At 37.4% G+C, this 144,179-nt stretch overlaps 1 protein-coding gene across 1 annotated transcript; it reads left to right on the top strand.

Moving 5' to 3' along the window:
- The first annotated feature begins 25,376 nt into the window (after positions 1 to 25,376).
- Positions 25,377 to 91,771, top strand: LOC131070176 (sm-like protein LSM36B). The gene is made up of 5 exons (XM_058005713.2): positions 25,377 to 25,490; positions 25,599 to 25,660; positions 61,490 to 61,631; positions 91,076 to 91,189; positions 91,345 to 91,771. The coding sequence occupies exons 3-5, from the start codon at positions 61,529 to 61,531 to the stop codon at positions 91,389 to 91,391; spliced, it is 264 nt and encodes an 87-aa protein (XP_057861696.1). The 5' UTR covers positions 25,377 to 25,490; positions 25,599 to 25,660; positions 61,490 to 61,528; the 3' UTR covers positions 91,392 to 91,771.
- Positions 91,772 to 144,179: the final 52,408 nt, after the last annotated feature.

Genomic DNA, 144,179 nt, shown 5'->3' with positions numbered 1-144,179 from the left:
GCCAACTGCCTACAGCTCACTGCTTAATTACAAAAGGGAAGTCTCACTAACTTACAAAAATGGATTATGTAAATCCAATATCATGTACTGCTTCAGTTCAGCATCTACTGTGCCAGGTTCAGTACCGGTTTAAGCTCATGCAACTTCCATAGACCTTATTCCAAAATCTGCCTTAATATTCACATATTACTTCTGCAATAATCTGACCATATCCGCATCTCCATTACTTTACAAATGATCTACAAAACCTTGTATTTATACATGAGTCCTATTACAAATTACCTTGTTGGCTTACAAAAGGATTTTACAATTAAATACAAAATGTAATAAACAAAATCTTGTCGACCAGGGTGTCGGTAATCATCTTTGTTGCTGCCGGTAAACTATCTGTCGATGCTAATGCCTAAGGATCAACAAGGTTGTTGGAGAGTTGCCGGTAAGTTGCCAGTAGGTTGCCATCAATGATAAAACCTTCATTTCTCACTAGAGTGTAGAATGCCAGCATAGAAGGATTTGATAATGGAGGATAATGACGACATGATAGAGGGATGATTAGAAGAGCATGAGAGGAGAAAAGAGTAGCATAAGAATGCCATAGAAGATGTTGATTGATTTGTGAGGAGAAGAGGCTCATATTTATAGATTGGAGGCCAATGGAGGGCCAAGATTGATTTCATTATGGAGGGTTGAGATTGATTTGAGATAGAGGCATGGATCAAGGGTGCCTTGGGAAAATAAATAGGAATATAAAATTCCTTGGGAAAAAGGGGAGAAATTTAAATTTCAAACATGAGGAATTAAAAATTCCAAAATAAGGATGCATTGAGGGATTCAAAGAAATTTGAATTTCTTTGAGAGACTCAATGTTGATGTGACGGGAGTGGGAATTAAAAAACTGAGGTATAATGATAAACATAATTATGATAAATTCTAGAAGGATTAATTAGGTTGAGTGGGATTAGAAAAAGTAATTTGTAGGAATCACATGATTGGGTTAATTAATTAAAATTAATTAACTGAGAGGGTTCAGAGAAAATAATTATTGGAGGGACTTTAGAAGAATAGAGGAATAATTAATTTATTTGATAAATTAATTACTGGACAATAGTGATAGAATTAATTAAATTAGATTTAATTAACACTGAGAAGAATAAGGATAACACAATTAAGTCAATTAATTATGTTGAAAGGCTTAAATTAATTAAATATTAATTTTAGGTGTCTACAATCATTACCAAAATCATGGCAAACAGACTCAAAAAGGTCATAGACAAAATCATCTTAGAGGAGCAAAGTGGCTTTGCCCCGGGACGATCAATTGTAGAAGGTGTTATAGTTGCTCATAAAGTGGTTCATATGGCTAGGAAGCTCAAAAAGCCCTGCATGATCATCAAGTTGGATATTCTAAAAGATTATGATATGGTGGATAGAAGTTTCCTTTTAGATGTTCTATATAGATTTGGGTTTGGTAACCCCTGGATGGATTGGGTCAGAGGATGAATTGAATCCCCAAAGTTCTCAATTCTAATCAATGGGGTAGCCAAAGGGTATTTCACTACCAGTAGAGGGCTAAGGCAAGGGGATCTTTTGTCCCCATATCTTTTCATCATCATGGTAGAGTCTCTTGGAAGGAGTATCACTCTTACAAGGCTTAGGGAGAAATGGGGTGGTATAGAGATTACACTTGGTATAGAACCTGTCACACACCAACAGTTTGCCAATGATACTATCTTATTCGAGGAAGCTGGAAGGGGGGAATCCCAGAACATCAGATATTTGCTAGACAACTAAAAAGGGGCTTCGAGGCAATCCACAAACTAGCGCAATTTGGAAGTCTTCTTCCTCAATGTTCAACCAGGCCTACAACATGACATTGTCAGAATCTTGGGCCTTAAAGTTGCAAACTTTCCAAGGAAATTCTTAGGACTACCCTTGTTTGGGGGTATCACCAAGAAGTGTTATTGGGATTGATTGATTGAGTGCTACAAAATAAAAATGGAGCTTTGGAAGGGTAAGTGGCTTACCTTAGCTGGTAGACTCTCTAAAATCACAATATCCTGCTTCCCCAAAATTTTGACGAAAAGTTGGTCGGACCAGGTGTTCGAACCAAGCAGCTAGCTACCTGGTCCTGACTTTTTCTTGCCAAATTTCAGGAGCATGTTTTGGCGCTATTTTAATGTTCAAATCCAATAAATTGGTAAAAAATATTACTTCTAGGTCGGCCTATGACTCAAAACAAAGTTAGGGTTTCATATATATAACCTTTCCTTTCCTCATTTGAGGCATCTAATCCAACAATCCATCAAGAAATTTGGAAGGATCCTCTTATGAAGTGAAAGAACGAGTTATGTGGAGTCTACAATCAATAAATCAATCATTTATCAAGCCTTCATCAATCATCTTCAATATCAATTAGGAGCTTTAATGACATTGAATAATAATAGGAGATCACCGACTGTTGATTGGCATGTACCTCTCCCTTAGGGTTTAGTATGGTTTCATGTTATTTTTTATGTCTTTGTATGAGCTTCATAACATTCATTTTTGGATTTACTATTGCATTAGTGATTTGAAGAATTTGTATTTACATTTACATTCATTTAGGCTTTTCTCTCCAAAGTGTAGGGTAGAACTCTAGATTTACTTTCTCATTTATTTAGAATCTTGCATACACACAACATTTTTGCACACACATTTTCAGTACATTATTAGCTATTGTGTAGGTGGCAACCCTCAAAAAGGGGGTTTGACTAAGTCAAAACCCTATTAGCCACCTAGACACCATTTTTCAAGTTGTAGGTGTAGGTACAAGAATCTAGCAAATGCACAATTTTTGGGACTAATGGAAGACACAAGTGCAGACCCAGTCACAGAGTTAGGTCTCAGTTTTCGAAGTTCAGGGCATGGTGCCTTGGTCCAGGACTAGGGTGTGGCACCTTGGTCCCCTAAGTTTTGCATCATTTCTTGGTAGTTTAGAATTTATGGCCTTCAAATTCTCAAACCCAGGTTTTCAACTCTTTGTTATGACAGGGAACAAGGCATGGCGCCCTGGTTCTACCTAGTTTGCACCAAATTTCAGTAACAAGTGCACTTTTGAGTTCATTTTCTAGTTTTGATTTTAGTTTCTTAGTTTCAGTTTAGTTAGATTCTGCATTTTCAGTTTATGTTTGCTTCATTATTCATCTCTTAACATAGTTGGTTATTGCATCATATATTGCACATCTCCCCTTCATTAATTGCAAATTAATAGAAACCCTAAGAGATATTCCTTGACTCTCTTTTTCTCTCATAAGAAGTAGTCAAAGTGAAATATCTCACTAGGCTCTTTCGTATTCCAATGTGTGAATGAGAGTGGGATTAGGTCTTAGCTACTTTGTTCCATTTTCATACATCGCATTTTGGTGAACTCGACGTGAATCCAACCTTCTTAGATTTGCATTTTCTGATTGCATGTTTCTTTTCTATCAAAAACATAAAAAATATCAAAAATATTGTTATATGCATTGTGTTTTCATTTCTTAAATATATAGCTCATGCACTTTTATGCTTGCATTTAGTGTATCACATAATTGCTTCAAATTTTAGACATCTAGTTTATTTTCTTTTCTTGCATTATTTATTTTGTTTTATAAAAATAAAAAAATATTTCACAATAGTTTCTTAGACCTTTCTCTAACACTCCATCTCCTTATTAATGAATTTGTTAAGGATATCTTAAGGCAAGAGGATGGTTTCAATAAAAAATTCATTAATGTTCTCCCTCTTAAAGATGAAGCATTAATAAATAGTGTTATTCCCTCTCCCAAAATTGACCCTATCCACGTGGACACAATAATGCAAGAAGATTGTTGTAACAATTCTCTCAATGATCTCCCTATTTGGAATGAACCATTAGATGATGGTATTGATTATTCTCCTAATTTGTCCCTCCCCTACGAGGATACCCTAGTTCAAGAAGACATTGTTCATGTTCTTTCAAAACTCTCCCTCCCAAGGATGAAGCTTTGAAAAGTAATGCTAATCCTTCTCACAGAGAGTACCTCCCCCATGTGGATCCTTTGGTGATAGAGGATGATATGATGCCTACCTTCCCTACTAAAAATACATCTTATTTAAATGCTCTTCCTACTAGGGATGAATCATTAATGACTTATGGTAATCCCTCTCCTAAAATTGATCCTATTCATGATGACATTTTTCGTGCAAGAATATACTATCGACACTTCTTTCAATAATTTTTATCATACGAATGGTTTTGACCCTACTTCTAAAATTCACACCCCTTGTAAGGATACTTTAGAACAAGAGAATGCTAATAGGTTACAAGGGTTCACTATCATTAATAATCCCTCTATGAGGATATCCCTTTCACTCAATCTAAAGAAAATCCTACTCATGAAGAAATGTTCAAGGTTGATAATCTTCTTTGTGAGCAACTTGATGATTTCAACTTTTCTAAACCTTCTTCACATGCTTCCAAACCATCTTCGATCAATATGATACATGTGAATGGTTATGGAACACCTAACAAACCCATCTTCACAGTTCAAGGTGCTATTCCTTCCTCAAATTCTCAACCTCTTAACAAGCCTCTCTTTGTGGTTCAATGTGGTTATAGTAATGATGCCTTTTGCACTCCCAACAAGGAGATTATTACTGTGCAAGGAGGATATACCACTAAAATTCTTTATGAGTATGCTAAACGAATCACCCGAGAGAGTTATAGTTTAGTTGCCCACACATATAACATACAGAACAATAGGCAACCCAATCCTCCTATTCCCCCTTCACTTCCTACTTCTCAACCTATTCTTCCACCAGCGCCTCATATATCACAAACTCTTGTATTAGTACTAAGGAGTATGATCTTATTTAACAACTTAAAGCTATTCCTACCAAGATATCTCTTTGGGATTTGACTCAAACTTCATCCACATATCATGGAATTTTACAAGATGCTTTAAAGAACTTAGATGTCCCACCTGCAGTGACACCTAATAATATGGCTTATTTGATTGATCATATGAATGAATCTAAAGCTCAAATTGTATTTAGACAAGATGAGTTGTCATCCCATAAGATTCAACATCAATATGATCATCTTATAATCATTGTCCTTATCAATGGTAATTATATAAGAAGAACCCTTGTTGACAATGTCTTTTAGCCTTAATGTTTGTAGCATTAATTTGTTGCATAAGATCAATGTGGATACATCTCTTATTTAATCAATTTCTCTTACCATATGTGGCTTTGATAATGTTGCTAGATCTTCTTTAGTTATTATAACCTTGCCTATTAAGGTGGGACTTGGTATTTTACCCACACCTATTCATGTTATGCCCGATAAACTAACCTACAATCTTCAATTAGGACGACCTTGGCTTCATTGTATGCAAGTTGTCCCTTCTACTTCGCATAGGCAACTTAAGTTCATCTATAATAATAAGATGTATGATATGTTTGCTGATACAAATTTATAAGCTCCATTGAAAACCTCATCCTCTTGTTCAACTACTTATAGCCCTTCTTCAAACACTCCTACATCTCCAAGTACTCTAGATTCTTCTTCCACTAACACTGAATCACCATCCCCTCCTAAAGATATCTTTTCTCCAGAAGGGGTACTCTTAGATGACAATTGAGGATCTCTAGACTTTAATCCTACTTGTGAGGGAAAATATAGGGTATCTTTGAAAGTGTAGTCACATAAATCTGTCCATTTTAATTAAATGAATATTTCGTATTTATTTGATTAAAAATCCACTAGCCATCAGTTAATTAAATTAATATTTAATTAATTCATCCCCAAACATTCTTCTATTAATTAAATAAATTATTCAATTTATTTTAATTAATTCATTAAAATCAAATTCCATTCAATTAATTAAATAAAATCTATTTATTTAATTAAATCCCCCTATTCCTCTTTTAAATAAATTAAATAAAACATTTATTTAAATCATTATCCCCCCCCCACTTGCATTTTCCTACAAATGCAACTTGCACACATTTATTGAAATAAATGAATTTTTATTTTAATAAAATCCTATTTTCCCTCACCCACCAAATCCACTTGCAAAATTTAATCCTCTTCTAGATTCTTCTAACCCCTTCCTAATTAGCCTAATCCATCCCCTAATTATTGTCACATTCCTAAGCAAAATGGAGTCACTTCTCAAAGTCTAAAAGTCTTTGATAACCATTAAAGGCTTTCAACCTTCAACCACTTAATTCCTCAAAGTCTTTGAAAACCATTAAAGGCTTTCAACTTTCAACCACTTAATCCCCAAAGTCTCCAATAACCATTAATGGTTAACCCAAACCCTCCTACATGGTTAAAACATTTGTTTTGACTCAACCTCTACCCAACCCAAGGGTCTCATCAAGCCTTTAATGCTTTGACCATGATTATCTCTTAATCATTTGCACAAAGGTTTATCCTTGGATTAACTCCTAATCCAGTGGGTAATCCTAATTTAGGCTTGACCCTTACCTTCTAGATAACCATGAGGTCTCCTCAGGCATTTAATGCCTCCAACCTCTTCTCTCAACCCAATCTTATGTTGACACTTGTCACCATTTCATTGGTGCAAATTGTGCACATGGATCCCCAACTTTCAAGCTTGACCCTTGATTAAACCTTTCAATCCTAGCCATCCATTGCTCCATTTTTCCTATAAATAGAGCTCATTCCTTCATAATCCAGATCCTGAAAAACTTGTAAGCATTTAGACTATAGACATTTTAGAGAGCATTTTAGCATAAGCATAACTAAAATCTTGTCTTTTTGGTAAAATCAATCATTTTAGCATTAGTATTAGCTTTTCATTTCATATTTGGAGCTATACTACAAATCTCAATCCTCCATAAGCATCCATAGTGCAAAAAGCTGCTGAGAGCTACACTATTTTGGAACTTGGAGAGGAGAGGAACAAGGGAGAAGGAGCTAATATCATGCTAAGAGATAGTTGGAGATGTCTCATTGTCTTTACTTCTTTAGTTAAATTCATTAGCATGTTTTTAGTGTCTCTCTTGGAATGCCTTCATATGTTTTAGTTTTTGATTGACTAACGCTAATACTTTGTGTGTTTTTGTGTTCTTTGATCATAGACTAAACCATTGTGCCATTTAGGAGGGCATCAGAAAGAATCTAAGATTGAGGAGGAAAAGGATAAGGATGAACCTAAAAAGCATCCCACTTTGTCTAAACAACTAAGTAACAATTTTGTGGTTGCTTCTAATTCAAATAATTATTCACAATCTTCTTCTTATTCATCTACTTGTAGCATTGAGTCCTATGAGACCTCACCTGTTATTATTTACTAAGTTGTCATTAGTTTTATGTCCAAAGTCATCCTATATACTCTAGTCGGTTAATATTACCGAAATATTCAGTCGGTAAGCACTAAAGCAGCCGATTACAGAAGAAAGGAGTCACAGAGTTAAGTATACACCGAGCTATCTACCGAGTAAAATTCTATGTCTACCAAGTAGCAAAGAAGGTATACCGAGTAGAAACGTGTTACCAGATTCAATGAACCTGGACACATGTGGAAACGTGTTACAAGAATCGAGGAACAGGGAACCGTTATCACATAAGAAATTGCACTTCAAGCTTTTGTATGATTTTGAGGAAGTTTATCCAATGAAATAATTTCTATGTTTATTCATTCAATGAATCTTGTTTGTAAGATTGAAGCATGAACAAATCACCGTCCCAGATATCTATTTATACAAAGTGACTTGAGAATCAAGGGGAGAGACATGTGTGATAGAAGAGTTAAAAGGAAAATCATAAGAGGGCACATTGAGTTGTGACTACTGCGACTGACAGAGATATTCAGAGGTCACCGAGAAAGTCTTCAGAGAACAGTTTAGGGGACAGAGTAAACAAAAGGGTTTACCGAGTTGATTTATCAATTATCGAGGTATGCTATGAGCAAGGTAATTTCATATTAAGCACATAGAATTTGCTATAACATTTTAGATGTAAAGTTGCAGATATTTGTAAAGATTTTATTGAATCATTTGAGTTGTAATAGAAACCTTTAACAGGGTAAAAGACTCTAACAAAGTCTATAAATTGTAAAGCCTTTAACCAAGTGCAACATTTTGTATAAGTGTTTTGAAATCCTTTAGCAAGGTAGATCTAAAGATCTTGATACTCCTAACAGGGTAAGCTATCAGAAATAGCTAAACATGTAGCTCTAACCGAGCAACCTTTATTATTGCAGTAGTGAAGTTGTGGGTGCCATCCCCACCACAGTTTTTCTCTCTAACAAAGAGTTTCTGTGTAACCAAAATATTTGTGTTATGGAGTGAAATGTGTATGAGTGTTATTTCTATAATTATGTGTTAGTTTTATATCAGCAATTTACAATTTATGTTTATCAGTAAGATTGTTTCTGAAGAAAAGTTTTGAAGTACTGATTCACCCCTCCCCTCTCAGTACATTAGCTTTCCTAGTTGGACCTAACAATTGGTATCAGAGCTTCAATCTTGGAAAAGGGTTTAACAACCTAAAGAGAAAGATCTTATCAATGGAAGGCTACAAACAATCTCAGAGAATTGTGAATCTTCAAGAAGAATTGGATCATGGCAACCAAGTGATTGCAGATATGCAGAGACAAATGCAAAGATCACTGAAAGTCAGAAGAAGGTTATCTGATGATTTATAGGACTCACAAGAGTTGGTGGAACAAATTGAGACATCATCTGAGAACAGTATATCAGAAGAGACTGAAGAAATGATTGGAGAACTGAAAGAAAAGAACAAAGCACTAACTGAACAGCTAAAAGCAATGAAAAGAGAACACGAACATTTCAACACACAGATGACTGAAAATCTTGATGCATTAAGAACAGCTAAGGATAACATAAGAGACATGGAAAGGGAAAAACAACAGCTAGAAGCATTGATGTCTGAAAAGAATGATGAAATCACAAGAATGACTGGAATTCAACATAATCTTTCTGATCAACTGGGTTATGCACATCATGAAGCAAATCTAAAAGAAAATGAGAATCAAGAATTGAAACTTGAATTATCAAGATTGACCAATGAACTTGAAGCAGAGAAGAAATCAAAAGAAACACTAAAGAAAAGTTATGAAGCATCAAAGATATTGGATGAACAACTAAATATAAGAAGAACCAACAAAGATGCAAGACTCGGTTACAAAAGAAAAAACTCTACCGAGAAAGGAATCAACACCACTGAGAGAGGGGAATCATCAAAGCAAGCTGGAAACAAGGAGAACATCAAAGGAAAGAAGCCTATCTACAACTATTGTGGAAAACAAGGACATACTGCCAACATGTGCCAATCAGAAAAGGTAAGCAACCGAATGTCACTAGGTCTAATGGTTATTGTTACAATTGCAATAAGTATGGTCACACATCTAAACAATGTAGGACAAAGTCTGCTAGCAATTTTCAAAAGGAAAAATTCAAGGGGTTTTGCAAAAACTGCAATAGATATGGTCACAGTACCGAGAAGTGTTGGATGAGGTCTTCACACCGAGCAAATACTAGAAGCTACCAAACTCACACAGATCTTAACCGATAGTATACTACAGTACCATGGGATTACAATACAAGAATATGATGTGAATGTTGTGGAAGATATGGACATATAAGTGCCAACTGCATGATAAGGTTTGGAATGATCAACCGAAGATCATGGAGAAATCCTGGAATGGCATGCTTTCATTGTCATAAAGTTGGACACTTGGCTAAAGATTGCAGAGATCAACCTAGAGGAGATATTGAAGAAATAAAAATCAAACTACAGAAAATCTGGAAAAAGAAGAAAATTGAGTCAGAAAATGAAGAAAGCACCTTACCTACCGAGTTAGGTGCATCTACTTTGAATTAATCAGTAAAGGTATGAAGGGACTACATTCTCTCAAGGTTAGATCTTAACAGTTCCTACTTTATCATGTAATTAATTTCAAAATCTGCATAGCTAAGATGCATTAGCAAGTTTGAAATTCTATCTAGTCTTTTGGAGAACCAGAGAAGTCGGTAAGTGCAGGAAGCCTGTCTAGTCTGTAAAAGCGTAAAAGGAAGTTAATCGGTTTAGTGGAACCGAGTGCATTTAATGTTTTCTTACCTAACTACATAAAGCCCGATAAGGTAAAATGTGTACTTAAAGTTCTTTGCGAGGTCATTTTACACTTACCAGTTATCAAAAGAGTAGAGCTAAGCGATTCAAAGGCGATCAAACATATCCTGAGTGAATTTCAAGGTATTTATACAGCAATCTCAAACACATTTTTCAAGCCAGTTAACCGATCAATATCAGTTGTGAGCATATGCATTATATTTACTAAGATGAAAGCGTTTTCTGGTTAGTTAAAACCCTAATCTCTTTCACTAGTAGAAATCCAAGTTTAAAATGGCTCCTAAGTTGCAGAAACTTGTTGTAGTTGAGAATATTGAGAAGCCCTCACTGAAGTATTCCTTACCTCCCAAAGTGGCATCTGAACTCGATGAGAAAAGTGCATTTTCTCTTATTCCGGATAGGGTTCTATTGGTTGAAGATGTCAGATTCTACACTAAGTGCCGTGTTGAAGAGTTAGGTCATACCGAGATCAAAGACATGTATGATGAGTTGTGCACCGATGGAATCCTAGATAGCAAGTATGAGCATATCAAAGTCAAGGGATTAACTGAAGCCCTAACCTATCCTCGAGTCTTCAAACCCCAATGGGTTAAATTTGTTTTGAGCAGAGTTCATGATGACTTTATGTGGTTAGAGGAGCAACCGTTCAAAATCACCAAGGAGATCATTCACATAATAACCAGATACCCTATATAAGACCATGCTCGAGCACATAAAATGATTTCATAGAAGGAATTGATAACTTTAACCAGAGTTGAGTATGGCTGCAGAGGTCTTAAATTGAATAATGTTACAAATGCAGAGCTAAAGTTTGCAATTAGAGTCATCAGTTATTGTTTCTTCCAATCGGCAAGAGAAAACAGTGTACCTTGTGCAGCTGTAGATCTGGCCTACAAGATTGTGAAAAAGGGTATGAAGATTGATCTATGTGAAGTGTTGTTGAAAAACCTATTTGAAAATCTCAACACTATAAGGAAACTGAAGAAGAATAACTTAGCAAACACACTAAAGTTTGGGTCACTCTTAGTGTGCATGTTTTTCTATTTTCAAAAATTCTTCCCATCAGCCGGTAACATAGTCTGGGAGTTACACTGACCAATCACCCATCAAATAAATGACTTTATCAATCAGTTAGGTGATAATTTCAATGAGATAATGGATAACTACTTAACAAATTTCAAGAAAAGATGCATAACAGGTACAAAATCCCACCTTAGTTAGTGGAAAAATATAAGGATGATATATGTTTTGAAGTGGACACCGACTACTGTTATGTCAATGCAGTAGATCCGAGAACTCAATCTCTACCATCCATGGGTTATGAGATGGATCTTGATATTTCTTAACAACAGATAGATGTCTTTCTGTTACTTCCAAGGTATACTACCGAGATCAGGTATGGTACCTATGAAGAAGTAAAATAGAAGGTAAAAATGAGCATAGTAGTACCGAAGGCTACAAGGAAAGCCATAAAAATGATCAAAGTGCTAGCTGAAAAATTTGGAGAAGGTTCTACCTCCACTCCTATAAAGAGTGATCAACTCACAATTGAGGAAGAATCAGAGGCTCAAGATGTTGAAATGTGGCGATTGATTAGCAAAGTATTGTACACTCAGCACATATCCTTGCCGGGGTCCAGGGTCGAGCCGGGCCCCAGGCAGGGGTTCGGGGGCAGGAGCCCCCGAGAAATTTTTTTGGGGGTATTTTTTGTTGTTGATGAAAACCGACATTGTAATAAAACCCTAAAAAGGCTGACTTTGTTTTTGCCCTAAAAATGCATGTTATAAGCGGCTGGGATGCTTAAGGCATTGTAAGGTTGATGTATTGTTGTTGCTGGATAATAAGAAAGATTAGACGACTGTGTATGGTGGACATAACCCATTCTGGGTGAACCACGTTAAATCTCTATGTTATCTGTGTCCTGTTTTATTTCTTTATCTTTTGTATTTAAAACTACATATAATTGTTAGTTCATATTTGTTTTCGATCTACTTGAAACCCTAACAATTGGTATCAGAGCGAGGTTTTCTGTAAATTGGCAGGACTCTCAGATTTGAGTGGGAGCAATGGAGGATTCCAAATTCAAGGTCGAAAAGTTTAACGACCAAAACTATCAGTTATGGAAAATGTAGATGGAGGATTACCTGTATCAAAAGGATTTGTGGCAGCCATTGGAAGGAAAGGTAAAGAAAGTGACCACAATGTCAGATGAAGAGTGAGACATTTTAGATAGAAAGGCATTGGGATCCATTCAATTGTGCCTTGCACCGTCTGTAGCATTCAATATAACAGAAGCAAAAATGACTATAGATTTGATGGCGACATTGGTAAAGTTGTATGAGAAACCCTCGGCTTCAAATAAGGTATTTCTTATGAAGCGTTTGTTTAATTTGAAAATGAGTGAGGGAGGATCTGTAGCAGAGCACTTAAATGAATTTAATACAATTACCAGTCAACTGTCTTTGATAAAAATTACCTTTGCAGAAGAGGTTAGGGCTCTCTTGATTTTATGTTCTTTGTCAGAAAGCTGGAATAGCTTGGTTATGGTTGTAAGTAACTCTGTCTCTGGTAAAAATACTTTGGTATTTGATGATATTGTTGGTGTTATCCTAAGTGAGGAAATGCGAAGGACAAGCACAGGTGAGACTCCAACATCATCAGGTAGTGTTTTGAATGTGGAGAACAGAGGAAGATCAAAGGAAAGAGGAAAAGGCCTTGGGAATGAGAATTCACGAGGGAAGTCAAAGAAAGGACGCTCTCAATCTAGAGGAAAGAAAGATTGCTAGTAATGCGAAAAGCCTGGTCATCTAAAGAAAGACTGTTGGTCTCAGAAAAACAAAGAAGGAGACAAAAATGAAAATGACAATAAGGAAGCTAATATTGCAAGTAATACTTTACAAGATGCTTTAATCTTATGTTTGGATAATGTTAATGATTCTTGGGTAATAGATTCCGTGGCTTCATTTCATGCTACACCCCATAGAAAATATTTTCTAGATTATGTTCAAGGTGATTTTGGACAGGTATATTTGGGTGATGATGAGCCCTGTCAAATTGTTGGAAAAGGAAAGATAAAGATCAAGTTGCAGAATGGAAATGACTAGTTTCTGCAGGAGGTAAGACATGTTCCTAATTTAAGAAGAAATTTAATTTCTGCAGGGCAACTAGGTAGTGAAGGTTGCATAGTTACCTTCTCAGACAGTATATGGAAGGTCACTAAAGGATCATTAGTAGTAGCTAAAGGTGCGAAGGTAGGCACATTATATCTGTGTACTGGTAACACTTACTCTACCCTAGCTGCTACAGATAAAGTTACTGCAGGGACAACAACAATAGATGTTGCAAGAATAGATTCGATAATGTGGCACCATAGGCTTGGGCACATGAGTGAGAAAGAGATGAAAATCCTTCACTCCAAAAATCTATTGCCAAGACTAAAGAAGATTGATTTAGAGTTCTGTGAAAATTGTGTTTATGGTAAACAAAAAAGAGTCAGATTTATCAAGGTTGGGAAAGAGAAGAAGAGTGAGAAGTTAGAGCTTGTGCATTCAGATGTATGGGGACCGGCTCAGGTATCATCTCTTGGTGGCTCTTGTTATTATGTTATTTTTATTGATGACTCAACTAGAAAAACATGGGTATGTTTCCTAAAACAAAAATCAAATGTTTTTGAAACTTTTAAGAAATGGAAAGCTTTGGTTGAGAATGAGACAGGAAAAAAGTTGAAGTGTCTCAGATCAGATAATGGAGGTGAGTATTTCAGCAAAGAATTTGAAGATTACTGCTCCTTAAATGAGATTTGAAAGTAGAAGACAGTTCCAGGAACTCCACAGGAAAATGGTGTGTTAGAGAGAATGAATAGGACTATCATGGAACGCGCGAGGAGCATGAGATTGCATGCTGGATTGCCCTTACATTTTTGGGCAGATGCTATACATACTGTTGTCTATTTGATAAATAGAGGACCTTCAACCCCTTTGGATGGTGGTATTCCAAAGGAGGCATGGACTGGTAAAAAGGTAAATTATTCTTTTCTGAAAACCTTTGGTTGTGAAGCTTTTGTCCATATTGATAAAGAAAACAAAACCAAGCTTGATGCTAAATCTCAGAAATGTACCTTCATTGGATATGGGATAGATGAATATGGCTATCGGTTATGGGATTTTGAAAATAAGAAAATAATTAGAAGTAGAGATGTTATATTCAATGAGAAGGTTATGTATAAAGAACAGATGCAGGAAAAGAAGAATGAATTGAACAAACAAGAATATGTGGTGTTGGATGAGATTCCTAAAAATGAAATGCCATAGGTACCTGATGCTTAGCAACAACAGATTGTCCCACAAACTTCTGCAAGTGTTAGACCTTCTACGAGGTCAAGTAGACCCCCTGAAGGATTTTCTCCTTCTTTGTATTCTATTTTATTAACTGATTCTGGGGAACCCGAAGAATATGAAGAAGCAATGCAGGTGGATGCCAAACAATAGTGGGAGCTAGGCATGAAAGAGGAGATGGAATCCTTGATGAAAAATAAGACTTGGGACTTAGTCCCTTTACCTGCAGAAAAAAGAGCTTTGCCTAACAAATGGGTTTATAGGCTGAAGGAGGAGGAAGGAGGTCAGAAAAGATATAAGGCCAGACTTGTGGTAAAAGGTTTTGCACAGAAAAAGGGTATAGATTATGATGAAATATTTTCTCCAATTGTAAAAATGACTTCAATTAGAACTGTACTTAGTCTTGTGGCTGCAGATGATTTACATCTTGAACAATTAGATGTCAAAACAACTTTTCTCCATGGAGATTTGGAGGAGGAAATTTACATGTTGCAACCACAGGGATATGAGGTCAAAGGTAAGGAGAACTTGGTGTGCAGGTTCAAGAAAAGTGTGTATGGCCTAAAGCAAGCACCCCGACAATGGTATTTAAAATTTGATAGTTTCATGGCTGAACACAGTTATCATAGATGTCATTCTGATCATTGTGTATATTTTAAGAGATTGGATAATGGCAGTTATATTATCCTGTTGCTTTATGTTGATGACATGCTTGTTGCTGGGTCTAACATGCAACATATAAATGATCTTAAACAGAAATTAGCCAGGTCATTTGCTATGAAGGATTTGGGTGCAGCTAAGCAAATTCTCGGTATGAGGATTACACGGGACAGGAAAAATAGAACCTTGAATTTGTCCCAAAGTGAGTATATAAAGAAGGTGTTGAAAAGATTTAACATGCAGGATGCAAAAGCAGTTAGTACACCTTTGGCTAGTCATTTCAAATTGACTAAGGAGATGTGCCCAAAGGCACAAGAAGAGGTTAATAAAATGTCTAACATCCCGTATTCATCAGTTGTTGGTAGTTTGATGTATGCAATGGTATGCACAAGGCCAAATATTGCACATGCAGTGGGAGTTGTGAGCAGGTTTATGAGTAATCCAGGTATGGAACATTGGAATGCTGTGAAATGGATCCTTCGGTATTTGAAAGGAACCACTACAAAAGCATTCTGTTTCAAAGGATCTAATGTTTCTTTGAGTGGATTTGTTGACTCTGATCTGGCAGGTGATATTGATTCATGGAGGAGTAGTACAGGGTATGTTTTTACTATAGGGGGAACTGCAGTCAGTTGGATAACTAGGCTGCAAAAGGTTGTTGCACTTTCAACCATTGAAGCTAAGTATGTTGTTGCTACAGAAGCCAACAAGGAGATGATTTGGTTACAATGTTTTATGGAGGAATTGGGTCAGACATAGGAGGATCGCCTATTGTATACTGATAGCCAGAGTGCCATTCATCTTGCAAAGAACTCTATTTTTCATTCAAGGACAAAGCACATTTAGCTCAAGTACCACTTCATCCGAACTGTTTTGGAGGAGGGTTAGTTATGGCTTGAGAAGATTCACACAAGTGAGAATCCTGCCGATATGTTCACGAAGGCAGTTCCACAGGAGAAGCTGATTTCTTCATCAGTTTCTGTTGGTCTTCTTGATTGATAATTGTGGAATTTGTACCAGTCGAGTCCTACTATTTTATCCAGCGGATGTTGCATAAACAATGGTGTTGTGTAGTATTAGTCTCCAAGTGGGAGATTGTTCAGTGTGGAGCCTGATCAGTCTCCAAGTGGGAGATTGTTGAAATGTGGTGACTGATCAGCAAAGTACTGTACACTCAGCACGTATCCTTACCATAGTTTGGGGTCGAGTCAGGCCCTGGGCAGGGGTTTGGGGGTGTCAACCCCTGAGAAAAGCGGCCCGCCCCCGAGAAAATTTTTTTTTGGTATTTTTTTTGTTGATGAAAACCGACATTGTAATAAAACCCTAAAAAGGCTGACTTTGTTTTTGCCCTAAAAATGCATGTTATAAGCGGCTGGGATGCTTAAGGCATTGTAAGGTTGATGTACTGTTGTTGCTGGATAATAAGAAAGATTGGACAGCTGTGTATGGTGGACATAACCCATTATGGGTGAACCACGCTAAATCTCTGTGTTATCTGTGTCCTGTTTTATTTCTTTATCTTTTGTATTTAAATCTACATATAATTATTAGTTCATATTTGCTTCGGATCTGCTTGAAACCCTAACACAAGAAGCAACAATTACTCTGAGCACCAAGTTACCAAAGGGAAAAATATTGAAAAGGAAGAAACAGGATACACCAAAGGTATCACCAACTCCACCAGTGAAGCGCCCCAACACTAGATCATCTGCAGTGTCACCTGGAAAGAAATAGAAAAAGGTTGAATTGCCTAAAGTGACAAAGACTTATAGAAAGTTGACTAGGAGACTCATTTTGAGTAAGGAGTCAAGTGACATGGAATCTGAAGACAAAAATAAATTTCAGATTGTTAAAAGCACAAAGGAAGATGTACACAGTGTTGACAACTTTTGTACCAAATTGAAACAATATGGTGGATTTGGGTCATTCAGGTATGTAAAATATGACTCCCAGACAGAAGAAGAAAAGAGACAAATAGAAGAGTCAGTTGTATGTACACTTCTTAAATTTCGAGTAGTTCCATTGGAAGTAAGTAATTTTCTTCCAAATGCATTATATTCTCACATTGACAACATATGGAAATATGCTATGGACTTGAAGAAACAAATAAGAGAAAGAGTTTTAGTACATCTCTTTCCAGACATGTCGGTAGATGATATTAGAAATCATTTGAAAAACTACCAGACAAACTTTCAAGTGAAGCATAAAGCCTTGAAAATGATGAATGGACTTTATCTTGAAGTCGAAAAGGAAACAAAAGAAAAATGGCAAGAAATCTTCAGAATTCAGGCTGAAGAAACTCAAGGTGAAGTTGAAATAGTTGAAATTACCGAGCAAGATCTTGCTTCAACTATTCAACAAGATGAGGATGTCATGGACACTGAGGCACCAGAACAAGAGATGATAGAAGGAAATGCCTATGCCAAACTGGTATCTAGTGAATCAGTTTTGGAACAAGTCAAGTCCTATCCTCCGGTAACTCTACAAGTTTCAACCGAGAAACCTTAGGACACTGATCAAGGCAAAGAGGGTCAACAGTCTACAAAAGGAGAATTTACTTCTCAGGCCACCGGGGAACAAACTTCTCAAGCACCTGCATGCACTGAAACTATTGCCACTAAGACCCCAAGCAAGGAATCACCGAAGGACACATCAGAGGCTAAGGGAACCAACAAAAGTGTTGCCTCTAACGAGCAACCTACTGAGGATGAACAAGCCTCCAAAGCCATTGTACTCGTTCAACCGGTGAAAGCCTCATCATCAAAAGAAAAGAAGGTAAAGAAGCATAGTTTCAAGGTAGATCTATCAAAACCTATTGTGTTGCCAAATGTTGACATTTCAAAATTGAAAGGGCAAGCACTTATTGAATTCAGAGAACTATGTAAAGCCAAAGCAGAACAAGAAAGACAAATGGCTATTCAGAAGAAGAGTCGAGTACTTCAGAAGGTTAAAGCATTATTGACAGACATGCTACCTGAAGCTACCGTGAATAAAGATGCTGCCATCCATATGCAACTGGATGAGCTACTCACTAAATTAGAAGCATTAGGAGTAGACGCATCAGAATACCTAAGCAAGTTGAAGGACAAAGAGCTAACTGCCAAAATGATTGAAGAAGTGCAGAAAGCAATTGCCATAGGTAAAGTCAAGCTCGTTAGACTCATTGCTGAGTTGTCCCCTCAACTCAAACATATTCTTTATTTATTTCAGAAGCTCTATACATTTTCATTATTTATTAAGGATATCAGGCATAAGACCGAAGTTATTGAACAAGAGATTATCAATCTCTCCAATACATTGACCATCGAGCCAAATTCTATTCAGAATTTCTATACCAAGCTGCAAACTCTTATGGCTCAACAGTTAGAACTTCGAAATGAAGAGCACAAAATAAGGATGGATATCATGACTCTTCAGACCTTATTTATTCCCCACTTATCATCAGTCCAAGAGTAGATCAACCGAGCTACCCACTTATCCACTCAACAAGAGTGAAGCACTTTAGATGGTTTGATTTCACTGTTAGCTGATATTACAGCTCAAACTTCCCTAATGGACAGTGTCAAAGATGCACTCTCCACTGCTCTCACCAACGCCAGTGCAAAGTATAAATCTATTTTTGACCAGTTGCCTTCACCTAATGGTAACTAGTTTTGATGTTTGTCAAAAAGGGGGAGTATACTGAGTATAAGAGTGTACAGTGTACCGAGCAGAAAAGAGTATCCAAATGTATAGCTGAATTTGATAGGGGGAGCATAGAACACAGAGTAGTGAACACCGAGCATTGGTCACAGGAGCATGCAAATTAAGATATGTACAGTATATTGATAAGGGGAGTATATATTTGAATATGTTACTATTCATTGACAATTGTATACATTGTCATCTTAGTCAAATTTTGTAAGTATATAGATTTTGAGTTATGACTTTGAAAGGAGTTTTGTCAAACATACCGAACTAATGTCAAAAGGGGAGATTGTTATTATTTACTAAGTTGTCATTAGTTTTATGTCCAAAGTCATCCTATATACTCTAGTCAGTTAATACTACCGAAATATTCAGTCGGTAAGCACTAAAGCAGTCGATTACAGAAGAAAGGAGTCACAGAGTTAAGTATACACCGAGCTGTCTACCAAGTAATGTTCTATGTCTACCGAGCAGCAAAGAAGGTATACCGAGTAATCTGAACCGAGTAGAAACGTGTTACCATATTCAATGAACCTGGACACATATGTGGAAACGTGTTACAAGAATCGAGGAACAAGGAACCGTTATCACATAGGAAATTGCACTTCAAGATTTTGTATGATTTTGAGGAAGTTTATCCAATGAAATAATTTCTATGTTTATTCATTCGATGAATCTTGTTTGTAAGATCGAAGCATGAACAGATCACCGTCCTAGAGATCTATTTATACAAAGTGACTTGAGAATCAAGGAGAGAGACATGTGTGATAGAAGAGTTAAAAGGAAAATCATAAGAGGACACATTGAGTTGTGACTTCTACGACTGATAGAGATATTCAGAGGTCACCGAGAAAGTCTTCAGAGAACAATTTAAGGGACAGAGTAAACAGAAGGGTTTACCGAGTTGATTTATCAATTATCGAGGTATGCTATGAGCAAGGTAATTTCATATTAAGCACATAGAATCTGCTATAACATTTCAAATGTAAAGTTGCAGATATTTGTAAAGATTTTATTGAATCATTTGAGTTGTAATAGAAACCTTTAATAGGGTAAAAGACTCTAACAAAGTCTATAAATTGTAAAACCTTTAACCAGGTGCAACATTTTGTATAAGTGTTGTGAAATCCTTTAGCAAGGTAGATCTAAAGATCTTGATACTCCTAACAGGGTAAGCTATCAGAAACAACTAAACATGTAGCTCTAACCGAGCAACCTTTATTATTGCAGTAGTGAAGTTGTGGGTGCCATCCCCACTGCAGTTTTTCTCTCTAACAAAGAGTTTCTGCGTAACCAAAATATTTGTGTTATGGAGTGAAATGTGTATGAATGTTATTTCTATAATTATGTGTTAGTTTTATATCAGTAGTTTACAATTTATGTTTATCAGTAAGATTGTTTCTGAAGAAAAGTTTTGAAGTATTGATTCACCCCTCCCCTCTCAGTACATTAGCTTTCCTAGTTGGACCTAACATCACCATCTCTTTCTGATATGGCATCCCTTTATGGTCCAATTTTTCATATCTTAGCTAAGATTGGATATAATGGCAGTGGTTGTGGTATAAATAAACAAGGGATTGAGGTTCCTTTAGAAAATAACATACATGAAGCCACATTTGGACTTGGATATAATCCTTCAAATCCCACTAAAGCTTCTAAAAGGCCATCTCTCAACATGAATGCTATATTTAGTAGTGACAATGACTTCACCTCAATTAGATCATCCTCTGCTTCTCTTGATACTCATCCCTCTCATAAGGAAATTATAGTGATTGACAAGTCTCTTTATGAGTCTACCCAAGAGATTTCTAATCCTACTTATGAGGCTTTATCTTCTATTCATTCTAATATCCCCTCTTCTATAAATAAGGCCCTAATGAGTTACACTTATCCCTCTACTGAGGTTTCTCATGCACAAGAGGAGCATGACTTAGTTGCCTATTCTTCTCCTAAAAACTACTTTCTTGATCAAAACTTTTAAATATTTATCATCTTATACATAGAATATTTAACATGGCATAGTCAAATTCTTCATCCAAACTATCATACATTTGAATAACATTAGTGGCTATCATGTTGCTCATCATTATGTGACATTGGTAGCTCACTTACTGGGGGCTCATTGCCATTCATGATAGTACAATTGCACGTTAAATCATACTTTGGAAGCAACATAATAGCCTATTTTTGTCCCACCCCTTGTCTCTATTTATGGGGACAAGAGTGATTTAAAACTTCTCTACTCCATAAGATTAAAAATATCCCCTTTGTGAAGTAGTGTCTTTTATGAGGATCTCTTATTTGTTGTAGAGGTGTATATTCCTATTGAGAATTCTCTCTCTCATATTAAGTATTCCTAATAAGGATCTCAAAGTGCATGTCCTTAATTAGGACTGCTTCCTTGGTGTTAGAAGTCTATAATCATTCATCAAATCCTTTTCTTCATTGCATGATATCTTTTATAATGAACCCTTTTATGTTGTGTACGTGCTTATCCTTGAAGAGGATCTCTTTCCTCTTAGAAGAGTGTTTCTTTTATAAATGATCTCTCTTTTATGTCCTTGCCTCCATGCATAGGGGGCAAGGGTGATATTTCAATCTTCTATTCTTTTATCCAGATATTCACCTTTCCTTTGTTGAGTTGCATTATTCAAATGGATTTCATCTCTCATATAGAATATGTGTTCCCTATTTAGGACTTATTCTTTGTTGAGAACGATACATCCTTCATGAACAATCTCTCCTTGGTAAAAGTGTGTAATCCTTCTTTAAGAATCCTCTTTTCCTACATATTGGAGAAGGTATGCATTCTTATTTTCATTCTCCCCTTTTTAAGATGTTATCTTTATCAAAGATCCCTCTATTTTTTGAAGGTGGATGTCTTTGAATAATGATCTCTTCCTCCTTTTCACAATTTAGAAGGTAGTTATTTTCTAAACCTTAATTATGCATTTTTTGCTTAATATTTCATCTTGTGAGCTCCAATCCTCACACTCTTGGTTGTGTTGAAATTATGATTTAGTTCTATTTTTTACCAAATGATTCTCCATCAGTTTTGATCTTGCATCAAAGCTTGTTGTGAGCATTTGTCATCAATTTTCCTTAACAATTCGCTGTGGTAAACATGATACCCTATTTCACCTCACTAAAATTAGCAAGCAAAAATAGGGGGCATATAGCTACCTGCGAATTTCATCAATTCCCTAGTAAGCATTTGGGTGATTTTATCTAACAAGTGGTTTTGTAAGATGCAGTTCCTAACATTGTACTGCAGATACCGCTGGGGGCTTCGTTCGACACCTTTTGGATATATCATTTTTCATGAATGTTTACTTTTCTATACTTTAGCTTGCATATGCACATAGGGTCATATGATCCTAAAGTGGGGGCTAAATGTAGCATCATAAATTGTACACCCTTAATTAGGTGGTACAATTACAGGCTTAGGTTAGCAATGCCTTAGTGTGTTTGCATCTTGCATTTCAATTTCCCTTTAATTATTTAATTAATTAATTAGATTAAATATAATATCTTCTTTCATCTCTACACATCATAAAATTGGGCTCTTTACTCTAAGTGTGCCCCTTTTTATTTTATTCTTCCAACCAATTATTTCATCAAAAGACCTAATTATGTCCTATTTCGACCTTGAAGGCCCAATTTCACATATCTAGATGCCTCAAATTCCCACATACTCATGGAATTAGCTCTAAAATCACAATATCTTGCTTCCTCAAAAATTTGACAAAAAGTTAGTCGGACTAGGTGTCTGGACCAGGTAGCTAGCTACAGGTCCCGACATTTTCTCCCCAAATTTTGGGAGCATGTTTTGGCATTATTTTAATGTTCAAATCCAAGAAATTGGTGAAAAATATTATTTCTAGGTCGGCCTATGACTTAAAAAAAAGTTAGGGTTTCATATATATAGCATTTCCTTTCCTCATTTGAGACATTTAATCCAACAATCCATCAAGTAATTTGGAAGAAGCCTCTTATGAAGTGAAAGCGCAAGTTATGTGGAGTCTACAATCAATAAATCAAGCATTTATAAAGCCTTCATCAATCATCTTCAATATCAATTAGGAGCTTTGAAGACATTGAAGAATAATAGATCATCAATTGTTGATTGGCTTGTACCTCTCCCTTAGGGTTTGGTATGGTTTCGTGTTATTTTCATGTCTTTGTATGAGCTTCATAACACTCATTATTAGATTTACTAATGTATTAGTGATTTGAAGCATTTGTATTTACATTTACACTCATTTAGGGTTTGCTCTCCAAAGTGTAGGGTAGAACTCTAGATTCACTTTCTCATTTATTTAGGATCTTGCATATACACAAGATTCTTGCACACACTTTTTCAATACATTATTAGCTATTTTGGAGGTGGAAACCACCAAAACAAGGGGTTTGACTAAGGAAAACCCCTATATAGCTACCTAGACACCATTTTTCAAGTTGTAGGTGCAGGTACAAGAATCTAGCGAATGCACAATTTTCAGGACTGATGAAAGATACAAGTGCAGACCCAGTCACAGAGTTAGGTCTCAGGTTTTGGAGACCAGGGCATGGCACCTTGGTCCCCTGAGTTTTGCACCATTTTTTGGCAGTTCAACATTTTTGGTCTTTAGAGTCTTAGATCCAGGTTTTCAGCTCTCTGCTTTGTCAGGGACCAAGGCGTGGCGCCTTGGTCCTGTCCAGTCTACACCAAATTTCAGTAACAGATGCACTTCTAAGTTTATTTTCTAGTTCTGATTTTAGTTTCACAGTTTCAATTCAACTAGATTTTGCATTTTCAGTTTATGTTTGCTTCATTGTTCATCTCCTAACATAGTTGGTTATTGCATCATATTTTACACATCTCCCCTTCATTAGCACCACATGAATAAAAACCCTAAGAGATATTCCTTGATTCTCTCTTTCTCTCATAAGAAGTAGTCAAAGTGAAATATCTCCTTAGGCTCTTTTGTATTCCAATGGGTGAATGAGAGTGGGATTAGGTCTTATCTACTTGGTTCCATTTTCATACATCACAACACAATCTTGTATACATTCAGTATTTTCTATCTACTAGGTTCTTATCTGCTTCCATGAATGATTTTGATATGTTTCCAATGATTTTTAGTGTTTCTATATCTCCATATTCAGTTAGAAGATTATATAGTGTGATCCGTACTAGTGCCTCATTTAAGGATTGTCTCAAGGGATAAAAATTTGACTTCCAATCCTTGATGTGGAAGCCCATCACTTCCATAACACAAGGACCATTATTCATGACTTGGGTTTTCATCTACTTATTAGGGAATCAATTAGAAAAAAGCTAATTGACAAGGTTTTCAAACTAACTTGACCCCAATAACTTTCGTGCCATTGTTCCAACTTAGGGATTGGAGTATCCCCCACCCCATTTGACAAAGAGGGCAACCTCTTTCATCTGTTGGACCGTCTGATCTAAATCCTTATTATCTAGAAAGAAAGAAATGCATCAAACTATTGCCCTAGGTAAAATAAGTCTTTTGTCACCCGGATCTCAATTACAGGCTTGTGGCCAACCACATCCATGCCCAAATGTAGATTTTCTCTCACTGTGTTGCCAATTTGGATCAAGCCTCTTTCATGCTAGGGTTTTCACAAATTATCCGTTGAACACTTGTTTGCTCGCTCTATCTTTCCAAATATGCTTCACTTTTCCTTCAAAGAAACTTTGTCGATGTTGTTCATACTGTTCTCCTAGGGGCTCCATACTAGTCAACTTAGTCATCTGTTGCGAGACACCATTATGGATTCACCTGTTCCCTCTATCCAGTATCCTAAATTTATCCTTCCACAAGCCTTCATTTCCCCATCAATTGTTTCATTGCTTCTTTGCCTCTCTCCTTTACCTCCAGATTGAAATCTCCATACACCCTTTGTCTTTTCTAATCTCACCCTTGATAGACTTGCAATTCCTTGATCGATAGATCCAAATCTGCGTGGTCTACCAATGTGTTGAATTACCTCTCCTTATGATGAAATTTGATTTATATGTTCATATCTTATTCTAATATTTTTATTCCAAATCTTATTCGCAAAATTCTTATCTGTTTTTTATTAACAACTACCTTTATTTCAATATTCATGCCGAGAGGCATCTACAATGACATACAAATATTAGTAAATAAAAAATTAGTTTTGAATAAATTTGACACATAGATGACAGGTAAATGCATGCATGTTTCAGTTTCTCTATAAGTATTATTTTATTACTTTGAATAATATAGAATCATTGCCACTTGTCTCTGAATATATGAAAATTTTTACATCTTTAATATCTCGATATTATTTTACATATATATTTTTTAGAATATAAATATACTAGTATAAAAACAGCAATGACACTTTTATAATAAAGGTGGCCTTTATTATAATCTCCATTGAAGTATATCTTTGAAATTTTATTCTCAAACCATTACTTAATAAAATAAAAAAATATGCCACAATATAAATTTGTTGGGGGCACAATCAATCACTAGAAGATAACTGTTCACGATTTTTATTATTTATTATTTATTATTTTAAGTTTTCGCTTTACGGACTTGCTTTTTGCCCACCCAAACCATATAAAGTTCTTCTGAATATAAGTATCGTCTGATATGCAAATCAGTGAAATGTCTGTTTAACGCTGGAAGAATTTCTTAAAGGTGGAGCATTCTCGCACAGCATCTATTCTTAGTTTAGGCGGGATTTTCACTTTAAAAATTCTTTGCGAAAAATTTATAGCCTCATTAGTGAATTCTGGGTGTTTGCAGGGGTTTAAAGATCTGCAGTAAGAGTTGCGAAGATATAATTCAACCCTTCTTGGCATCTACAGGTATTTTTTAAAACCCTTGTAATTTTAATTTTTATTACTATGACGCTAGTTTATCACATGTTTATTGCTTAGGGCTTCTGCATTGATATTGTGGATTAGCTCTCTCTCCCCATTTTCTTTGTTATAAGTTTTTTGGGCAAAGTTTTGGTGAGGTTGTTGGCTGCCACATATTGGCTGGAGTTATGAGCCACTTATTACAGTGGAGAGATTTTAACCTTGGTCACGCTTGTCTTTTTGTTTGTTTGTCTGTATTCTAGCAGTAAGCCTTTTGGCTACTTAAGTATATTTGCTTTGTTGGGGGAAAATTGGTTGACTATTTTCAAGGATTCTTTTGTCTACAATGAGTAGTAAAAGGCTCCTGGAAAAAAAGCAGTGACCTGTGATCAAATTTTAATTTCATGCTACATAATTCAGAAGCCTTTAACTACTATATTGTTGGGTTTGTTGCAATTCGTTATAATTATAAAAGTGAAAGGTAGCCGTTTGAGGTCATCACCAATTAGTAGCGAAAGAGAGGAAAATATTTGTATAACCTATGATCAAATCTTTAGTTGTTACAAATTTGACTATTGCATCATATGCTTGTTTGCATTTCATTGTTTTAAAAAACAATGCCATTTTGTTTAGGGCCAAGGGAGGCACCAATTTGGTGCACGAGACCTACTTTATGAAATCTTAACTTGGCATTGTTTATCATAAAACTTATATTGCTCAAAGAGATGTACAACCTACGTCTATCTGGCTTTAAGCCTGTGAACCCCTTATGGAGTACGTGTGCCTTTAATGTTATAATTTTATTCATTTGGGAAGAGAATCAGCTTTAAACAAATTTCACGGACATTGAATAAAAAAGGTTTATTAACGTAATGCATATGGGCTGATATGGCCAAAGAATGCAATTCAAGCTGTCAAGAAATATATGTTCTGTGATGTTACCTGCATTTGCTTACTGTGTTTACCAGAAAGGAATAATGGGAAAGAAATAGAACCCAATATTTAAGGTCAATTAGAAATGAAATACATGTATGAGATGATTGAGAGACCTTGGACTGTGACTTGACCATTTATCCAACCAATAACACAAAATAAACATATGGTAACACCATGCAACGAGCCCTTACCCTTAGACACCGTCTAGCAGCCAGCATTTACCTAAGCAGAATTGGTCATTCAATAAATCAAAATCTTTTTTTATCAGCAAATTGAGCATCTAGCTCGCATAATTAAAAGATAATAATAGAGTTAGCAACAAGTTGACGAAGGCAAACTGCTAGAAATAAGGCTAAAGAAATCAGTTTCTGATTGTGTCATTGCTGACAAATAATCAGCTCGGCCTCTTTCTAGTTACATGATCTGCAATATGTTGAAAGTTACAACATGACATAAATAGAACATGTATAATAGAAAGCTGAGTTTGAGTGTCTGCAATGCTCTAGAGAGTCTCCTGGGGTCATCAAAGGTCAATACAACCAAAAACAATTAAGAGGAATGTAAATAGAGTATTCTAAGATTTTATAAATAAGTGTTCACTTCTTATATCTGATAAACCTTGCCTAGGTTATACAGTAGATGCAATATGTTTCTTTTGAAGAAACTTGACTGATGAAATCAAGGATAGCCAATCTCTGTGCCACCTTTCAACCCTACCAACCTAACTCACTAGGAGTTGAATCTAGTAATCCTTAACATAATCCATACTCATAGAGCCTTTTGAGCCAATTTCATCGAGGTCCCTTTCTATAAGTTCTTAATCAGGTAGCTAATATGTGAGATAAAGCTACTACCTTAGAAGTTTGCCACTTCTTATACTAAACAAACCTTTGTCGCTGGATTTTGGCCAGCTAAGGATGCTGGGCAATAAAAACTTGCTTTGAAAAAAAGTATCATCTTTAATGTCCATAAACTTGGATATTCACATCTTCAGTAAAAGGCGTTATCCATAGTTGGTAGTTGATTTTTCCATGATTGTCTGTTCATGATTCGATACACATTCTTTAGCATATGTAGAAGTAACGTCATCTTTCATGATAAGATTTAGTGAATATTTATTTTTGAGAATTCCTTTTGACTTTAATTATTTATCTAGTTTATTTTTTGTATTGAGGTTCTATAATCCTTGATTTTTGTTAGCGACTCCTTTTGCTGACTTTCTTAGTTGCTGGTATCTGGTAAGGAGAGCCGTCTTCTATTATGTGTTTTGTCAAGGTTATACTTAGGATAGACACAATGTTACAGCCTAAGAATCTGGGAAAAATTACAAAAAATATTTGGTAGATGATTATTGTTGTAATAAATGAGGTGATATAAAAAATTATATATGATAAAAAATGGAGAATAGCCTTATATTGTAGACCCCACAATGCCATTTTGGTAGCTATATAATTTGGAAAGCTTGGACTTGACAAAAATTTAGTGAAAATTTTGGCAATAACTTGGCAAATTTTCTGAACATTAATAACACATAAATTTGTATAAATTTTCTTCAAGAACACATATATTATTGAATTTAAGGAACATATTACTTATGTCTTTATATATGATCAAAATTAGAGTTCAATACACATCGCAGACCAGGAAATGAATTCAACATTGTCTCTGCCTCTATTATTACCATGTAACTTAAGCCCACAAAAATTTGAAGGTACAAGTAAAAATGAGCATCTAAAACTCCTTAAAAAGTTAATGTAATGGATTTTAATTTTATTAAAATGTTTCTGGAAGAATAGGGCAGAGAACACATAGAAAGGAAATATTATTGTAATAAAATCTGGACCCAGTTTTTATGAACTTTATAATAAGAACTTCTTCTGGGTCCTCGATAAGTGCTACTTCTACTGTGCCATTGCTACAAGCTCCTGGACTTTATTCACAAATTACTGCTGCCTTACACTGCACGTGTTCTCATGCTGTCACATTGTTGAAAAACAATCCAAGTTTGTAAAAATTTTAGTACAAACTATCCTGTCTATTTCCAGTTTTTAGTACAAACGATCCTGTCCATCTCCAGTTTTTGGTATAAAGCTGAAGTCATCATGAACAATCTTGACGCAACTGTGAAAAATGCAGTTCATGGGCACATTCTGTTTGAGTATCAGAAAAAAACCAGTTGCGGGCACAGAAATACCCTTTGTCAGAGTCTGAACGGGCATAAAAATGATGTGGGAGAGTTTTCACATAAATCATGAGGTATTCGCAGATTTTGTGAGTTTTCTGGAAACAATCATGGGACTTTTTGTTATGATATTACTTGTATTCAATTAATTTTATGAGTTACCCATGAACCAGATTGACTTATTTGCCAATTTTTCAACTATGGGTACCTGCTTACCAACGAAATGTACATGTAACTCATGACAGTTAGCTAGCTAGTGAAAAAAACAGTCAGTGGCAAGAAAATTACAAGTCGCAGGCAAAAAAACCCAGTTGCGGGCACAGAAATACCCATTGTGGGAGTCTGAAAGGACATAAAAATGCCATGGGAGAGTTTTTCACACAAATCATGAGTTGTTCGCAGATTTTGTGAGTTTTCTGGAAACAATCATGGCGAGTTTTTGTTATTTTGGATTCAAGTAATTTTATGAGTTACCCATGAACCAGATTGACTTATTTGCCAATTTTTGCAACTATGGGTAGCTGCCTACCAACAAAAATGTACATGTAACTCATGACAGTTAGCTAGCTATTTGGAGCTTCAAAATTTTATATTATCAATGACCCACCATTAAAATAGATGCAAAACAGTGCTCCTCACCTCAGTATTGAAATTGGCAATATATGTGTAAACTAGCATATATCGTATTGATGTTCAGAGTCCAGACAAGGATGGGAAAATTTGAAGTCTCGGACCTATATGTAACTTGGTCTTAAAAGACTAGCAAATATCATAATAAAGTAAAGTCTATTCCATTCCAGGTCTGAAACTTAAGTTTTAAATGTGAGCAATCTGTTATTACATATTAGTTATACTTGTGCTGTATGTCAATTATGAAAATGACAGGTTCCATCAATGTTTGTACACTATAATTACATTTTAGTGAATCTCCTTCCATGTGCCCATAGCAAATATCATAATAAAGTAAAGTCTATTCCATTCCAGGTCTGAAACTTAAGTTTTAAATGTGAGCAATCTGTTATTACTTATTAGTTATACTTGTGCTGTATGTCAATAATGAAAATGACAGGTTCCATCAATGTTTGTACACTATACATTTGAGTGAATCTCCTTCTATGTGCCCATATATGCACAGTAAGTGTAAAGTTCAAACATATATAGTATCTTGAGGTTTGTATGGATCTGAAATTTAACTTATCTGTGAGAATTGAGAATATGACCTACATAAAACCTATCAATAGATAGGTGTATATTGACATTTATTAACTACTCCCAATTGGAATCATGTCTCACTTTTTAGGAACTCCCTTCAGCATTGTCATATCGGACCTTAATAGGTGATAAGTCAGTGGCCTTAACATTCAGATAAGGAATGAAATGCATGAGGTTTCAGAACAATTATTTTCAAAATTTCAGGGCAAGATCAGTAGGAGCATGTGTTAGCATTGACATAAGAATTAAATTCTATTCTTTTCTAGATATGAAACTTGATGTTTAGAAGTGAGAAATGTGCCTTTTATTTATGCTTATACTGTAGGTCAATTATGAGAATGATAAACAATGTAAATGTCTGTGCACTACAGTTATATTTTAACAAACTTCCTTCCATTTTCCTGCACATACACAACATGATCGAATATCTACAATATGTTAGCTTTTGAGGTTTTCATAAATATGTAGTTTGGCAGATCTGTGGGAATTAGGAGCATTACTGTCATACCCCCGCCTAATACCTCCTTAAACCATTCTTAAAAGACAGAATATACAAAGTAAAATTAAAATCTATCAAACAGAAAATTGTCTTATTTATAAGACATCTCAATTTTCCAGTCTCCAGCTGGCAGCCATTAAGAGTCTATCAACAAATATGTCATACGGGCACGTAGGATTAAGGTGTCACATAGAAAGGATGGAATCGATGCCTGATTAAGTGTGTATACAGTAATCTGTTCAGCCAAGTGTTTACTATAGCACCGACTTGTGTTATTAATCCATGAATGAGGGAGCAATCATCATTAGTCAGTAAATATCATAAGTTAAAGCAGTGGACACCACAAAGAGGGAGTAGCCATTGAATAGTCAACAATGAAAGGCATCGGGTTCCAGGAAGGGGAGCAAATCAATCAAAAGACATAACATTTCAAAGGGGTGGGTCTTAGGGGAAAGAAGGTGACTCCCCATCCCTCAAGGATATAAAATGCAGTCCATTATTGGGAAAAGAGGGGAAGGAAGATTAAAAAAACATATCCATCAATCGAACAGAAGAAGAAGAGCAATCGATCAAGAGGAAGCAAGTAGCTTCAGATTTAATAATCATAATTGGCAGATTCATATATATACAAGTATCGGGTATGATGCACAATGCATAGACCATGTTCTTACTGATTTGCTATTTTGTCTTCCATGTAGGAATGGATGTAATTAACATATTATTGTTGATATATATATTTATATATTTCTATCATTGCTATTATGATATTGGACACAATAACTTACATAGTAGATTATATATTTCTATCATTGCTATTATGATATTGGACACAATAACTTACATAGTAGATTCCTTAACACTTCATCTGATCAACCATCTCATTATGGAAATTAATACATATACGGGATGGAAGTAGCACAAGGTTCCATTCAAGTAGAGCAACCCCGGGTGGGGCCAGGAGGCCAAATGACTGGTGTCATTCCGTGCTCTTGGGCTTGATGGAAAAAGCTCGAGCCACCTTATATGATGTTCCAGTGGACTCCATAATGAGGATAGGTTTTAGAAGTGTTATTGAATCCCACGTGCACATTATGTAATGATGATCGGGTCTCTATTTATAATAATGCTAGTTATTTGTTTCTTAATCTTTCATAATGATAACTAACCAGGTTGCAGGGTCTAAATAGAGACATAAAGAGGCAAGTTGCACTTAGTATAATTCATATCCCAATTGGTGTTCTAGGGCAAAATATAGGGATATCCCAATAGGGAACATTACAATGACCAACAACAAATCTATCAATGCTCATATAAAAATTGTATGTAGTTTTTGGATTAGATTGTGTATGCAATTTTTACCATCAATGTTTCAGATAACACTCCGTGATCCATCATCAGGATGCAAATCTATTGATAGATAGGGTTATCTTGACTTATGCATTACCTGCTCTTCACTGGCTTTTGGGCTTGCTAATATGGGACTCCCAGTAGCTTTATTATATCTGAACTTAGGTATCTGAGTGGCCTTGAAGTAGCTTCACAGATACAGGAAGTAGCTTGGTGGCCGCAAAATAGTCATGTTGCTCAGTAGCCTTGAAGTGGTCTTACCAATATAACAAATAGCTTGGCATCTGTTGTGACCATTTCACACATCGCCCCATCAAAATGGGGACCCCCTCTCTTTTTTTGGTCTTGCTTTCTCTTAGCTTAGTTTTTTCTCTGCTTGCTTGTTGTTTTGAGTGAGTTGGTGGTCGCCTAGGCTGGGTAGGTTAGGGTTTTGCTCGTAGAGTTTGCCTAGGGTTCCTTTGAAAGCCAAATTTGACCTAGGCTTGGGAAAGTCATTTGTTTTATGGCTAGAGCCTTGATGTAATTTTAGAGGGATCTTGCCTTTTGAAAGAGGGAAAATGTATATATTATGCAAAGTGGTTGAAAAGTTTGAGTCAGGATGGGTCAAGGTTGTAGGTTTTTGGGTCAGAGTCTTATCTTTTGTCGAGTCAGAGTCAATTGAATGAAGCTAGTGATCAAAGTATAGGCTCGAAAGGCGAATGCTAGCATGAGCAAGCTTGGAGAGAGGTAATTATAAGGAGTTAGCTTGAAAATTTTGAAGAAAAGGTTAAGAATGTGAGCTAAAACTTGAATTTTGCTCTTGATCCTTCCAAGGGGTCCAAAGCGAATTTCCTTGGATCTTCTTTCCTGGTCCTAATTTGCATAAGAAAACTTGTCCTTATGGTGGTATGAAAAGAGCATTGATGTATGCAACAAGGAGAAGTGATGAAAAGTGAGGAATTTGGCCTGACCCTTCCAAAGGGTCCAGAGCGAAATCCTCATTATTGCTTATATTTTCATTAAGGACATCAAATAATGGACTTGAATGGCAAGGAGAGGATTCAAGAGAATAAGTCTAAAGCATGATGAGTGGAAAGGGTCAAGAAACTTGAGCTAATCATGAATTTCGCTCCTGACCCTTCCAAAGGGTCTAGAGCGAAATTTCACGAAGGACCTAAGATTTCACCTAAGTTATCGGTTGGTTGGATTGATTTGCAAGGATATGGAAGAAAATGCATCAAGGGTTGAGTCTAAGGCAAAGCCAAGACAAATTTGATGTAAATTGAGTCTAGAATAGGAATTTCGCTCCTGACCCTTCCAAAGGGTCTAGAGCGAATTCCTCTATAAGACACATTACCTTGCCCAAAACTATGAACCAATCCATGTCCCAGGTATTATTGAAGGCAATTCACTTGTTTGGATGAAGAAATGTGGGAAAGGAAGTCAGGATTTGAGCTCAAGGAGGAATTTTGCTCCTGACCCTTCCAAAAGGTCCATAGCGAAATTCTTGTAGGACCCTATTTCTCCACAAAATCTTGAAGTAAATGCCAATTTGGGGAGCAAATTGACTTGATAATGATAGGAAGAGGCCTAAGAAGTAGAAACTCTCATTGCCTCTATGTTCCTCCTTGTTATGGCCAAGTTTTTGGACTTCTAAGGCATGGTTGGAAGGACTTTGATGTGTTCTTGCCTTTGAAAGGTAGATTGAGGCGATGGAATAGTGAAAATCAACCCAAAATAGGAAAATCAAAGGGTCCAGAGCGAAATCCTCAATTTGACCCTCTATTTTGCCTAAGACGTTGAAAAGTGAGGATTTTGAGCTAAGTGGATGGCATATTCACTTGATTATGATGAAAGGAGGTTGGATAAATCAAGTTTGAAGTTAATTGAGGAGAGAAGAAGTGTGAAATCAACCCAAAGTGTGAATTTCACTCCTGATCCTTCCAAAGGGTCTAGAGCGAAATTCTTCCTAGACACTATTTTCTCTCTTGTTTTGACCAAAATCCTTATTCCTTGGGCATAGTGGGGGTAAAATGACTTACTCTCGCCATAGGAAGTGATTGAAAGCGAAGAAGATAAAGGTTTTTGTCCAAGAATAGGAATTTCGCTCCTGACCCTTCCAAAGGGTCCAGAGCGAAATTCTCGAAAGCACCTATTTTCCCCTTAGATGAGGTCAAAACCTTGGTTCTTATGACGTGGAGGGAAGTGGAGTGATGTATTCTTGCCTTTTGAGGTAGATTGGAGTTGAAGAAATGAAGAATCAAGCCTATATCATGAATTTCGCTCTTGACCCTTCCAAAGGGTCCAGAGCGAAATTCTCAAAATCTCTTTTGTCTTCCAATTTTGTGTTAAATCAAACATTGACCAAGGTGAATTGAGCTTGAAGGTACCCCTAGGCATGCCTTTGAATAACTTGTGATCACCAAAAGTGAAGATTTTGAGCTAAAATGTGAAAATCGCTCCTGACCCTTCCAAAGGATCCAGAGTGAAATCCTAAATAGGTCTTGTCCTTGGCCATGGGCTGGAGCGAATTTCTCCTTTCGGGCCTTCCTGAGAATCAAGCAAGTGTTGTCTTCATGAGAGAGGAGTCCAAAGGTGAGAATCATGGCATAGCAAGGTAAGAAGAAGGTAGAGTTCAACCTAAAGGAAGAAAATCGCTCCTGACCCTTTCAAAGGGTCCAGAGCGAATCTCTTCATAAGACACTATTCCTTGCTCCAATCTACAAGATAGTGCATTCCCAATCAATTTTGAAGCCCAAAGACTTGTTCTTAATGACTAAAGGGATGAAGAATGAAGCTAAGTGAGGGAAATCAAGCAAATCATGAATTTCGCTCCTGACCCTTCCAAAGGGTCCAGAACGAAATTCTCATAATCACCTAATTCGCTCATGATGGAGGCTAAAATATGAATTCCTAGGCCTTGGTGGAGAGAAGACTAGTATATATTGGCCTTGGGAAGCAGTTGGGAGTAAGGAAATGATGGAATTTGGACCTAATCATAAAAATCGCTCCTGACCCTTCCAAAGGGTCCAAGGCGAAATCCTTTGAAATCCCTATTTTTCACCTTTTTTGAGCTAGGTAAAAGGCAAGTTGCAAGGTCATGATGGCAAGAACATTGAGAGGTTAAAGATTAAGATGGTGAAATAATGAAAGCTGGAGTAAAATGGCAAACATCAAATCTTGAAGAAACCTCAACATCTCCTAGGGTTGCCTATGTCTCTTTAAAGGATTCGCAAGCAAGTCACATTCAAGACACATTATTTCTCTCCTAAATTGCTAATCAAACCTCATTTTTGAATAAATAATGCAAATCCGCCTTGATTAAACAATTGCCAAATTGGCTAAATTGACCTTTGAGCTTTAAAATTCAAAAAATTCATTCTTTGGCGCCCAATTATATTTTTTTTAGCTTTATTGCTAAGTCAGCCAGCTTGGAGGTGGATTTTTTTATTTTATTTATTCATTTAAGAGGTCAGCCTCTTGGGAAAAGGATGAAAGCGCCCTATAAAGGAAAGATGGATTTTGAAATCTTTAATCATTCATTCACTCATTCTTTCTAAGCAAATTTGAGGAGCAGAATTGGAGAAGCGATTTGCAGCAGGTATAGGCGAATTTCTGATTTAGGAAGGCTGGTCAAGGTCTGAGTCAGCAAGGTCAAACCTGAGGTACAGACCTGAAGCTTTTGAACTCCTTTGAACATCACTTGGAAAGAAGGCGAATCTAGCAGCAATCTCCTTTTTTTACCCATCTTTTCAGGTTGATAGTTAAAATTAAGGCTAAGGTAGCAAATGGTGGCCCCCAAGGCAAGTGGATCCACTACCTGGCAAGCTCTCATTAAAGAAGATCAAAAGAATGGCGACATGGAGGACAGGATCAAGGTCATCTTTTGTAGAGAGGAAGACATAATCACAGAAGAGCAGCGAGATCAGATGTATGCTACTATGTTCCTGATTGAGTTGGAGCATGGATGGGAGATGACTCTTCTTTTAGCCTTTGATGAGGTCCTTCACTTGGAAGAACGAATGAAGACCCTGCCTGAGATTCCCCTTGCAGAGATCGAAGGGATTACGTCCAGATTCATTGAATATGCCAGAAAAGAACATGGAAAAGAGAACAAAATTCTAGATGAGAAGTTCTTATGAAATGATGTGGCAATTCAATTTCTATTGGACGACATTTCCTCGTTATTTGTGCCAATTTCTATTGGCTATCTTATGATATTGCTTATCTGATTAGGGTTATTTTTGTGGCAAACCCTAATTAGGGTTTAGGTGTCAAAATCTTAGCCTTTAATCTTCTTCAGATCCAGGCCGTTCATTGTATTTGAGAGTGCTATATAAGCCCTCACTTAATTCATTTTAAGGGTAAAAGAGAATCTGAAAAAGAGAAGAAGAATAAGCTTATTAGCAGCAAAGATAAAAGTAGTGAAGAGAGAAAGTTGAACAATTGTTGTTATATTTTGCTATGAGATCAATGAAATATTGAAGTTATAGTGTTTTATTGCAATCTTTGTGGCTTTTTACATGGTTGTTTATCTTCTTGAATCACTCTTAGTGGAGATAGTACTTAGATTTTAGAATTAGATCGAGTGACAAATGTTGTGTTTGATCTTTTGGTAAAACTCATAGTCCAAACCACTAGCCCCTTACTGATTGTAAGCGTGCCTTGTGTGGTCAACTGGAGATATTGAAATAGTTTAAGAGTTCAATCATTATTTGGGATATTGGTATGTATCTTATTGATAGTATCTATTTCCATCAGTGATTCGAAAATCATTGAATTCCCTTAGAAGATCGCACCAATTCTAGTAGAGTTGTTGTTCTTTGGCAATACTGAGATTGGTAGAGTTTCACCGAGATCACTCTCCATTTAGTCATTCTTAGGCATAGTTTAATATAGCCCTCTCGAATCCCCTATCTTTTGCCTTTTTTGAAACATCAGTTTATATTAGGAAAATCCAGTTTCCTCATTGAAAAGTAATTGCAAGAACTAGCTTTCTTAGAAAGTACGTAAGACCCCTTGATAAAACAGCAAACACAACGACCACTGGTGCTTATCCACAAGTAGAGAACCTACATATCAGAACCTTGGAGCTGCTCCGATTGATCCTTCTGCGAAATCTTTAGCATTCGGGGAAGCTTTATTCAAGAGAGGATAAGATACCTTTAGGTATTTTATTCTGTGTTTGCATGTGCATAAAAAACACATCAACAACATCCCCAAAGTAGCCTAACTAATCTAACAATTTCCAGTGGCCCCAAGGTAGCATGGATAATGTGAGATTTAAATATGAAGCAATTCTAAAATAACAAGAGTAATAGCACTTGCTTTAATGTAGCAACCAATTTATTTAAGATGATTTTTAAACTCTTGAGAGGATTGCTGTCATATTTAATTATGAAGCAACTCTAAAATAACAAGAGTTGTAGCACTTGCTTCAATGTAACAATAAATTTATTTAAGATGTATGAATTCTTCAAGGATGAATATAGATATCGGTGATTAATAGCAGCTGCCCAATCATCTTGACATGCTCTGTTGGTCAAGATCCTCCTCTTATGCTAGAACGGATGGGCTTCTGCTCCAACTTTGGTAAATATCAGAACATTTTAATACTATCAGCTTGGACACGACAAGGTGGGAGGCATGGACTTGGCAAAAATTGACACCAATTTCACCCCAAACATTAGAAAAAACTATCTTCATAAAGATAAATTATGCATGAACTGTGTCAAATTAAGTACTAAATAGGAAAATGCATATCATGTAGTTTACTGAACCATAAAATTCCATTTTTTTAAAATTTCAAGTAATTTAAAGTTTATAATTTGTCTTTAGAGCGTTTTGGACTCCAAATTATTAATATTTTATTTTCTTGAGTTGTTAATGCTCAATAATGTAATATATTGTAATTTTAGTTTCTTATTAGAAACTCTCTATTTTGTATTTCTTTGTAATTCTTTATAAACATCTTCATGATCATTCGTAAATACAACAATCATTTTTTACCAAATTACTTTTCGTAATATGGTATCAGAGCCTTAGAAAATTCGTTTTTTCTAAAAATTTCGATTTTCAAAATTTTTTAAAGATTTTTGGAAAACATTTTTTGGGCTGTTTTTTGCAGGGTCATGAAAAACTTCGTTTTTTTATGGTAGTTCATTCTCAGCAGATCTTTTATTTTGGGCGATTTTCTCTTAACGCGCCTTCATTTCACGCGATCTTTCTTTGTTTGCACACCTGTGGGTTTTTCGTGGAGTTTTTTGGCTGCTGCGTCGTGACGGATTCGCATTGTTTTTTACCTATGGCGGCTCTGCATTTCGCGATTTTCATTTGAAATCGTGATGGCTAGGGTTTATTTGGCAACGCGAATCTGTTTTTTATTCCCATTTGCAATTTTTTCTGCCATTTTTGGACGGAAATCTACATTTTCGACTAGGGTTTTTTCCCTTCAAATCAAGTCGATTTTTTTTTCTGATTGCAAATTCTTGGTGGGTTTTTCAAGAGCTCAACTAGGTTGTTTTCAGAATTTTGTGGGTGCATCGTTTTCCGTGCCTCGAATATCAAGCCAATGGATTTCAATTCTAATTTCAGATTCTTTCTGGGTTGTCTCCAAATTTTTCTGGGTCAGCCGAAATTTTTTCTCAAAATTTGTGCCAACCGTACCTGACTTCATTTGTTTTTTGAAGTCTGTACCTATATTTGCCTTTGTTTTCTGCATTGGGATTTGTGCTTTGTATTCCGTGCTATCGCCTCTTCTCTGATTTTTGTTTTCCGTGCATTAGGAAACGTGCAAGATGTAATTTTAAACCCTAGGTATGTTAATCAGATTTATATAATTGATTATGCCCTAGGTTGTAATCAGATTTGCAGTATTTTAATAAGCCAACATAAATTAATTATGCCCTAGATTGTAATCAGATTTGCAGTATTTAATAAGCCAACATAAATCAGAAATAAAACAGTAGACAAACAAGCATACCCTGGGAAAACCTCCAAGGAGGAAAAACCCAGCATGAAAGACCCACAGGTCAGATTATATATTCTCCTCTAAATCATAAGTACAATACTTAGCTTGAATCTGATCTTCACATATCAGATCTGTCCCTTTGCATGCTTCAAAACTTGCATCAAAATCCACTATGTCCTCTTGGACAATTTCGCACCAATTTGGATAGGTTCGCACTCTTCCTTGAAGTTAAGTTCACACCCTCCTTGAAGAATTCGCACAGCAGAGCTAATTCGCATTTGTATGAGATTCGAACTTTATGATTATTGACTTGCAAATGTCTCTTATTTATACACATTGAAATCCTTGATTGCAAGTCGGCCTCCTTTGGTTTTTGGCGCTAATTTAATTAGGTGGCGTGTGTTTAGGATTGGGCTGGGCATATATTAGAGTCACGTTACCCTAGGATAGGGCCCGGACCTAAAGGGGGTTCAGATGTTGCCTTAAGGCAATCCGAACCCATACATAACCCTAGTTACAAACAACACTCCCTCTTAACTAGGGAGGAGGAGAATACATAATCTGAACCTTTAAGTTCCATCTAGCACACAAGCATAGAATTACATCTTCCACCTAGCACACAAGCATAGGATGGTTCTAGCACACAAGCATAGAAAGTGTACTATACCAGTGGGTCTTTACATTATTACAATTATCCGTCTAGCACACAAGCATAGATTGGATGTAATTCATTCTTGAACACAAGCAAGGAATGATTCAAAGTGCTACAAATAGTCACTGAGATTGAAGCTCCCTCTCAATCAGGGTTCCGTTTTCCACAATACCAAGTCTGTCTCTGAAGTATTCGAACTTCACTCTGGATAAGGGTTCGGTAAGGATATCTGCAACCTGTTCATCTGTGCTAATATACTTTAGCTGAATGGTGCCTCTTTGCTCCTCTTTGCTCCTCTTTGCACAATATCCCATAGTATCCATCTTGTAATGCCGGTGTAGGATGACTTCAAACTTTAACATGCACACTTGTAAGTCATGAATACATACATAATTTATTCATGCACATCATAGAGTCTTTCCATGTCATCGATCACGCATATCCATCATTCATTGTCTTTACCTCAGTCTTCTCTCAAAGAAGAATGTAACATCATAATCTTCCATCTTGCACACAAGCAAGAAATGGAATAGACATAATCAGAATATTGTAGTCTTCCATCTTCCACACAAGCATAGAATGGAACTACATAACATAGTCTTCCAGCTCGCACACAAGCATAGACTGGATCCACCTTACATTGCCTGCAGAGGGTGGAGAGGATCTTTTCTACCATTTTACATTGCCCGCAGAGGTTGATACAACACAATGTATCACAGAGATTGAGACTCCCTCTCAACCAAGGCGGTGTTCTCCATAGCTCCAAGTCTATCTCAAGCTTCAAGAGACTTGGTGAGGACATTTGCAACATAGGATTGTCCTGCCATAAAACACTGAATTGTCAGGCATCAATATACAACCCTGATAATAAATCAAAATAGCACAACAAGAATTTTAAGAAATCACACTGCTTCTCTTGATGCAACACTTGCAACAATGTATTTATCTACAGTAATACTTAATGCCACTGAGGACTGTCCCTGTAGGTCCAAGAGATCGCAGTGGGTGAATGCTTGAAGAGTTTTCCTTGTCTGTAACACTTCTTGACCAATTTGAACTTAAGCAGCTTCAACCCATAATCAACTGTGCCTCGCAAGTATCTTATGATGTGCTTGGCTACAACACGATAAACATGTTTGGACAAGCTCATGAGCTGACTGAGAGCATTCACTGCAAGGCATATGTTTGGTCTAGTGTTAACTAGACACATCAGTGATCCAATCGATTGCCTGTACTCTGATGAATCTACAAAATCAGAGTTAGCTGTAGAAACACTTAACTTCTTTAAGTTAGATTCCATAGGAGTAGACATGGGTTTACAATCCATCATTCTAAATCTTTTAAAAAATAACAATAGTATACTTTCCTTGACTTAGAAAAATTTCGTTAGACCTTTGCCATACTTCCAGACCTAGAAAATAATGCATTAAACCTAAGTCCTTCATTTTAAATTCTGAAGCTAGTTCTTTCTTACATCTAATGATAAGTTCATCTTTACCAGTAAGAAATGAATCATCCACATATCGAACTATAATTAGCATTTCAACATTGGATGACTTAAAGTAGATGTTAGCATCATTTTACAAAATTCTAAACTTAACAAGTATTCTTTCATACCAAGCATGAGAGTCCTGTTTGAGGCCATATAGAGCTTTCTTCAATTTGCACACCTGAATCTCATAACCCCTTAAGATATACCAAAATAGCTGGAACTCCTTCTCAGCAGCAGCTGTGTCCAATCACAGCTTCCAAGGTACTTGAACTTCCTTTGAGTGTATGCCCATCCCAATAATTTCCCTTGAAGATTTAGTATGCCCTGTTTCAGAAGCATTCCAAGCCATTGAAAGATCCAATCAATTTCCTTTACTCCGGGATAGGAAATCATACTCTATGATGAAATTGAAAAAGGAACAAAATGCTTGACTCAAGAAAAGAATTACATGCTAATACTCATAATAAAAGGTAATCAACCAACATAGGTTAGAGTATACCAACTCAGAAGGAGACGCTCCTCCTTAACTTCTGCACAATCAATCTTTTATGTTAATCTCAAGGATCCTGTCCATCTATCTCTCAATAAGGTGGACCCATAGCACAATTGTTGAGATAAGATGGGGATAAATTCTATCAAGAGATTACACAGCAAGATTGCCAATAAATGTTATCGATAGAAAAGTCCTAAGAAATCAACAATACATTCTAACTTCTACTATGTAGGAAGGAGCATTATCATAACCAATTAACTGAAAGCAATCTGTCATGCAGTTATTTTAACAGATAACTTGACACATAATAAAACTGCATTTGCCACAGCATTTAATGACATGAGCTCAAATGCAATAAGTATGTTAACTTGGGATAACATAGGCACAAACTTGCTTGCAGACCTACAAGGATAAACACCTGTCACAGGGAACCTCACAACATGATTGGCCCAACACGGGTTAAATCAAGGAGAATATCTTTTTCCTTTCACACAACCCAACAAGGGTTTTACAAAACTAAGTAAACACAAAAGCAAATGAAACCCTATGTAAACGAATTGACAAAGTTATTCAACGGGAATACTTAATCTTCGATTATCATAAAGTCTCTCATCACAATGTTAATAAAGAATAAAGGAAAATACACCTGTTCATGTTTAGATAACACTGACATTGGAACCGAAAGCTTCCCCAAAAGAAACTATCTTTGCAGTCTATCTTCAAAAGCCATAATTCACAATCTCCTCTTGATATGCCTTAGCACAGTCAGCTAGGGTTTGAAGATTGGTGGGTATACAACTGATTTTGTTAGCAATACAAAATAGCAGTTGCATGACTAGTAGCAAATAAATCTACCATACTATCTGAGGTGGAGAACCCAGTGAGGTATCCTATCACCATTTTCCCTAATCATGCCATCCTTGTCCTATGCCTCATGATTTACACATCAATTCATTATGATGAAGAGTAGGAGGGCTGTCACAGTAGGATGCCCTGGAAGTCCATCCTTCATAGGCCCAAACGTACCCCTTTGGCCTCATGGGACTCCCCGGTCTTATACCATGAGGTGGCATGCCTAGAAGGTGACCCCATCACCATTTTCCTCTAACTGTCACTTCTCTTCCTCTATCATAAAATTAATACTCAAAATACCAACAGTAATATCTCATAATTCAGATTTATTTTAGCAGGTATGAACATAATATACTGTTTAACAAGGATATCCAGAACGACAATATTCAATTAAAATATACAGAATACAATATAATGAATATGCAGAAATATACAGATACCCTTATGCAGAAATGGTCATCAATTAGATGTATGTGTACAGGAAACGATATCACTGGAGTTCAACCCAATTCTGCTGAGAGAGATGTAGAAATCTGAATCTTATTATGTCTCCTTGGGCGCTGGAATGGTGTCTTATATCCTACCTCAAATGATGAGAGGTTGTTCTTCTTCTCAAGAGTTCGTTTCATTTGTGAGAAGACACCTCTTTTTTTTTGTTTATCACTCGAATCTCCACAATGAATTAAAGAATGACTCCTTGATGAGGACCCGATGATGCCCGCTAACTTCACCCTTGTTATTATCTTAATAAAAGACGAACAGCAACTTGAAGGTAAGAGCTTACTGAAATCTGAGGGTTAGAGTAACCTTGGCTCTGATACCATGTAATTTTAAACCCTAGGTATGTTAATCAGGTTTATATAATTGATTATGCCCTAGGTTGTAATAAGATTTGCAGTATTTTAATAAGCCAACATAAATTAATTATGCCCTAGATTGTAATCAGATTTGCATTATTTAATAAGCCAACATAAATCAGAAATAAAACAGTAGACAAACAAGCATACCCTGGGAAAACCTCTAAGGAGGAAAAACCCAGCATGAAAGACCCACAGGTTAGATTATATATTCTCCTCTAAATCATAAGTACAATACTTAGCTTGAATCTGATCTTCACATATTAGATCTGTCCCTTTGCATGCTTCAAAACTTGCATCAAAATCCACTATGTCCTCTTGGACAATTTCGCACCAATCTGGATAGGTTCGCACTCTTCCTTGAAGTTAAGTTTGCACCCTTCTTGAAGAATTCACACAGCAAAGCTAATTCGCATTTGTATGAGATTCGAACTTTATGATTATTGACTTGCAAATGTCTCTTATTTATACACATTGAAATCTTTGATTGCAAGTCGGCCTCCTTTGGTTTTTGGCGCTAATTTAATTAGGTGGCGTGTGTTTAGGATTGGGCTGGGCATATATTAGAGTCACGTTACCCTAGGATAGGGCCCGGACCTAAAGGGGGTTCGGATGTTGCCTTAAGGCAATCCAAACCCATACATAACCCTAGTTACAAACAACAAGATGGCGTCATTGACCAACTTGATGTTGGAAGGCAGTCAGCGATTCAATGACAACCATTATAACACCTGGAAGCAGTGCATGCTGACAATCTTCGAATATTGCCGCCTAGATGATCTTGTCTTGGGAAAAGAATCTTGTCCTTCTGCAGCCGGAGCCAATCAAGACAAATTTGATGACCGCAATAGGGAAGCTGTCATGCTTCTTAAGTTCTCTGTCATAGATGACCAACTACCTTAGATTCCTTCTGGTCAATCAGCCTCAGAAATTTGGAAGCATCTGAAGGAGTTGCATGAGACATCCGACAAAAGCCGAGCGTTCTTTCTAAAGAACTAGTTGTTCTCCATCATGATGGATGAACGCATGTCCTTACAGGAGCATCTCACAAAGATAAAGGACATTCGAGATCAGCTTGAAGCTATTGGTTGGAAAATGGAGGAAGAGGATATGGTAGTCATAACCCTCAAAAGTCTACCAAAATCCTACGAGCACTTCATAGAGACTCAACATTACGTCTATGAATGTTGATATGAAATTTCCAGAGTTACGCACCAAACTTCTACAGCAGGATCGCTGTAAACAACAGTTTGGTAGCGGTGCCACTTCATCCTCCTTTGAGCAAGCATTTGCAGCCAAATCCTTTCACAAGGATAAAGGCAAATTTCAGTCATCTCAGTTCTCTCAGTCGAAGGGCTCTAGTCAATCACAAGAAGGCTCGAAAAAGAAGAAGGTTCAATACAATTATTGTCACAAATATGGCCATTTGATTAAGGATTGTCGCACTCGGATAGCTTCCGAACAGCGGAAGCAAGGAGGGTCTCAGCCTAAAGCCAATGTCACTGAGCACACAGAGCTGAAAGAGTCTGCCTTTTACGCCTTCATGGCTAAAAGACCTGCAGACCATGTGAAATCTTCTGCTTGGTATATTGATTCTGGTGCTTCTCGGCATTTCACTCACAGGCGTGATTGGTTTACAAAATTCACTCCCTATACCGATTCAGTTATTTTTGGAGGAGGTGAGGAGTACACCGTTGTCGGCAAGGGCAACGTTCAGATACAGTCTGGTGGGAGGAATCTCATAGTCTTCAATGTGTACTACATTCTTGGCATGGAATTGAACCTTCTCTACATGAGTTAGATTATGCGGCATTCTCCTCAGCTTGATGTCATCTTCAGTGCACAAAGTGTTCTATTGTGGATTGTGCGACATGCACTACGATTGCTGTTGGTATTGAGGATCATGGTCTTTATAGACTTGTGGATACATGTGATTCTCTTGAGCATGCCTTCGCAGCAAAATCCTCCTCTATCTCTCGTCTATGGCATCAGCGATATGGTCACCTGAATATTCATTATCTTGCTTAGCTTGTTCGGGAAGATTTAGTACATGGTTTACTTGAAATTCAAACTCAGAATCAGTGAGTTTGTGACTCTTGTCAAACTGGGAAGCAACACAGGACACCGTTCAAGGATGGTGACTCATGGTGAGCATCTAAGGTATTGCAGCTGGTCCATGCTCATGTATGTGGTCCAATGAAATACTACTTCTGTTATTGGGTGCAGGTATTTCTTACTTTTTGTTGATGATTATAGTCGTAAGATGTGGGTGTACTTTCTTAGACAGAAATCAGATGTGTTTCGTGTATTTCAGAAATTTAAGGCCTTGGTAGAAAAAGAGTCTGGTTGTTCTATTATTACTCTTAGGTTTGATAATGGGGGGGAGTTTTGTTCTACTGCTTTCTCCACTTTCTGTGATACACGTGGCATAAAATGTCAATTAACCACACCATACACCCTCAGCAGAACGACGTTATAGAACGTCGTAACCGCATCGTTATAGAAATGGCTAGGTCTATGTTGGAACACAAAAATGTTCCTAAGAAGTATCGGGTAGAGGCAATGTTTATTGCAATCTATCTCCTTAATAGGTCTCCCACTCATGCTGTTAAAGGGAAGACTCCTGAGGAAGCTTGGACTGGTCGCAAACCCAGGATCAATCATTTGAAAGTTTTTGGCTCTCTTGCATATGTTTGGATTCCAGATGCGAAGCACTCTAAGTTGGATTCCAAGAATCAGAAGCTTATGTTTACAGGATACAGTGACAACCATAAGGCCTACCGGTTGATTGATGTAGACATTGATTGTCTCATCTTTAGTCGCGATGTTGTCTTTGATGAAGATCGAGGACCATTTCAGCTTTCCTCCTTTGAGCAAAATTCTGAGGATCCGCCTTTGAAGGCTTCTGATTTAGGTGTTCGTCTTCCATTTGGTTCACCTGATGCAGATTCTGTATTTGATGATGCACTACCTGAATTTCATTCAGATGATGCTAATCTTCCACCTGTTCTAGATCCTCTTCCACCTCTAGTTCTAGTTATTCCTCCTCCATCTGATGTTGGCACATCTACTCTTCGGCCTAAGTGGTGGGCTAAGACCATCAGTGATCTTTGTCCTGATGAGCTCATTGAGGGTAGATCTTCCAGAATAAGGGCAAGCAGCCAAATACAGTTAACTTTGCTCTCATGGCCAACATTCATAGCATTAATGAGCCTCAGACTTATACCGAAGCAAAAGGGATTCCAGAGTGGGAACATGCAATGGATGCAGAATACCAAAGCCTTCTGAAGAACAACACCTGGGTTCTCTCTGATCTTCCTCCAAGGAAGAAACCCATTAGTTGCAAATGGGTCTATAAGGTGAAGTATCATGCAGATGGTACCTTAGATAAATACAAGGCCAGATTAGTTGCTTGAGGATTCACACAGTGGGAGGGCATTGATTATGAGGAGACATTTGCTCCTACTGCCAAGATGAATACCATTCGTCTTCTTCTCACTATTGCAACTCAGTTTCGATGGAAAGTCCATTAGATGGATGTTAAGAGTGCCTTCTTCAACGGTGAATTGCAGGAAGAAGTCTACATGACACAGCCTCCTGGTTTCAAGGTTGTCAGCAAAGAACATCAAGTATGTAGACTCGTTAAAGCACTCTATGACTTAAACAAGCACCTCGAGCATGGTACATTAAGATTGATCAGTACTTGGTTGCTCATAGTTTTCAGCATTGCCCTTCAGACAGTAATCTGTATATCAAACACTCTGGTGATGATATTTTCTTTCTTGTTGTCTATGTGGATGACTTAATCATTACTGGCAGTTCAGCACATTTGATTGCAGAAATCAAACAGGATCTGTGCAAGGATTTTGATATGATAGATTTGGGGCTTCTCCATTATTGTTTAGGTGTTGAGGTTTGGCAGACTGATGGTAGCATTTTTATTTCTCAGTTTAAGTATGCCAGGAAATTGCTTGACAGGTTTTGAATGCAGGATTGCAAACTTGCTTTCACACCTATGGAGATTGGCTTGAAGTTGTCAGCCAAGTCTGATTTTCCTCCTGTAGATGTGTTGACGTGTATTTTGTACACAATCAAACACAGAATAAAATACCCAAGGGTACCTTATCCTCTCTTGAATAAAGCCTCTGATTGCTGAAGATATCGCGAAAAAGAATCAATCAGGATGACTCCAAGGTTCTTGTATGTAGGGTCTCTACGTGTGGATAAGCTCTCTGTGGTATGATGTGATTTGCTGGAATCACAAGGGGACTTACATTTGATGATTGAACGTCTGATCTGCTTTGAATATTGCTGGAACACAGGATTTTCACTAGCTTAGATTTGAAAAAAGGAAAAAAGATGAGGGCGAGGAAAGAATCTAATCCTAATACTAAGAATGTAAGAGCAATGAATGATCTTTGATGAAATTCTAACTAAGTCTTGTTTTGACATCGCAGGACCATCTCCACAAGGTTAGTGCGATCTTCGAAGGAAAGCTTTATGATGTTCAAATCATCACTGCAGGCATAGACACCATCAAGCTGATGCATATCAATGAAGAAGCAACAATTGAAGGTAAGCTTAAGCTGAATGATTCCAGTTGACTACGCAAGGCAAGTCTGCAATCAACAAACTGCTAGTAGTATGGATATACGAATTTCACCATCAATCAAGCACATTTCTTCCACTCATCTAATAACATGAAATCAAATATGAGAAGTATAAAGACTATGCAAATTGTCGAATCGACCCATAAATTTCACCATTTCTTCAATGAAGTTTTACAAGTCTCTTACAACAACATCTTGGCAACAATCTTTGCCTTCTCTCTCTACTCTACTTTAATTGCTATTCTATCAACTAGCTAATCACCTTCTAACTACTTTCTATCTATCTTCTATTAACTGCTTCCAACTCCTATTCTATTCTCTCTACAAATGAAATGCCAGGGCTTATATAGTGCCCTCAATACAATTCAATGGCTAAGATCAATTCGAGATCAATGGCCAAGATTTTACAATGAAAACCCTAATTAGGGTTTGTTACAACCATTACATAACATTTAATGCTTGACCAATGAAATAATTGTATTGCTTGGACACATGTCCTCTCTGGAAAAATCGACCAATGGATAGCCGGGGTAGGTACATCGGAGTTTGTGCGACCTTCCATGAGTTAGGTACATTGAATCTGGACATGCTGAGGTGGACCACACTGACTGGAGAAGTGATGACTAGGATGCCACCTCGTCCGACACTTGTAACTTGGTAAATATTCAACTTGATGTTGTTGAGAAGCTAGCTTTAATTGATTCATCTGGAACTATCTGCTTCTTCAACGAACCCTTGCTCTGACTTCTTGTGTCCTTGATGTGCAGGATGATTGATGTACCTCGCCTTGGAATACTGGATTGGAGAAGGTCGCCCTTGTCGATGCTAGGCTGGATCGAAGAAGGTCGTCCTTGTCCTTGCTTGATCGTCCTTGATCTGGCTTGATTTTCCTTGATGAGAACCTGCCGACTTGTAGATCCTCCGGGCTTTGGAGTCGCCATCTTGATACCTACACAACATTTCAAAATTAGTTATATATCTTGAAATCTAAAAATTAAACTTTAAAAGGAAGATTCAAGCTTTTAATTAGGAAACTTCATGATAAATCTTGAGTTATCATTTCCTAATTAACCATGCAATACTTAGACTTTTCTAAAAAAATGTCTAAAAAATCAAAACTTGAACAAGGGTGTCAAGATGATTTCGCCATACCTCCTCTTGAGTTTTAATTCTAAAAAATGATGCAAAAATAGGAGAATTCGCTAGGCAAAATGTAGATCAAGACTCCCTTTAGCAAAATGCGCCCCCTTTAGTCTTCACAAGCATCAACTCCACCACCTTTAGTCTTCAACACTTGAGGAAAATTCGCTCCAAATAGGCCAGCTTTCGCACTTCTTCTTTGCCCTCCAAATCGCACTTTGAAATAATGAGTGAATGATTTGGATAATGAAAAAACACACCCCAAATATATAGAGTGCTCACCATTTCATTTCCCATAGGCCGACTTGGCAAAATAGGCCAAAAAATAAATAAATTTGCAAAAACAAGAGGCCGACCTAATAAAATGGGCAAAAATAATACCTCAAAGCGCTCCATTTTCAATTTTAATTTAATAAAAATTAATTTTAAATGCCTTTATAATTAAAAATTTCGATTTTTCTAAGGCTCAAAAATTAATTATTAAATGCTATGCGCTTTTATTAAATACCAATTTAATTTTAAAAATATTTTGGAGTTTTAGCGAAATTGGCATTTAACGCGATTTGGAGGATATTGGCACCTAGGCATGGTAAAAAATATCAATTTGTTAGTAACCTCGCTCTGGTCCCTTGGAGAGGGACAGGGGCGCTCTTTCATGTTTTAGCCTTGTATTCCTTGCTTTTACGTTCAAAACCTCATCCTTGGCGTCCAAAATGGCATTGTTATTGGGAACTTTGAGTTTAATTCATTCGTTCTTCAGGAGGAGCGTACCTTAAGACATTTTCGCCCTGGTCCCTTGGTGAGGGACAAGAGCGATCTCACCCTTTGTCCTTGGTCCTTATCTTTCAAACCGCCAATTCAAGTTTGGAGGTAAACAATGATCCCTTTCGTCCCTTCAGTGCATGTTCAACTCGTTTTCTCAAGGCAAAATAGACTCTCCAAAGATTTTCGCCCTGGTCCCTTGGTGAAGGACAGGAGCGATTTTTACATTTGAGCCTAAGATTGTCGATTCTTGGGGGCAATTCCTTGTTCATCATCTTTCGAAAGACATTTCTCACTTTGCACAACCTTGTCTTGGCGTGATTCTGGAGGGGAATTATTGGTTTTATAAGAAATCGCTCTAGTCCCTTGGTGAAGGACAGGAGCGCCTTGGCAATTATGAGCTCACTTATGTTTTGCTAATTTTCAAAATTATCTTCAATGGACCGATTATGCCTCCCTTCATTCATTTCAAACATGAAACTTGCTTTACCTTTGCCAGAAATTTGTCTTGCGAGAAAATCGCTCTAGTCCCTTGGAGAGGGACAGGAGCGCCTATTGCCATTTGGGTTGATTCTCTTTTTTGTAGCCTACTCAAGTTATATTCAACGGGCAAAACATACTTCCCTTGACCTCTTCAAATCGCGAAATCACTTAAATCTTGCAAGGATAATGCAAATTTGGAATTCAAGCTCCAGTCCTTCAGTGAGGGACAGGAGCGATTTTGCAAATCCAAGCTTATCCGTCCTTTGTTAGCCTTCCAAATTATATTCAATGGATAAATCATGTTTTCCTTGGTCTCTTCAAATCATAAAATTGTCTTGATCTTGCAAGAACAGTGCAAATTTGAAATTCAAGCTCCGGTCCTTCAGTGAGGGACAGGAGCGAATTTTGCCCTCTAGGCCAAATCTTTTCACTTTTCATCTCGAAATTCCTTTGCTAGGGGAGATTTCACCTTACTTCATGCTATGAATAAAAGTTAATGTCCAAAAAAGGTCTAAAATTGTGCATATAAAGAAAATTGCTCTGGTCCCTTGGTGAGGGACAGGAGCGCTTTTACCTTTGTAGACAAAAACTCCATCATTTCATTGTCTTTGATCAAGTCTGGACGTTCTATCATGCTCATTTCGTCCTCCACCATGCCTTTGATGTTCCAATTTGACCAAACAAGGTCAGGAATGACTCAAATAAGCCTTTTCGCCCTGGACCCTTGGTGAGGGACAGGAGCGCTTTGCCTTGGTCCCTTCGAGAGGGACAGGAGCGAAATTCGCTCTGGATCCTCAGTGAAGGACAAGAGCGTTTTTTGACTTTTTGAACTCTCTATCAGGATAATTTTTATGGAATATAACATTTAAGTATAAGTGACTTTAAGTTATATTCCATATATGCTTTCAGGATGTTTGAGAGTGGTTTCAGACCTCCAGGAGTTATATTGCAAAATCTAGTTTTTTGAGGTTTTTCAGTTTCCGGACTTAGTCAAATTTCAGGATTAGGACTTTTAGACTTAGCCAAATTTCAAGATCAGGACATCACTCAAGCCGGACTTGCTATCCTATTGATCTCCCCGACAGCACTCAAAATGCAAAGGCTAACTAACAAAACCCTAAAAGACCTAAAAAGAACAAACCCTAAAAAGCAAAAAAAACAGGGGTCCCCATTTGCAATGGGGCGATGTGTGAAAACGTCACAACAAGATGAAACTCAATTCAGGCAACTAGTGGGCAGTCTCATCTATCTTACTGCTACTAAACCCGATCTCAGTTTTGCAGTGAGCTACATTTCACGCTTCATGACAGCCCCCAAGGCTGATCATTGGGTAGCAACAAAGCATGTGCTGCGTTATGTGAAAGGCACCTCTGATTATGGACTTCTTTACACTAGGAGTCATGATCCTAGACTCAGTGGGTTCACAGATTCAAATTGGGTAGGCTTGGTTGATGACATGAAATCAACCTCTGGATATGTGTTCAGTTTGGGATCCGGTGCAGTCACTTGGACTAGTAAGAAGCAGCTGGTAGTGGCTCTCTCCTCGACAGAAGTAGAATATTGGGGAGCAGTTAAGGCAGCTTGTGAGGCAGTTTGGCTTCGTTGGATGCTTGTGGATATGCAAATATCTTAAGCAGGTCCGACTCCCTTGTTCTTTGACAATCAGGGAGTTCTCAAACTTGCCAAGAATCCAGTCTTCCATGAAAGAACCAAACCTATAGAGCTTCATTGTCATTACATTCGACAGTTGGTTGAAGATGGATCCATTCAGTTGCTGTATGTTCCTACAGCGGAGCAGCAAGCCGATATTCTCACCAAGCCCCTCAGTCCAGATTAGTTTGTAAAATTCAGGGTGTCTATTGGTGTAGTTGATAGATTGAGCATTAAGGGAGGGTATTAATATTATATTTTCTTGAGTTATTAATGCTCAATAATGTAATAAATTGTAATTTTAGTTTCTTATTAGAAACTTTCTATTTTGTATTTCTTTGTAATTCTTTATAATGATCTTCATGATCATTCATAAATACAACAATCATTTTTTACCAAATTACTTTTCGTAATACAAATTACCTAGAAGGACCTCCATTCCATGAAATAAATCACAAAACTTGTGTCTCAAAAGTGCCACTATTAGTCTCTTTGTCCTGTTGCTTTGCTCCTTTGTTATGGCCATCTAGTCTGATGATTAAATCTTGACCAATTGAGTGTTTCACATGACTTCCTTGCAATGATTTTTTTGTGTGGTGGTGAAGGTTATAATATATGAGTTACTCTCTTTTCTAGAACATGTTTTTATAGAGCAATTACGCTCACATCCATTTTTAGTGCATTTTAGGTCAAACTCTATTGGCAACATTTGTTTCATTTCCCATGCAATGAAGCATAATTGTTACTAATCTTTTTACATAAAAATATTTCAATTCAACAATGTGAAAATGATTGTAAGTAATAAGTGTAAAGCTAGGAAGATTCTTGGTAATATCTTTCTTGATGTGATGCTTTGTTATATCATAGGAGGCCTTATATTCCCTTATGTTTTTCCAGCCGAAACACAATTGTTTTGTCATTAGCTATGTCGGGGACATCTGTATTCACAAATGTTGGGTCTTCCATCGACCTTCCATTGATGCACTCTATATTGTGCACTTATTTTAGTGTCCCTGGCCCAATCATGTTTTAGGATGCACTTTCCTTGCACTCGAGTGTTAATTCCCTCACAAAGATTTGCCAAAGGGATGAGGAAAAGGAATGCAGCTGTAGATTAAGGAATAATCATTATGGCAGTGTAGGTTTGCAAAACTGCAGCAAAAGTAATGGAAAAAAAAGTAGTTGCATGCTAATATCAAAATGGTAATGGAATAAGCTACAGTTGTATGTTCACTGGAAGAGGAAATCTTGACATTTTTTTCACTTTGGAAGATAGTTTTAAAATCAGGGACACTATCGTGATCGTGTTGGAGACCAGGTTTCTACTGTGATCACTTAAGCATCCAAGTGGGCAAAAACTTTATATTAAGTAGGGAATGGATGCAATTCAAGTAGGAGGTTCAATTTGGCATATTGATGAGGGTAATGGGTCTAAGAAATATGCTAAGAAATATGCTGAATGAGTCTTAAAACATACAACAGAAGTGGATACAAAAAAGTCTGCACAGTGGAAATTGCGAAGTAAGCAATTTTTGACACTAGAACCATAACAACAAATGGATCAGTAGTGCTTGGCAATTTAGATGTCGTTTGATGTTGATGCAACTTCTCTCTTTTCATTAATATTGTGATGATGGTTCATTTCATTCCTATACCTGTAAGTTTATTCCTATTGATCATCCAAAAGGGAATAACTTATAATTTTGAGAATCTTATAACCTCTCAAAGAACCCTTCTAAGAGCTCGATCAAACAAAAATGTAACATCTATGACATTTTCCTGGAAAACATGAACTCAATTTTTTGCTAACAAGCGTTTCCTTAAAACTTATGTTTCATCTGCAAATTGCTTGTAGGGAGATGAAGTTTGTGGCAAAGCATCGGTCACATTTTTGTGTATGTAATATGTATTCATAAAGTTTATGATGCATGCACAACTCTAAATATATTTAGTGATGGACTTGTGTCACATACATATGTTTTCAATCTCTTAATTTTGAAAAATCCTACCCATTTGACCCGATAGGTCATAAAGCTGTTTGACATTTTTTTTATGTTAGATAATGTGTCAATTGTTTTGAGCAACACTGTATCCTTGGGATGATGGATGAGTGCTTGCTGAATGTGCCTGAGAGCTACATTGTTTTTCAAGTAATGTGATAATATCCTACACAACATCATCAAAACCATTTCTACTATAGCCCCAGAATTAAGGGCTTTGAAATCTGCATCCCAAACAGTTGAAGATATTCAGATTCAAAAATATTTCTTTTAGAGCTTCAGAAATGTTGTTGATGATTACTTGTTTCTAATATTTGGTCTTGAAGGTATCTTGTTATAGGTTTGGTTTTATGGCCTGACATTCAAATTATAGATCAATGTGTTATATAAAACATGGTTTGGAAACTTGCAACTTGGTATAACTAGGCAAATCCAATTTTGACTCAATTCAGTGACTCAACCAAAAACTTGGTTTACATGAGTTTATCCTACAGATTCACCATGAGTTTGGAACTTGCTGGCCAGTAAATGGGTGAATTTCTTGGCTGTGAACTTTTTTTATGTGTCCTGTGAGTTGTCTGTGAGTTTGAAAACTATGGTATAAAATTTAAATGTTACTGCCATGAAAAGTATCATAACATGATAATGGACTATTTTAATTAAACAATGTTATAGCTTCTGAGGCTTATTAGTTTCTTAGTCCAAAATATTGAGAGTGTTGAGAGTAACTGCTAATTCTCTAAATCCACAACGGTCTGCTGTGAAAGTCTTTCCAAGTCTCAGTCTCACCTGCTTGAAGAAATAGTGAATGGTGAATGTAGAAATGTTGACAAGGTATAATGTCCCCACTTTGAAATATAATTTAACAATAAATGAGAATAATAAAATAAAAATACAAAAGAATAAAAATAAAAATAAAATATAAAAGAATATAATAAAAAATTGATTAAAGTTAATGAATGGTCAAAAGGCATGAAATGATAAGTTGTGACTCGCCCAAAATATAAGGTATAAAAGGGAGGAGAGAATTCTTTGGAAGAGGGGATAATTTGGGAGTCAGAAATGCATATCTGATTGTGAAAGGTTGTGTCCCTTTCAAAGGGCAGAAATAATGAAGAGTTGCACTCTTTCAAAGTGTGCTAATGGTGAAAGGGTGTGTCCCTTTGCAAAGGACATACATGATGAAGAGGCGTAACCTCTCCCTCACATTGAGAGATATATAGGAAAGGAATCAAAAGCATCCAGGGATATCACCATGGATCAGGTCAGATCAAAACTGTTATTAAGTTACAGGCAGTAACACCCTGTTCTTGGTGGTATGCATGGGGATGTGTTTAATATGTATGCTTAATATATAAAGCCTGATAGTGTTCTTACGCAGTATTTAATAGTGCTATTAATATGGACTGCAATATGTATGACAGTCATACTTAATTTCATATATATATTCATAATACATAAGAAATTAGTATACTTATAGTGCAAATCATGTTATTACTGTCAGTATTTAAGAAGATGGTAATGAGATGTTCCAAAGAGGGGCAGTCTAAATCCAAGTAATAGGTTAAGTCCCGAGATAGGGTGGGGATCAGCGACCCATAAGCCTTGAGGGTATAAACCCAAGATAGGTAACCCATGTAGTTGGTCTCTAAGCGCACGAAATGATACCAAAGCGCTTAGAGACCAACTTGGCATAACTATGTAGTTGGTCTCTAAGCGCTTTGGTAACATACGTGAACTTTTCTGTCTTTTGTGTTTCTACTTCTATTCTCGATCATTTCCGTTATAGAAAGAGATTGTCTTGTAATTTTTTATATAAGGAGTATTCCTCTCCTTAATCAATTACAAGATCGAATTATCATTTCAGCTTTGTCCAAATTTGGAAGTAAATTGGGATTTTTGTCCAAAATGTCCATCATAAAAATTCTGAAAAATATTTTTTGACCTATCCTTTACTGTTTTACTGAGAAATAGTTAAGCTATCTTCTTAATGCACTTACAATGAAATAAACCACATATATAATAAATACAGATCGGAATGTACACTAATTTGATTTAAAATAATAAGTGTGAGAGCTGAGAATGAAAACTGGAAATGAAATGAAGCTACAAAAAAGAAAATGAGAATCCGAGTAGAAGCTTATGATATATTTCAAATTTGAGACTGAAAATGGGATTTGGAGCTTGGAAAATGGGTTCCTGTTGATTTTCAGTCAAATAAGAGCAATTTTAAAACCCAACCGTATTGCTCGACACACTGGGTGTTGCTGCCTGATAGGGGTGTCAATAGCTGAGGTTCTGGTGGCCTTTAAACTTTCAGAAATTACATGCCAAAAATCTCTGATGACTATTCCACTTGCAAAGTATGAAAAGATGCTTTGATGCAGAAATGCTAATCAACTGAAGTCAGAAAAATGAGGTTTGTGCTTGTATTAGACCGTCTCAGTCAGTATCCTATTTGACCTCTTTTAACTTTAACACAACATTGGAAAAGATTTGAGTGTGTGTACCCTAGTGATAGTGTAAATGATGGTGTATGTAGAAATGGATGCCTAAAATGCAAACCTAGGGGTTGATCTAATCTATGGTGGTGTGTGAATGTGTTGGAGGACAAGTGGGTGATGTGGATCACAGTAATAGGGAAATTGGAGAGGAATAGGAAGGCAAAAGGCTCCAAATCAGAAATAAAATAAAAGATCAATGGTTTGAAAGAGGGAAGTGGAAGGATCAAAGGAGAGAGGCATACATGGAGGAGATAGATCACAACAAAATTATGGCTTAAGTGGCTCTAGGGGCTCCCAATCTGCAATCTTCAGTGTTGCACAAAAATGGAGTTCTGTTGATCACTTGGAAGTGTATGGATGCTTGTGAGAGTGGACGTGTTTTGTAATGTTTGACCTTACAAAGTGAGGTAAAAAAATAGGGTCAAAGGCGAAACTTTGTGAGATAACTCTCAAAAGGGCAAGGGTTAAAACAGTTGCTGAGAGTCAAAATAAAAAATGTGAACACAGACACAAGTTTTGGCCAATGCTAGCAAGAAATAAGTGCTCACGCTTCTAGGGCTCATTGAGGAGGGTTTTGTAAGGCCAGAAAAGAAGTTCACGCTTCATGTTTCTGTGACTGTCATAAAGGCCATAAAACAAGTAAAGTGACGCCTAAACATGACTAGGGGCATGGACAAAAGAAAGAGTGCAGAAATCAAATGTGAATGTGTCAAAGTAGGTAATTTTTGACCTTACATTTTGCTTACACTTTAGCTGACTGATGATACTACGTGAAGAAGAACACTGAAGTGCAGTGAAGTAAAACACATTGCATAAATTATTGAAATTTTTGTAAGGATACAGTAAAAAGGATATATAAGAGTGTTTTATTCTCTGTGTTCTCTTCATCTTTCCTTCATTTCGAGGAAAACACTTGAATCATGCAAAATAGTAAACACTCAAGCAAATATAAAAGTAGGTACTGTAGGATAAGGAAAATTATGCTAAAAGAAACAGAAATGCCAATGCTGAAATGAAAAATACACACACACATCTCAGAACTAATCTATGTGTCTCTTGTAGCAGCACAAAGGAGAGGGAGGAAGAAGATCCATAAAAGATCACTTAAGTGCAAGTAGGAAGATACGAGCTGCAAAGTGGAATAGCTTCTTGGCAAAGGTCCAATCATATTGTAAAAGATAGAGATAGGTTGGTGATATTACCACTGAATAAATGGGTCAAGCCAGGCCAAAAAGATAAAAAGCAGTAAAGATGATGGCAATGTGTTTGCCATGCAAAGGAATAGGTGAGATTCAAAATATGGTAAATTGATAAAAATAATGACTATGTGGTCACCACCTGACGATATGCATTCGCGACCCAAATGTAAAGGAGGCTGGGCTAGAACAAATGGTAGCACTGGAATGATCATTGCATAAATTCCCTCCTCCTTCCCCTTTAATTAATTGACTAAAGGGGGGAAACTATTCAATTTGCAGTGCAGAGAAGATTTTTTTTGCCAAGGTGTGGTAGATTGTAGAGACTAGAGAGAGTAGGGGGATGTACATGGAGATGTGGGAGTGGAACTTGGGCTCATGATTCATAACCCATTGTTGTTGTTGTTGTTGTTTGCCTTTAACTCTATGGGACAAATATATTTATTGGCCCCAAGATCCTCAACTAGATACATAATTAAAAATTGAATATGTCTAAAATGGTTGTATTTTAAAATTAACAAAGATTGATAGCAAGGTTACATGAGTGTGCATGTGTGAGGTGTGCAAGTTATGTGTATGAGGCAACCCATGTAGACCCTAAATTTGGGCCATTAGAAAAAAGGAAAAAAAAAAAGATAGCAACAAGAAGGGAAATTTTAAACATAAGGAACCCATGAAGTAAACATTAAAACATGTTTATTGTGATTAAGAGTGTAGATATATCAACTTTAGAACTCTCAACACACATTTATTATATTTTATTTTGAAAGTTAAGATCACATGCAATCAACAACGTGACTTTGTCAAACATGCATACAATGATTGAGTGTATATTTGTAGACTTCTAAACTCTGAACATTGTATCATACATAAAAAGCTAGACTAGAAGCTACAATATGACTTTGTTAGGGTTTGAAATTTTTTCTATATACGAATTTATAACTTTTAGACCATTAGTCAAAACTATTTTTATTGTATACTGTATATACATACAGTGTGTGGTTAGTTGCTATTTAGACATGCAAAATGTGCCTCAGTTACGGGTGAATCCCATATGCATCATATATGCAATTGGGGGTGCCTTAGTAGACATTGTGTGTTGATGGTTTCGCTGTGTGACTGTAGTTTGGCTGGGTGCACACACATACCTTTGATTATTAGTGACTCATTTTTCTTTTTATGAAGAAAAATATTATATGGATTACTGCCATAAAAGTAGCAAGGGCACATGCGAGGACCCACCTTTCAAAACCTAACTATAAGGATAAAAAAGGAATATTGCCTTGGGTCCATACAAGGCACCTGGTGCAATATTAAACAACAGTTTTTAGGACCCAAGCATGGTGTCTTAAGCTACATCAAAATGTAAAATATCAGCACATAAAACAGAAATCATGATTAATTGAAGAGATCCTCCTTAATCAAATCCATGGCATTAGAAGACTCAAGCAACAGGTCTCTTTGCTAGATCCACAGGTCCCACTAAGTCACTAGATGTAATAGGCTGCCCTATATGCAGTAGTTTCCTCTGTCAAGTTCCTCTTTGGGGTATTGCTTCAAACAGTTTGCTATCTTCAATAAGATTGGTTTTTGTATGTCACAAAGTTTAGTTGAACCTGGTGAGTTGTATGTCACAAAGTTTAGTTGAACCTGGTTTTTGTATGTCACAAAGTTTAGTTGAACCTGGCATTAGAAGACTCAAGCAACAGGTCTCTTTGCTAGATCCACAGGTCCCACTAAGTCACTAGATGTAATAGGCTGCCCTATATGCAGTAGTTTCCTCTGTCAAGTTCCTCTTTGGGGTATTGCTTCAAACAGTTTGCTATCTTCAATAAGATCGGTTTTTGTATGTCACAAAGTTTAGTTGAACCTGGTTTTTGTATGTCACAAAGTAGCAAGGGCACATGCGAGGGCCCACCTTTCAAAACCTAACTATAAGGATAAAAAAGGAATATTGCAGTAGTTCCCTCTGTCAAGTTCCTCTTTGGGGTATTGCATCAAACAGTTTGCTATCTTCAATAAGACTGAAAATAAACTCAAGAATATACACAGTGCCGACCCCAAAGAACATATGTCACTTAGTTATAAATAACAGTGAGAACTTACAACCATTTTAAATATGGATTGTTCAATTAATTTTGAACCAATGTTACATTCAACTCCAAGACATTCAATTTATTTAAACTTTTTGCAGACTACACTACAATTAGCACCAGCAGCAAATACATTTGTCACAGTTCTAGTTTAGCAATTGGAACCTGGTATTTTCTTTTCTGCGACAGCTTCAGCCTGCTAACCCTGCGACTTCACTGAGGATACACCCAGCACACAACACTCCACCACTAGCAATAAGGAGGGTGCTCAGGATGCAGCTTTCACTTCCAACACATAATATTCCCAGCAGTCTTAACGTCACCCTCCAAGAACACGGCCTGCATATTAAGTATTCACTGCTGTAACCACAGTTTACCCCACGTTTTTTGCAGGTCAGCCAACTGAGACCACCAGCGATTTCTGAGAGGGAGTCTTGATGTATTTCTGAGCTATCTGGAAATGATCTTCTTCACCGCTGCAATTGGAAACCCCTTCACCGAACTAAGGGTGCTTCACTTCCATATCGGCTGATATTATTTAGCCAATCCAAATTCATTTCGAACCTCCTTTCTAAATATTAAAGTATGCAACAACACAATCTTCAGTGCTGGAAACAATAAGTACCTGTATGCTGCGACTCTCAAACTGGAATAATTCGCCTAATGTCTCACAATACCAATTTGTTTTAAAATCTTCGAGACCTGGTCTTTCACAGGCGTGGAAAATGTCACACAAGAGGGTTTACGCCCTCCTATGCCTGAGATCCATCTCCAGATTTCTCCAGAAACCCAAACTTTCAGAAAATGCAATTCCCAAATTCCTCCAGCTGCATTAAATGCTCTTATTTATAACTTCATTTGGGCACAATTACCAATGCACCGTGAATGTGGGATAAATAACTTCCTTTTAAAATATCACTTACCTCTTAAGTGAATAAAATGTACCTTTTGAAAATAAAGTGACTTTATAAATCAATGTACTTTAATTTATTAGTCACTTTATTAATTTAAACAGTAAACTCCCTTTTTTCTCTGAAAATGACCCCTTTGAATAATATAATAATATTTTGACACTTAAGGTCACTGTTTTATTTGCCCAAGATTTAAAACTTTTCGTCCCGGTTTCAATGAGCTATAACACCAAGGTTGGAATTAAATATTTTAAGTAAATTTAAGCAACCTTAGTAAAATAACTCAAAAAACTTATTAATGCACCAAATTTGCGAAACCTTGTCATAATATGTTGGAATCAAATTCTGATCACACCACAGTGATATTGATGACGAATAATAGCAAACGAGGCTGATCGGGCGACTTACTAAGAATAGACAGCTTCTCCAAGATTCTTGGAGGCCAATCCAGAGGCCAAAAATCACTTCAGAAAGTGGCGTGTAACTCCAATAAACCAACTGAGCTCATCGGAAAGATCAGATTACTCATCTAAACAAGCTAAAGTGAACCCAAAGTGTTAGCTACTAAAGCTTGCTAGAGAACCTGAAAAATTGGGGACATTACACTAGAGCTTGGGAGCATAACAGGCTTAGCCTCCATAAGGTTGTCTCTAATACTAGTCACTTCTTCAATCATTCCATTTGTTCTCCTTTCAATGAGTAACCTAACTGCCAGTGGGAAAACGCCTACATAACCTGTATTGGGAATTTGAACACTACAACTAGACTTTGATGCCTATGCTATGCTTTAATTTGAAGGAATAATAGGGACACTTGTGAATCTGTGATTTATATGTACACTAAACAATAATTATTTATTACAATTATTAACTTGAATCTAAATCATTTAATTATGTTGCCATTATATTGATTGAGATCAATGCTCTTTCTTGCTCTGAACACATGAAAAAACCTTGAAATTAATGCTCTTTTGTTTACAGAAATTGGTCTTCTTGGTTGTATTGTTCTTTTGCAGGGTTTTTAAGGATTTGTTTAGCTCGATTTTTAAGGGAAGATGAGTGGAGGTGGTGGCTCTTTAAAGACCCCTGCAGATTTCCTCAAGTCTATTCGGGGCCGACCAGTGGTTGTTAAACTCAATTCAGGTGTAGATTACAGAGGTTAGTGTATCTTCTACTTTTTGATGCTTCATACAACATTTTGGATTTTTTTTTATTCTTTGGAATCCTAGAATATTGTTTTCGGTTCTCAATATGTGCTTTGGTTGCTACAAAGTCCTTAAAGAATTCTACATTTTCAGTTATTTGAGACATATTTGTAATTGTGGTTACAATTTGAATGAATACAAATTGATCTGAGCAGTTTGAATTGAGAAATCAATGGTCATAATTTAGAAGAAAAGTTGAAATTTCACTACTCTAGTTGTCTTCAGTGGTTTTTTCAACTCAACTATCTCTTTTTGACATGCAGTCCTGCCAAGAATTGCAATTTTTACAGATTAACTCATTTTATATTGATCAACTTTTTTTATGTTGTTGGAAAAATTCACATTTATATTATCTTTTTGGACGGTAAAAACCAGTTGATGGGTTTTTTCATGAAATTTCAACCAGCTTCCTTTTTATATATGCTCCTCTTGCATGCAACTACTATAAGGCTTCTATCTTGGATGTAGGGTAACTTTTTACCAGCAGATACATCAGGGTAACTCATTATCTATTGACACATAAATTTGGACCCATGCATTGTAATATTATGGAATTTTAATGAAAAGCAAGGTGAGCAGACCTTATGTGGGTTAAAAAAGACAACCTTCTAGTTTGTCTCCAGGGTTGGGAGTTTCCTTATCAACATATGATGGTTTGAACTTGAGATTGTTTGGAGATCTATTACAACTACAAGGAAACATCTAAGCAAAAAATCGTGGATCAAATATTCAATGAGGGTTCTTTTGCTGCCTAAAATATATCTGTAATGTGTCAGTGTTTGGAGCTTTTTTACTCCTTTATTCAACATGGTTTTTGGATATGATTATTTTGTCGTGGGATTGTATTTGTGGCATATATTCTGTACTTCATGAGGCACCTCTGTCTTGTCTGTGCATGAAACATCTAGTTCCTTTTCAATGTAATTGCATGGGACATATAGTTCCTTTCCAATGTAATCACATTGTAATTTTCATAGGAAAGCTGTGTTACCTGAACTTGTTGCTGTTGGTGGGACGTAGCCCCTGCCATCTTTTTATTTCCAACTCATGTTGGCAATCGTTGTCATTGATGACCAGGGGTTGTCATTCATGCCAACCCTCAGCTTGTGTATTGTCATTGATGATATGCTCAGTGTTGTGTTGTGATTGTTAGACTATGGTAAGATTATTGTTATTGATGTAGAATGCAGATGGATGTTGGTCAAAGACGTTCTTGGTTGCGGATGTCCACCTTCTTAGTGTTTGATGTCTACACTCAGTATGCTGCATTGATACTTGTGATGTTTTAGTGATGGTGCTGATGTTCATGTTGGATGGCAAAGATTTTACCATGATGATACCTTATTTAGATGAGGATTAGAAGTATTAAGTTGAGGATTATAAGCATTGAGATAAGGATTAGAAGCATGATAATAAAGTGGATATGTTGTTAATGGTGGTGATGGTCTTGTACCTGCTACAAATTGTTGTGATGTCTTTCTTGTTGCTCCTGAGTGAGCAATTGGTGCACTCAATTGGTGCTACAAGGTGTTCTCGTCTCCAAAAGTTGATGAAGTATGTGAATGTAGGAAAGTGTTTTGAAGTCAGTTTGGCAGATTTCTCTGCATTCCTCTGCGTTTGCAAATGTGGTCTTGCGGCTTTGAATATAATGTCTATGTTTTGTGGACTGCACTCCTATCTTTTTAGGTTGCTGGTGTTGCAGAAGATATGGTTGGTTGTTACGGTATGTTGGTAGAGTTGGCTGGTGTTTTGTGACCTCACCAACACAGAATAAAGTTTCCTACTGTCACTTTATCCTCTCTTGATCAAAATCATGTGTATGCTAAGATTGCAAGAAGATCGTACAATGACTCCAAGGTTCCAACTGCATACTAGTGACTTTGTGATGTATATAGACTCGTTTGGTTGATTTTGTTTGTAATCCAAGGGGACTTATGCACACTTGAAGAAGACTTAAGCAAATTTAAAACTTCAAGGAGATTTTTTTCGGTGAATGATTTGTCTAGCCTTTTTGGAACTTTTCGATAAGATAATGCGGAAAATAAAATGGGAACGGGTTTAGAAGGTCTAATCTAAATATAAGAACTTAACAAACAACAAAGAACACTCTTTACTTCGCTACTATCATACAACTACATAAAGGAGGTGCAATCTTCAGAGGTACACCATCAACGAACACCATCAAAGAACAATGTTCGTCCTACAATCTAAGTTAAAAATGCACATATACTAGCTCAGTCCAACCTTGCACTATGGATAGAAAATATCTACCAACAAAAGGTATGAGCAAGTGATCTTACCATAAGACAATGCAATCTATTTCATTCATCTAATAAATTAAAACAAATCTAAACTAAGTGAGGAAGATGAAACCATGCAAGTTTTGAAGCAACCCAAGTGAACACCAAAAGCCAATGCTTCACTATTATTATTTCATCCCAACAATCTCATACAAATCTTCCTCCGTTACAAATGAAGGGGTGAGCCCCTTTTATAGGCCTCTAGGATGAAAATGGATGGCCTAGATTACAAACCAATTAATGGCTAAGATTGAACATGCAAAACCCTAATTAGGGTTTGACCAAGAGGTTCCCAAAGATGACGCCAAGTAGTGGGAATCAACAATAATGAGGAATCACGCCCGCTATACATTAATTACCCTTTTGCTTCTCAAAATGGCGTCCATGACGCATTAAGTGCCCATCATTTTTCAAATCTCATGCATTAAATGGGCCGCTACTTCCTTGAATATGGCAGCTGCCATGCATTGAATAAGCCATCACTTGGTGAAAATGTCCTCTAGCAATAAATGCACCATCATGTCCTCGTGCAATTAATAGATTCTTGTCCAAAATTGGACGACCATTATCCTATTCATTAATGGCGAATGAAACAAATCTAGCTATGATGGCCTCCAACTCTCCTACGGAGACACTTGGCATAGTCTCCAATTTGAATTCTAGCATTGAAGTGTCCTTGTCACTTGAAAGATTTTCCTGCCTTGGAAGAATTTTAACAATTTTTTCCATTTCTAAAGGAATCCTGTACTCTTGGAATTCTAGGAGAGAAAATCTTTCTAGAGAGATTTTTCTCCTGAAGGAGATTTTCTTGTGTTCTCATGCATAACTCGTCCCGGAGAAAGATTTTTTGTCAACATACCATTTTTTTATGTCTGAGAAATTTTGTCCTATTCGGAGTTCTAGAGAGAGAAAATCTTCATACTTACCCAATTTTCTGTGCCTTGAAATTCTTCACCTTGGTCGCATTTCTACCCTAAGGAAGGAATGTTGATTGAGGATGAATTATCCTCACGGTTTTCATGTTCTTCCTCTATCCTTGGGCGTAATTTCAGTGAAGGGAAGGAATTTTGAAACTTCGGAATTTTCCTCCTTAGCCTTGCTTTTGTGCCTAACCATCAACCTAGAGTGCATTTCATGAGGAATGAAGGAATTTCCTCAGAGGAAAATTCCTCCTTGGGGTAGTTTTGGCACTCATGCCTTGTCCAGAACGCATTTTGCAAGGGAGGAAGGAATTTGGATAAAAAGTAGAATTCCTCTTATTAGAGCGCATTTTCTAGATGGAGCAAAAATTTTGCTTGAAGGAGAAATTTCCTCCTTGTACTGACTTTGGCACTCAATCACCTAACTTCAACACAATCTCTAGTTGGAGAAGGGATTTTGGACGTGGAGAAAAATTTCTCCTTGTCCCCATTTTGGTGCTCTCTCTTGACTATGAGTGCATTTCTTGTATGGAATGTGTGGAATAGGAATTTTTCTTGAAGGAGGATTTTCTTGCTTGCATTGGTTTTGGTGTCCTATCCTGCCTTTGAGTACATTTGGAAGGGTGTGAAGGAATTTGGGCTTGAGGAAGAAAATCCTCCACATGATTTTGGCGCTCTATCCCTTCCTTGAGCGCATATTAAAGAAAGTGGAGGAATTTCCACTTGGAGGAAAATTCCTCCTCATCATGCTTTTAGCGCTCCACTCCTTGTTTGGGTGCCATTTGACCAAAGTGAAGGATTTTTTGATGAAGTTTGAAATTCCTCCTTGATGTGACTTTTTGCACCTAGCATTCCAACATGAGTGCTATTTTAGGATTAAAGAGAATTTTGAGGTGAAGGAAGAATTCTTCCATGTCTTCATTTAGATTTTCATGCCTTTGCCAATTTTGGAAGGAGTTCCAAACTTAGCCATTTTTCTGATCATCTGCCTACCTTTTCAACTTTTTGGATTTGAACTTGGATTTTTAGGAATGCCCTACCATCAGTGTCCTTCCAACTGCCTTAAGATAGACCTGCCAAAAATAAACTTACTAAAAATAGTAAGTACTTCCTGTTGTGACCTTTTTCACACATTGCCCCATTGCAAATGGGGCCCTCTCTTTTCCTGCTTTCTAGGGTTTTTGTTAGTGTCCCGTGGCCTTCCGCTTCAGTTTTGCCAAGCCTTGCTCAGTTTTGAACAGTTCAAGTCCTGGAGTTCGAAAGTTAGTTTTTGCAAACCAAGTAATACCAGAGCTCAGATATTGTTAGAGTGCCTAAAAAGGCCAAAGGACGAAGATCGCAATTGATTCAAACGAATTTGAACAACTTTCTATTTTTAGAAAGTTTGTTTTTTTGCTTTTTCCTATTTTTGAGGAAGTTTTGTTTTTGGCATTTTTAGCCCAATCCCCGGTATGGCTATTTTTAGAAAGTTATCCCTATTTTTTAGGGATGCCTGCTTTTTGCTTTTTCGGAGTGGGGACCTGGGGTTTGCATTGATACCATTGACCTGCTTCGATCGTGACCCAAAATTTCCAAGTTTTGACCTAAAAAGCTAGTTTCCTACATTTTAGGGGTCATGATGCTTCAGATGGTTTGCCTGAGTATGGATTTCAAATTTCAAGTTAATCTGGTTAAATTTGGTTAAATTGTGAAATTTTGAAATATTCCAAATTTTTTTTAAGTTTGGCTAATGGATGATGTTGAGTGTTATGGTAGGTGATGGAAACTCCGCCCAAGATGCTAGCAATGGAGAAGTCTCCAAAGTCCGCCATGTATGAGGAAGTAGTCAAAAGTCCGCTGAAATGGACACCCCCTGTTCGGCACTAAATTTATGTCCTTTTTACTTAGTGTAATTTTGTCAAACAATTGGCTTGCAAGCTGACTACTGGATTTTTTGGTTCTTGATTTGCAATAGGATAAATTGGATAAACTGATATATTATTGTAAAGCTTTCTAAGTTTATTCAATATAAAAACAACCAGACATATCAAATACCAAAAACAAGAAGATTAATGTTGATGGTATTTATTTAATTCCAACTTCAAGCATACAAATCAGATCTGAAGAACATTACAGACCATATGATAATAAACAAATTCAAACCTGAACTCCACAAGTATAGAACCTGTTGAAACACTGTTCACACACTGTAGCTGCACTATTCACGGCACTGTAGCATTTTTACTATTCACGTGGCACTGTAGCAAAACACTATTCACGCGGCACTGTAGCAAAACACTATTCACGCGGCAGTGTGGCAAAACACTATTCACGTAGTACTGTAGCAAAAACACTATTCACGCGGTACTGTAGCAAAATCACTATCTTCAAATCTGCACTTTCAAACCCCTGTAAAAACTTCATGCGAGAGCACCAGATGAAGCCCAATGTGTTTCCTGAATGAAAACACCATTAATCCTCCTGACTGTGTCTTTCAACAGCGAAGAGAATGCTAGCAAAGAGGGATTCCGTCCTCCAAACCCAATAATCAGATCTCTACGAAATCCAACAGCATAACATTAATCACATCATACCCCAAAAGAGAGCTCACAACCTCAATTTATATCTTCTTCCTAGATGCAAACACTTCATTTCTTCAATGTGGGATAATACATTTCAGAATAAAATATTATTTCCCACAATGTACACATTAAAGGGAACTTTTAATATTTTAAACATTACTTTATATTCCCAACCTTATAATATAACGATAAAGTTAAATATTTAATTTAACTTTACACTTTATCGTTAAATATTAAAATATTGTTGATAATCCCTTTAAATCATTGTCGCCTTCAAATATTTTTTACTGATAATTATGCGAACCAGGGAAACGCTAAAAATTTCAAGTCACTGCTTGGAGACTAACTTACTATAAATAGTAAGTGTCTAGAAATCCTGTCAAAGCAGCACTGATTGGCCTGAAACTGAAAACACCTAGGCCAAAACACCTCAGGATCCCACCAATGTCCTTGTTAGCCTTCGGGACCGTGTCAGAATAGGCTAACGACACCCCATATCATGTTGCGCTAAAAAGGGGACATTACATCCACCTTGAAGAGGGAGCACAAAACTTCGCCCTCCTTGATGCCTTCCAAAGTCCGCCATCCTTGGTGATAGACCAAAAGTCCGCCATGCCTTGAGAAGTGTCCAAAGTCCGCCATGTAGAGGGATTCAAAAGTCCGCTCATGATGATGTGTAAGCCTCTTAAGGCCTCTCAAAACTCCGCCCTATGTTGATGGCCAACTCTCAAAAGTCCGCCCTCAAGGTGATGCCTTCAAACTCCGCCATGTGTGGAGGTGTCATAAAACTCCGCCATGCCTTGAGAACTCCAAAGTCCGCCTTGAGGAGACCTTCCAAAACTCCGCCCAAACTTGATGGTGAAGATGGTAAGGTCATCAAAAGTCTGCCATACATGGTAAGAAGAAGGAAGTCCGCCAATGAAGAGAGCCTCCAAAAGTTCGCCATGATAGGATATAAAAAAAGGTGAAGGCAAGCAAGCATAAAGTTGGAAGTCATAAAAGTCCACCCAAGCATGAAGTTAAAAGCTTAAAACTCCGCCCTACTCTTGGAAGTCAAACAAAGTCAACAAAAAGCTAAGTGATGTCATCAAATCTTCCTAAAATTCGAACTTCTAATCAATTTAGGAAGTTGAAAAAAGAGATTTTCAAAGATTGATGAGCTGGGAAATCAAAATGGAAACTTGAAATTGAAATTAGAAAGAAGATATTATGCAGATCAAGATGATTTTCAGACTGAGTTCCAAATTAGAAACTTTTTGGAAGATGCTAATTTATAAGCCTAGTTCGAATTTATGGACTAAATACAATTTAGAAACTTGCACAAGTAGAAGATTTTCGAACTGAAAGAGATGACAACACAACTCAAAATTAGATGAGAAACTTTCCCAGATTTAAGTTGAATTTAGAAACATGAGTTGGATGGTTTTTACGTGTTTCTAATTATGAAACCAACTTCATTACAAATGCATCCTTTGTTCCTTCATTCTTACATCAAGATGTTCGAATTTCCTTAGCAAGCTAAGGAAAACATTAAGAGGTATACTTGCAGATTGAAGTTTATTTAAAATCTTGATATTGCTTGCAGTTGGGCGAGCTTCTTGTCAAAGAATTCGCAGATTTTGGGGTGGAATCAGCTGGTATAAGGCAGAGTTGTTATTTTTTTCTGAGTTTTCTGAGAAACTTCTAGCCTTATTCCAATTCATTCGAAGGTGAAGTTGTATTTACAATGCAGATTGGTTGCATTTTCTGAGTTTTCCAGAATCATTGAAAGTGATTTTAGTGGATCTATTCGAATTTTTAGTAAAGGATAATCATTTTATTGGCTAAGTAAAAGGAGAGTTTTGAAGTTATAACACTTGGTGTCGGATTGCAATCATAATTATCCTTAGGATTGAAGTGTTTGCATGTGAAAATCCATTTTTGTGGCTAAGTATGAAAGTGAAATAAAATCTCCCAACACTTAGCCATTCGCAGCTTCTATTTTCTTCAATTCGCGAACCAATTTCTAACTTAAGCTTCATTTTTACTTGCAGATTTTAGGCACGATGAAATTTGAAGTGGACAAAGATGCTCCTCCCGAGTCAAGGATGACTTCGAAACGGATAGCGACACTAACCTTGGGCACATCAATCTGAGGGAATTCAAGAAACGAATGTTTGGTTTGGACAACCTCATGCCTACCATGACAACACGAAAGATGATAAAGAGTGGCATCGTGCATGCTGCTGGTTTTCTCCCTACCATGCAATGTATCGAGTTAGTAGCTGAATGTGCTAGGCATTACAACCCTACTAGTAGGGATATTGTTGCACCAGATGGGAGAGTATTGGCAAACATCAGTGATGAGGCCATCAGGGAAGCCTTCAGAATTCCAAAGTATCATAATGTTGTGTACGTGACCAAGGATGAAGTTGATCGCATGTATCAAGACCACTTGGAGGAGTATGATGCCATTGTCAATCCTTCCTGGCTGGACAAGCCAAGGAAAGGTGCCTCCAAACCACAGAGGAAGAGCTTGGTTGGAGCATACTTCAAGGAAGATATTGGAGATATGATAGTCTTGCTAAACAGGATGATGGGGAATCCTCAAGGTGCTCCATTCGAACCCTGGATATATTATTTTATAAATGAAACAATGAACGGAGTGAAAGTGATAGACTGGGCTCGAATGATAAGTGACAACTTGGATAGCCAGCTAAAGAATCTAGAAGCAAATAGGACCTTCTTCATGAGCTCGTACCTGTTCTATTTCCTGGCTAGAACCTACAGATACAGAGGCCTCACCTGCAGAGGGGAAGTGGGAAACAAAGAAAATCAGTTTCCAGTTTATGACTGTTATCCCCAATTTCACATGGAAGAAAAATTCCATTTTAAGAGGGTGAATGACACATTTCTCATGCACATCACACGGAAGCTGCAAGGTGGACTACATCAGAGGCTCTCTCAAGAGTCTATGGACTTCATCAGTAGATTCAGATATTGGTATATCCAATACCCGAAGTTCACTTACATTAGAATTCAAGGGTTTACCGGATCTCCGTATAAGCTTCCAGCTTACCCTACCAACCGAGTTGTGCTACTCGAGGTTGTGAGGCAATTGGAGGGATATATGGCAATTCAAAGAGATAAGCAGAAGAAGGCAGGGACCTCCTCTCTCATGATTGGGAATGGACTTGAAACGTATTCGTCATCACAAGCCGCTGCCACTGCTGAGAAGGAGCTGGCTTGGTACCCCTTTTATCAATACAAGGCGAGGAAGAATTTTGATCCATTCCACAAAATAAAAAGGATCAAAGGGAAGGCATTTAACCCAACAAATTATTTAACTCGAACCCCAAGGCATTTCCTAGCAGTGACGCCAGACAAGAATGGCGATTCTTCTCTATAGAATAAAACACTTCATATTAGAATCTGCAAATTTGCACAAAGGAGCGCCCAGCCAAAACAAGAGGAAATATGCAATACCCAGAATGAATATGTTTTTATTTTGAATTATATGAGTGAAACTACAAATCTGCCCTGCTAATCGCTTCTCCCGAAAATGAAATGAGATGCAAATAACTGAACTTCCAGCACACATCAAGTTACAATGCAATCCTCACTACAAACTCTCACAACTACACTAAATCACCACTAGTTGCTATCTTTCAAGCAAGAAGCAATGTCAAGGCTAGGAGGCATTCATTCCTCGAAGCAACCCCAATACCATTCCGGCAGAGTAACACTTCAATAGACATCAGATGCCAAATGAAGGGAAGAGGCCTCCATTTATAAGCTTAACAAGGAATCTCTAGAGGCTTCTAGAAAGTGCGCCCTAATTTCACATTTGAATTTTCCTCCAAGAGATGGCGCCACTTTTAAAAGCTTTAATTAACCTTTATTTTAATTCACTTCTCTTCATAAAGTTGGCACCCCTTTTCATAAGCAAGATTTTAGACCTTAGGAAATATTAAATCCCTTCCATGATGCATCCACCCTTGAAGACCACCTTTTAAAACAACTTGAAGTGATGAAGCTAGGCCAAGGGGTCAACTTTAAAATATAACATTAAAACATAACATTATTTAAATGAAATGAACTTATCTCTCCAAAAACATCCCAAGGCCAAAAGTGACGAAGCCAACTAAACCAACTGAAGAAGAGAACCAACTGTGCCGAAATAATCAAGACCACTGCTAGAAATAGAATTTACTAAAAATAGTAAATTCCAAAAAGTGCTCGGAACGCAAAGCCGGACATGCCACTGCGAAGCCCTCTGAAAACCCAAAAAGAATCCACGATCCAAACTCTAATTCACGAGCAACACAACCTCCAAAACTGGAAACCCTAATTTCATCCATTGAGTAGCCTATGTGTCTCCGAAATAGGCCATCGGTCAACTGAAACATCACGCCTGAGAAGGGGACATTACAGTCTGCCCTCCCCAAGATTGCTTGTCCTCGAGCAATTGCAAGTTTGGATGCTGCAAAATCTCTTCATTCTCCCAAGTTGCATCCTCCAAGGGCAAATTCTTCCACCTCACCAAGTATTCCTTGATTGTTCTTCTTCTCAAAGAACGCTCTCTGGAATCAATAATCTCTTTCAGAATCAAAATCAACTGCCCTTCTTCATCCAATGGTGGTAATTGTGAAGAAACAATAACATTATGTCCAAGTGCCTTCTTGAGGCCAAACACGTGGAATACATTGTGCACTTTACTACTCGAAGGTAGCTCCAACTCATAAGCTACTGCTCCAACCTTTCTGATGACTTGGAATGGCCATAAAAACGAGGCTTGAGTTTCTCAGCTCCACTCTTCTTGAGAGTAGACTATCTGTATGGCTGTAGTCGAAGATAAACCATATCTCCAACCTCAAAAGAGCGCTCAACGCGTCGTTGATCAGCGTACATCTTCTGCTGATTCTGAGCAATCTGCAAGTTGTTCTTCAAGGATTTCAAGATGTCTTGACTTTGCTGCAACAAATCCTTGGCTTGAGGGGCTTTGCTATCACCAAACACCAAATCAGCAAAGCTAGGAGCCTCATAACCATAGAGAGCCATGAAGGGAGACATCCTTATTGACATGTGAAAGGAAGAATTGTAACAATACTCGCCTATGTGGAGCCATTTCACCCATGTTGTTTGTTGCTCCGAAACATAGTTTCTCAGATAGCCTTCCAACCATTTGTTCACTATCTTTGTTTGTCCATCGGTTTGGGGGTGATAACTAGTGCTTGGAGTAAGCACCATACCACTCATCCTGAAGACTTCTTGCCAAAAGGTGCTTAGGAACTTGCTGTCCCTATCACTCACAATGTTTTTCGGCAACCCATGCAATCTAAACACCTCATGAAAAACCAAATCTGCAACTTGAGCTGCTGAAAAAGAGCTCGTGATGGCAAAGAAGTGAGCAAACTTTGTCAATCTGTCCACTACAACATAGATACAATCTTTGCCTTGGGCCTTTGGCAACCCAGTGATGAAGTCCATTGATATGCTTTCCCATTTTTGATTGGGAATGGGAAGAGGTTGCAGCAGACCAGCAAGTAGAGTGTGCTCATTCTTGTTCATCTGACAAGTAGGACATTCCTGGATGTAGTGTTGAACTTCCCCTTTCAGCCCTTTCCAAGCAAATCTTTCCCGAATCTGCCTATATGTCTTGAAGAAACCCTGATGACCAGCAAGTGGAATGTCATGGAATGTCATCAAAATCTTTTTTCTGAGCTTAGAATCAGCCACCACAAAGATTCTACCCTTGTAGTGTATCAGCCCATCAACCACCTTGTACCTTTCGTCATGAAAAGTACCTTCAATGATGCTGATTGCCAATTGATTTTTGGCATAATCAGCGAGCAACATGTCCTTCCAATCAGCAGTGAGCTCACACAATGAACTCAGATGAGGTCTCCTAGATAGAGCATCAGCCACAATATTGTTTTTCCCTTTGACATACTCAATGTCAAAATCGTAAGCTTGAAGCTTACTCACCCACTTTTGTTGTCTCTCGTTCAAATCCTTCTGATGCATGAAGTGCTTGAGACTATTGTGATCAGTCTTGACCACAAATTTGCTCCCCACCAAATACTATCTGAACTTAGCTAATGCATGCATGATTGCAAGCATTTCCTTGTCATAGATGGAGTAGGGTCCTTTCAACACCTCTTAATTTTCTGCTCTCAAACACAATGGGATGCTTGTCATGCATCAAAACAGCCCCAACACCTTCTCCAGATGCATCACACTGTAGCTCGAAGGGCTTGGAGAAATCTGGAATTGCCAAAATCGGACAAGAGCTCATGATCTTCTTAAACTTATCAAAAGTAGTTTGAGCCTTTTCTGTCCAACAAAAAGCTCCCTTTTTCATGAGGTCGGTAAGAGGAGCAGCGTTTTGTGAATAGCCCTTCACAAATCTTCTGTAAAAACCACAAAGACCCAAGAACCCTTTCAAATGAGTCAAGTTCTCTGGGGGTGGCCAATCAACTATTGCCTTGATCTTTTCGGGATCAACCTTCACTCCATCAACATTGATTATGTGACCAAGGTAAAGTAGCTCCTTCATTCCAAATTCACATTTGGATTCTTTGGTAAACATACTTTCTGATTCAAGGATGCTAAGCACTTCCTCTAAGTGCTTGAGGTGTTCTTCCCATGTCCTGCTGTAGATCAGAATGTCATAAAAAAAGATTAACACGAAGTTCCTCAACTGCTTCTGAAAGACTGTGTTCATACAAGATTGGAAGGTAGCAGGAGCATTAGTCAACCCAAATGGCATGACTAAAAACTCGAAGTGACCATAGTGACATCTAAATGCTGTCTTCTCAAAATCAGACCCTCTCATCCAAATTTGGTAGTAGCCCGACCTCAGATCAATCTTTGAGAAGAACTTGGCTCCATGTAGCTCATCTATGAGCTCATCTATCCTTGGAATGGGGTATTGATTTTTGATGGTGTTTTGATTCAAAGCACAATAATCCACACACATGCGAATGGTACCATCCTTCTTCTTCACAAGGACAACTGCTGAAGCGAAAGGACTCTTACTTGGACGACCGAAGCCCATCTCCAAGAGTTCCTTAATGTTTTTCTCAATCTCATCCTTTTGCTTCTTAGGGTACTGATATGGAGTTGTGATAACTGGTTTAGCCCCTTCCTTGAGTTCTATGACATGCTCTGAGCCTCGTTTGGGAGGTGGCCTAGGAGTTAAATCAGCAAACACTTTACTCGTCCTAGTGAGTAAGGACTGGATATCAGGAGGGTAGTCCCTCTTTGTTTCAATCGGACTAGTTGGGAGAATCATGCATTCCGCAGCCCACTCAACTTGATCATACCAAATCAACTTTGCCATTCGCTTGAATGACACAATCCGAGGTCCACCGTTAGACATTCCTCTTAACACCACCTTCTTCCCATCGGATTGAAACTTGAGCTCCATGGTTTGCAGATTTAGGGAGATCTCTCCAAGTGAACGCAGCCATTGAATGCCTAGGACGACATCCGTATCTCCAATGCTAACTACATAGAAGTCATCCTTGACTTCGTAGTTGCCCAATTGCATAGACATATTTGGGAGCTTCTTGGTGCAAGAAATGTGAAACCCATCAGCAACCATAACCTTGAAGCCTTCAAAATCTTCTGTTTGCAGCTCTTTCTTTGCCACCACCGCTTTATCAATGAAGTTATGCGTTGCTCCAGTATCAATCAAAGCAACTATTTGCTGCCCCTTAATCATCCCTCGAACCTTGAAGGATTCATTTTTTTGAAAGCTCGAAAGTTGAGCCAAGGTACCCCCACTTCCTTTATCACCTTCACATTCTTCGGGAACTCTTTCCACTTCGCTGTCATCACAATCTGATTGCTGGTCTGAAGAATCAGAATCGCTTTCTCCAGCTGAATAGTATTCAATTTGATGAATTTTGACACCCTTTGGGCAAATATGATCTTGGGACCATTTTTCTCTACACCGGAAACATAACCCCTTTTTTCAGAGTTCGTTAAGTGTCTCTGGATCCAGCCTTGTGACATGAGTGTTATGCTGTTTGAACTCCTTATGGTGAGGTCCCTTTCCTTTATCCTTTTTGTGAAATAATGGCTTGGATTGAATTTTTGCCTTAGGAGCAACCCACTCCATATTTCTTGCTTTTTTCATTGCCTCTTGTAAGGAGGGTGGATCGAAAGCTTTAATCCAACCCTTGAGTGGTTCCATAAGCCCTTCACTGAATAGGATTACCAACCGCCTCTCGATGATTCCCGTGACCATTACTGAAAGCCTCTGAAATTCAGCTATGTAAGCATCGACTGTGCCATGTTGTCTAAGTTGTGCCAATTCTCTGAAATGCACTTCTGGATCCTTTTTCTCGAATCTCTTTGTGAGCCTATTGGTGAACTCATCATAGGTAGCGATTGACTAATGCCCCAAGGTGACTAGACCATGGTACCACCATTCGTGTGCTACCCTATCTAAATGAAGCGTAGCAAACTTGATTGCCTCATCTTCTGTCATGGGTCTAAGAGCTAGATAGTTGTTCAACTTCTGTATCCAAGCTCTAGCTGAACTACTGTCACTCCCGTCAAAATGTGGAAGCATAACCTTGTTGATTGCTTGATGCAAATCCCTCTGTACTGTTGCTTCTCTATGTTCACAATGTCTCCCATGTCCTTTATTCTTCCTTTTATGGTGTGTGGGATGCAAAATTCATCTTCTATTAACAAAGTAATCAATTAGAAACAAGGGAAATCACGAATCCTTATCCTAATCAGAATTTAACAAACAATACAATGGAATAACGCAATTAAGGAACAAGAACCATAAATCAAATCAAATCAAGAACTCCTTTATTCTGTGGCTACATAGAACTTCCATTGCTCTTCTCCTCTTCGTGGTATGATGGCTCTCAGATATTGCGCTGGTAACTTGCAAGTGACATAAAGATTCAAAGTTCGTGATTGTTGAAAATGGAGATTGGATGCTCAGTTTATAGAAAATTGGATGAGATTGATTGAAAGGTGGAACAGAATGATCAAGAAGTGTGAACTGAGGTGAACTCAAATGCAAGTTGATAGTTGAACTGCTGATTGTAGGAGTGAAACTCAATAGATTGAATAGATTAATTGAGTCAACTGATTGAGAAAAAGCTGACTGAAGGAAGAAAAAGAATGATTGGAGGAAATAAAGAGGATGACAAAGAAAGCTTAATTTAGAAAAAGCTAACTGAAAGATAGAAATAGAGATTGGAGAGATAAATGATTTAATTAATTAATTTAGCATGTGCTTGCATTTAGATTTAGATTTTTAATTTAATCTTTGCATGAGATTTTAATTCAAATATTGAATTTATTAATTCAATTTAGTATTTGAATATATTTAGAATTTGACTTTGATTGTTAATTTGGTTTTTGAAATCATGCACATGTATTTGAATTTGGAAGAAATTAGAAAAATATGAAATTGAACGAAATTAGAATTTGGGGATTTGGAAATGGAAGAATGAATTAGCTAATCAAATAATTTAAAGAAACTATTTAATAATGTAGAAATGAAATTTAATTAAATAATAAAGATTATTTAATTTAAAGGATTAAATCACTATTAATTAAATAATAAATATTTAATTAATGATTGGAAGAGGGTTGAATGATTAGATGATTAGAGATAGAAATTGAATAATTAGTAATTTATTTAAATAATAAAGATTATTTAAATTGTGGAATTAATCAGAATTAATTAAATAATAAATATTTAATTAATATTTAGAAAATGATTAAAATGATTAATTAAATGAGGAAATAGTTAGTTTATTTAAATAATAAAGATCATTTAAATTGGAGAATTAATCATAATTAATTAAATAATAAATATTTAATTAATATTTAGAAAATGATTAAATGATGACAGAATAGGAAAATAGAATAATTAATAAGATGATGAGGAAATATGAATTTAGAAGAAATAGATTAAATAGAAGAATTAGAAGAATAAGATTAATTAACTTAATTAAATAATTAAGGAATTATTTAATCAATTAGAGGAATAATTAGTACATGATCAATGAGACATTTTTAGGTGTCTACATGGTCCATGAAATCATTGTAAGACATGTCTAACTTGATTTCATCAAGAAGAGACTCATACTCAGCATGATCAAGTCTCAATTGTTCCACAAATGATGCATTCTCTCCCGGATCAGGTTGAGGGTATACTGGCACCAAGAAGGTGGGTTTAAAAGGCCTGGAAGAAATGTTTGTTCTATTTGAGGTATGCGGAGCAGCATGTTCATTATGCTGGTTGGAGCCGTTGTGTTCTCCAGTGTGCCCTTGATTGTTCTGTGAATTAGAACTCTGACCCATTTTCCCCATCATGAGAGATACCATATCCATTAATGCTTCCATCTTCCTCTTGAACCTCCTTCTCGGACTTGGTGTTCTTTCCCTTCCTTTTCCACTTTCATCCCGACTGCTTGTAAACCTCTAAGTACCACCCACTAGCCTCTCACTGTCCCCCATTTCTGTTTCCGGAGAAGACTCCCAATGAGCCCTCAAAACCTCTGATGCTGTCTGACCTTCAGGAACCTGATACCACTGAAACTGAAACTGACTTGCAGCCTTCTTATCTTTCCTTGCTAAGTATCTTCTTTCTTTGTCACTCATAGAAGGTTTGTTTCACAGGATGGCAGGATGTGAAGCTCTGATACCACTAAAATATCCCAGACCAATTTTTTCAATTTTTCAATTACAAAAGTAATGCAACACACATCCGTTACAGTTAGCACTTAAACCAAAACGATGCGGAATACAACTCTAACCAAGAATGTACACCAGGATCTCGGGTTGGGCAAGGCGTGAGCATATGGTCAGAGGGTCTTAAAGATTCTGAAAGTAACTCTAACCAAGAATGTGCCCAAAATGGATTAACATATGGTCAGAGGATCTTAGTGCATGCTGAAAGCATCTCTAACCAAGAATGTGCCCAAGATGAACTAACATATGGTCAGAGGATCTTTACAATTACAACTGTTGGAAGGAAAACTCGACACCAAGCATGTGCTTTCAAACCCAGGGTGGGAATGGAGCTACCATATGGCGGAGATGCTAAGAACTTAGAAATGGAATTAAATGTAAATAACAAGTGTGAAATGAAAATGAGAAGAAATGCTGCTAGTACTACTGTTCAGCTTACAATATGATAGTGAATGCTTGCCAAGATCATAAGATTAAGACTATACAATGCTGCAACAATATAGAAGACTCTCCCGGGCTTAACAAAAATGATAAGTCCAAGAAATTCTACTCAAGGATCAATCTTAATATTCTGATTTATGATAGACCTGCACTTGAAATGCTTAATCAGCAACACATGGAATCAGTAAAATGCTCATTACTCTCTCAATACTAGTCCGAATGACCCAAAACCAAAAGCAATGGCTTCCTATGAAGGAGGTGAACAAACCAATACTAAGAAATCAGACATTAACCCAATAGATTATTTAACACGAATCCCAAGGCACTTCCCAGCAGTGACGCCAAGCAAGAATGGCGATTCTTCTCTATAAAATAAAACACTTCATATTAAAATCTGCAAATTTGCACAAAGGAGCGCCCAACCAAAACAAGAGGAAATATGCAATACCCAGAATGAATATGTTTTTATTTTGAATTATATGAGTGAAACTACAAATCTGCCCTGCTAACCGCGACTCCCGAAAATGAAATGAGATGCAAATAACTAAAACTTCCAGCACACATCAAGCTACAATGCAATCCTCACTACAAACTCTCACAACTACACTAAATCACCACTAGTTGCTATCTTTCAAGCAAGAAGCAATGCCAAGGCTAGGAGGCATTCAATCCTCGAAGCAACCCCAATACCATTCTGACAGAGTAACACTTCAATAGACATCAGATGTCAAATGAAGGGAAGAGGCCTCCATTTATAAGCTTAACAAGGAATCTCTAGAGGCTTCTAGAAAGTGCGCCCTAATTTCACATTTGAATTTTCCTCCAAGAGATGGCGCCACTTTTAAAAGCTTTAATTAACCTTTATTTTAATTCACTTCTCTTCATAAAGTTGGCACCCCTTTTCATAAGCAAGATTTTAGACCTTAGGAAATATTAAATCCCTTCCATGATGCGTCCACCCTTGAAGACCACCTTTTAAAACAACTTGAAGTGATGAAGCTGGGCCAAGGGGTCAACTTTAAAATATAACATTAAAACATAACATTATTTAAATGAAATGAACTTATCTCTCCAAAAACATCCCAAGGCCAAAAGTGAAGAAGCCAACTGAACCAACTGAAGAAGAGAACCAACTATGCCAAAATAATCAGGACCACTACTAGAAATAGAATTTACTAAAAATAGTAAATTCCAAAAAGTGCTTGGAACACAAAGCCGGACATACCACTGCAAAGCCCTCTGAAAACCCAGAAAGAATCCGCGATCCAAACTTTAATTCGCAAGCAACAACAACCTCCAAAACTAGAAACCCTAATTTCACCCATTGAGTAGCCTACGGGTCTCCGAAATAGGCCATCGGTCAACTGAAACATCACGCCTGAGAAGGGGACATTACACTTAGCACATCTCGATGTTCAGGTTAACTATGCACTGTAATTGCAAATCATGTAACCACAAATTGTATGAACGAAGGAATTATCAACATCCACATTATTCCATCACAATCAATTAACTTCGTCTAACACGAGGATATAACAAGAAACCATGCAATATGTAGAAGAAAGACCACTATCCACCATGAATTCAATGAAAAGGATGTTTATTTACAAGCTTGGCAACAATTTCTGCCTTCTCCTACACTACTTTAGCTAAATGCTTGCTATCTAATGTCTATTAACCTTTACAAATGAGAGGGTGGAGCTTTATATGGTGCTCTCAATACAATTGAATGGCTAGGATCAAATCCACATCAATGGCCAAGAGTGAAAGATAGAAACCCTAATTAGGGTCTGTTACACCCATTACGTAGCATTTAATGCTTGACCAATGGTAAAATTACATTGAAATGGGCACATGTCCATCATTGAATTTTGACCAATGAATGACGAGGTTAGGTACATCGAACTTTGTGCCTCCACATGTGGTAGTTATCCTTCTCGTTGGATGAGTTGAGCACATTCAATCTGGACATCTTGACTTAGAATGATGTGATTGGGTTGAAGATGACTAGGTGCCTCCTCAACTTACTACTTGTAACTCGTCACAATTGTTTGTGATTTGAGCAATATCTCTTGATAACAATTCCAAGCGCTCAAGGTGTGTTGACGTGTATTTTGTACACCATCATACACAGAATAAAATACCTAAGGGCATCTTATCCTCTCTTGAATAAAGTCTCTAACTGCTGAAGATTCGCATGAAGGATCAGTTAGGATGACTTCAAGGTTCCTTTTGGTAGGGTCTCTACATGTGGATAAGCTCCAGTGGTATGATGTGATTTGCTGGAATCACAAGGGGACTTACATCTGATGTTTGAACTTCCGATCTGCTTTGCTGGAACACAGGCTCTGACTAACTTAGATTTGAAAAAAATGAAAAAAGGATAAGGGCGAAGAGAGGATCTAATCCTAATACTAAGAATGTAGGAGCAATGATTTGATTTTTGATGAAACTCCAACTAGGTCTTGTTTTGACATCAATGGAACATCTACACAAGGCTAGTGCGATCTTCTAAGGGAAGCTTTATGATGTTAAAATCATCACCACAGGCATAGACACCATCAAGTTGATGCATATCAATGAAGAAGCGACAAATTGAAATTGAGCTTAGGCTGAATGATTCCAGTTGACTACGCAAGGCAAGTCTGCAATCAACAAACTGCTAGTAGTATGGATGTACGAATTCCACCATTAATCAATCGCATTTCCTCCATTCATCTAATTATCTACCATCTAGGATTGAAGACTCAACAAGAAACCATGCAAATTGCAAGAAACAACACACTTCACCATTACTTCAATGAAAATGGAGTTTGTTTACAATCAATGGCAACAATTTCTTGCCTTGTCCTCCTATTCTATCAATTTCTAACTACTCTCTATCTACTAACTGCTTTCCACTATTTCTATACTATCTCTCTCTAATTATATTTTACAAAATGAAATGCCAGGGCATATATAGTGCCCTCAATACAATTTGATGGCTTAGATCAATTCAAGATCAATGGCCAAGATTCAACAATGAAAACCCTAATTAGGGTTTGTTACAACCATTACATAACATTTAATGCTTGACCAATGATAAAATTGTATTGCTTGGACACATGTCCTCTCTAGAAAAATCGACCAATGGATAGCCGGGGTAGGTACATCGGAGTTTGCGCCACCTTCCATGAGTTAGGTACATTGAATCTGGACATGCTGAGATGGACCTCACTGATTGGAGAAATGATGACTAGGATGCCACCTCATTTGACACTTGTAGCTTGCTAGATATTCAATTTGATGTCGTTGAGAGGCTATCTTTGATTAACTCTTGTTCTAACTCCTTTTGTCCTTGATGTGCAGGATGATGATGTACCTCGCCTTGGAATGCTGGATTGAAAGAGGTCGCCCCTGTCCTGGCTTGATCGTCCCGGCGAAGACCGTCCTTGATTTGGCTTGATTTTCCTTGATGAGATCTCCATTTGATGCCTACACAACATTTCAAAATTAGGAACATGATTTTGCAATATATAACATAGATTAGATTAATTTTTAGGAAACTTCATAATAAATCCTTGAGTTATTATTTCCTAAAAAACGATTGAGCTATTACAATTCAAAATTCAAAATTCAAAATTTAAGCTATGACGATCAACGTTCAAAATCAAAACAATAAATCCATATCGCCATACCTCTCTTGAGAGCTAACACTAGAATGCAAAATAAAGGAATTTGCCCAAGCAAAAATCAAAATTTGAAGCCTTTGACTTGATCTTGAAGGATAATGAACGTCCTCTTTATTAATTCGCCATCCTTGGAATCTTTGATGTGTTCTTCAATGTCCTTGGCAAGTTCGCCTAACTTGAAACTCGAACTCCTTTGATAATGCTTGCACCTTCCCTTTGAAATTCGCTCCTCCTCTTGAATGATAATTTCGCACTTCCTTTGTATACTTCAAATCGCATATGAAAGAGGATGCTTGAATAATGATTTAAAAATGAAATAAACACCTCCTTTTATAAACACTTTCCTCATGCATTACCTTAGGCCGACTTGGTGAAAACAAAGACAATTAAAAGCCATTTTTAATCAAAACCAAGGCCGACTTTTGTAAAATAAACCCAAGCGCTCAACTTGTTTTATAATTAATTAACTTCATGCCTTTATAATTAATTTTTTCAATTTTTAATAGGCAAAATTAATTAATAAATGTTATGCGTTATTTTTAAATGCCACTTAATTAAATTTTCAAAACCTATCAAATTTAGCATTTAAAATAAATTCAAAAAAACTTGTTTGAACGCCAAATTTTGAAGATGAAAGATACGTACCTCATCGCCCTGGTCCCTGACTGAGGGACAGGAGCGATCCATCAACTTGGTCTTGATCCTTGCATTTTTGACGTTCAAAGTTTTCATCCTTACGTTGGAATTGCCATTTTCGCTAGGATTTTCGAACTTGAGTGTCTTGCTTGTGTGAACAAATGTCTCTTAGATATGATATCGCCCTGGTCCCTTGGAGAGGGACAGGAGCGATCTTCATGCTTTCTCCTAGATCTTACATCTTCGAACTCCAATTTTCATTGTGAGGGACAAACAATGTTATTCTTTCATTCCACTTTCATTTCACTTGAATTCAACGAGGCGTTTTGATGTTTAGAAGAATATCGCCCTGGTCCCTTGGAGAGGGACAGGAGCGATCCATGTGGTCTAGCTTGAAATTCATCGTTTTTGATTTTAACTCCTCGTTCATACCTTTCAAATGGCGTTTTAGACCCTTTGCAACTTTGTTTTGACATGGTCTTCGAAGGATAACAAGCGTTTTGGCAAATATCGCCCTGGTCCCTTCCTGAGGGACAGGAGCGAACCTAGTGTCCTGGCTCAAATTTGCAAACTTTTGATCTTCGTTCTTCGTTCATTGCCTTCCAAAGGACGTCCTTGACCTTGCCTATCCTTGCCTTGTCTTGGTTTTGACGGAGCATGAGTGTTTTAATAAAAATCGCTTTGGTCCTTGTCCAAAGGACAGGAGCGATATAGGCTCCTTGGCTCAATTGATAACATTTTGGCGTCAAAAACCTTTGTATATCATCTTCAAAAGACATCTTAGACCTTGTATGACCCCGCAAAACCTTGACTTAACGTGATTTTTGAGAGATTTGGCCAATATAATCAATATCGCTCTGGTCCCTTCCTGAGGGACAGGAGCGAACCTCAACATTTTGAGCTTGTCCTTGTTTCGGCCAACTTGCAATTACTTTCATCGTGCAAAATAAAGTCCCTTGATCCTTCTTAGTCGCTTGATGCGTGATAAACTTTCAAAATTTAGAGCTTCATGAGGATTTCGCTCTGGTCCCTTGGAGAGGGACAGGAGCGAACCTAGGTTTTTAAGTGCAAATCCTTCATTTTGGCGATCCTTGTAACTTTGTGCTTGATTGAGATGCTTCGAAATGTCCTTGCCAGCTCTCTCCTTGACTTGGAGTGGTTTGAATTTGAGGAAAAGGCAACATAACTAAGATATCGCCCTGGTCCCTTGGAGAGGGACAGGAGTGAATTTGTACTTGTAGTCTCCATCACACTTCGCCAGCTTCCAAATTTATCTTCAACGGTCTCGTAATGTCCCCTTTCATTCATCCATGCCTTGGAATTCATTGTAACTTGGCAAGAAATTTGTCTAAGACAAAAATCGCTCTGGTCCCTTGGAGAGGGACAGGAGCGAACTTGGGCATTTGGGTCCCTTGTTGACGTTTGATAATCTTCAATTTGTCTTCAATGGGTTCAATTCATCTCCTTTCTTGCCTTCAAACATAAAACTTGCTTGATCTTTGCCCAGATCGTACCTTATGAAGAATTTCGCTCTGGTCCTTCAGTGAGGGACAGGAGCGAATTTGACCCTCTAGGCAAAAACTTCATCATTTCATTGTTTTTGATCAAGTCTGGATGCTCTATCATGCTCATTTCGTCCTTCACCATGCCTTTGATGTCTCAATTCGTCCAAACAAGGTCAGGAATGACTCCACTAAGCTTTTTCGCTCTGGACCCTTGGTGAGGGACACGAGCGATTCGCCTTGGATCCTCAGTGAAGGACATGAGCGAAATTTGACTTTTCGCACTCTCTATCAGGATAATTTTTATAATTTTTATGGAATATAACATTTAAGTATAAGGTTCTTATACTTTAAGTTATATTCCATATATAGTTTCAGGATGTTTGAGAGTGGTTTCAGACCTCCAGGAGTTATATTGCAAAATCTAGTTTTTGGAGGTTTTTTTTTTAGTTTCCAGACTTAGTCAAATTTCAGGATCAAGACATTCCAGACTTAGCCAAATTTCAGGATCAGGACTTCACTCAAGCCGGACTTGCTACCCTATTGATCACCCCGACAACACTCAAAATGCAAAGGCTAACTAACAAAACCCTAAAAAACCTAAAGAACAAACCCTAAAAAGCAAAAAACATGGGTCCCCATTTGCAATGGGGCGATGTGTGAAAACGTCACAACAAGGTGATAATCATATTACTCAAGCCGACCTTCTAACCTTGTTTGATTCTTTTAACTTGTCATGATCACTTTCACTTATCTTTCTTTATGCTTAGGAATTCACCTTAATGTTTTTCACCTTGAATCTTGCATTAGACCTGAATTCCTTCACTTGAAGCCTTCATCTTGATTACTCTCTTCTTGTACCGGCAATAATTTTTGGATTTCTAGAGGAAATTTAAGATAGTTGTAAAATTCCTTCTTTATGTTGATCCTCACACTTGCTAGGTTGAGATGTTCCTTCCTCGATTCATCATGTTGAAGTATGAATCTAGATATTGTAAGTGTTGCTCTCTTCATGTGGTGGAAAAGTTCTTCATTCCATACTCCATGTTCTCTATCCCTCGTATCAAACCTGGAAAAAAACAAGAAAAGAACCCTGAATTATGATGGTGAACAAAACCGAAAAGTAAAGATGCAAAATACTCACAAAACTCACTTCATGAAGTCCATCAAAATCTGGAAATGACATTTTTCACTTAAAAAACCAAAGTTTCAGGTCTGGAAATGGTGATGTTTCTGGTCTGATTTTCATCCTTTATAGATCTGATTTCTCAGTTTTGCAAGTTTGATTTCACCTTGATCTGCTCTTGGTCGTAGATCTTTGCAAGTGAAGGATAAGTGTGTCATGATTGCCATGGATTTGAGCCAGTGAAGGAAGAGTGCTTATGACTGCTGTGGATTTGAGGTGGTGAAGGAAGTACTTGAGGAAGGTTGGGGATTTGGTCATGTATAGGATAAAATCCACCGTGGCTGTGGATTTGAGGGTGTCAAGGAAAGATTTGATGACTACTCAATTTTGCGAATTTCAATATCATCCACTTTCAATATCATGTTGATCTTCATTCATCAAACAAGGATCGAGTTAGTTCACCATTTCTTCTTTTCTTCATCAGTCAACCTTGCCATCCTCATGTTTGTGGTTTGGATTCTAGCAAGTGAGGGAAAGATTCTAAGGATGGTCGTGGATTTTAGGAGGTGGAGGAAATTTGCTAAGGATGGCCATGGATTTTTTGGGGGAAAGGAAGATTGCTAAGGATGGTCGTGGATTTTCTTGGGTGAGGGAAGAATGCTAGGATGGCCGTGGATTTTGGGGGGTGAGGGAGGTTCAGGAGGATGGCCATGGATTTCAGCATGTAAAGGAAAGATCACATCATGGCCGGGGATTTGAGGAAGTGAAGGGAATATCACTTACTTCCACCTTGAGTTGATGACTTCATTGTTTTGACCAAGTGTAGAATGACTTGGTCATAAGGTTGACTTAGTGTTTTATTTGTCTTTCATCATCACTTAGACCTTGGTTGATCCTCATCAAGCATTTGATCTCAGTTGATCGATCATCTTTCTTTGATCGTTCCTCGCCTCTATGCTCTATCCTAAGGAAGTCCACTCACTTGCTTGACTGTTCATCACCCTTAAGGCTCATTCTAACCTAACCTAGAGGTTGCATTGTGAAGCATCACCCAAAGACTATCTTGACTCTCACCTATCACTTGAGCACCTAGAGTTGAGAAGACTCCACACTAGTCTAGAGGGGAACTTGATTGCTGCTAAACTGCCTAACTTGATCACCTCTTGATGACAAGGCATTGCATCCCCTCACAAGCAAGGGGTTAAAGATCAAAGAAAATACTGCCAAGCTAGACGATTAAGGTAAAACTACGCTACCAAGCAAAAAGTGGGGGGTCCGCATTTGCAATGGCGTGATATGTGAAAACGACACAACACCACACTCCTTAAATATGAGATAGATCATCAAAAACCTAATTGAGGGTCGGCCACAATCGGAATAAACATTATTGCACAAAATAAGCCACCTAGACCAAAAATACTCAAAGGTGGTCCACTCCAAGAGAAAGAGGGGACCCAAATACATCATGACACATCCTTCCAAGATGAATCCAACGATTTACACACTAACACATCTTCCAAAGTTGCCACCAAAAATAACATGTAGATAGGCAATAAGGCTTGTCAATCAATCGGCCAAAAGACATCTTCCAATGCAAATTATACCATGCGGATCTCCACGCACCATGTTGAGACCCATAATACCATTCTAACTCATTCTCCATTGCATATCCGGACCAAAAAGCATGATCTAAACAAGATAATCCAACTGGACACACTGAATCAAAACACAATTGAATATGCCAAACACAAATCAACATAACTAACTTGCAGAACATAAACGTCACTAGAGAAACATATTGAAAATATTGCATGAACCACATAATCATGTCCACAAATCCACAACATAGGATTCAACATATCTAGAGCCCACTGAAGACTTTTCAGACCAATTTGACAGACACCCTTACTGTCAGTAACAACCAACTTCTGCAATTCATGAACCAGAAAACTAGTCGATGCAACATAATCTTTACCCTCCAAAGGAATCCAAATCATTTTGCCAACGAGACATTAAATATTGTTTCCTGCATACATTAAAAACTCTTTCCTACATATTGCCAGAACCAACACCAAAACATCAAACTCAACTACAACACCAAACACAAGACAAAACAAGAACATATCCGGACTAGAATCCATCTGGACAACCAAGTTTGACATCAATGACAACCATACGAACTCATATTTCCAACAAATTTAGCTTGGTTTAAGCATGCAAACACTCTTGGAAAAGCCATTCATACATTTTTCCCTCATGGTATATTATTGGAGTATAGAGCTAGTTTCAGGTTATGATATATGCATGATTAATGTTCTTCATGTTGAGTGGCATTTACTTGAAGTGGATAAGTTTCAGCTGAGCTTTGATACATGGCATGATGACTTGCACATGAAGAAAAACATTTCAACCTTAATTCTTTGGGTTATTGGCCACACATTGGTGGTAAGCAGCTGTTCTACACTGCTGACTACAGAGATTTCAGTTTGTCTTTTGGGGACAGCAGCTGATGGGAGGCGTTGGAGAGGTTTGTAGTATCCTTTTCTTATTGAAGGTTGGCTTATTGGTGAGTTCCCGTCACCCTTTGTCATTGGAGGTAATTATTGCTTCATTTGGAGTGAGATTCTTAGTTGGATAGATACTGTTCCGATTCATATCAGCAGCATATGGTGTAATGTCATGACTGATTATGCACTTAGGATGATCATTTTCATGTCCATGGGAATTCATTCGGTTTTAGATGGACATTTGGCATTGGTAGCATGGAGAATGGAGTTGCAGGTTTCAGCATTGCTAGTTGCATTAGAGTGGAGCAGAGAAGTGATATAATGTTTTCATATGGCTAGTTTGAGACCTTGGGGGTGCAGCAGAGAACTGCTTGAGGACAAACAATGTTTGGGCTGGGAGGACTGTAGTGTCCCCAATTTTTAAGGAGAATTAATTGAACTGATTTTTATTAAGTTGTTAAAAAAAATAAAAATAAAACGATGACTTAATATTAATTTATTATTTAAATAATAAAATATTAATTGTAAGGTCAGTTTATTAAATAAAGTATCCAGTCGGCCTAATCTTCTAGATGTTTTCTAAAGGTCTTTATAATGAGGTTCCTGGGATTGTAGGAGGCATGCTTTGGTTTGTTAAACGATTTATGATTTCTGGAGTCGGAAACCTTCAGGAGTTTGACAGAAGTGCTGGACGAAAACCTGGTACTTCCAAAGGGGTGGATTGGCGACAAAGTCTACATTTGAGCAAATTTGTAAAGTCTTCCTTGGAGACAAATTTGTAAGGCTTAGGGTGTTTCTAAAATAAAGATATCTGCAACTATTTTTAAATTCAATATACTTTGAAAATTGTATGGTGTATCATAGTTATATCGTAAAGGTGTAAATGATTATTATATTCAATAAGCAATAGCAGTGTTAATTTGCATCCTCATATTTGCGCTTCCAATATTGATGATAAATATTAACAGACCATGGCTCAGTATGTTGCAAATATTATTGAATAGAGCCGAATCAATGAAAGATTCCTAATTCCGAGTATTATATTGTATTGATATAATTTGTGGGTCTCAAATTATATTGAGCCTCCATAGTCGGCAAGAATATGTTCTACACCTGGCGATTATTGTAGATGCGGCTTAGCTCACTTGACTAAATTGTCTTTTTGCACGATTGGAGTTGAAATGACCACCTCATATTCTAGGCAAGAGATTTTGTAAGGGATTCGAAGCAAATGAGAATAATGGAGGAACTCGAAGCACATATTGAAGGAGTCATTTGTTGCGATATGACAGCACTTCCAAGCGCCACTATCGGTGCGAGGCAAAAGGATAATCTACCACTCAATACCCAACAACGACATACTCTTCAAGGTTTAGTGTTGAATACGCCTCTTGGAAATGAATCGGGAGTTTAGGTGCGGGGTCAAGAAAGTCCTTGCTTGGCAATGTGTCTACAACACCTGCAAGCAAGAAGAAATCGATAATTTTTAAGCTCATCTCCTCTAGTTTGGTTTGTTATATCACACACATCAAGTCTATTCGGAAGCTAAAGAAGACTAGTACACTGTATAAGTTAATCATTTCCAGTCGCTCTGAACATTTGTCGAACATAAACGTAGTGATGCTTATGTGTGTCCGAGTTTTTCATTGTAATTTGGTATGTGGATTTGTTTGAGTCTATCTGTATGTTAATTTCATGAACACTGAAAGGCATCTAATATTTTCATATATCTAGAAGTCACTTCCTTTACAAATTATTCTTTTTGATTCAGGTGCTGTTGTTTACTGCTATATCTAATAAATAAATACAGGAAGTAACAATACAGATGATAATATACTTTGATACAGGAGTAAAATATATCTTTATTTGCACATGAAATTATTTCAAAAAAGAAAACCAGAGATGATCGGCCAAGGATTACAATTGATCCGACTCTATCCTACTACCTTCCTTGATGTACACAATATATTTGAAGGACCCAATGGCTGCCAAAAGAACACAACTGTCAACCAAGAGAGTGACAACCTACTTAATACAATCATTTAATATATTGGCAGATGGCCAATATTATCGAACATAACAATAGGCATTGTACATTGACTACATCACCCCTCCCCCCCCAAAAAAAGAAAAAGTCGTCTTCCAGGCAACAAGTAAATGTCAAGTAATATTTGTAAAGACTGACGACAAGAATGCAGACAATGACTTGTACTAGGCAACCCCAAGCTAACTTGTCTGCTGCTCTGATGATCTGTTCTTAATACAAGTAATGTTTGCCCTCTCGGGTGAATAACTTAAAGTACACAGATAAAGCACGTAATGCAGAATGATAATGCCATAGATATCAGGTCAAATATACAAGATGTTATTCCATTCATAAGTGTCCGTCACAAGTTACATTCGGAAGTATATAAAGATATTGAGGGGGTGCGAGCACCAACCGTCGCACCGCAACTGCCACCCCTCGGTTGCCAACTAACCAACACAATTACAACTTAATTAACTAGTTTTATTTCCGTGTACAATATTGCCGCCAACAAGTAAAACCTAGGTTTCTTACACTATTGTCCTCACTAGGCTTTGAATTTAAAATTGTCAACAATGACATTATCACAGCTAATGCTACACAATGCCCAGCAGGAAGGTAAACTAGAGCACAGTGATAGTAAGACTAAGGACTACACACCTAGAGGTTATATACTGAGAACAAAATTAAAACCAATAGGACCTGCAACAAAAAGATTAGAAAAAGAAAACAAAAATGGATTGAATGATGTTTTTGTGTATGCAGGATTGCCCGAGTCCTGGATGCTCCTGCATCACTTTTGCAAGCATCCAACTATGAAATATTTAGCCATTGGTTCCCTAAAAACATCAAAGAAGAATCATAGTTACTTTGATAATGTATAATATGATTTAAAGAATTTTGAGCGTTGTAGGCTTTAATAGTAAATGGATAAACTGGATTGCTGAGGCAATATGTTTTTATTGTGTAATTAGATGTCTTTTTATGTGTGCAGGCATATTAGCTTGTTTGGATGGCTATATGAATATAGCAATGGAACAGACAGAGGAATATGTTAATGGTCAGCTAAAGAATAAATATGGGGATGCCTTTATAAGAGGAAATAATGGTAAAATGGTCATCTGTTAGAATTTCTTTCTGGGTTCATATTTTATTATTTTGTAATTATATTTGTGGTCTCACATCTATTTCCAGAATTTTTTAATGTTTTTTGTTTTCTTCTGATTTTTGGGCCTCTTTAATTTGTCTCTGTTTTGGGGACAGTTTTATACATCAGTACTTCAAAGCGGACACTTGCTGAGGGAGCATGAGGGCACTGATATATCAGATGTTTGAAACTTAAAGCTGAAAATTTTATGGACATATTGCTTTTGTATATGAATGAATAGCTCCAGAAATTTGAAAATATTCTTTGGACAAACAAGAGCAGGGCTATCGAAAAAGATTTTGGAGTGATGACTTTTGCTTATTTTCCAATTTTAACTATGTTACAAGAAATCTTATTAGTGAGCGGATTCTTGTGATTAATAATAGTTGTAAAGTAATTGCGAGCATTTTACTTGCCCATGTTTTCCCATTGCTGATTGATTGATCGGTTAACTCTTTTGGATTGCTTTTTTGGTTGGCTTCAATGTAATTGTCTAGAAACATTGTTCGCTGAAATTAAATGCAGTTTCATTCTATTCTGTCATTTATCATGTTAGTTTTTTGAAGAAAATCAATGAAGTTCAAATACTGACTAGTTATTATTAACTTTTTGGTTCCCTTCATGTCTTCTTGGTTTCGTGTACATATTTAGCAACAGACATATAGTTATTTCTCTTATATATGTATCTTCTAATGTTTTCTACGTTTACAGTATTGTTTACGTTGTCACTATAATTCCAAGAGCTAGAGGGAACACCATAATTCTAAAAGAATATTGTGAAACTTCTGTACGTAATTTGGAATAATTTGGTTTGAACCTTCAAATATGATGACATGCTTACAGTGAAAGGGTAGAAGTATTTAATCGGTATTCACTGTTAATGTTTTTGGCTCGTTTAGATGCATGGCCTCTGCCTCTGCAGTTTTCCTTTGAGTTCATTAATTGTTTTTATAGGCTGGTGTATATTATATCATATGGATGCACTATACATTAGTTGACAGTTTGGTATGGGATAGTGTTGTGACCATTTCACACATCGCCCCATTTGAAATGGGGACCCCCTCTTTTCGCTCGTTTTTGCTCGCCTTTCGCTTTGCTTTTTAGGGTTTTGGTAGTTTGTCAGTTGTTTGGATTTAGGGTCAAGCCTTAGGGTTTCCATTACTGTCTTTTCAGGCCTGAGTCCAGTCAGTTTTGAGAGCTTTTTGAGCTTCCTCTCGTAGGATGCAATTTTGAATAAAATGAATTCGCCAGAATGGTCTATTTTCAATTGGAATTTTTAATGCAGTCTTAATTTGCTTAAGTGTTGATGATGAAAATATGAATTTTATCCAATTGAGTAATTTTGACCAAATTTTGAGTTTTTTGATTTTTGATCCTGGGCATGGGGAATGATTTGTTTTTGCCTTGTGAAGTGATTAAACTTGTAAAATCTTGATATTTTGGCCTGTAGGAGCAAAATCGCTCCTGTCCCTCAGTGAAGGACCAGAGCTTGTTTTCAAAAATCTTACTATCTCTGCAGGATCAAGATGATTTTTCGAATGGAAGTAGTAAAGGAAGGCGTGATCTTTCCGTTGAATATAAATTGAAGAATTTCACGAACACAGAAATGCCTTAGGAGCAAAATCGCTTCTGTCCCTCAGTGAAGGAACGGAGCTCAAAATCAAATATTGCTTTGTCCTTGCAGGATTTTAACAACTTGACGATTTGGACAGGTCCAAGGAGATGCATTTTACCAGTTGAATATAAGTTGAAGGCACAAACATGAAGAAAAATGGACCTAATTGCAAAGTCGCTCCTGTCCCTCAGTTAGGGACCAGGGCGAAATCCATTGTAGCTCCCGTCCCTCTCCCAGGGACCAGAGCGAAATTCTTCATGATGCATGTTTTGGGCAAAGATCAAGCAAGTCTTAGGTTTGAAGGCAAGAAAGGAAGTGAATTGAACCCGTTGAAGACAAATTGAAGATTACAAAACATCAACAAGGGATCCAAATGCCCAAGTTTGCTCCTGTCCCTCTCCAAGGGACCAGAGCGATTTTTGCCTTAGATGAATTTCTTGCCAAGTTACAATGAATTCCAAGGCGTGAATGAGTGAAACAAAGTATAACAAGACCATTGAAGATAAATTTTGAAGTTCGCAAAGTGAGATGAAGCCTACAAGAGCAAAATCGCTCCTGTCCCTCAGTCAGGGACCAGGGCGGTATGGTGATTATGTTGCCTTTTCGCTAAGTTTAAACCTCTCCCAGACGAAGTACAAGGGTGGTGAGGACGTTTTAAGGCATCTCAATGAAGAACAAAGCATCAAAGGTCGCCAACATTTAAAGATTTGCACCAAATACCCTAGTTCGCTCGTCCCTCAGGCAGGGACCAGAGCGAAATTCCTATAAAGGCCTAGATTTTGAAAGTTTACCAAGTATTAAGCGGCCAAGAAGGATCAAGGGACTACGTTTTACCCAATGAAGGTAATGGCAAGTTGAAGAAGGCAAGGACGAGCTCAAAACCTTGAAATTCGCTCCTGTCCCTCTCCAAGGGACCAGAGCGATATTTACTATATTTGCCAATTCATGCAAAATTCATGCCAAGTCAAGGTTTTGCGAGGTCGCACAAGGTCTAAGGCGTCTTAACAAGATGATATACAAGGGTTTTAAATGTCAAATGAATACCAATTTGTACAAAGAAGCTATATCGCTCCTGTCCTTTGGACAAGGACCAAAGCGATTTTTATTAAAACCTTCATTTTCCTTCAAATGCATGTCAAGGCAGGGTCGCACAAGGTCAAGGACGCCATTTGGAAGACTATGAACAAGAGGCAAAGATCAAAAGTTTGCAAATTTGAGCCAGGACACAAAGATCGCTCCTGTCCCTCACGAAGGGACCAGGGCGATAATCCTCCAAACATCAAATACGCCTTGTAGAAGTCAAGTGAGACAAGCATGGAATGAAGAAATAACATTATTGTTCGCCTTATTATGGAGATTTGAGATTTAAAAAGCAAGATCAAGGAGAAACTATGAAGTTCGCCCCTGTCCCTCTCCAAGGGACCAGGGCGATAATGGTCATAAGAGGCATTCGTTCACACAAGCAAGTCAATCAACCTCGAATGACCCAACGAAAATGGCAATTTCAACGTAGGAATGAAGATTTTGAACGTCAAAAGTACAAGGATCGAGACTAAAATGGTAGATCGCTCCTGTCCCTCAGTCAGGGACCAGGGCGATGAGGTTTGAATCTTCCCACTTTCCCAATTTTGGCGCTAAACAAACATTTTGAATTTATTTAAATGCTAGAAAATTCGATAATTTGAAAATTTAATTAAAAATGGCATTTAAAATTTGCGCTTGATCATTAATTAATTATTATTTTGCCTTGTCAAAAAATCGAATTTATTAATTTATAAACGAAGGCATTTAATAATTAATTATTAATTAATTTAAAAATTAAATGGAGCGCTTGGTATTAATTGGTTTATGGAAGTCGGCCTTGTTATTTATTTAAAAAATCATTTTTAATTGCCTAATTTTACCAAGGTCGGCCTAGTGGTAATTGAGGTGTGAGCGCTTATAAAGGTTGGTGAAGATTTTCATTTTCACATTATCATTTTATCATCCACATTCAAGTGCGATTTGAGGAAGACAAAGGAGATATGCGAGTTGTGTTTTAAGGTGCGAATTTCATCAAAGGAAGGCGTAGGCATCAATCTAAGGGGTGCGAATCTAAAGTTTCATATTGTGCGAACTTGCCAAGGATATTGGAAGATCACGTCAAAGACTTGAAAGGTGGCGAAGTTGCTAATTTGAAGAGGAGATCACGTTGAAGCCATCTAATATCAATTTTGCCTAGGCGAACTCCTCTATTTTGCATTTTAGAGTTAGCTCTCTACTGAGGTATGGCGATATGGTTTTATTGTTTTAATTTTAATTTTGGATCGTCATAGCTTAAATTTTGAATTTTGAAATTTTGAATTCCAGCTAGCTCGATCGTTTTTTAGGAAATGATAACTCTAAGACTTATCATGATGTTTCCTAAAATCTATTCTCTAATCTATGTTATTCATTGCAATATCCAGTTACTTATTGTGAAATGTTGTGTAGGTATGGCGACCCCTAAGGCGGGAGCATCCACCAGTCGTCCAGCTCTCATGAAAGAAGATCAGAAGACCGAAGAAGTGGAGACCAAGATCGTGTCGAAGTGGAGCAATATTGGAGATACTAACTTGGGCAACTTCAGCACGAAGAAGTTTCGAGATGTCCCTTACATTGGTAAGCCATCACCTGTCGCCTGGAGGATAATTGAAAGTGGCATCATTAAGGCGGTCGGCTTCCCTCCAGCAGTACAGTGTCATGAGTTGATGATCGAGTGTGCTCGTCATTATGATCCTCAATCCAGAACGATCGTGTCCAATGAAGGAAACACTTTGGCGTACCTTTCAAAGGAAGCTATAAGTGAAGCTTTCCATATTCCAGAACACAGAGACATGATATACAAGAGCATAGAAGGAGCCAGGTCAATGTACGAAGATGATCCAGATGCTTGCCTAAGCATCATTAACAAGAACTGGTTACTCAAGAGTCATCCTCGCCTGAGTAAGATCCCGAACACACCACACAGGATTGATTTCCAGGAGGAGTACAGAGATTTGATTACAATGCTCAACCGAGTCACAGGTGCACCTCAAGCTTTTTACTTTGAAAAGTGGATATTCTACTTCATTCAGGTGATAGTTCAGGGTAAAGGAACAATTCATTGGGCTAGAATAATTAGCCATTGCTTGGATGTACAGTTGAGGAGACTCAAGGCTACCAAGTCCTTCCACATGAGTTCATACATCATCTATGCTTTGATCAGGAGCTTCGAGTACGCAGGGCTACCTCACAGAGGAGTGATTGGAAGAGGACCCGACGAGGTCAGAGTTTGTGATTCTTATGCCCACTTGCATCATCCGCCAGGAAGCAACTACAAGTTAGTTAATGATACCTTCACTATGAACATCACAAGGACGTTGCAAGGTGGGATTCACAACAGATTATCTCAGGATGCACAGAAATTAATAAAGAGGTATGGTGCTTGGTTTATTCAATTTCCGAAGTTTACTTATATCAGAGTGCATGGATGTCCTTTACCTCCATACATGTTGCCGAGATATCCGACAGACAGAATTGTGTTACTTGAAGTAACAAGACAATTGGCAGCTTATGCGAAGGCATTCAGACACAGACATGGGAATGGAGTTCCGGTACCTATTATATTGGGCAATTCAGTTGAGGTATGTCCTAATGCTTTAGCCATGGATGACGCAGAGAAGGAGTTAGCCTTGTATTCTTTTTCATCCTTTGCTTTGAGAGAAAGCTTTGATCGACATGGACATTTAGAGGAGACAGTCGGTAGGAAGTTTAAGCATGAGTACCAAATTGAAGATTTTATGATGAATCTCTTAGATGATCTTGAAGTGAAACGAAAAATGCATTCTAGATTGCCTTTGGATTTCATCAAGAAATGCAAGATTTACAGAGTGGCCGACCAAGCTCAGGACAGTGGCAGACATATCCAGTCATCCTATGATCGAGAGAGTAAGTCAGTAAGGTTAGATTGGAATGAGCCCGAGGTTGTGGATTTGGATGCTTTGATGGCTCCAGTCTTGTCCTGTACTCGCAGATGGGTTGACGTACAGCATCAGAAGTTGAGAGAGCAAGGCATAACTATGACTTTCACTTTGGAAGAGAAACCAGCCGAAGGTGGAGCTAGTGTAAGCGAAGGCAATCCTAATCCTAGAAATTCAGGTGAAGGTAACCTTCGAAGTGCAAGTGAAGGCGATCTCCATCCAAGAGGTTCGAAGAGGAAAGAGAGACCTTGAAAGAGGGAATCTTCCAAGAAGAAGCAAGAGGCCAACCGAGATCGTTCATCCGGTACTCCTTCTAGACCAGAGAAGAGAACATTTCAGGTGGAAGAATCCATGGAGTCGATGGTATAGAACGATAGGCAGGAAGAAGGACAGGCACCGCAAAGGTCACCAGGTGGATCCCTCCAGGATTATGAGCTAGATGAAGATATAGAAGATAACGAAGTAGCATCTCCTCCCAGAGAAGAAGAAGTAGTGCATAAGGAAATTCAGGTTCAAGAGACAAGATCGGCCATCCCAGATTGGTTGAAGGAAAGATTAACAAAGGTGATCGTGATAGAGGACGAGGACAATGTGATTGATTTAGAGAGCTTTGTTGGACATTCCCAGGAAGTGACAGAGAAGAGAAAGGCTACCAAGATGTCCAAGATGATTAGAGATGAGACTGGATCCAGAAAATTACAGATAGCTACACCGGCAGTAGACAAGTATGAAGGTGAGATCTTAGCAGAGGAATATGATGTAGAGACATTTGAGCTAGGTCCATCCACAACTGAGCAGACACTAGATGATGCCACTGATTCCTTTGAGGTATTGAAGGACAAGCTTAGAGAAGAAATGGAGAAGAGTAGAAAGCTTGAGAGAGAGGTCGGTGCATGGAGGACATATTTCAGTCATCTCAATGAACCTTTGGGACGTCAGGATCCAGCTAGATCACCAGTGCAGGCACTTCCCCTTCAATCAATTAATGAGGCAGAAAGATTCAGGAATATGGTCCAGCGTACGAGTACTTGGATGGATAAATCTCATACAGTTGCCGTAGAATTTGTAACAAGGATGATGAAGACTATTCATCAAGCTATCCAAGTTCTTGAGATAATCCACAATTTGATGATAACAGTAGCCGCATTTGCTCATACCAAAGATGTTATCATTCCTGTCTTGAAAGTAATTAGACACACATCAAGGAAGGTCTTAGCGCAAAAAAAGATCATGGATGGAGGATCTCACAGTTTGCTCCAGTGGTCCACCTTACTCCAGATGAAGGAAGTTCTCTTCGAGGACATCAGTACTAGATGCTGTCATGTTGAGGAGGTGATCAACCCGATCCAAGACAGAGTATTTGAGGTACTACGTACCATTCTTGGCAGGAGGATCGAAGTTGAGACAGATGTGGATATGCAGGAATTGGAGGATAGAATCAAGGTCATCTTTTGCAAGGACACTAATATCACAGACGAGCAATATGATCAGATGTTTGCCACCATGCTCCTGATTGAAAGAACAAAAGAACTTGAATCTTCATGGGACGTAGCTCTTCTAGATGCATTCGATCAGGTCATCCACTTGGAAGAAAGTATGAAGAATCTTCCCGAGATTCCAATTGCAGAGATCGAAGGAATCGTATCAAGATTCATTGCATATGCTAAAAAAGAGAATTGGAAAGGGAATAAGATTCTAGATGATAGGTTGTTATAGATGACATGGCATCTTAATTGTCATTGGTTTATGTCTCCTAGGTTTTTGTGCCAAATTTAATATTTGGCTATGCATTTAATATTGTTCAGTAAAAAGGAGGCCATTTGTAACAAACCCTAATTAGGGTTTAAGTGTCATAATCTTGACCGTTGATCTACTTTCAATCTGGACCATACAATGTAATTGAGGATGCTATTTATACCCTCATTTTTCATTTTCATGAATAATAGTAACGTAATAGAGAATAGAGATAGTCAAGAGATTAGAGAGATTAGAGTTTAGAAGCAATTTGTTTTTGTAGCAAGATTGAGTTTGAGGAAAGGAATTCAAACAATTGTTGTATATGATGACTTTGAAATCAATGAAATATTGAAGTTATGGTGTTTTGTTGCAATTTTCTTGGTTATCTTCATGGTTGTTCAATTTACTTGAATCATGCCCAATCAAAGTAGTGTGTTAATTTGAAGGGCAAAGTGTGAGACTTGATCTTTGGTAGGATTCGTAATCCAAACCACTAGCTTCTTGCTGATTGCAGGAACGCCTTGTGTGGTCGACTGGAGAATACCTGAATCATTTAAACTTCAATCATTATTGTATCTTGGATATGTACCTTCGTGGTAGTGTCTTTGATCTTTGATGCGTTGAAAATCATTTGTTACCTTAGAAGATCGCATCAATTTCAATTGAGTTGTTATTTTATGGCGAAATTGAAGTTGGTAGAATCTTGCCAAGTCTCGTCCACATGAAGTCATTCTTAGGGTTAGATTAGATTAGACTTCTTGCAAAACCCTATCCTTTTGTTATTTTTTGAAAAGCTTCTTAGTTTAGTAAAATTTCAGGCTTTCGGAGCGTAAGACCCCTTGAGGATACAACAAATCACATCATACCACTGGTGCTTGTCCACACGTAGAGACCCTATTAACCAGAACATTGGAGTCATCCTAATTGATCCTTCATGCGAATCTTCAGCAGTTAGAGACTTTATTCAAGAGAGGATAAGATGCCTTTAGGTATTTTATTCTGTGTATGATGGTGTACAAAATACACGTCAACAGATAGTTATATGGAGCATTTAACAGGTTTTAAATTGTTGAAAAACCATTTGAATGTTGTCAACCTCTAAAATTGTGATTTTGTTTTACTTCTCATTTAGTCAATTTTGTTATATACTACTTTTGGTTCACTTATTCAAGGGAGGCCGAAATATCACGAAAACCTATGTTAAGGTTCAATTTTTCCATCAAAAAGAATAATACAAGGAAAAATACACTATGAACAGAGACTGAAATTTAATAATACACGTTAATTATTATTTATACAGGATATCTAAGATGATTTTTTTTCGTAGAAGTCTTGTGTGACTAAATATTTTTTTCTTAATATAGATTAGGAAAAATCCAGAAAAATTAGTTCCTATCTCACCATGGTTTATATGGAAACTTTAGAACCCACAGTATGTTTGCATATTAAATGGGCGCCGTTCCCATTAAATTTAATGTAGTCTTACTTGCTAACCAACCATTCTACAAGCTACCTTAAAGTACTTTTAAAGCTATTGACTTGGAGCATTCCCAAAATTGAATCGACAGCCTGTCCATTTTGGAAGTCCTACGCCTGAGTCTAGACCTCATATGTCTTCCACCTCTACAGATAATTTTTTGTTCAAACTACTTTAGATTTCAGCTGCTAAATATTTACTCTACAGGGTTTTGGTCGCATCCCTTAAACCACCTCTCCAACAAAAGGAGAATTAAAATTTTGGTCTATAACATTGTCATCGTATAATTGAAATAGTATAAAATATCATTTTCATATAGTGTGGTACTCATTTTTTCTCTGAAGTTTAGAGACTGGTGGAGACTATCGCAACACAATAATTGTACATGTCAATAATCTTGATAATTTCAATACGGTGCATTCAAATTTACAAGTTTGAGCTTTGTATTTTGCTTCGTTATGGCTTTGCACTGTTATACAACTATATTCCTAGTGAATTATAAGTTAGCAACATAAGCATACAAATTAGAAAGTGTATTAAGTGTCATTTATGGAACCAAATGAGTATGTTTTATGTTCCAAATTAGAATAGTAAACCATATGATAGTTACTTTAAAACACCTTTAAAAAGAATACACATTTTTTAATAAAGTCCACAATTTCTTTGTGCATCTTATTGTCTTGCAATTATCCCGTTTTGTCAAAATTCAACTCCAACTTATACAAAAATAAAATAAAACCGGGTGTACAAATTATAAATTTCATCACCTTGTTTATCTTCTATCACTTGTAAAGTTTCTTATAAACCTATTATAATAAATTACAAAATTCTAAATAAAACCAATTTAGAAAACAAAAAATTTGATGGCAATGAGAATGAGCACATTACTTATCATTATTTAAATTTTAAGTTTCATTAAATTTATAATAATTTATATGTTCACTTTATAACTTGGTGGCTAAAATACCATCTTAAAATTGTTATTTTTGTTTAATTAGGTAGCTAGTCTACAAGTGACATTGTTTGATGAATGAAGATCAATGTCCCAAGTTTTATTTTGGGATGTAATTTTGATAGGGAAGCTTATGGCGATATGCTTTGAAATAAACAATTATTTTTTAGATTTGTTTTGATCAATAGTTGAGATGGTTCGATCTCTTTCACATGTGACATTGTTTGATGAATGAAGATCAATGTCCCAAGTTTTATTTTGGGATGTAATTTTGATAGGGAAGCTTATGGCAATACCCTTTGAAATAAACAATTATTTTTTAGATTTATTTTGATCAATAATTGAGATGGTTTTATCTCTTTCACATGAACATCATTCACTTTCACATTTTTCTATAAACATTTAATAATGCGCAAACTTGATTTTTAAGGTAATTTTTAATCATGATAATGCTTTCTTTCATGAATGGGGATAAGCCCATAAAATAAACAATGCTTTCACATGTCTTTCCATTTGTCACAACTCAATGAATGCAGATTATTGATTGAAGTTCAATTTTGATAGGTAAATCTACGAGGCAAATTTTGGTAACACAAATTTGGTAAAACAACTTTCAAAATAAACTTTCAATCGTTAGATTTATTTAGATCAATAGTTGAGGTTTATTGACGTTGGCTTTGGATATCTTTCTCCTCATTTTATGTACATAATTTCATTTCTCATTGATAATGAATGTTGAATTTTGATATTTTTCCTTCCAAAGTTTGTATTTAAAACTTTATGTTAAAAGCAACAAATTAAATGAATATAATCATTATTTTAACATTTTATAATTTTAAGTATTAAAGAACACAATATTAGACCTTAGATTTTTCTACATTAACAATTTTTTTTAAAAAAATTACATCACTCACAAAAGAAAGATTATGGCCATTATCAAGTTCTAATGTAATCAAAATTTAACTGCTGCAAGCTACAACATCTATTTGAAGAAATACACACATCTCTTATGGGTCCAAGCTGTGAATTTCAAATTTTCAATTGCAAAGTTGAATTTTATTGGATAGAAGTACATCTAAGGTTGTGTCGAGTAATTTGATAAGAGGGCTAGAGAAATAAAAGCACAAGGTAAAAGGAATTCACACTAAATGTAATTTCTCATTTGCAAAACTCTATGAAACTCTAGACATTGAAAATTCGTTACCACTTGGGATTACACTTTTTATTAACATGTCTTCGTGTTGGTCATTTGATCTTTATCATTTGTCGACATGGTGTCTTTCTCTCATTAATTAAATAATATCGATTATTTAATTTAATGATTATGTTTTCCAATTTGATTGTTTATTGTCAACTTGTCCTCAATCGCTCTTTTCGTTTGTTTGATTAAATAATTATGTCAATTATTTAATCATTTTGTCCTCTTTGCATTAATTGTCCCAGGGCAAATAATTATTTAATATGTTGCCCCCTATCCTAATGTTCCTCATTTGATAAATAAATATTTTTATTTATTTATTTCCTTTTTATCTTTCTCACTATTAAATAAATTTATTTTATTTGATTGCCTAATTAACTAACATGTATTTACTCCACTTATTTACTTTTCATGCTAATTTGTCTCCACTTCTAATTCTTCCACCTTCCCCTTTCCTCTCCACTTCCCACTCCCACTTGCCAAGTTATCTCCCCACTTAACTCTTCTCTCTCTCCATTTAAACTCCTCTCTTTCTCCACTCAACTTATTCATCACTACTCTTTTCCTCCACTTTCAAATGGCATATTTTGTTGAAAATAAATATTTCCATTATTTATTTGCACTTAACTCTATCTCATCTCTATTTCTTCCTTCACTTGGAAATGCAATTTCCTATTTATCCTCACTTAACAAGTTCTCTCATTTAATCTTGTTTGTTGATCACTTTTAGTCCCAAATCGATCTTAGCCATTCAATCAAATCCCAATTTATTTATAAATTTAACTCTCATTTTTCATTCTTGCAACCACGATCTTTTGAATATCCTCACGATCATGCTGTCGAATACCTTTGCCTTATCACATTTGTGCACTTGTCTACTTGAGAGCAACATAATATTAGAGGAGAAAGAAGAAATAATGAAGCACCATCAAAGGAGTGCTATGAAATTGGTTTCATTTATCTCATTATGCACTTCGTTTTGATAGCTTTATTGGTTTGACTATGTTAATTTTGCATTATATTAGCTTTTGTGGCTCGCTTTATGATATCATGTGTGTTCTAACCCATTTTCCTAGTCAACAGAAACCAAAAGATTTATTGACACGTACTATGATATCCATGATCCCTAACTCATTCAGAAGACCACTATAGAACTTAGTTACTCTTCTTATTTTAAGTAACAAAATCATTTTCTTCGTTCTAGTGCCCATGCATGATGCAATCAAATATGAGAGCCTAGAGAAAATGATTGTTTAACTATGCAACTTAGAGTTGCAACAACAAAACTAACACAAGTATCAAAACAACTTCTCATTAATTCAAGACTAGAGAACAATTACAATGGTTCACTAGCTTACCACATGTAGATTACAGATTGGCTCACAAGCTACAATAAATTTATTAAAAGCTTCTATGCAAAGATAATAAGAACTACTATCACTCTATCACCCTACTATTAGCACTAATTGACTTGCTAACTATTGTCCTAAAATCAATTATTGATTACCTATATTCTCCTTTAGCTATCCTCCAAACAAATCCCAAATCCAAAGTTGATTATATATTAATTCAAAGATTTAGGAATGATTTGCATCAGTTGTAAGGCATTATAATCTCAATGTCCAATGAAACAAATAGGTTGGCCAAAATTTGGTGATGGAGCATTAGGTGTTGAAGAGTATCAATGTGGTTCTTATTGAAGGTCTCTTTGGCTTCATACTACCTTGTGCCTTGTGATATTCTTATTTGAATGTCGCAAGTGACAAAATGTTGTCATAAATTTTGCATGATGAGTTGAGTGTTGATTGTGAATTTGAAAATGCTTCTTTTAATGTCAACTTTTTGTAGGCTAATTCAAAGTTGTTGAAAATTGGATATAGTTTGTGTGAGTTCTTATTGAGCTCTAATTCCCTACCACAAGCTAAAATTAGATTATGCAGTGAAATGTAGTAAATCATATTGAGATACTCATGCATCAAATGCTTAGGGTTTGAAAAGTGAGCCTCACAGTTTGTTGGTTTTAGAGGAAATCCAAGGTGCTCTACCTTGGTACGTGAGATCCATGATGCTTATTCTACTTTTCTTGTAATGCCTCTCATGTTTGCATTTTGACATGTATATTTTGAGAAATGATTTGTATAGCTATACCTTTATGATTGATTTAGGATTCTTCCTATCACCATTCTTTTTGTATTGACATTAGTATTGGATGTGCTTTACAAGACTAATAATATTAATATAGTATAGTTATGATGATGTGTTATAAAAGTTAATCATGCACATGTATGATTATTTAACTATTTTATTGATTATGATGTTGCACCATGTTTAGGGAGATTATATGTGCTTGAGCTATTATATATATGTACAAGTACACTTGACGTGTGTTGAGTGGTTACAAAACTAGGAATATTTCCACCGAGCTTCACATGTTTTAGTTATTCTCCAACAATGGTTAAGAGGAGAAATCACCTTGGCCATACCCATTCTTACCCTACCCATTATACTTGATATGAGTATCATTTTTTATTATTATACCATGCATTATACATGGGTATCATGTCTAGTAATACATCAGAAACCCTAATCCCCATGTGCAAGACTAGTAACAAGTGTTTAAATGTTGCGTTAACATGCATTTGTTGTAAAATTTAAATATGAAATGAGTTTTGATACTTTATGGTGTAATTGCATGATTTTAATTAAATTAGATTTATGAGTATTGCCAATAATGAGTTTTGGGAATTAAGGGTGGAATATATGAATTTAGGAATTAAATGAATTAATTTAATTATCTTATTTTCAAAAAATGAAAATTGGGTTGGGTAAATAGAGAAAAATTGGCTCATTTTTGCATTATGGCCTTATTGGGAAAAAAAATGGTGAGAGGAGAAACACCTACAACTAAAAATAAAATAAAATAAAAATTGTTTCAGTGATTGTGGGAGCTAGTGTGGATAAATTGGAGTGAGATTGTTGCATTAGGGTAGGAATTTGAAGGGGTTCATATTGCTGCAAGGAATTGTGCATTCATTGTGTGTGGAATTAACTTGCAACTTGAAATTTCAACAAAAACTTGAGGTAAAATCTTCATTTCTCTCTCTATTCATCTCATTCTTATTTTTGCATGTGTGAAGAATTTTATATGGGTTGGGAAAAACATCTCCATCATTTTAAATCTTGCTTTGGGTAGTTTATTAAATTATTTGAATAATTATGGATCTCTTCCGAAATTGCCCTCATGTTGCCCAATCTTTCGTAGGATAAGTGAAATGCATGTTTTATGTTCTTGATTAAAAAGCAACGTTAACTAGGGCGTTGACCCTTAACATAGCCAAAGACTATCAACATTAGAAAACAACAAACAAGGGCGTAGATCCTTAAAAACACAGCCTAAAGGTAGTAAAAGAAACAAAAACAAGGGTACGAACCCAGTGAAACCAATGTCACCCAAGGAACCAAGGTCAAACCAACAACATCCCAAAACCCAACTCAAAGATGGGGAAAATCATCTGAGCCAAGGCAAATTTGGGGGAGGGGGGAAGATTCTTCCTTCCACCTGCAACGAACCATAGTCCAGGAAATTCTTTCATTAAGATCATCAAAAGAAGGATTAGGTGGGGAAGGCCCTGCAAAGTTACAACCAGCATTGGTAGCAGGCTGCTGCAACAGAATGACAACAGGCTGTTGCAGTAGAACAATGACAAGTTATTTCGCAGAACATCAATAGGAGTTGATTCGGCAGGAGTGGATCCATGATGTAGAATAGGAGCAGCAGTCAAAGGGCCAGAGGAGGCCAAGTCAGTAGCACTGAGGGGTTAACCAAGAGCTTTAACAACAGGAAGAGGCACAACCTCATCCCGGGAGGAGTCATCATCCACCTGAGAGGAGTCATGTTAAAAGAGGGGTGTTGGGTGCATTTAAACCAAAAGGGTATTCTTCGAATTTTGATTTCATGATTTTCAAATTTTAATGAATTTCAAACTACTTCCATGGAGTTGTTGAAAATTATTGGTTTTTACTAAAATTGTGAAAAAATGAAGACATGTGATAATGTGATAAATTAGGGTAGAATGTAATGCAGGGGCATTGATATGATTTGTCAAAAGTGAATTTGGATATGTTTGGATTGTGTTACATGAAGTTTTCAAGAAAAGAGAAAACACATAGTTATGTGAAAAGTTGTGAAGAAAAAAAAACTGCTTATTTTTTCTATTCCATGTTCATTGGTGAATGTAATGAGATTAGGAATTAAATACTAGAGAGGGTTAAGGGAGTGACTTCTAACGTGAACCCAACCCAAAGTGGTTGTGCAAGGTAATCACATGCAAGAGTTGATTAATCAAGTGAATAATAATGAAAACATGGGTAAATAATTAACCAACATAATGGTTGCCCCTCTTGAGTGCTCATAAAGGCTAAGGATGTCTTGGGAAGATAAGACCACTCTAGGAATGTGGTACTTGTACGATCGAACATCCTCCCATGTATGAGAGAATATTCAACTTTACATTGTAGCTATTCGCGTGCTTCGCGATGACACTCCCTAATGGACTCTCTAACATCTAGTCCTATTGTAGCATGAGTAGTACCTAAAATATGTATCATACCTTTCTATGTTGATGTTACATTATCTCATTGGATGTCATCACTAGTACATTTGGAGCGGTTTTCTGACGAGCTATGAGATTTATTTTATTTTGTTGAATTAATTTTTTTTTTTTTCAAAAATTACCCCGTGTTCGTCAGAATTTAGATGTGTTAAAATTTTACGTCGGAATTCGGACGAAAAACTGACGAACATTTCCAACTGTCTATGGGATTTCTTTTGCTTTGTCGGATTAATTTTGCTTTTTTTAAAAGTATACCTTGTGTTCGTCGAAATTTGGATGTGTTGAAATTTCACGTCAACATCCCGACGAACACGGATTTTACCTGTTGATTGACATATGTTGGTCCGATGATTTTCACAACCTCTTGATTTCTTCTTACTCATCGGGATAACATAAGCCAATGACCTTTCTTCCTGTTGATCGATGCGAGTTATCCCGCTAGTCTCATCAAGCATCAGGATAGCTTAAAATGTGTTCAGGCGATGGGCATAATTTCCTTGATGTCTTTTCCCTCGGCATAGCTCCTTCCGATATGTTATGTCTCCTTGGCATAATCTTTGACCCTTTATCGCCGCAACCTTTGTCGATGTGTTTTACTTTTGCCAGTGTCTAGCGAGATAAGTCTTACCAATACCATCATCGACTATCGACAATACAAGATTTCTCCATTGCCACTAGTGTGCATTTTTCCGATGGACTTCATCGATGTATTCTACCCTGATCACATGCTTCTACTTGTGTGTTACCATTGGGTTGAATTTTGCTGATAGTGCAGATTTCATATTTCACGTTAGAATTCCGATGAACACGTGGTATTTTAAAAAATAATAATAATTACGCACCATCATTATACGCGGGCTCAAGGTGTGAAAATTGGGAGGAAGCGGGCACAATTGTTGCAGATAGATGCTTGACAACAACTGTACAAGAGGTTGGTCCTTTCGTTCTTGTCATCAAGATTTATTTGCAAGTTCTTTTGTTTTCCTTGCATTCTCTTGTTCACTTTGTTTAATGGTATCAACTTTGGCAAAATATGGATCCTCAACCTCCTTAACCTCTCCATTCTGTGGCTGCCAATTATAAAGACAAGTCGTTGGACATTCCAATCTCCCCAGTTATGATTCACTATCTTTTTATCATCAAAATCTTTAGGTCTTAAAACCTTTAATATCATCTGAGATTGATCCATCACAAGGAAATCCATACATCCGATAATTTGGCTTTACTATCCATTCCTCAAATTTGATATAATTTGATCTTGTGTAACGAGAATCCCAAATAAAATTCCATAATTGAATAGGTTGCTCCTCCCCTTGGTTGTTTCTGACGTTAAGCCTCAATTCCTCAAGCCACATACCCCTAAAACGTCCATAGAATAAGTGGTGCAGGGGCACCTCATCAACAAGAAAATCATGGATCTAAGGATGAAGACTAGGATCATAGTGGTTGTCTTAGTCTCTTGTGTTTATGCAAACTTCATGTATTCAATAAAGACCCCACCATGTAAACCCATGTCACTAATTAGGCAATTTGATAAGCCAATTGGGACAATGTGGTCAAAAGGGGTAGTAGAATGTTTGGTTTTGTGTTTGATAGGTTTTTAGGATTTTTTAGGGGTATTTGGTTGATCCAAGTTGTGTGGATCCCAAACTTATAGTGTTGACAACTTTTTGTGCAAGAATGCAACTTTTGAGTGCAAAAGTGCAACTTTTCAAAATTCGGTTGATTTAGGCCTCTCAACGGATCCAACCGCTTCCAAATTCGGTTGGTAACTGTTGAACAGGGCTATAAACCTTGTAGATATGATTACCAAAGGGAGAGCTAATGTGGTTTTGAAGTTTGGATGAAATAAACACCGAATAAACTGAGTTTTCCCAGAAATTCTGAGTTCGTAGAGATTGTACGTCCTTGCACATATTGGCAGACAAAATAATTCATGGAGTATTTGGAGGGATGAATCACCTATGTTTTGGCGGTGGTCTAAGGTCTCGAGTGTTTGTGAGTAGTGAGAAAACCTTGTTATACTGACTATAACCCGGAAAACCAGGGTTTGGCTAGGGTTTCGCCAAATAATGGCCATATCTTGCATCTCCTTCCTCTAGAAGTTCTTTCCTTTGGTGGAATGCAAGATTGGCCAGTGTAAATTAAGGTTTCCATGGGTTGTTGTAGGGAAGGCTTGGTTGTGGAGAGTATGATGCAAAACTAGTTAGGCATCTCTATGTGACTACCTTAGACAAAATTAGGATAGTCATCCTAAAATCTAATAGCGGTGGATTCCATGTGTGCAACCCTAGAATTAGAGCTTATTCACCATCCCCCACATGCTCATAAAGTTTATTCTTTAGTTGGGAAACCGGTAAAGGGAGTTGCTTTGTAAATTAGGCCTAATCGCCCTAATTAGGTCTCTAAGCTTCTAAGGGGTTCAAACCTTTAGGTTGCAGATCTTGCCAATCCCTTTTGGGGATGAGTGTAACTCCATAAAGGGTATCTGGAATGGGAAATATTTTTCCAGGTTGTGCTCAGTATTTTGGAGTCAAAGGCAAAATATCGGTCTTGGAGGGCTACTAGCCTAAGGGGTAAGTTTCCAAAGGAGGTATAGAGCATTGATGACTAGGTCCAAAATCAATGTTTGGAATAGTCCTTAGTAGTCATGAATGGACCCATTCTAAATCCCCAAAGAGTAGGAATCACCGGTGAGGCATGTTTGAGAAGTTGAAGCCATTTACTCATCTTGAGTAGGTGTTAGGCTTGAGAAGTGGAGAGCAATTCAAAACCTTAAGGTGTCGAGTCCTTCCTTGTAGGGTCATTTTTTTGCCATTTGAAGGGTCAGACCCTAACCTTTTGGACTTGTCCTTAGGTGTGTGAGAAGGCCTATGCATCAATAAGATTAAATGGATCAATAATGAGTAAAACTTAAAACTAGGGCAATTATTAGGGCATAATTGTTGCAGATAGATGCTCGGCAACAACTGTACAAGAGGTTGGTCCTTTCATTCTTGTCATCAAGATTTTTTTGCAATTTCCTTTGCTTTCCTTGCATTCTCTTGTTCACTTTGTTTAATGGTATCTGTAGACACCTAAAATTGTCCAGTCTAATTAAATAAATATTTTATTTATTTAATTACTTTAGCCTAATTCTTCTATTAATTAAATAAATCATTATTTATTTAATTCATTCATTTATCCTCTTCTAGCCTTATTTCTCATTTAAATAAATACATTTATTTATTTAAATTGTCCTTTTCCTAAATTAAATAAATATCTTATTTATTTAATTGATCCCACTTCTTCTATTAATTAAATAAATCTTTATTTATTTAATTAATTCATTAGCCTTTTCTACCTATGACACATGTCATTCATCTCTTAATTCATACACTACCTACCCTTTTCATTATTTTATTATTTTCTTTAACTACCCTCTAATCCTAGCCGACCATTTATCTTTTACACCTCTCAATCTTATCCCTCCATTTCATATAGTGTCTTCTATATAAGGAGATGCTTCCTTCATTATCAAACTCTAACTAACTCACTATGCATTCAGCCCCGACTACGCTTTCGAACTTGCATATGCGATCCTACTTACAACCACATTTCCATTCTTTGTTGAGCTCTTGTGCACACATAAAATCTGAGAGCGAATATATCAAGCAAGATCAATAGAGATAGGAAGAATGAAGATCCAAACCCTATTAGACATGTGATGGTATAATATTTGTGATTTCATTTGATTTGCATTGTCTTAGGTAATCTTCATATGTTATGGTGGACCTTTGTTGTTGTTAGGCTAGGGTTTTGTGGTTGAATTCATTTGGTCTTTCATCATTGTTGTTTCCATTTTCACCATATACATTTTGGCACGCTCCATGGGACATGGATTTTTGTTAGATCTATATTTTTTGCAGATTTTTCTAACCCTATATTGTTGTTTTGTAAAACAATTTGGAGAATAACCTTGTGCAGCTAGGGTTTTGGACACAAAATCAAGATCTTGGAGAGATTTGATCATATCTCACAAACGGCTTGGAAATTTTGCACCCAATTTTTTTTGCAGGCTGAAGAAAGTATCAAGAGCTCTCAATCAAAAATTTAGAATTTTTGGAGCACATTTTCATTTTCTATGAATTTTTTATTATTTTTCATAAAAAATTAATTTTGAGAGCAAATGAGAGAATTTTTTGGATTTTCTTACATTTTTGGAAATCTCTCATAGTTATACACATGATCTATTCTTTGTGATTTTAATTTTGATGCAAAATATTTCCCTAAAAATTGGATCTTTAAAAATTAGGGTTTTTCCTTATTTTTATCAGATTTCACAAACGACTTTGAATTTTGACATCAAATTTTTTTTTCAAGTCAAAAAAATTATCAGGAATGTTCAGTAAAAATTTCAGATTTTTTGGGTCATATTTTCCTTTTATATGAATTTTTTATGATTTTTCATAAAAAACTAATTTTGAGAGCAAATTAGCCAATTTTTTGGATTTTCTTACATTTTTGGAAATCTTTCAGAATTATACATAGGATTTTTTTTTTGTAATTTTAAATTTGATGCAAAATCATTCCTCAAAAATTGGATCTTTGAAAATTAGGGTTTTGCATTATTTTACTCATATCTCACAAACTTCTTGGATTTGTTGTGGAAATTTTTTTAGGCAAGTTTGGAAGACCATCAGGACTCTCCACCAAAAATTTCAGATTTTTTGGATCCATTTTTCATTTTATATGAATTTTTTATGATTTTTCATAAAAAATTAATTTTTGGAGCAAATTAGCAAAGTTTTTGGATTTTCTTACATTTCTGGAAATCTCTTGAAATTTTTACAGGTGTTCTTTTATTATGATGAATCAAATCTTTGAATTGTTAAACAAAATGCATTGTTGAAAGCCCCTATTTCACAAAGTCTTTTGGATCTAAACTTTACCTAACTTGTGTGCTTGCAGGAAGGGGTGATCATTTGAAACAATCCAAACTACTAAAAAATCTTTATTGTAGGACCTTGGCAAGGGTTTTTGATCTTTATTGTGTGTCTTGTTCTCATAGACTAGCAAACACTTCAATTGGTGCACTAAAATTGAACCATTGTCTTTTGTGTCTTGAGCAATAGGCTCTTTTTGTTTCATCTTTAGAGGGCTTGTCTCCCCATGTGGTCATTAGGACTGCTAGTGAGGAGAGAATGACCCAAGTGGTAGTGAGAGAAACCCACCTCTTCCGAACCACTATAAACAACTGTATTCATGGTGAAAACTATGGATAACGTGTGCTGATTAGTTCATACCGACACTATGTCTCCCCATAAACCGGTTTGATCAAATTTATTTGATCAGTTGTAGGGCGTAACCCCTATCAACTGGGAGCCTTCTATATTTATAGAGCTGAAAGTGCCACATGTATGGCCACACGAGCGGATGCCCTTACTAGCATCTTTTTGTTTTAGAAGTCAAAATCCTTCTAGTTGTTGGGGCAGGAGGTCGGACCTCTGGTAGCGGCCCACACACATGGTTCTTAGTAGAGATACGAAGTTCGCCACGAGGAGTTTTCGTGGGGACTGATGCTTGGCTGCCCCGAGAAGTGCGTGTCAAGGGTGGAGCCAGTGGGGTCAAGCATCTAAGTATCCGCTATGAATAGCGTAGCCTCGGGGGAAACTCCATGTGGGATCAACAACTATTGTCCTGGCCAACCATAAGAATTGTGCTTGTCTTATTTTGAAAAATCAAACATTCAAGATCAAACATCAAAACATTGTGTCTTTTGTGTCTTCAAGTGTATGCAAAACATTCTTACATCAAAGAACACACTTTTCTTGGAGTCATTTTTGAGTCTAAACACTTGCAAACATTGAGTCTTCATCAACATTGTGTCCTCTTGTCACAAAAAACAGTCAAAACATTCAGATTTTGTCACAACAAAACAACTTCACAAATTAGAAAAATTTACAGTCCAACAAACAAGAGCAATCAGTTTCAGAATTCTTGAGCTTCCTAAGCTATCTCTTCGGGTTTTCATCTAGCATTCAACATATCTTTGGGTCTCACAAAGTCCATCATTGCTTTACACCTTACATTACATTCACATTTGTCTAAACTTGAGTCAAAAGGTCACTTGCTTGTCTTCATCATACTTTGTCAACACACTACATACAACAACATTTTGCTAAGTGGTCCCTCATCAAGGTCTATCACCTTTGGGTCTCATTTGGTCTTACTTAGAGTCAAGGTCAACTTACGTCATCAAGAGAAACTATCATCTCTTTGGAAGTCACGCCTACTCTACTACATACATACTTGGCCTTACACTTTGGACATTGCAAATACACCTCAGATTCATTTACATTCCATCCAACTCTTGGTCTTCCATACTCTTTCCATTTTCATCTAGTCTCACACATCTTGGTCAATACGTAGTTCATGGTTGAAACCTGTTCCCAAAAATCTAGGAGAGAAGCTAAAGAGGCTCAAGAGTCCGCAAAGATGAGTTCTTATGAGTATGACAATAATGTCTTTTTCAATTCTGATCATACTACATTACCTAACATGGCTGCCTATAGAAACATTCCAAATGTTGAGCACATGGACACTATAAACAACAATGATACACACAATGACAATATGGACAACATTTCAATACATTTAGCAGAAGTGGAAGACTCCATTATGGATCCCCGTTTCAATCGATTGGTTGAGGAAATAATGAGGAGGGATAGACAATATTTCTTACAAGTGATGGCACAAACTAGAGCCAAGATCCCTCATGATTTTGACATGTCTCAAATAATGGAAAATCGACCTTTGCAACAACCTCACTCCAACATGGATCAAAGGAGGTCTAATGGTGGAGGCAATAGAGGACCACATCTTGTGTCTGAATCACTATCATCTTTGTTTCAAAAACCGGAGGTCCCACATACACATGGTCAAGCATATGATACTCACCTTCGCAGACCATTATGGAAGTCTTATGCAGAAAAACATACTCAATCACATGCCAATGCTAAGGACCAACCACCAAAGCAATTGGATATTCAAAGGCATGCTCAAAATTTGGACACAAGGAAACCCCGCGTCAAATTTGGGGGCAACACATTAGAACAAACTCATGACATGCCTGTAGAGTATGGTATACATGGACAAAGTAGATATTCCATTCCTCATCATGACTCTATACCAAGTGGTCCATATACGCAACATCACTATAGACCTCCTCCATATGAACATGCGTATGATCAATATCATCCATATATGCAACATGCTCCTCCACTCGATGCTTTAGGCATGGGGTTTGGTCCAAGAAGTCGGTCTCCACCTAAGAACAATTTGGAACAGCAAATCAAGGATTTACAAAAGAAAATGGAGGACATAAATACACCGAAGCCAACTTACACAATGAGAAACATATGTCCCTATCCATTTGACCAAAGCATTCCAATGCCTCCATTTCCTACACATTTCATGACACCTAAGTTTGATAAGTATAGAGGAAAAGGGGATCCTAAGGCACATATAAGACAGTTTTTCATAGCTTGCATTGGGGTAGCAGCAGAAGAGACATATTTGATGAGATTATTCCCACAGAGCTTAGGTGATCAAGCTCTGGAATGGTTCTCCCAACTCCCACCTGGAATTAAGTCATGGGGTGACTTAGCAGAGGCATTTATACAACATTTCTCATACAACATAGAGACGGACATATCAGTCACTACTTTGTGCAACACCAAACAAAAGGATGGAGAATCTTTTTCATCATTTTTACAAAGATGGAGGAATCTAGTCAACATATGCTCTTGTGAAATTCCACAAAAACAAATGGTAGAGATGTTCACCCAGAATGTCAACAAAGATATTGGTTATGACCTAAGAAAAGCTTGTTTGTCCACCTTCAAGGACGTCATTGAAAAAGGCTTAGCAATAGAGAAAGTCCTAATTGAACAAGGAGTCATTAATATATTCAAGGAAAACAAAGATGACTTTAAAGGAAAAGACAAGCCAAGATTTTGGAACAAAGACAAGAACACAGTCAATGATGGTGTTGTTGATGCCAATACAGTGCGACCCAAAATCATTTTTTCGGGATCAAGCTCTACAAACAATCAAGTGAATACTCAAACAACTTCAAAGTCACGAAGGAAGTACACTCCATTGGGAGAACCACTTGAGTCAGTTTTCAAGAAGCTAGTGGCAAATAAGGTAATCACAATTGCAGATTTTCCTCCATATGAACCAAAGGTCAAACCAAATTGGTGGAATGATGATGGGTATTGTGAATTTCATAAAAGCAAAGGACATAAAACAGGAAATTGTCACCGATTGAAGAACATCATACAAGATCTCATTGATAGAGGTGACATTGAGATTGAAGGACACTCATCCAATCAAGAACATGAGATGTTTAAGGAACCATTCCCAAAACATGACAAAGGAAAAGCTAAAGCCACAGATGACCAAACCAACTATACAAGAGCATCCTATAACTATGATTCAACTATCAATCACATTTCAATGGATGATTATGTCTGTACTATTATCATCAAGGACAAAACCCCTAAGAATTCTACCCAGAGACCCAAGATCATTCTGAAAGGAATTGGATCTTCTTCGAAACCTACCTCTGAATGTCATGTTACAACTTGTCGAGGTAAATTCACTTTGCAAGGTGCTCCAGCCAAAAACACTACTTCCTCATCAACCAAGCCTGAGTATGACCTTGTAGAGCAATTAGGGAAGACACCCATACTTATCTCAATCCTTGAGCTCTTATGCATATCCCCCGCACATAAAGCCATTCTTGACAAAATCTTAAGAGACACCTATGTCCCTACTGATCTGAACATGGACCAGTTTCAATCCATGGTGGGATACCTTTCCATTCCACACTCCCTTATATTCACAGAAGCTGACGACGCCTCTTTGAGCCAACCACATAACGCACCTTTGCACATTGAAGCCTTCATACACAAACATCGAATAAAATGAGTCCTGATAGATGGAGGAGCAGGTCTGAACATTTGTACATTGAGCACTATTAAATAATTGGGATATTCTGATAAAGCTATGAATTCCACAAACAAAATTACTATCAAGGCATATGATGATGAAGAGTGTTCATCCAAAGGCACAGTCACCTTACCTCTCAGAGTTGGGCCAGTTACAAAAGATGTGGTTTGTCAAGTCCTAGACCTGGATCTCACATACAACATATTGCTAGGATGCCCATGGATTCATGAAATGAGCGCAGTCCCATCTACATATCATCAATGTATCAAGTTTCCACACAATGGAGTTGAAGTGACCATCAAAGCGGATCCAAATCCATTCATATATTGCAACAATCTATGAGCTAGATCAGAAATAACAATACCAGTCAATCGAGAGGCTATTCCATCCTCAGCATATGTGGATCCAGAATCCTTGAAAGCTTCTACATCAAAACAAGCAAAGCTCAAAGAAAAGTTCAAGTTTAAAGACTTGGGATGTGGTGAGTATATATTTCATGTTGACCAACTCCCATTATCTCCTAATGTATTCAATCAACATGAACAATCTATAAAGAATTTGCAAGGAATTGGGTGTGAACCACCTAGTGTTGTTGCTACTAAGTCTGAATGCAAATCTCCTCTAGTGGTGCAAGCAACTCTTGATATCAATAATCCTAAGAGCGGTTCCAACAAAGAATCTATTGAGCATATCGCCAGCCCTCTTGAGAACTCACATATCCTTACCATATCATTCACTCATTCCATTTCCAGACCTCTCCCAGACTTGGATCAACAAGAATTACAAAAGCCCTTATTCATTGGGGATCAAAAATCAAGCTATGAAAAGAAAAATCTAAAAGTCAAAAATAAAGAAAAGTCCTTTAGTCCAAATCAAAATCAAAAGCTATTGGACTCTGCAAAAATCAAAGTCAAGAATAAAAATCATATGAAGAAAAAAGAACAAGAGTTGATCTCCCCTAATATCAAAATAACTAGGGGCAAAAGTTCTAAAATTTCAAGTCAAAAAGCTTACTTGTTGATCCTAAGTCTCCATCATGCTATCCTACTTTCACTTCTTTTCACAATCATAAGCCTTCATCACTCATCTACTTGTTCCACACATCCATTCCCTTATGGTGATACATCATGGACCTTTAATGGAACTTCCTCGAAGGAATTTGTTATCAGGGATGCCCAAACTTCTTTAGGTGACACACATATGGGCCTATGTAGTCCACACACTAGTAATTCTATCTCAGTTCCTTCATCAAGGAAGACAGTCACTCGAGCTACACATCATTCAGTCAAGGAACAATGCAATTACAATCACAAGGTTAAGCCTCATACATTTGAGGTGGGTGACTTAGTTCTCAGAGAAAATCCTAAAAACCAGCAAGATAGAGAGAAGGGAAAGTTCAAACCAAATTGGCTTGGTCCTTACATCATCACAATAGCATATGGATCTGGTGCATATCAGCTGTCAACCACAGAGGGTGAACCTTTGGAGGATCATATCAATAGCATGCACCTTCGCAGGTTTTACACATAGCTCTTCAGAGTATCTTAATTCAAAAATACAAAAAAAAATAAAAAATCATAAAACAAAAAAAAATACAAAAATTCAAAAAAATAGCAAAAAAAAATAATCATAAACATAAAAAAATCGTTACTTGGTGAAAACTTGGCAAATAGGCGCCTTGTGACACAAAAAAATTGAAAAAAAGAAAAACATTTCGTCCAATGGTGAAAACCACTTTGGTGGCACCTAGGGCAAGTACCATGGTGAAAATAAGGTCACTGACGCCATGTGTAGAGACATTGCTCCTCCCTCCTTCAGGATTCAATCTCATCCTTTCACTTTGCACACACTCACAACTTATCCATCCATAATACACATACCCATTCCCATCATGGCTTGTCATTGATCTACCCAAGATTGGTTAGCCATTCATAATAAACCTCCCTTTTCACCCCTTTCAATCCATAATAAAACAACTCCTATATGTGGCTAAGGCAAATCCTACGTCTAGTGATGGGTGTGGAACTGAGAGCATCACACGTTTTGAGGAGTACAGTTTCTTCTACTTTTCTTCAGTCTATTCACGCACAATCCACAATAAAGCGGCATTTGCATCGCCAATCCACAATAAAATTTCGTCTTCTCCACAATAAAGTATCAGTTGCATGGATTCAGTCAGTTTCAGATGGGACACAACAACAACAATGGGCTTCAACAAATCAAATCTTTCAACAAACTCAGACAACATTATGGTTCAGTGCGATCTATCATTTTTGTGAAAGTAAACATTGTGACCACAATCAAATAAGACTTATACAAGTGACAAGAGACATTAAACTTGAGGACTACAATGAATGTTGGTGTCGAGTCTTGGTTTTCTTTTGATTTTAATTTTTTGGTGACATGTCTTTTAGCTTTTCCAAGATGTCTCTGACTAGAGATTCTATCTCTAGGATGTCTTTGACTAGAAAGGCGAGGATGGGGTATCGTCACCTATTTTCTTTGTTGTTTGTGGATTCTCTCTTAGTAATGCTATGACTTGTCCAAGGATATGAGGACACTGTGAGTCTAGTATGAACTGGGGCATTCTTTGTTTGCAACTATCTTATCTCCATGCAAACAGGTACAATGACTTTCTGGGTTGAACATATGCCTCGATTGTCATAACCTACTTGCCATAATAAAGCTCAATGATGATAACACACAAGAAGCTCTTTTCACTTTCATATCTTCTATCTTCCATTCCCCCTTTCTCGATTGACCTCCATCGTCCTTCTTGAGTCCGTGTAGCCTTCTATCACACAACTGAGTATAAAGACATTCCAAAAACATTTGCATTTCATGTAGTTTGCACCTGCATTACCACATATAAGCATTTCATACATACATATAGATATCACAATTGCACCATATCCTGCACACAACACATGTTAGCACATCTTACATTTTTATCATGTAAATAATTATTTGCATTATCATATTCATTTGCATTTCATACATTCACATTTGCATTGGCATAACATATTAAAAACATAAAAGAACAAAAATATTGCATTTCCTCATGTACATATTTGCATCCATATCATAAGCACCACATAGAAACATACATCACATAGGTACACATGCATATAGTTGCCACAAAGATGAATCATCTCATATATATATCAAAATCATAAGTGTCATGATACAATGATGTCAAAATATATATGGCTACAACCAATCCTCATGTTGCCCTATCTAGACAAAGGAACCCACTGATAACTCCTATCAACACTACTGGTAGCGCCAATTCGATGTGTCATGGTATCCCACGCCACATGTCTAGCCCTCATCTCTAATCCTGGATCCTGAAACACTCGTCTCAGAGCATCCCTATCTCCGTCTCGATCATAGGGTATCAACTCCCCATCGATCGATATCCTCATAATCCTGTACACATCTTCCAAGGTGACTATCATCTCATCCATCGGCAAATGGAACGTGCATGTCTCAGAGTGCCATCTCTCAGCAAGTGCAGTCAGCAATCCCATGTTTGCCCGAAACTCAGACACATACAAAATGAATCTCAAATCCATAACCTCAATGGTAGCTCGGTCCTCAAATATCAGCTTCGGTCGTAACCTTTGAGTCGATGGGAATCTCTCTCATGACTCCAACATAGGCAAGTACTCCTACAGTCAAGCAAATCAATCATGTCAGTCAAAGTAGCATTCACTGTTCATCACAAAATGTTGCTTATTATCCTAAGTGCTTATATTTATCATATGATACTCTATCCAAGTGACACTCAATGTTCATCACAAAGTGTTGCTTCTATTCTAGTGACACTCACTGTTCATCACAAAGTGTTGCTTCTATTCTAGTGACACTCACTGTTCATCACAAAGTGTTGCTTTTTATTCTAGTGGTACTCCCTGTTCATCACAAAGTACTACGTGTTTTTGCACTCCCTGTTCATCACAAAGTGTTGCTCATATTTGTACTCCCTGTTCATCACAAAGTGTTGTTCATATTAGTACTCCTTGTTCATCACAAAGTATTCTGTCTTGGTACTCACTGTCCATCACAAAGTGCCTCGATCTGCTACCCTAGTCTTCCCTAGAGGACTTGCTTAGTGTATCCTCTCAGCAGCTTATCCAATCGACAGTGTATATTCATCACATAACTATTGATTTGGCCTAGAAGACATAAATGCACCTTTATGACACAAACGCGCTTACATACTTCACAAACACAAACGCGCCTAGCCTACCCAGATGCGCCTGGCACCAACGCAGATGTGCCTAGCCAACCTGGACACGAATGGCACCAACGCAAACACACCTACACATTTTTGACATTTTTTGACAATACCTAAAATCACATTTATTGTACTACCTGAGATGCATTAATGACAACATTTATTGCGACAAAGTACAAGGAGGTTTTGTGGTACTTACCGGCTCTCCTTCATCTATTGGCCTCTGAAATCGACGAACGTGACCAAATCTATGCACCAATGCCATCGTTGCTGACTACTGTTGCTCTATTCTCTCTCTGCACTATGATCTCTTGAATGTGTGGATGACAATGAGGATGTATTCCCCTCCTGGTCTATCTTATAGACTACCCTAGCCCTAGCTCTAGCCCTCGTTTCCTGAGTTAGTCTTCTTTATCCCATGACTTTGTCACTCCATCCGTTCATTCCTTTCTAGCCTTTCTTTCTTATCAAGAGATTGTCTGTGATCTTTTCTGACGTTTTCATCCAATCTCTCGAGGGGGCATATCATTCCCATCTTGGGGCAACTTTGTATTAGTTTATATTATCTTCTTTGAAACAATGCGACAAGCTACATTGTCTTAAAGAGGGGCAAAATGTAGACACCTAAAATTATCCAGTCTAATTAAATAAATATCTTTATTATTTAATTATTTAAGCCTAATTCTTCTATTAATTAAATAAATCTTTATTTATTTAATTAATTCATTTATCCTCTTCTATCCTTATTTCTCATTTAAATAAATGCCTTTATTTATTTAAATTACCCTTTTTCCTAAATTAAATAAATATTTTATTTATTTAATTGATCCCACTTCTTCTATTAATTAAATAAATCTTTATTTATTTAATTAATTCATTAACCTTTTCTACCCATGACACGTGTCATTCATCTCTTAATTCATACACTACCTACCCTTTCATTAGTTTCTTATTTCTTTTACCTACCCTTTAATCATAGCCGACCATTTATCTTTTACACCTCTCAATCTTATCCCTCTATTTCTTATAGTGTCTTCTATATAAGGAGATGTTTCCTTCATTATCAACCCCCGCTTACGACTCGACTACACTACACTTTTGAACTTTCATATGCAATCACATTTTCGTTCTTTGTTGAGCTCTTGTGCACATAAAATCTGAGAGCAAATATATCAAGCAAGATCAATGGAGATCCAAACCCTATTGGACATGTGATGGTATAATCTTTGTGATTTCATTTGATTTGCATTGTCTTAGGTAATCTTCATATGTTATGGTGGATCTTTGTTGTTGTTAGGCTAGGGTTTTGTGGTTGAATTCATTTAGCCTTTCAATATTGTTGTATCCATTTTCACCATAAACAAATTGTAATAGATTTACATTCCGTATGTGCTAGCATGTTATACAATTTATTCTGTGTTAAATAGAATACTATCATGTTGTGTTTATTTAGAGTTAATTAAATCACATTAGTCATATAGTTCTTAGGCTTAATACATTCTTCTTTTACATCGTCAAAGTAGCATTTAATTAAATACTTAGTTATTTAATTAAATCACACATGTATCAATTTAATCCTGAAGCATTGAGAGATCAATTACATGGAAATTAAACTAGACATACATGTTCATCACTAAAAATGTTACTTCTAATCTAAGCAATGCATATATTGTTTAAGCATTAAAATAACATATTCATGAGTATCATAATATATACATCAATACAACAAGATCATCTCCTATCCCTAGGACTAGTAGTTGGAGGATGGTGGCTAGATGCCCCCTCCTGATCTGGTTGTGGGGGTGGCCCCATGGGGGTGTATCACGATATGGACCGCGAGTGACTCCGTGAGGAGCTCCTGCAATCCCTCTCCATCATAATCCCATGGTATTGGTTGCCTCTATCTGTGACGTTGCTAGGTCATGCTCTGTTTATTGTAATCTCTCTTGTAGGACCTCCATCTTCATCTGAATAAGGGAGAAAATGTCCTCGCATCATCTTGCACTCCTCTGGGATCTGTGCAATATTTGTGATGAACTAAGAATGTGCACAGTCCTGATGAGGTCTGTCACTGCATTTTGAATAAGAGAACGTCACTCTTGGACGGTAGCTGCAAGAAAGAGAAAAATTTTATCAGTAACATTCTACATCATCAAATCTAAACAAGTAAGATGCATAAGTTAATCAATAACAAGGCACCTTACCTGGATCTCCCTCTCGCCAGTAGGGATCGTGGAAAGACACTTCCTGAGACTAGGACCTGCTAGGCTCTCCGTGGTCGTACTGTCTCTGTACAGTGGGTATGGGCTGATGGTGACTAGGATCAGGAACCCTTATAGGGTCCTTCTCTGCCTGTAATGGGAGGCTTGATGGATCTAGGGCTATGGTATCCTCCCCAGAGTGATGAGGAACTGCATTTGACTCATCCTCCTCCTCAATCTCCTCCTCCTCTTCCTCCTCCTCATCCTAATCCTCCTCCTGCTCCTCCTATCCGTCCTCCTCATCATCTCCATCCTAATCTCCCTCTCCGGTGTTAGGATCATCTCTATCTCCGCCTGCCTCCTTCTCTCCTATGTCATCAGCCTAATCATCTAAGTCCTCCTCGGATGTATCAGATCCCTCTCCATTGCCTGTCTGTCTCCATGGTCTGGGGTTCCCTCTAGGGAAGTCTCCTGGGAAGATGGCTCCAGGGTATGTCCTCCCCCACCATGTGATGTACCACTGGTGAGCGCCCGAATCATCTCTGTACTCTGTCGCAATGTCCTGATCAAACCCATATGAATCTGTGATGTTGATCTCATCACTGATAGGCCTAGGAATGGATCTTAGCCTCAAAATCACATGTGAATGTCAAATGTACATAGGCACATCAGTAGGAATGCATTTCTCAAACCCAAACTACCACCAGAATCAGACGAAGTAGAAGGGAATGACTATGTAGCTATATTGCCCCTCTATTAGATAGTTCCTTTGCATATTGAACATCTACCTGTGTATCCCTGCCCACATGTACATCTTGAGGTAGGGTCTCCATATGACTCCGCCCGTTGTCAATATGTCTAAGCTCAAGCTCCAATGCAGGAGATCACTGAATTGCCACTCATGGGTAAGTGGATAAGCAAATACCCTAGGTTGCTCTGGGACTAAGTCTATAGGGGCTCCAACAAGCCTAGTGCAGGTAATATGCTTGAACATCCACACCTATAGTAGCGTGCATGTCATCAGGTTGCATCCCTACCCAAATACATACTCCCCAAGGTCGTGATAGAGATGTGCAATCATGCTCTGACCCTAAGAGTATACCCTCCTATGTCTCTCCATCACTCGGATACTGTAGATGATTCCTCCATGCATATGTGTGTCGCGCCCATTAGGGCACATGACTAATACAAGGGTCGCGATCATGAGTCGCCTCACTAATGGAACCTCGTCAGTAAGGTGTAGGAGCTAGTTGACCATGATACGACCCCTTGTCTCACCAAGTATCACTCTCCCCACAACATTCACCTACTCTCTCCTATAATCCTCCTCAGTATGGTCATATCGATATCTCACGGTCTCCCCCATGAGGGGAAGGTGCATAATGCAGCATACATCCTTGAGGGTGACCGTCATCTCCCCCACAGGTAACGAGAACGTCGAGGTGTCTGCATCCCACCTCTCCATCAATTCCATCAGTATCGCAGAATAGAATTTGATGGCCGACATAGTCATCCCATACCACAAGCCCACTATTTGTAGCAACTCCCTCTCCCCCGCTGTCAGCCTTGGGATTTGCTCCTAAAGGCTCTAGAAGGTGAGCCCGGTAGTATTCTCATGGATGTATGACAGTGTTTGAAAAAAGCAAAACATCCTATCATCAATAATCGATCATCATCATTATCATCTAATCAATGCAATCATTCTATATGTGCTAAAATTCAATCGCTTGATCTCGTGTCACCACTGGTCGCCCCTGTAGCGTCGTAAATTGTACACACTTGCTAGGGTGGTACAATTTCACACCTAGTTTAGCACCCGCCTTGGCGCATTTTGCATTTTGCATTGCATTTCCCCTTAGTGCTTAATTAATTAAATTAATTAGGTCTAAGGTCCTATTTCATCATCTTCCACATCATAAAGTTGGGCCCTTTCATTAAAGTGTGCCCCTTTCATCTTATTCTTCCAATACATCATTTAATCAAAAACCCTAATTAGGTCCTATTTTGAACTTGGGGGCTTGATTTCGAGGGTCAAAACATCTCGAAATCACCTGTAACTTCGGGATTCTCTCTAAAATCATCATATCCGATGGCCCTGAAAATTTGGTGAAAAGTTGTCGGGACCATGGCGCCCGGAGTGCAACATGGTCCCGGACATTTTTCTCAAAATTTTAGGAGCGCGATCCAATCATTAAATAAAGCTTAACCCCAAGAAATTGGTGGGATATTCAATCTCTAGGTCGGCCAAAAGTTGAAATTAAGACCTAGGGTTTCATATATAAGAGCTCTCTTTCTTCATTTGAGAGATCCGATTTTCGTTTTCAAGGACCTTCTATGCAGCGAAAGAGCAGATCTTTGAAGACTTCAACAACATTCAACATCCATCCATCAAGCATTCATCAATTCCATTCATTCATTTAGGGCTTTGAAGACATTGAAGAGCAATAGGGGATTACCGACTGAAGATTGGCTTGTACCCCTCCCTTGGGGTTGGGTATGATTCCATGTTGTTTTCATGTCTTTGCATAAGCCTCATTATATCATTTGTATTCATGCTTTAGATCACTTTGCATCTTGATTTGGAGCATTTACATTATCATTTACAAGCAATTAGGGTTTACTTTCTAGGTTACTCTAGTTTGCTTACTTGCATTTTAGATCTTGCACACACACAAGGTCTGCACACACATTACTTTTACAATACAAACTTGGCTATTCGTGGAGGTGGAAATCACCGAAGCGGGGGTTTGACTAAGGCAAAACCCTATATAGCCGCCCAAACACCTTTCCAGATATAAGTGCAGATTTCGGGATTCAGACGACGCCGTAAGTTGCAGATCCGAAAGAAGCAGACGGAGACCGAACAACACACCAAATTCCAGCCCAGAAAGCTAGGACAAGGGCGTGGGGCGCCCTGGTCCTGCCAGGATAGGGGCGCTGGGCGCCCTGGTCCTTCTGTCAGACAGCAAGTTTCAGCATTTTGACAGCTTTTCAGGTTGCAAAACAGCAATTTCCGGAGCAGTTTCAGGGGCAGAATCAGGACAGTGGCGCCCGCGCCCCCGTCCCGAACATTTTCAGTCAGATTTTAACTCTGGGTACGCATTTACATTCTTGTCTTGTCCTTGTGTTTACAGCTTTCCATTATTTAAGTTCAATTCTGCAAATCTTGTTATTAGTTCATACTTGCACTTTGGGGTTTGGGATTGAACTTGCATCATTTTATCTTTCAATTACAACAAAGGAATAGAAATCCTAATAGGTAGCCCGTGGCTCTCTCTTCCACAAAAAGAAGTAGCCAATTGTGTGATACCTCTAGGCTCTTTCGTATTCCACAAATGTGTGATTGAAGGTGAGATTAGGGCATGTTTGCTTAGTGTCACTTTTTCCCCCACACAGCCCCAAATAGGGTCCAGGGCACCCTAAGTGGACCAAGGTGTCCTACTAGGACCAGGATGCCCAGGTGGGACCAAGGCACCCAGATGGGACTAGGGTGCCCAGGACCCCACGGTGCCCAAAGAGGGGGCTTGGACTTGGTATTATCGATGACATCATCATCCCTCAATCAATAAAAGCATGAAAAAATCAAGAGAGAGTCAACAGAAGGTCAACTCACCTCGTCGAGTGATCAGCCGACAAGTATGAACTGACGTAGGATCTCCATCCTCATAGGTCACTCAAGTCAGCGTTGAGGCATGATGGCTAATATGTGGTCTCCCCTGCAGTGAATAGTGCCAAAAAGTTAAAAAGTGGCAAATGAAGGTGTCACTTTCATATTTATGCGTTATGAACTTTTTAACTTTATGTTTTTAAGTTAAAACCCTAAATTCTATACTTTTTCTTTAATCTATCATATCTTGAGCTTAGAAGCTTCTATTCTCGCATCGTCGATGGTGTTGGTATCATGAGTTCACCCTCTCTCTCTGCATTAGTTCCATAATGTGTTTGGATGATTAATCAAGCCTTGTTGCGAACTTGCTTCATCAAAATATTTATCACAATTCATTGTGGTAAACATGATACCCTGTTTCACCTCACTAATAAGAAAGTCGAAACAGGGGGGCATATAGTTACCCATGAATTCCATCACCTTCCTTAAGAAGAATTAGATGATTTTGTGATCTAACATGTGGTTTTGTAGGGCATGGTTCCTAACTATGTACTAGAGATACCATTGGGGGCTTCGTCCGACAACTTATGGCTATATCCTTTTTCCAAAAGATGTTTACTTTTATGTACTTTAGCTTGCATATGCACGTAGTGTCATATGACCACTAAAGTGGGGGCTAAATGTAGTGTCATAAATTGTAAACCCTTGCTAGGGTGGTACAATTTCACACTTAGGTTAGCACCCGCCTTAGTGTGTCTTGCATCTTTCATTTCTAATTCCCCTTTTAGCATTTAATTGATTAATTTAATTAAATCTAAAGTCATGTTTCATCACTTTACATGTTATAAAGTTGGGCCCTTTACCCTAAGCGTGCCCCTTTTCATTTTATTCCTCCAATGAATCATTTAATCATAAACCCTAATTATGTCTTATTTTGACTATTTAGGTCCGATTTCGCATATCAAAACATCTTGAAATCAGTTGTAACTTTGGGATGTGCTCTAATATCATCATATCTAATGACCCCAAAAATTTGGTGAAAAATTGGTCGGATCGTGGCAAGAATGCACATGGTCCTCGGTTTTTTCCCTGAAATTTTGGGAGCACAATCCTATGAAATAATAATGCTTAACCCCAAAATATCAGCTAGAAATTCAAATCCTAGGTCGACCTAAACATGAAATTAAGATCTAGGGTTTCATACTTAAGAGCTCTCTTTCTTCATTTGAATGGGTCTTCTTCTAAGAATCTAAGAGAAGGTGTTTGGAGCACAAGAGTCGTCTTTGCAGTGAAAGAGTAGATCTTTGAAGTCTTCAACAACATTCAACATTCATCCATCAAACATTCATCAAGCATCATTTTATCAATTGGGGGCTTTTGAAGATGTAGAGGAACAATAGACGATCACCGACTGACAATTGGCTTGTACCTTTCCCTTGGAGTTGGGTATGGTTTCATATTGTTTTCATGTCTTTTCATAAGGTTAATTTTGATTCATATTCATGATTTAGATCACTTTGCATTGTGGATTTAGAGAATTTACTTTGTCAATTATAAGCAATTAGGGTTTATTCTTTAGGGTTGCTCTAGATTGTTTGCTTTCATTTTAGGATCTTGCACACACATAAGGTTCTTGCACACACATTTTCAGTACATTAGTGGCTATTTGTGGAGGTGGAAATCACCAACATAGGGGTTTGACTAAGGCAAAACCCTACACAGCCACCCCAAACCCTATTTTTCAACTTCAGGTACAGGTTCAAATCCGAGTGTCACTGGAAGTTTCGGGACTGAAATAGCACACAGGGATAGTTCTTAGTTACAGATCTCAGCAAAAACCCAAATGACAGGGGTGTGGTGCCCTAGTCCTGCCTAGGATAGTGGCATGGTTCCATGGTCCTTCTCAAGACATTGGTGTGGCACCATGGTCCTGCCCTTTGTCAGTAGGATTCGACATAATAGTGTCTTGCAAGCTCCATAATCCATCTTGTCAGTTGCAGCTCCAGAATTGCAGAATCAGGATAGTGGCATGGCACCCTAGTCCCAGATATTTATACTCAGATTTCTAACACAGGTGCACCTCTGATTTTTCCTTATGATCTGTACTTTTCAATAATATATCAGTTATCCTTTGATCTACATTCTCAAATTAGGGTTTTCTTTCTTACTTGCATTCTAGGTTAGATTGCATTTTGCATCATATGTCTCTCTCATTTACGAAAAAGGAATAGAAAACCTAAGAGGTAATCCATGACTCTCTCTTTCTCATAAGAAGTAGCTGAAGTGTGTTACCTCTCTAGGCTCTTTTGTATTCCATGAGTGTGTATGAGAGTGGGATTAGGGTTTCCATACTTAGTCTCACTTTTTTCCCTACACAATATCGCATAGCATTATCATCATTACATTGTTTGGGCCTATTTTTCATGGACAACATAAAGATCCATTACAACAAAGTTATTGAATTGATCGAGTATGTTGGACCTTGTTACAATTATAAAAATTGGATGTAGATTGTTTGATATAAAAAAAAGTATGCGTAGGTATGCACTCTTAGCGAATTATATACAACGCAAAGATAATGATCAAATTAAAAGAGTGGCTATGTACATTGATGGAAGGCCAAAAGCATCAGAGACTATTGCAGGTTTTATAAATAGTACACGACCTAGGTCAACTAATAAGCAACCCAATTGCATATTTGAGGTGCACGAGGAAAATCGTGTATTTGTATGTGCGATAAAGTCAATAAGTGCATGGGAAGAGATACTGATCAATTACAATTTGAATCACATAGATACAAACAAAGTTACTATCATGGGGGTGGTACATACAATATATCATTTAAACCAACCTTCAATTAATGACTCCAATATACCATTTTATTATTAAGTCTTTTTGCTAAGTATATTGGTTTCATTTCGCTAATGTTTTTTTTTATATTTAATCTTTGTAAGAGGGCGACATTCATCTAACACATATCACAGACAGGGATGCAGCTCCCAACCCTTCTACCCAGCAGGTAAACCTCATTGTAATTATACAAATTAGATAGAAGCAAAATGTTATATTATTATGTTCTTTTCTTAAGGGTTGTCAAGTATTTTTATAATATTACTAATATTCTTGTCACAAACGGATGTTCGGGGAAAGGCACCTGCATTACCTGATGACAATACAACGATGGACTCACTATTATGCGATGATGACATCGCATATTCCACAGACCCTGTCGCAATGATGAGAAAGATCCAAAAAAAAGTTAATAGAGAAATTATTGCTCTAGCATACCACGCCCCTCAAACTGATGCAATAAAAGAGAGGTTGCAACAATTGATGCAGAGAGCACAAAACTTGCAAGTAAGCAATAATGAAATCATTAATTATAACATAAGTTCAAAAATGGTTTATATTTTATACTATTTTATGTCAGGAACTAAAATATGTACGTGTTGTTTTTACAGGAAATATTGCATCCTCATCAAGTTGGTGGCCATGATCAGGGTACTCTGGGTATTTCAGGTGATGTCCATGCTCCATACATTAAAAATACTTTGATACTCTGATATGTCATTTATGTGTTCGCAGGCTCCTTGTTGTAATCAAACATGTGACTTCCCTGCACATTTTATAATTGTTGTAGAGCATCCACACTATAACTCATCAATTAGGGACAAACTTCCACTCAAGTTCATCTGACTCACACACCATTTGACTCTATTTTTTATGCCTCCATACATGGAACAATATATTCATACATCCTTCAAGGTTTCACAACACTCGAGTTGCCAAGTCACAATTCATTGACTCAAACATACTCGTAGTGTCATAAAATTGTGACCCTAGCAATTTTCGATTGCATTAGGGTCCTCACGCACGCGAGTTCAAATCCTCTAGCCTGATCGGAGACCAGAGATTTCTTATCCCTCAAAAATAGATTCTTCCTTGGCCTCTGCATCACTTTGTCTGCACTCTACCTTGGAGAAAGGGGTAGGACAGGGGCGTGGCGCCACTTTCTCCCGTTGGATAGGGGTGTGCTACCCTTGTCCTCACGGAACAAGGGTGTGGTTCCCTTGTCCTCGAGGGACAAGGGCATGGCACCCTTGTCCCTGCCCTATTTTGGGGCAGGACCCTTCCTAGGGTTGCATTGTTGGTTGTGCATTGGGCGGGAATCTCCCCCGATGTCAGCCTGTGACGAAAATCAAATCCACTAACATGTATTTAAGGGGCATTCTTCCTCTCATTTGCATAAGTTGGAGAAGTTGAATTTGTATAGGTCGAAGTTGGATAAATTCAAGTTGCATAAGCGATCAAGCATTCAAGAGCATTCAAGCATTCTTTTCCAACATTGAGCATTCTCAAGTCTCCCTTCAAGGCTAGGTGTTTCATTCAAGTCAAGGATTAAACCATTAAAGAGGAGATTTATTCCAACATTCACTTCCATACAAGCATTTCTATCAACATTTCTACCACAACCTCCCTTGAGGTGATTTACAATTTAGTCTTTCATTTACATCTACTTGCAAGTACTTTCTTTCATTACTTGGTTAATTCCAAAACTGGGGTTTGACCTAAAGGCAAACCCCCAATCCCGAGCCATTTTTCTCTCTTTTCTATGTGTAGGTTGCAGGTGCGTAGCTATACTTTCATATTCGGGCTTCATTTGCAGAGGCAGAAAAACCCTTTTCGTTTCATAGATTTTTCAGATGACGGTGTACATTCCCGACACGGTCTGGACAAATTTTCCTCAAATTTGCAGGGCGACTTCGTCTCGACATATTACTGCCAAATCTAGGTGCACAACTTCATCCTATATCCCGATCTCAAGTTATAGTCAATTCTTTCTCACTTTTGCATTACATAATTCAATCAATTCGTTTCCATTTCAAACAAGGAAGAGGGGATCGACTTATCATTCCCATTTCATTCAGAATTCAATTTACCATCTTTGTGTGGAGAGATTTAATCTAGCGAATTCTCCTCTCCTCTTCCAAATGTGACATGGTGAAAAGTGTTTGAAGGGTAATCAATAGTGAGACTCTCATCTCTCTTTAAGGGAAAGGGTAGTTTTCCTCTTGATCTATCATTCACCATTTTTCCACCATTACAATATCAATTAGGGCAATCGTTATCTAAGACTCCATACCCTCACTTTGTAACTCTCAATCACTCCCAATGGCATTCAAAATTAATCCTAGGGTTTACTTAGACCCCCACATACCGACACATTACTTCGTTTGCACATTAGAGACAATATTCTCACTATTTGCATAAGTTGACAATCTATGTAGAGTTTAGGACAACCACAGAGGAATTAGGCAATCACTTGTCATAAACACCCAATCTTGACTTAAGACACTCAACCCTTCTTCCAAACATACACCACACACTAAGGTTTCCATACACACTATCTTCCAAGACTATTTTTCATTCAACCCTCATATGTCAAAAGATTTTTATCACTGTTTTCAAGTTTGTTGTCATGAGGCAATACAAGAGGACAGTCATGTCACATCTTTGGTTCAAGGTCTTTTAAGGCTTCAAAAATCCTTTAAAATCTTTGAGATGACTCCCCACACACCTTATTCAACCCCCAACAATATACCAACACTTATTCATATGTACTTTTGCACCAAACCTTCACAAATATACCTTTTCATTATCCTTCTTGGACTAAGACACCCAAAACAGTCCCAAAAGTCTTCAAATCATGTGCCAAACTTGGAGTGAAAACCCTCCACACTTGATGAAATGAAATTACACAATATAATACATATTTTTGCCCATTTGTGGGCTTATTTGGCAAATAAAATAAAAGATATTACATTTTGAGGGCTTGTTGCCAGCCCTAGGTAATATTTGGACAGTTTTCACCAAAATGGCTATAACTTTTCAAAAACATACCCAAAATTAATGAAACCAAAATAAAATAAATGTATATTCACACCACTTCAATCTCCAACTAGTTTCCAAAGCCAATCAATGCATTAGATGGTGGAAAACATGTGGATAACAAACTGCAATATTCAAAAAACTAAGAAAGAGTGCAGGGAATTCAAAAGTTTTTATTATTCAAAGGCTCTAAATTGATTGTTCTGCTTTAAAAAAATGGTCCTGGTTCCTCATTATGCTCTTAGTGCTCCTGCACCACTATGTTATTACTCATATATTTAATGTTTTGTATATTTAATGTATTATTCTTCAAGTGATGTCCATGTTCTTGTGCAAACACTGCCTCATCATATCCCATCATCCCCACCTATATTGCCAACTGCAATGTCAGCGACATGCAACATGTAGACATCTAGTAGTGCACATCATACTAACCCCAGAGTTGGTAGATCCTTCTTTTGTGCTCTCTTTTGTTATGTGTTTATTTCCCTTGAAGTGTTCTTTCTTGGGGGCATTTCATAGTGGATTCATTTTCTGCAGCAAGACATGTACATGAGGTTGCAGAGGCCATTAGTGGTGATACCATAGCATCATTTTCTAGATCTTCCTATATTGCTAGTACGGGAATATTGTCGGTCACATTTGTGGTGACCAAATATTTGCTTCCCATAAAGATAGAGAAGGTTCTACGTACTTTAAAATTATTATGCTATATAGAGATTGTAATTTACTTATTGATCACTCATTTTGGACTAATCATCCCATGATTTGTTTGCAGGAAATGATATTTTTTATTAAAATCTTAATGAAATTACATTGGAGATCTTCAAGCCCACCATATGTAAATGATGGATTGATAAATAAAAAAAGTTAAAAGATGAGCTCATAAACCGTTTGGTTGGGTTATTCGGAAATGACACATTTGAGAAAAGCAAGGTCCTTGACCAAGCTGGCAAACATCTAAAGTATGTGAAGGACCAATATAGGACACATTTAGAGAAGAACAAAAAGTACGAGCGTCCCCCATGATTATAGAGAGGGAGTGGAAGGACCCGATTTTGGATGCAAAGGAGAGAGTTGAAAGAAAAAAAGGAAATACACCACCAGGCAAAAGAAGGTATGTGATACTATTAAGAATGTTTAAATATGTACTAATTACTCTTTATATATATATATATATATATATATATATATATATATATATATATATATATATATATATATAATCTAACATATTTCAAACTTTCATAGATTTCTTGACACATCAAAGGAAACTAAGGCAAGACTAGAAAAGCTCAAGCAACACAAACTCGACTCTGGTGGTTATATGAAAGTTGCCGCACAAATTATAAGTATCAATAAATGAAATATCGCATCGAAATAATAAATTGTAAATATTGTTGGTATTTTGGATATGTTGATATGGTTTTGTCATTGATGTCAACACTTGTCAACATCTATCAACACTTATTAGCACTTGGAGATCTTTGGTTATGTTCACCGGCATGTCAGTGACTTATGCACAGTCACCGATATTTGGTTCACTGACAGGATATATTGTTCACCGACATTTGGAATGACTTGGAGATTACTTGGCTATGTCGAAGACATTGTTTGAATGCTTGATTTTGGTGATTTGTTCATTGGTTTAATTGAGTTTGCATATTTGTTGTTACCGGCAAATAGGTCTAGGTTATGCACCGGCAAGCTTATCTATTCCAGATCAGCACAACACATCATGAAGATGATTTGTTATTATTGTAAATGCATTGAACCAACATGATGCATCGGATATTGATTAATTTGTAATTGATTTTATTGTAATATCTCTTAGTGAGCCGACCTACTCATTTGGTCTTAGGTTATGGTATAAATGTAAGATCTCATTTATGAGATTGTGTGGAAGTATGAAAAAGGATTGTAATAAGGTATATGTGAATATAAGCAAAGCTATACACGCATACATCATTCGAGATTGAAGGAAGGTTTGAAGAAGGCATATCAAAACTTAACCGGTACTGAATCCAGCATACGAAAATGCTATTCTGAGCAGTACATAATCATTGGATTTAATTATCCAATTGTAGTCAGTGTGACTCCCATTTTGTGATTTAGTAGTGAGCTCTAGGCAGCTGGCCTTTCTGCATGTGCAGACACCATATTGTACACACATACTATCTACAGTAGTATCATCTGATTGTAGGTAAGGTTTCCCACCATGGTTTTTCCCCTTACAGGGTTTCCACATACAAATATTAGTGTTATGTGTTGTGGATGTTATTGTCTTTTTGTTTCATGCATTAATCTTTACCGGTACTGCAATTGATTGATAAAACTGTCTACCGGCATAAAGTTTGGTTTACCGGTATTAAGCATTAAGTTTGGTTAAGTTTGTTTTGGTTTATATTTGTTGGACAACTTATTCACCCCCCCCCCCCCTCTCAATTATCTCCGAGACCTAACAAATATTTTTTTTAATCATAAAACAATAGAAGCAAAATTCATGATATTAAACAAAAAATGCAGGGCTCTGAATTCAATAGAGTGGCTACAAAAGATGACATGAAAATTGTCTTTCGAGAGGGCTATAGAGTTGTAGCTGAACATCTAAAAGGATTGAGTGGGCAAACAGAAGAATCAAGTGTATCCATCAATCATGTAAATAAGCTAAATGAAAATTATTTAAAATTGAATACTTGAGCAATAATCTATTCGATGTTAATTTCCAACATAATGTGACTATATTTGTTTTAAATAATCAAGCAATCATAACAATGCACATGACATTGGAATGCAGCATGCACATGGTGGAACACAACCTACACATGATGAAGGTCATGGTGTTCATCCCAGTACTTGAGGTATTCATGTGCTAAACAACTTTTTTTTATGTAATGATTATTACAATTAAACATATTTAATTGAAATTGGTGTAGTAATTAATGTAACATTTTTTTGTTTTTATTTTAGAGCATGTAGACCATGGTGAGCAAGTTGAGCATTATTTAGGTAGACAACATCGGGAATGTGATGGGGCCCCACCAGGTAAACATGACCATTGTTATTCCTTTAAACGAATTTAATTGCAATTGGTGTATTGATTAATGTAAGCTTTCGTGTTTCAACTCTAGAGGATTTAGAGGGTGTATAGGATGTCAAGGATGAGGCTAAACAAAATGATCAGGAAGATGATGTGGCCCCATCAGGTAAAGAGCACCTCTATAAAAAAAAAAAATTAATGAAATACTTGTAATAATAATAATAATAAAACTCATGAATTTAACCCATTTCTTTGTTATTGCAGCAGACCCCCCTTTGCATATGCGTCTTCATCGTGAGTACAAGACTAGGCATACATTAACTCGATCATGAGCAGAGGGCAGAAGAAACTGAAGAGGGGACAAATGATGAAGACAATGATCGTCCACTTAGTCTTTATCTCCAAGCTTCAAAAAAAAAGAAAAAAAAAATGATTGTAATCTTATTATATGTTAACAACTGGATTTATGTGTTAATGAATTTAATTATGTGTTAATGAATGTTAATGAATGATATGTGTTAATGAATGTTGATGAATGTTACTTGTTAATGAATGTTGATGAATGTTACTTGTTAATGAATGTTGATGAATGTTACGTGTTAATGAATGTTACGTGATAATGAATGAATGTTATGTTTCATTAATAGAGAATCTAGACTGATATTACGGGGGGGAGGGGACAAATGAGCTTCCACCTTCGCGTGGTTGGCCCTGTTAAGTAGAGAATAATAAACTATTCTTGAAATAAAGAGAAGCTCAATAAGGTAACACACTTTTTTATTTTTCATTATGTTCCACTCTTAATCTTATTGATGCTAAGTATCTTGTTTGCAGGTTCCATATTCAGTGTTGCAAGTTGTGAACATGCTTCTACGAGACAATTCCCCATTACAAGTGAATGCATGCCTCATTGGTTTTGTGAATTTATTTTGTTCTAGAATAGACACACTTTCTCTATTCATTCCTTAACATTTGTTCATTTTGTTTTAGAATAGACACACTGCCTTATTTTGTTAGTTCATCGTTCATTTTGAGTTTATTTTGGGTCGAATTTGAAGAAAGAGCATGCATAAAATGTTGGCAATATGAAAGAATTGATTAAGTGTTTCATTGATGTTTTGTCATTGATGTCAACAATAGGTGTTATGGTTGGTTTTCAACAAACAGGTTTTGGTTACCGGCAGAAGGGACTATCTATTGGACACTTTCAACATGTTGGGATCAATGAAGTATGTTTAGTTTTATGTGTTACATGTTTTTGGAGAATGTTTTGGTCAATTGGTATTGACTTGGTGATCGGATGCTATCATACACTCTAGTAAGCCTATATTGGTAAGGGTTTAAGGTTTTACTGGAAGAGCTTTTACTGAGAATCTTTGATAGGATGCATAAGTGGTGATTGTGCGACTTCTAGATGGAATTCAGGATGCTGAAGATGATCTGTGTTCGTACTTCAACTGATTGGAGACATTGCTTTGGCGTAGTAAACCCAGATTAGGTTTGGTACCTATTTAGGTTATGGATTAGTATCATGTAACATGTTCTCTATATGTTACCGAGATGATTTATGGATTGGTTAAAGTTGTTTTGGTCTAAAACTGACATGGCATATCATTGTAATGTGGATATATGTAATGATCTTATTAAAATATCTTTTCGGTGGCCAACCTAATTGGTTTAGGCCTTAGGGTTTGTATAAATAAATGTAAGATCTCATTGTACATCATAATATTGGGAGTGGCAGTGAAATGTAATGTGCGAATAATAGAATATCATTCAGGTAGGAGATTTGGTCGATCATTGAAGATCGAATTGGGTTTATGTAAGAGGTCAAAGGCCTCTGGTATTGAGCTTAACCAGGACTGTAATCAGGCACGGTAGATGCTATCTCTGGCAGTTCATTCTTATGGATTGTTGTCGAATTATATCGAGGTGGTTATAACCTCTTTGTAGTCAATGAGACTCCTTTGTAATGAGCAGTATGCTCTAGGCAGTGTGCCTTCATGCATGTGTAGGCCCCTCATTGTATCACATACTTTCTGCAGAAGTATTATCTGAGTGTGGGTAGGCTTGCCACCATGGTTTTTCCCTTTACCAGGTTTTCCATGTACAAATCATGGTGTTATGTGGCATGGTTGCATTGTGTTGATTATATGTTTCATTCTTAAGTTTTATTGCTTACCTGTATTTATTTCTGATATTCCGGTATTCAATGTTAATGTGCTTCGGTTAATGGTTATAAAGTGGTTTGATTAATATAATATGTTGACAACTGATTCACCCCCCCTCTCAGTTATCCACTGATTATTCTAATAATTGGTATCAGAGATTTGGTCCTCTTTTGCAGAATCTTATCCGTTTGAGGTAGATCCTATGTCAACTGATACTTCAAATCCATCGACAACTATTTTCAGAAGAGAAATCCCTAAGCTTGATGGAACAAATTATGGGATATGGAAAATCCGAATAGAGACTCATCTTAGATGCCTTGGCAAGGATATTTGGGAGATTACTGAGAAAGGATACACACCTTATGATCCGACATCTAGCAATTCCGCTCCTATAGACTTGGACAAAAACATTGAAAAATGATTGTAGATATAGAGAAGCTCTCTTGTGTGCACTCACTAATAAACAAATCATGGGATTGACTGATAAATCATCTGCAAAGGTTACGTGGGATAAATTGGAAACTCTGAATGAAGATAACCCTACTGTCAAAATTGCCAAACTTGATGGTTACCGAGTAAGATATGAGAACTTGAAGAAGGAAGACAATGAAAGAATTGCTACATTTATGGAAAAAGAAAATGAGATTGTCATGGGAATTCAATGTTGTGGAGGATCTCTGAGTGAAGATGAAATAGTTTCTAAAGTTTTGAGAGCCCTTCCACCGTCTTACAAGATAAAGGCTATTGCAATTAATGAATTGAGAACAATGGCAAACACTTCAGTTAACAGAGACATTCTGATTGGGTAATTATCTACTTTTGAGCTTGAAGAATTTGGACCTTCTGGAGCTACAAAATCTGAACTTGCTTTTCATGCATCATCATCATCTACTAACAAGAATGATTGGAAAGCCCTATATGTAAAATAATTCGAAGATATGAGGAAAGAGGATGAAGAATTTGAGCAACTTGAAGCCTTATTTTCTAGAAGAGTACCTAAAGGAGCGACAGGAAGTAAGTATGAAGGAAAAGCACCTTTTAAATGTTTTGCATGTAATAAGATTGGTCATTTTGCATCTAGATGTCTTGAAAGGAATGCTAGATTTGAAGAAAGAGAAGAAATCATTTAAGCCTAATCAGAACAAATATAGATTCAAGAAAAACAAACAATGCTACATAGCGGATGAGGAAGGAGTAAGTGATGACTCGGAGGAAGAACCAGCAAGAGACTCTGCTAATGCATCCAACAATGGAAAGAAATGGGTGTTTTATGCTTTAAAGGAAGATGAACAGGAACCGGCTATCACAGATGAAGAAAAGGCCCTGATAGGAAAATTTGAAGACAAGGATGAATGGGTAATTGATAGTGGATGCTCACATCATATGATTGGAGATAAAAGAAAATTTGTCCCTGCAAGAATTCAATGGCGGTCAAGTTAGATTTGGAGATGACAAAACATGTATGATCAAAGGTAGAGGTATTAGTTCTTTGGATGGTAAGCATAATACTGATAATGTCTATTATGTAGAAGGTTTGAAGCATAATATTTAAAGTGTTGGTCAATTGGTGGACACGGGATTCCAACTTCAGTTCAAAGATAGAAAATGGAAAATTATTAATAGAACTGGTTTGGAGATTGCAACCGGTACTCAAACTAGAGGTAATATCTTTCACTTGAACACTAGTCATAAGACATGTTTGATTTCTCATATTGATGAGAGTTGGTTATGGCATAAGAGGTTGTGTCATATTAATTTTGATTGTATTGTTAAGATCAGTTCAACAAAGGTAGTTAGAGATATACCTAAGATTATAAAGCCTCATAATCTGGTATGTAAGGAATGTCAATTGGGAAAGCAAGTTAGAAATTCTTTTAAGAGCATACATGATAAATCTAATGACGTGCTTGATTTGATTCATACTGACTTATGTGGTCCAACATGGACCAGAAGCTTTCAAGGTGATAGATACTTCATACTAATAATTGATGATTATTCTATAATGATGTGGGTGACTTTTCTAGGGGAGAAGTCTAAATAATTTGAGAAATTCAATATCTTCAAAGAAAAGGTGGAAATTGAAACTGGATTGAAAATAAAATGTCTAAGATCATATCAAGGCGGTGAGTTCACTTCTCAGGAATTTAACAGTTACTATGAGATAAATGGAATTAGGAGACAATTATCTGCACCTCGGACTCCTCAACAAAATGGATTAGTGGAAAGGAAGAATAGAACCATTTTGGATTCAACAAGAACCATGATGATGGAAGCCAAATTGTCTCACATCTATTGGAGAGAAGTAGTGAGTACAATAGTCTACACATTCAACAGAGTTCATATCAAAGGTGAAACTGGTAAGACTCCTTATGAATTATGGTTTGGACATACATCTACTATTAAATATTTAAAAAAATTAGAAGTAAATGTTATATCAAAAGGGATGATTCAATTGGGAAGTTTGATCCTAGATGTGATGAAGAGATATTTCTTAGATATTCAATTCAGAGAAAAGCATATAGATGTTATTGTTTATGGTGAAAATGGATAACAATAATAACGATATTGAAAGGCTAAATGAATTCAACCACAAAACCCTAGCCTAACAACAACAAAGATCCACCATAACATATGAAGATTACCTAAGACAATGCAAATCAAATGAAATCACAAAGATTATACCATCATATGTCCAATAGGGTTTGGATCTCCATTCTTCCTATCTCCATTGATCTTGCTTGATATATTTGCTCTCGGATTTTATGTGCACAAGAGCTCAACAAAGAACGAAATGTGGTTGCAAGTAGGATCGCATATGCCAAGTAATCAATTGATCAAGTAGTTAGGTAGTTAGGGTTTGATAATGAAGGAAGCATCTCCTTATATAGAAGACACAATATGAAATGGATGGATAAGATTGAGAGGTGTAAAAGGAGATCGGCTATGATTAGAGGGTAGGTAAAAGAAATAATAAAATAATGAAAGGGGTAGGTAGTGTATGAATTAAGAGATGAATGACATGTGTCATGGATAGAAAAGGATAATGAATTAATTAAATAAAGATTTATTTAATTAATAGAAAAAGTGGGATCAATTAAATAAATAAGATATTTATTTAATTTATGAAAAGGATAATTTAAATAAATAAATGTATTTATTTAAATGAGAAATAAGGATAGGAGAGGATAAATGAATTAATTAAATAAATAAAGATTTATTAGAAGAATTAAGCTTAGATAATTAAATAAATAAAATATTTATCTAATTAAACTGGACAATTTTGGGTGTCTACATTTTGCCCCTCTTTGAGACAATGCGGCTTGTCGCGTTGTTTCAAAGAAGATAAGATGAACTGATACAGAGTTGCCCCAGGATGGGAATGATATGCCCCCTCAAGAGATTGGATGAAAAAAATGTCTAAAAAGATCGTAGACAATCTCTTGATAAGAAAGACGGGATAGAATGGACTGATCGGATAAAGTGACAGAGTCACGGGATAAAGAAGACTGACTCGGGAGACGAGGGCTAGGGCTAGGGTAGTCTATAAGATAGACCACGAAAGAAAATACATCCTCATTGTCATCCACACATCCACGAGAGCAGAGTGCAGAGAGAGAAAAGAGCAGCAGCAGTTAGCAGCGATGGCTTTGATTCACAGATTCGATCGCGTTCGCCGATATCAGAGGCCAACAGAGGTAGGAGAGCCGATAAATACCACAAAACCTCCTCGTACTTTGATGCATTTATTGTTGTCATTAATGCATGCTAGATAGGGTAATAAATGCACTCTAGGTTAGGTCCAAAAAAGGTCCAAAACGTCTAGGCGCGTCTGTGTTGGTGACAGGCGCGTCTATGCTCGCTAGGCACGTCTGTGTTTGTGCCAGGCGCGTCTGTGATGGAAAACACGTCTGTGTAGAATGCGGCCGCGTCTGCACTGTGCAAGCGCGTCTGTGCTAGGCAGGCACGTTTGTGTCATCCACGCGTGTCTATGCAGAGCATAGGCACGTCTATGTGCTTCAGGCACATCTATGTAAAACAGGCGCGTTTATGCAGTCTCTAGGCGCGTTTATGTCAAGAAAGCGCATTTGTGTCCAAAAATGTGAATTTGTGTCTTCTAGGTCAAATCGACAGTTCTGTGATGAACATACGTTGTCGATTGGATAAGCTGCTGAGAGGATATACTCAAGCAAGTCATCTAGGGAAGACTAGGATTGCAAATAGGGCTAGGATTGACAATTCTATGATAGAACATACGTTGCCAATTAGGAAACTACTCAAGAGGATTCACTCAAGCAGAGACCCTAGGATAGGATAGATCTAGGCACTTTGTGATGAACAGTGAGTACCAAGATATAGTACTTTGTGATGAACAATGAATACCAAGATATAGTACTTTGTGATGAACAGGGAGTACTAAAATATGAGCAGCACTTTGTGATAAACAGTGAGTGCAAATGTGAGTAGCACTTTGTGATAAACAGGGAGTGCCAAACACGTAGTACTTTGTGATAAACAAGGAGTACCACTAGGATAGAAGCAACACTTTGTGATGAACAGTAAGTGTCACTAGGATAGAAGCAACACTTTGTGATGAACAGTGAGTGTCACTAGGACTGACGTGATTGATTTGCTTGACTGCAGGAGTATTTGCCTATGTTGGAGTCACGGGAGAGATTCCCATCGACGCAGAGGTTGCGACCTAAGCTGACCTTCGAGGACAGAGTTGCTATTGAGGCTATGGGTCTGAGACATATTATGTATGTGTCTAAGTTTCAGCCGAACATGAGAGTGCTGACTGCACTGGCGGAGAGGTGACACTCCGAGACTTGCACGTTTCATTTGTCGATGGGTGAGATGACAGTCATCCTGGAGGATGTGTACAGGATTTTGAGGATACCGATCGATGGGAAGTTGATTCCCTATGATTGAGATGGAGACAGGGAGGCCTTGAGACGAGTTTTCCAGGACCCGGGACTGGAGATGAGGGCAGGGCATGTGGCATGGGATACCATGACACAGACAGGATTGGCACTATCGGCAATGGTAGGAGGAGCGATCAGTGGGTTCTTGTGTCTGGATAGAGCGACACGAGGGTTGCCTGTGGGTTGGGGGAGCACCTTGGAGACACTGGTGACATAGCACACCAGATATGCCTGGGGACCGTGTGTGCTAGCACACCTATATTATGAGCTTCATCAGTTTGTGTACCATGGGTCAGTGGGATTGGGCTGCAGGGTCACATTGTTACAGGTGTGGGCCTATAAGCATCTACCGGTGACGCGATCGATACACTTCAGGGGCAGAGGTCACGGACGTAGTTTCGTGCATTTGTATGACATGATCACCTCGCAGCCACGGATTGGCAGGTTGGAGCACTGGCGGCGGGTTATAGATGATATTGATATGGTTATATGGAGGTCGTACCTGGGATGCGAGCAGTAGGAGGATGATGCAGTAGAGCTACCATACACCTTTTGGAGTAGGTATCTAATTGGGTGGATGCCCTATGTACTAGAAAGGCAGCTGATGGACAGGGTGGGCAGGTAGTTTGGCAGGATCCAGCGGATGCCATGGGGTTCAGGCATGTATGCACGGACTGTCAGGGATTAGGCACAGTTTGGGCCGCTACTATCATATGATCAGGCTATTACACAGCTAGTGGAGATGATGCCCTTACCCTGGGACATATGGCCAGAGATCGAGGATGTCAACATGGATGCAGAGTACACAGTATATTGGGTCGAGCATCCATTCCCACGCCTAACAGATCTAGGAGAGTTACTAGATGGAGATGGTGGTGGGGATGGTGATGATGATGGAGATGATTGGGGGAGAGGCCGACGGAGGAGGAGGGGGGCAGTTGGAGAGAGGAGGGTGGTACCGCGAAGGGAGGGTGGAGAGGACAGACAGGCTCGGGTGGTGAGGGGTCGCGGTGGATTACCACTACAAGTGCCAGCAGCACAAGGTCCCAGACAAGTGCAGGGACAGGGACAGGTACAGCTACCAGTATAGGCACAGGCACAAGGGTAGGCATCCATATAGGGGGAGCCACAGGAAGAGCTACAGGGGGCTGAGGCGGAGGAGGATGAGCTGACTGAGCTGAGGGAGATCTGCCAGGGACAGGCAGATGAGATCCAAGACCTGGAGAGGGAGAGGGATAGACTTAGGAGGCGGCTCAGAGATACTGAGCGGGAGCAGGACCAGGCCATTCAGTGCTACACAGAGCCTAAGACAGCACTGAGGGCTAGGAGGCAGGCGGCAGAGGACACGGGCTGGATATGCCTATGTCCTGCGGGCAGGGGAGGAGATTGCCTACTGGCGGGATCTCTATTATGGATGAAGAGGTTGTGAGTGTGTGCAAAGTGAAAGGATGAGATGGAATCCTGAAGGAGGGAGGAGCAATGTCTCTACACATGGTGCTGGTGACCCAGTTTTCACCATGGTACTTGCCCAGGGTGCCACCGAAGTGGTTTTCACCATTGGACAAAATATTTTTCTGTTTTTCAATTTTTTCAAATTTTTTTATGTCACAAGGTGCCTGTTTGCCAGGTTTTCACCAAGTAATGATTTTTTATTTTTATGATTTTTTTTTGTATTTTGAATTTTTTTATTTTTTTGTATTTTTTAATTAGGATACTCTAAAGAGCTATGTGTAAAACCTGTGAAGGTGCATGCTGTTGATAGGATCCTCCAAAGGTTCACCTTCTGTAGTTGAGAGCTGATATGCCCCAGATCCATATGCTGTTGTAATGATGTAAGGACCAAGCCAATTTGGTTCGAACTTGCCCTTCTTCTTTCTGTCTTGCTGATTTTTGGAATTTTCTCTAAGAACTAAGTCACCTACCTCAAATGTGCGAGGCTTGACCTTGTGATTGTAGTTGCGACTCATTCGTTGTTGGTACACCTTGAGATGATTAAAAGCAGATTGTCTTTGTTCATCCAGTAGTTCAAGTTCTTGTAAGCGAGAGACCCTATAGTCTTCATCACTGATAATGTTTTGCAAAGAGACCTGTAAAGAGGGTAGCTCGACCTCAATAGGCAAGATGGCTTCAGCGCCATAGACAAGTGAATAGGGTGTAGCTCCTGTAGGTGTGCGGACACTCGTGTGGTATGCCCAAAGTGCAAGATTAAGTTGAATATAGGGGGAGCCAGGTACAGCTACAGAGACAGACAAGTGCAGGGACAGGGACAGGTACAGCTACCAGTATAGGCACAGGCACAGGGGCAGGCATCC

This window comes from Cryptomeria japonica, chromosome 4 (genome assembly GCF_030272615.1).
Source record: "Cryptomeria japonica chromosome 4, Sugi_1.0, whole genome shotgun sequence".
In the NCBI taxonomy this organism is placed as follows: Eukaryota; Viridiplantae; Streptophyta; class Pinopsida; order Cupressales; family Cupressaceae; genus Cryptomeria; species Cryptomeria japonica.
Note: the sequence above shows the minus strand (reverse complement) of the source record. Positions and strands in the feature narration are given on the sequence as shown.

What these genes read in the sequence shown, in the direction of transcription:
- LOC131070176 (XM_058005713.2), top strand. Translation starts at nt 61,529, where the DNA reads ATGAGTGGAGGTGGTGGCTCTTTAAAGACCCCTGCAGATTTCCTCAAG. An exon ending in TTCAGGTGTAGATTACAGAG is followed by an intron (nt 61,632 to 91,075) that starts GTTAGTGTATCT and finishes TTATGTGTGCAG; the next exon opens with GCATATTAGCTTGTTTGGAT. An exon ending in CTTTATAAGAGGAAATAATG is followed by an intron (nt 91,190 to 91,344) that starts GTAAAATGGTCA and finishes TTTTGGGGACAG; the next exon opens with TTTTATACATCAGTACTTCA.